Raw genomic sequence first — 144,179 nt, forward strand, 5'->3', positions numbered from 1 at the left:
ACAGCCAGAGAATTTTATTTTGTTTTATTTTTTTGCAAATGGCAGCTCATCACATCAACCTTAGTAGAGTTAATCATCAATCTGGCCTGCTCATTTGGCGGGTCATACGAGTGTGATGTACATAGATCTGTTGAATTAGATCCCTTAATTGTCCATTTCTTTCAAACATTGTGGTCCACCTGATCAAAAGAACACCCTGAATTTCAGGCCAGATAATACTTCCACTGGGGTCCATCTGATGACTGGATCTGATCTCAGATGTGTCTGTGCCACATGGGCAAATGCAAGTTACAAACAGAGCGTGACAAGGAAGCAAGTGCACCTCCACATTTCTTGGACAGCCCGTAAAGGCCGCAAGGACGGGTGAGAACATGAATGCTGGTGGGCTCCATCAAGCACCCTTGGTGATTGATCACGGAATATCCACTGTTTATACGGTTGGGTTTTGTGCATCTTTCCTTTTCTCGTCCCCAAGTGGTCCCCACTTGAAAAATGAAATGCCAACACCCTCATCAGCAACTTTTAGCCGCACCCAATCAGAAACTTTGATTCTTCCAATAAAAAACAAAACTCCAACTTTCAATCAGCGTAACTCCACTCTGCTCCATTCTCTCTCTGTCTCTCTATGTAACATCATGAATTTTTACTGTTTTGAATTTCCAAAATTTCTTTAAATGTTTTAAAAATTTAATTAACTTAAAATATTACTTATTAACCATTAGAACTCAATGTTAGTGTATACATGGGTGGTACCAGTAAAGAACTGTACCAGTCCGATTAATCAGTCGTAGGAAGCCAATGAATCCGCCCGATTACTTAAACATCAGGTGTAGTGTAACGTCCCGCTCAATCAGAACAGTGTCCTGGGACGTCCACGTAGGATTTGCCACAAGACTGTTCGTTTAAGCTACTCGTAGTGAGGTATCACAAATAAATTAGACCAAGATTTGCCCAATTGATTAGGCAAGACGGGTCCTGATAGAACCTGATGTGGGCCTCCAAGCCAGATGACCGTTTACACCTAGCAACAGCCCGTGCAGGCTGTACCGCGACGCGGGAAGGTCAGAAAAATCTAAAAATTTAGGGAACCATAGAACTCACTGGGCTTGTAGACCATCACAGACCACGGACCCAGTGGACACCCAGAAGTGGGATCTGGCACTAACTAAATGCACCCCACTTATGCCAGGACCGGAATCTGGCGCTCGCAAATGAAGCTGAGATACAAGGCTATCCAGCCGTCGGATCTCTTCTACAATTTCAGGAGAGGTCTAATGAATTTTCCTACACCCATCCACAAACTCTGGGACCCGATCGTGGAACGGTGACCGTTGATCACAAATCGGGCACATGCGACCAAACTCCAGATCCGATCGTCCTCAAATTTTGCGTGGCCCTTCATCGGGCCATGGAGCAATTATCCTATGAATTTCATAACCAGAGGGCCACCAGAACCACTCTAATCACCAAAATGGACCCCACAGGGCCATTTGAAGATCGAAACCGTTTACTCAAACCCCATAACCGTTCTTCCGTTTGTTCTCAAATTTTATATGGCCCCTCATTGGGCCATAAGGCACCTACACACCAAATTTGGTGGCCAAGAGGGTATTGGGTCCACCCCAAAGCCAATGAAGAATCCTAGAGGGCCATTGTGAGAATTCATTGAAACTTAAGGCCAGAGGGCCCAAATCTAACCGACCATTCGCTAACTAATCAAGGCAAGTATGACTAAATTAAAGATCTAACCGGGACAGAGTCAGATAAGGCCCGGATCTTGAATAATAGACTAAATCAACCCCATTACTCTTTTAGTCTAAAACCGACGGTTTAGAGTGATCATGACCAAATATCCACTTCTACTAGTTATAAATAGGCCACCCTATAAATATAGTTAATCCAAACCCTGATCATTGCCCACGAGAAATCTCAATACCTAATTCATTCCAAAAACGCCCGATTTTCCGAACAAGCTCTAGACCGCTCGTTGGTGGGCCATTAGTTCCAAAATTATAGAGTAATGTTCGTCTTACTGGGCTCGACATTCATCGCGAGAGTCGGACCTAGGTAGTGTTCAGAACCGCTTAACTTGAGCTGAAGGACGAGTGCATGAGAAACGCAAATACCCTAAAGAAAGGAACTGGAACTTAAATGAATTGAGTCATTCACTCTTATGCAAAGTTGAGGATTTCGGACCGTCGGTTTGTGACCAAACTTCACACGTGGAGTAAGGATATTTCCCTACTCATATCCGTATAGTCTTGGCCCCGATCGACCATCGGTGACCGTTGAACAGACTTCTAATCGTATCTGTCGATCGGCGCATCCAAATGGCAAGCCGATCATGTTCATACATAGATCATTATTAGGGCTAACTATCCTACGGTGTATATCAATATGTACACCCCATAGTGGGCCCTAGAGCTTAGCAAGACTCTCCCATAGGTCTAATATAGTAAAAAACCCAACATTTGGAGTCATTTCCACCAAATCTAGCATTATAAAAGGGCCTCATTTGGGCACCCCCTCTCCCCATACGATTTTGCCCTAGAAAAGAGAGAAGAGAGAAAGGGGAGAAGAGAAGGAGGAGAAAGAGAGAGGAAGAAGAGAGTGAATGAGGGTGTTGTTGATGGTGGGGCCCAAGGAAGCTCAACCTTGCAACTCTCTACCCTTCTCCAAGGAAATCCCTACACCACAACCACAAGAATCATCCGTTGGTCGTCTAGGTAAAACCCCTCACCCCTTTTTCTTGAAATCCATGTATTGAGAAGAGATTGACATAGATTCTAACATACAAATGCTTGCTTTAGGGATTCCGGCCATTCAACCCCAAAAATTTATCTTTCTAGGTCGTCTTCCAAGCCTTCAACAATCCGGAGGTGCGGACTATTGTTCTTAGGTGGCCTAGCACCAATTTTAATACGAGATTAATGATTTTGATTGCTTGGATGTTATATTTGAAAGTCTAGGAAAATCCTAGGAATTGTATGTTGGTTAGAATGATATGGATTTACATGTTTGGCTCTCTCTCATAATATCGTTCACGTTTTTCATATGATTTGATGTATAGATGATCATATGCTCATGCCGTGTTGATTTTTATATGTTGTTGTTTCATATTACGTATGATTTCATTACTCTTGTGTACATGATTTCTCAACATGGAGGAAGTGTTAACTTCCTCACCAACCCACACCACACACATACACTTTATTCATGATATTAAGGGTTTGCTTGTTAGAAAAATTTGAATTGTATGTTGAGCAACATGAGAACAAGGTGTTGAATATGTTTGATGTTGCATTGGTTGTTGGCATGCTATAAGTCACTATTCCTACCCTTGGGTTGGTCAGGAACTTGAGGAGAGACGGTAGTCCCATCGATAGGACTACGCTATGGTTGGACTTGTGAGTTTGGGCGGGTGTGATCGGGTGGCTGTAGTTCGACTACATGGGACCCTCGTGCCCAATGTCACACGCCTCACGCTCGCCTGACTCGTGAGGTCTAGCCTACCGTCTGACCAACCTTGATTGTTAACCCTGTTTGCTCACACATGTTTGGAACCTGGAATACCCTACACCGTGGTAGCCCATCAATAACCCACTTGAAATTGGTCCACGGCCTCGTGAGCGGGGCATGGTGGAATGGGACACTATGTCCGAGCTGTCGGCCTATGCTGGGGTACCACGCCTCCCCGTAGTGACCGCGAGCGATCCCTTTCTCACGGCACTTCTCATGTGCTTGAAGTCGGGGATGAGGAACCCGACGGGATCACGGACCGCGGGGTCTCGACCTCACGCATTGGGGGGTCTTGGCCTCGCAACCTGTTTAGAGCATTGATACGTGGGGTGTACCAGATTTTCAAATCGGCTGGATGAATGGACCTAACTAATAACTCGGCTAACACGATCGCATTGCATCGCACTAGTTAGGGTGGCAACTCGGCAGTCGAGGTCGCACTGAGGGAGTACTGTCATTTGTGATCGTTAGATGGTGTCGCTTGAGGGAGCGTTGTGGTGAGGGCATGCATCATGTCATATTGCATACATGTGCATTAATAAGATTACTTAGACGTATGTGATTGTCTGCTTTTCATTAAGATCATATTATAATTGATGCCTGTGATAACTTAAGGTTAATAGCACCCACTGAGTTGATCACTCACTCCCACTCTGGGACGGTGTTTTAAAACACCAACCAGACCCGTTCATAGATGCAGGTGACTCAAGGCTTGAGGAGCCTGGTGAGGCGAGCTTCGAGGAGGAGGACGAGTTGTCCTATTTCCAGTTGATGGACGGTTCTCCGCCAGCTTGAGAGGCGGAATTGGATCGCTGAGCAGGGGGGCTCAGTTTTATTCCTTTTTGGACTTACTATTCTTTTACGATTTTGTTGGGTAGCATCTTATGCGACCCATGAATTCTTTTGGACATGTGTGTGTGTATATATATATATATATATATATATCTTTGTTCAGTGGACTTGTGTGGATGTACTTCATGTTCCAAGAGATTCTAGGCTGCGCATTTAGACTGGATCGCATATTAATGAAAATTGGCTATAAGTGTCCCCGGGAACTCGGGAGTCGAGTATATGCACGACCCCAATTTTCAGGGCGTTACTCTCTCTCTCTCTCTCTCTCTCTCTCTCTCTCTCTCTCTCTCAGTGCACTACTAAAGGTTATAGTGTTCCTAGTTGAATTGGGACAGTTAGACAATTCAATTGATTGATCTAGAACATCCATTAGGTCTAACATACTTCTCATGTGCCACCATCCAAACATTACACTAATCTGGTAATTGCAATTCTTTGATCATTCAACTTTAATATGGGCGGTTGAGATCATTTACACAAAATTGGTCCAATCAGCAGTTTGATTAATCTTTTTCTTGGGTCCCACCATAGATCGCTTGTGATTCTAAATGGTTACTTTTGTTTGGCCATCCTAACCAATCCATCCATAGCTCGGAAGGATGGTTGCAAGACTGACAAACCAGGGATGAATTGGATCATCCAAGCGGTTTGGATTTTGCATGGTAGCCACTAAAATGTGTTCTGGGCTTGCTAGACGGTTCAGATTGATCAATCAAAATGGGACGGTCAATTGACCAAATGCAACTAGGAGCACCCTAAAACGTAGTGATCTGAGACCACTAGAGCATTTCTCATGGACCCATTGGATAATTTTCGCCACAACTTTCCACCAATCCAACGGTCAAGATGATCAAATAACCGTAATTTATTGTGCATGATACATCTAAACTAGGACCCATAACTCAAACAGTTTGATTTGAATTGCGTGCATGCCACATGCAATCTAAGTGCCTGCGTATCATCCAACACACTGCCGGAGTATCAAAGTTTTCTCGTCACAGAAAAGCTTGTTTACTTTGAACTCGGCGATGGCTTTAACAATTTAAGAGGTAATGGTGGGGCCGCGAATACCACACATTGGCAGATTTTCTCGCACGAAATGTCCAAGGTGGGGTTACGGAGGACGAATGGCTCTGATTGATGAAGGTAGAGTCCTATATCCCGCAAACCACTTCTGGAAGTCATGGCCATTTTCCTTTCTCCAAATATCATTCCCCTTTTTAGCACATACCTCAGCAAACGTGCCAACATGGCACACTTATGGGACATCTTAGAGGTGAATATCATGGTCCACATTGGGAAGATGACCGAATTGACCATATGAAAAAACCAGGATTATCCACACACCAGGTGGGCCACCACTAAATGGAAAGAAGGGACAGTTTTAAATAAGATAATAATATTAATATTAAAGACTTGCAGGTGGTCAACATTCGACATACAGGTGGGGGTCCATCCTGATGCTGGTGCTATATTTGAGTCATCTTCCCAGGGATGGCCACCTTGTGCAACTCTCCAATATCCCTCATACATGCCAGGGTAGCAGTAATGAAGGGCTAGGAAACATCTTATAATCTATGTTCATGTTGTTAAAAGTACTTGGAAAGAGAGGCCAACTCCCATAACATTTCACCAATAATACTCATGATTTAGGAGTAACATATTATTATACATTACTGTAGCTGTTTCATTATTGTGTTGTATTTTTATTTTTATTTTTTCATTCCCACAAGAAACCATCAAACAGCACCATCATCACGGGTCCCCTAAATCGAGGGGCGCAAACAATTCCCTTGGCAATAAATATTTGGTGATCATTCGTACAACATTGCAAGACATATTAGGCAAGCATAGATTACAATCAGCAACATATGACAATTGTCCCCACCTTTCATACAGGAGATGTAACCATATTACCTCCTTTTCCGGGCTGAAAACGGCCACATTCTTCTTCTCTTTTTCGCTCTTCTACAGGGGGTGTGTTCATGTCTTGCAGTCTTGAAATCATATTACCTCCTTTTCAAGTCTCAAAACAGCCATGAAAGCTTCTTGAGGGACTTCAACTTTGCCAATTGCCTTCATCCTTTTCTTCCCTTCAGCCTGATAATAGAACACAGAATGAATTACAATTCCCCCATTTGGGATTTGTTAAAATTTCCGATAATTCAATAGGCAGCAATTGACACTGATTGAACTTTCAGGAACCTGGCAGAATGCAGGTAAAGAATGTAGGTATGACAGCATTTCTTCAGCCTCAATCAGCTCTGTGATGCATTGGTGATAGAACATAATGGGTTTTTGGTGATGGTCCTGAAGAACTTAATTGAAGAAAAAGTTGACTGTATATTGTTTCATAAGTCTTCCTTCACGTTTCTTCATACATCCTTTTCTCATGAATGTTGCACCCTGGGCAAGTGCCCTTTTGAATCATATCCTTGGATCACTTGCTTACTCATATAAGTAGGTCTGAAAAGTAACGTGAGAAGTTTCTCATCAACCAGGGATCAATACTTCTTATTTTTCCCTTCATGCCTCAACCCGTGTGGTTCGTGTGAATTTGAAGTTCAGCTACACAAGTGCTGGTGTATTAATGTAATGTGTTAATATATGTTCTGGAGTGGTATGATGACAGATCACGGATGACGGTGCACTATCCAATTTTCTCACCACTAGTTCCAACTCTTAGAGTTTACACTGTTTATGCAACAACTTCCAGATTCAGGGACCTCAATAACATATCCTACAGCCATTTCTTTGCGTAGAATATGAATGGTTCAAGAATCCTCTGAAAACCTTTCAATACCAGTGACAATAAGTTCCTTATGGTCTTAGATGTATTCAAGTATTTGAATATGCTGTACCTGTTTCTTCAGCAACTTTTTTTTCCGTGTGATATCACCTCCTACAAAAAATATAAAATTAGTTCAAGCTGAACATTTGAAACAGCTAGTAATCAATATTTCTTGGAGGCATTCCATATCAAGAGGTCTACTAATTCCACATGTGGTATACAACCCAATGTCTCTGCATGCCACCAAATGTGCCGAGTTGGCATGTATGGAACACCCTAATCGTCCATCAGGTTGGACTCACCACGTAGATGCAACTGGTCTAAGAATCAGGATGTTCCACACATCAGGCAGGCCACAATTTACAAAACATATGGATGGACAGAAAGACTTGGGTCCTTCACGGGCTATACACACGTCTGGACTTAGCAAAACTCATAAACCAATGAATTTTACTTCCAAGGATCAAAATTTATCAAGCATGGAAAATATCATTCTGGAAGCAAAGTCAAAGTGTGCTGGTGATTTTTAGCATTTCTAAAGTGAATTAGTTTTCTTCTTATTCGTACCATAACATTTGGATAGAACATCCTTCCTAATAGCTGATAGAGTTTCACTAGCGATCACCTTGGCACCTATGCATGCCTGTCATGGATATGATGGCCCATTTTGCAAATGGGGTAAACATGATTAGAATAAGAGATTATCAACAAAAATATAAAAGCAACTGTGTAGGAATGGGCTACAACCAAAATCTCCAGGTATAAAATGGTAAGTTATGCCGATCATCTTGCAGTAAAGAAGCATTTGTTAAATCTCATGAATTCAAGAGTCCATGTAGAAAAGGAAACAGTATAAATTTTCCTTTCTTTTGATGAATAACATAATAAGCCAATTATTAGTTTCTACAATAATTTATTAATAGGAGAAAACAGATCTCTTAAAACGTGTTAATTTTAAGATGACCGATTCATGATGGAAGTTATGGAATAAGTTTGATGCCAGCTGCCAACCTGACGCAATACTCCTTTATCCGGGCTTGGGACCAGCAATGAGATCACAAAACTCCCATAGGCGCAATGTAATAGACGAGAGGGAAGAAATGGAGATCTACCTCCGGAGTTTTATGTGATTGTCATGAACCACTCAAACTGAAAGGGAAATTTTATAGGATAGCCATAAGACCAGCCATGCTTTTTGGGACAGAATTTTTGTGCAGTTAAAGAACAACATGTTCATAGGACAAGTGTAGCTGAAACAATGTTGAGATGAATGAGTGGCAAGACAAGGAAAGAACTAGAAATGAAAGCATTTGAGGGAACCTAAGAGTAGCACCAATAGGTAATAAGGTGAGGGAAAGTTGACTTAGATGGTTTGGTCATGTGCAATGGAGACAGAACTGCGCCAGTTAGGAGTGAGTTGGTACAATTTGAAGGCTCCAAAAGGGCAAGGGGAAGGCCAAGAAGACGTGGATGGAGGTAGTAAGAAAAGACTTGATGACCTAGGATCTAACTAAAGGTCCTGGCCCATGATAGAGTGGAATGGCAGAACAGGATTCATGTAGCCAACCCCAATTAATTGGGATAAGGCCTGGATGATGATGATGATAATGAATTTTGAGATGACTTTCCAAATTGTGAACATCCTTTATTAATATTAAATTCTGTAAACATGCTTATTCCACAAATATATTGCTAACTGTGGGAAGTAATGTGTTATCTTAATGTTATTTTTTCACCCCATATTTGTTATGTTAATGATATTTCTACCTCCAATGTGTTATGTTACTGTGATTCAATTGCATAATCTGGGCATGATATGGAAACATCCGTAATACTATTGGCATGACGTTTCTCAAGACACAGCACAGGTGCATATATCAAGAATATGGCTCAAGTCCAGAGAGATTCTCTATGGCAAGGCACAGTCTCACAGGAAAAGTGACAAGTTGCATTCATAGAAGTTTCCTGTAGAATAAAGAAAAATATGAAAAATACTACCCACTTAAAGCACATGCACATGGATACTATGATGTGGCACAAGTCAAATGTCCCACATGCTAGATGGCTTCACTTTTTAGAATATAACAGAACGTCTGCATGATAGTTATTCTGTATGTCATGCAGCCAATGGAGATTCATCATACCAATTTAAAACTAGCATGCAATGCAAGAATGGCTTCATGCAGTTGAGGCAAGAAGTCATTCTTTCATACGAAAAATCCAATAATACTTGCAGACAGTGGGTTAATAACTTGTTATCAGCTGAAATGGTAATTGAAAGGCCCGGATGAATGGGCTCACAGGGTATGACAGTATCTACACGATCTTAGGAACCTACGCACAAAACCAAAGATGGATGGCCCACGTCCAGTGATCTGCCTAACTATTACGGGAGCAGAAAGGAACTAATCACCCCTTTGATCTTATAGTTAGGATGGCCACCCGATATGACCAGCAGTTTAGATCATTTACATGCAGCCTAATGGACAATAGATATTTTCTCGTTATTCCTCTCAATTTTCCCTTTGGAGAATTACTTGGATTTGTGCATTTTCTGGAAAAAAAAATGCGTCATTTTTTATAAAGGGAGGAACCATGAGGATTAGGAGTTCACATACGATAGGGCTTTTCACTATCATATCTGAACTCTCTCCCTTATCACTATACTTTGTTTGAAATCAAATTCATATTCGAACTTCGAGAGAAAGTGGAAAAAGGGATATCCATCTAGAGATATTACGAAGGAAAACCGTGGTAATTGCTCACAAGTGGGCCCCACAGGCCCATATCCAGCAGAAATTACTACTAATCTTGTGATTTAGTCTAGTCCTTCAGCATCTTTTTAGTGCTGCTACGATTTCTTTCTTTCTTTTAATGGCATGTTGTTATGTATTCCTTTCTTTCTTGGATGGCATGCTGTTATCAATTTCTTAAAGAGAATAATTTTCTAATAACTAGATTAACAAGGTTTTCTCGTCAATAATTGCATTTCTTTCAGGTGCATTCATGTTCCCTACATCCGTTTCATTCATTAAAACTACATTGACATTGCTTTTGAAAGAGAATCCGAATAAAAACTCTTCTAACTTCCAATAGTTTCTTCAAATGGGAAAACAAATACAATGATGGCTTCTTCTGGAAAACTATAAAAGTTTATAACCCTTAGAGACATGAATTGAACATAGAAAAGAACATTTCATCTCACCTAGCAAAGGTAGAAACAAGTACATTTCCTTAATGAGTTGTAATTTTCTTGGGAAACGTATTTTAAACAAGCGCCATTGAATTGTTGGTGTGGTATACACAGTGTTTTAAATATCGACGATATCGGCCGATATAGCCCACGATGTATCTTGTATCCCACCAGTGCGATACGAAATGCAGTAGTGTGATATATCCCACATGTTCGATTTGGTGAGCATTCTCGAATTTCAATCCTTTTATTTTCTGTAAATCATGTTAAATTAGTATCAAATTGTTACAAATCCATGATTTGTCATGTTTTGCATGAAAATCATGGACTGAGAGCTTCGATTTTGAGATTTGGAGGAGATGGGCCGAGTTGCGGAAAATTGAAAAAAAAATCAAAAATTCCCAATTTCTTGCAAATCGTTTGCAATCTTTATGTCCAAACACTAAATCAAACATGTATGTAACATAATCTAGTGATTCTTCTTTTGCTTTTGAATGTATCGCTTGTGTTTCCACACGTCTTTTTACATTTATAAATTATATGAACAGACATTGAATATACTTGCATCAATTCAGTTAGACAATGCATAGATTATGACCCCAATACAAAGAAAACCTATCATGTGTACTTGTTCTTTGTAATGTTTTAATTTATAAATGTGTATTGATGTCTTTTTTAACAATCACCGAAGTTTCATTGAAAAATTCAACCAATTTCCCAGTGTTTCCCCATGTTTCCAACAACAATGATACATTATATGAAACAATCCCATGCGATAACCAATACGTATCTGTATCCCAAGAATGTGATACGTAACGCGATACCGATATTTCGAACATTGGTAGAAGCAATGTTCGCAATATCGATACTATTGGCAGATATATCAACCAAAACTCATTCGTATCATACAATGTATTGTAAGATATAGCAAAATATCAACCGATATCATCGATATTGGAGAAAAAATATAGAAAAAATCTCTTACAGTTGTGATCTTACTGATGAAGTCGCTTTCTTCTGGATTTGGTGGACCACTATCGACATCACCGGATCATGTAAGAAGATCCCTAAAACCTTTCTTTTTTCCTTCGAAGATAATTATTTTCGAAGAAAACCATATTTCCAGCGAGGATATGCGGATTTGGGTTGGGATTTGCAAAAGGAAAGATTTTTGGGAGAGATTTTTGGAAATATTGTGATTCTGGCAATATTTTGGGATGGATTGCACCGTTCTCTCGACTGTCTTTAACGGAGAAGAGAGGAAAGACTCTCTCTCTCTATCTTGTCTTTAACGGCGAAGAGAGTCAAAGGACTCTCTCTCTCTCTCTCTCTCTCTCTCTTTCTCTCTCTCAACTGAGGGAGTAGTTAGCTGTTACGCGGATATAGCCAAGTGGGTGTTAACCTTACTATGTGGGGCCCATCTTGATAAGTGCGTTTTATATCCACACCCCACATCATTTTTTTTTTTCTGATTATTTAAGGATGTTATCCAAAAACGTAAGCAGATCCAGATCTCAGGTGGGCCTTGGGAATTTTTTAATGATGAGCATTCAGTAATCACTGTTTCATGTGGTGTGGTCCACTTGAGATTTGGATGTGCTTAATGTTTGGGACCATGACCTAAAATTAGCTGGAAAAACGAATGGACGGATTAGATATACAACATATCATCAAGGTGGGCCCTACAGTAAGGTTAACATTGACTAAGCTACTATCGGGGAACGCCTAATCCGCACCCCTTAACTTAGGAAGCAGATTGTGTAGTGAGTAACTCACTACGCTTGGCGTACTGAGTAAACTCTATGAGGTCCACCTTGATTTATTTATTTTATCCGCTCCGTCCATCCATTTTCCTAGATAATTTTAGTGCTCAGGCCCAAAAATGAATCATAAAAAATGTTCAAATGGACCACACCACAAGAAACGGTTGATTTGAATGTTTATTGTTGAAAATTTTCTTAGGGGCCATAGAAGTTTTGGATCAAGCTTATATTCGTGTTTACCGTTCATCCATGTCTTTATGATCTCATGAACAGGTTGGATGATAAATAAACATCACTGTGGGGCCTAGCAAGGTTTCAATGGTGGAAGTCATTATACCCACTGTTTCTTGTGGTATGATCCACTTGATCTTTGGATATGCTTAAATTTTGGGATCAACCCTTTAAATTAGATGGAAAAACGGATGGAGAGCTTGGATAGTCTATATACACTCAAGGTGAGCCCAATTAGGTTTACTCGGTACGATAAGAGTGCAATGAGTAACTCAGTACGCAATCCGATTTCCTTAACCTAAGGGAGAGTGGATTCGGTATGACTCGATTGCACAAAAGACAGTGGGGCCCACCTTGATGTATGTATTGTATATCAACTTTGTCCATCCATTTAGAGATATCATTTTAAGGTCATGAGAAAAAGAATGAGGCAAATCCAAAGCTCAAGTGGACCTTGCAAAAAAAAGTATATAGTGGGGATTAAATGCCTACCAATAAAAACTTCTTTGGGGCTTGGGGCCACAGAAGTTTTTGATCAGGCTGATATATGTGCTTTCCCTTCATCCATGTCTGCCTAAACTTCTAAACGGGTTGGATCTCAAATAAACATCATGGCGGGCCCCCCACAAATGGTTTCAAGTTTCAACGTTGGCCATCACTGTCCCCACTATTTTCAGCAGTGGGTCCACTTAAGCTTTGGATCAGCCTCATTCTTTGGCTCATGATCTAAAATGATATCTCCAAATGGATGGATGGTGTGGATACAACACATACATGATGGTGGGGCCGCAGTCGGAGTCCCACCGAAATTCTAGTTTGTTCATACACTATTAGGCCCACGGTGAATGTATTTAGTTTATCCATGCCGTCCATCCGTTTTTCCAGCTCATTTAATGGTTTGAGCCCAAAATTGAAGCATATCCAAAGCTCAAGTGGACCATGTGGACAAAATATATAAATTACGGTGGACCCCACGCCAGTAGCAAGGTGGCTTCTGGACACTGCTCTGGAAGGGCCACCATGATGTGTTTATTTTATCCACGCGCCCATTTATTTTTCTGGATCATTTTAGGCCATGAGCCCAAAAATCAGAAAGATATAAATTCAAGTGGACCACATATTACGCAGGTTGCATTGTATCAGACCATTGTTTGTCCATTGATTTCAAGTAGGCCCATAAGTGAACCGTCTCAATTCATAGGCTGGAAAGGACGTTAAGAGATGCATGTGAAGGTTCATATATGCTGTGTATGTGGTTATTTATCTATTCGAACTATTTGCGCTTTTGAAGTCGATCATGTGGGTCCACCTTTGGATGCCCATCACTCTAAATATTACTTTCTCTTATATCATCTACTTGTGAATGAATTGGATGTGATTTCATACATATCTTCATACATTTATAAATGTTATGCATTATATTTTAATATAGTTGCATTTGTTCAGACAAACAGCGCATAGCTTAGGACCCTATACAAAGGAAATCTATTATGTGCACTTTTTTTTTGAGATGTTATTATTTAAAAGTGTTTATTAATGTCTTTTTTAATAATCCCTGAAGTTTCATTAAAAAATTCAACCATTTTCCTAATGTTTCCCCATGTTTCCCAAAAAGTGCGATAAATTACGTGATACAAACGGTATATCCCATGCGATAACTGATACGTATTTGTATCCCAGGGGTACGATACATTGCGCGACACCGATATTTCGAACACTGGGTATAAGCACTACGGAATTATTCCCAAGAAAAAATGGATCTTACCTGGATGGGTACTTTAAACATTTGGCGTGGTATAAGCTCCTTCAATTTTTGAGTCAAGGCCCTTCCTACAGAATAAGCCTGCAAATGTTCAAAATCAATAATTAATGACTCCATAGTGCCACAAGCATATGTAACATTTTCAACTAAAATGAATAGCTATTAAGTATTGAAATCACAGTCAACTGCTACCAACTACTCAGTAACCTATTGGTGCTAATCAACAACTGAGTGCATGCCTAATTACGCCAGTTCATCTCATTCACAGAACAAATCAATAAGATCCCTCAGCAGTGAATGATGAAACAAAGAGATCCCTTTCTCTTATGTAAGATGGGCAAGGAGCTGACCCCTCAATATGATTATCAAGATACAACATTAAGGGATTTATTTATTTGTTTTATTATTATTAAGATACAACATTGAGAGCAAGGTCACAAATCTCATTGAGTGAGAAGTCAAATCTCCAAGGCTCTGAAAGGTGTGAGTTCGCCCAGGAGATGATGTTTTGCGAATCCGCTTACACGAACTGTAGGCGGTGGTTCATGTTTAGAAGCGTTTCATTTCTCAGATATTTATATCCATTCAGTTTTATTGAGGCATCTTTTCTCATGGTTGTACATTTTTTTATGGAAATCATTTTCTGAAGAGGAATATCATTAAAAGAAAAGGAAAAGAATACATGAGGAAGGAGTCTCCTACAACCAGACTTCGGAGAGAAACCCTTCTTTAGCCAAATCATCAGCAATTACATTAGGGGTCATTCGAGAGCATGTATTTCATAGGCATTGGAATCCATATAAATTGGAATCAATGTGAAATGGAATTACAGGGTCTTGGCATGTTTTCAAAACAAGAGGCTTTTGGTGTATTTGGTGTGAATTGGATTCCAAATTGCACCAAACACACTCTCCCAAACGCACTAACTTTACTGATTCACGCCAATTACCACTGAATACACCCTCCCAAACGACCACTTAATTTTGTTATTTAAATTGCCACCAGTTGTTTGCATTCAAATCAAATAAAATGCATAGCCAATTTTATTTAATAGAGAAGTTGTTTCTACGATATTATGATTTGAGCTGCTTCCAAGACACATTTGACTCTTATGAACAGAACCTCTTGAGGAATTTATACTGATGAAGAGAACATGATTTAGCTACTCTATGTTAACATACTGACGAAGAAATTTCATTCTTCATTGCAGCTGTTTTTCATAGAGCATACAAATGTCAGTTCAACTGCACCAGATCTCAATTCTGCATTTTGTAATAAAGTTAACTTGGATCACAGGCTTATCTCATTTCACATCCTATGAATGATCACCTGACTGCCTAGTTTCAATTGTAACTCTCAGGCTCATCTCCAAGATTTTGACATAAAGAGCCTGTTTTGATTGATGGGAAAAGAAGAAGAAGAAGAAGAAGAAGAAGAAGATGATGAAGAAGATGAAGAAAGGAGAAGGAAAAACTGGTTCCACATAGCAATTATTACACTTTTTTATGGTCAATTTCCCCGGCACAAGATACGAGGTGAGCATTGTCTCACAAAAATGAGATTTCCACTTGCTATCCAAACAAGATCACCAAAAATGGAATCCATCATTGGATAATCATTACATTTTTCCAATTTTATTTTATTTTTTTCTTTTGTGTTCCTTGGTTTTCCACCAATCCAAACACGCCCTAAGGACCTAGGCTAAGAGTTGAAGTTGCAAAATGAAGGATATCTGCATCTTGAAGTTGCAAGACCAAGGGATATAATTCTCATTGAAAATATCATTTGCAACCATCCTGAACGATGCTAAGGAAAACCATGGATCTTTCTCCCAGAGAAGAACCGCAACGACCCATCAATAAGGTAAGATCAAAAGTGCTCCTTTGTGTCAATGACTTGTCACAGCACTCACTTTCCTCACACTCACAAGACTATATTAAAGCATGCACTGTGTGGATGTTAGTTCATGCAAGAGTCCAAGAAGCAACCCATGGAAAGTATGTAGATTCAACATACTATACACGTATATTTACATATGGTGCCCATTAAAGGAAACGATATCAAGTGGTAGACTTTGTCTTGTAAAAGAAAAGGTGGTTATCAGCCTAGTAAGGACGATGTCTTTTTGGTTGTGTTTGTTCTTTATGTTAAAGTTTTGCCTGCCAAGAGTGCATCATCTTTAACTTGTAACCCCAAAGTTGGTACATAATTTCATTGACAACATCACAATCTCCAGACTTATTTGTACATGTACCTACATCTCCTCATCTTCTTTACATACTGTTCTCCAATCAAGGAGAGAACATGTACAACAAATCTCCAATGGTACTAGCTAGGTTTAATTTTTCTTTTGACTTCACAAACTGTAATTTCACTCTGACCCCCAAGATTAGTGATTTTATCATCCCCTCCCAATTGAGTGTTTTTTATATTTTTTGCTCTTGGCAATACATTAAACTGGTTCAGTGTATTTTATTTTCTGTGTCTCATCCGCCATAGTTTCATTTCATTGACAAGGTATTCCATACAATTTTTTCCCAAGGTCTTCCCCTAAACCCTGAGTTTTAAAATGTTTTTCATGTCTAAAATAACAAACTGCACATGAATATACACATATCTATTTTCTTGAGATGAATCAGCAAGACCGCTATTGAACCTACTTGTGGCAAATAGGGTTTTTGTTCTTTAATAAAATGTGGAGGAATAATTTCATGGCCCTGCCGTTTGAACACAACAAAAAAATAATAACAATTATATGATCACCTTATCCCTGTGAACAATAGTTGCTAATGGTTCTACAGGATCACCATTAATTTGAATGTCGAGCTTTATCAATTCACTTTCCCGATACCTGGTAATTGAGAAAAAAAAATGCAAAATTATAACTTTTTTTTATATATATAATAATGATGAAATGGTTTTGACAGTAAAGCATCACGTTAAAATGGAATCTATAGCAAAGTTTTTAATGTCCTACAGAGAGAAGATATGAGACAAAATGGTCTCTAGCAATCACTTTGGATGATAAGTCAATAACAATAGAAAAACCAAAGCAATCAAATTTCTCGCAATAATTGAGGCCTTTTAGTGAACAAACTGGGAGTATGCTGCATGAATATCAAATATGTTTTGTGATGGTAAAGTGACAAAAATGAATCAGGAAGCAGGTTGCATGTATGAAGAAATGTCCTGCACATCTTGCTGATGAAAATAGATAAAAAGTACGAACAGTTTCATCATCATCTAAGCCTTATACCAACTAACTGGGATCGGCTACATGAATCCTTTTCTGCCATTCCAGGCCATCAAGTCTTTTCTTACTACTTCCACCCATGTCCTTTTGGGCCTTTCCCTTGCCCTTTTAGAGTCTTCAACTTGCAAAAACTCACTCCTAACCGGCGCAGTTCTTGGCCTCCATTGCACATGACCAAGCATCTAAGTTTACTTCCCTCATGTTATTACATATTGGTGCACCATCTAAATCCACTTCCCTCTTCTTATTACATATTGGTGCTACTCCTAAGTTGAAAGGTATGGCAAAATGTAGGAACAGTTTCCATATAATAATAATGTGCTTGAATAGAGGATGGTTAACTAATGGCTTTCATTGTCAAGGAAACAGTGCGCTGTATCAAAGACTGTCCTTAGAATTTTTGTTTGGTGGACAATCAGCAATTTATGAAAAATAAAGGAAAACAAAACATCATAGTGCATTGGGCTGCAGCCACACATAGAATCCACAACAGCACAACCCCACCCAGCACAAAATACACCATAAGACACCAGCAAGCTACACCAATGGTCAACAATCCTCAAAGACAAAACTCAAGAGCTACATCACCCTCCTTTGCCAACCGATCCACCTCCCCGTTCGCCTCTCCATGCACATGAGGAAATGAAATCTGTTTTCCAAAACTCACATCAAGACCATCCTTCTAAAGCACAGCGAATACTGTTCCTATTTGTATCAAATCATCATGGTCTATACATGTATTTTTATTTATTTTTACTGACCCTGAACAACACAGGAATGTGAATCAAATTTATGCTCCCAGAACCCTTCCTTGGTATTACAATGGTAATTGATAAATGTAATTAATGACTTCCCCACAAATAACAAAATGAACATATGGAACATGAAATGAAATTTAAAAAGCCTACTAGTTGTCACTAAAAAGGGGAGAGATGATTTTCAACGACCATTATTAAAGCATTTACCCCACAAAAGTGTATTCCATGCTAGCATATCCCTTGCTTTTAGACTTCAGCTGATCAAAGAAATCCCCAACCATCTGTGGAATGAATAAAAGAAACAACATATATTGATATGTAAATCAAACACATACAATGCTCCAAAATAAAAGAGCACAACCCAATATTATGGACCAAAAGAGTCGATTTAGAACACACACGTGGAATGAATAAAAAGAAACAACACACACACACACACACACACACACACACACTGTGTGTGGGTTTTGCTAACATTCATACATACATAAATATGTGTGTGTGTGTGTGTACATGTGTGTGCGTGTAGAACGTCTCTAGTTATGGTCCACCAGTGGACAATTTCCAACCTTTCATGTGCTTGCGACATCCAATCCGTCCAATAGGCTGTGCACACCATGAGGATTGCTATATGCAAAAATAAGGATTGCTCTATATATTGGATGTCACAAACACAAGGCTAGAGGACGTTGCTAATGCCCCATGAAGATGGGGACATTAGCAAAATCCCCAAAGCTTTCAATGTACACTTGGGATGCCCAATCATCAATCCGGACTGTCCATTCTTTCATACAATTAGGGAAAAAGCATGGTGCAAAAATCATGTTAATCGGACGATCCTAAGCATCTGATCAATAGAACGGAAAATGGATAGTCAAAATTGAGGGGAGAAACAAAATAGGTCCAATAATCCCCTTGAACCATATATTCGATAGATCCCACTTGTATTGCTTATGATTCCACATGTAAATTAAAAGCTTTGGGGACATTAGCAGAGCCTTCTGTGTGTGTTTGTGTGCGCACGCATGTAAAGGTGGTTTACCTCAGCAAGTGGTAGCCAATAGATGATTGAAGCTCTATTCTCTGTGATATATTTCATTTCTTTAAACTCGCCTCTTCGATCTTGAGCAAGCTCCATAAGAGAACCGATATACTCTTTTGGTGTAAGCATTTCAATCTAAATCAAGTTAATTGTGTATTACAGTCAAGTTTTACAAGCAACCTTTTCCACACAAAACATCAATTGCAAGGGGAAAGAAAATATCTGGAAAAGGGGATTAACCTTTACATATGGCTCCTCGATGGATCTCCTTTTTCCAGGTTCAGGAAGCATAGATGGATTTGAGCACTCAACCTAAATCCAGCACAAATTCATAACACAATCCATCTTATTTGCTTTGTAATTGAATGAAGCAGTGAGATTAGTGTTATGAGGAGAAGGCCTTGAAGAAGCCACTATTGCATTCAGTGTAAAACAAAATTTCACTCTGTGCCATGTAGGGAAAAAATAACGAAACAAAACGAAACAAAGCCTCCATCTGAATATCAAAGTTATTGATCAAACAACAAACTAAACAGCTAGCATAGGTTCCTTCAAAGGCAATCTATTTCTGATAATACTAACCAAATCATGCAACCTTGGTTTTTTTAAGGATCGCAACAGCCTAGCAATTTGAGTAATGTATCTTTTACTACTGATATGTAGAAAAGGTAATAAATGTATGAAATTGAAAGAAACTCTCCAAAAGAAAATTGAAGTTAAAGATCAAGCAAGAAATGAGTTATATCAGCTTTTCAAATTCAATGGACCTGCTATAATAAATGCAACTTGGTTCAAGGATAATAAGAAGTGCAGAATACATACTTCACTCAAGTATCTTATCAAATCATTTTGATTTATTTTACATGTTTTAATACATCTAAAAATTATGAGGATTTGTCCTCTCATACCAGTACCACAACGGGATATATTTACCATTCAAAGCCAATGAGATTATTATCCCACTGTTTATTAGTGGTGACGTGGAAAAGGAGTGAAGTACACCATAACCACGTAATCAGCTAATCTTAGATTATCAAAGACATGCACATGAAGAGGATAACAAGGAAAGCTCAGTTGCAGGAAACACAATGGTACAATATACGAATAATGAGTGCAGTGCATAACAGTGTTGCATATCCCAGGATTATAACAACATAAAAATAAAAATAAAAATAAAAAAAGAACAGCCGATAAACATCCCATTACATGATGCAGTCAGTCAATTCTGAACTACTGAAATTTCATTCTTTATCATTTGAACAGCAAAGAACTTCTAAAACTCCATTAAGAAAAGTAATGGGTAAAGGATCAAGAAGAAATTACAGTATCACCATTTACACAATTGACTCGGTAAACAACACTTGGAGCAGTTGTGATCAAGGTGAGGTTGTACTCCCTCTCAAGCCTTTCCTGGAAGACAAAAGTTTGATCAGGTGAGTATCTTACAAAATTTCCAGCAATATTAGTTACCATTTGTAAAAAGAATATTCCACCAACAAGGAATGGTTATGGAAGACTTGAAAGGACCATGTGGACCTGAACTATTTCCATATGGAGAAGGCCTAAGAACCCACATCGGAAGCCGAAACCCATGGCGCTTGAAGATTCAGGTTCAAACTGCAATATGAATAATAGTGAACAGACAAAAATATTTTAAGTTAACAGCTAATAACAACTACAGGTATGCACATCAACATGCAGATGCTGTACCATACAAGCAAGTCTGCATTATAATAACATCCTCCGGAAAGCATATACAGTTATCCAAAAAATGGACCATGAATCATTATAAAGAAAGCATCTAGATAATTAGTATGACAAGCATACAAAATACACTTAGGTATCTAAGAAAAACAATACCTTTTTAGGAATCTCTAATCAAGTAGCGACAGCAGTTCATCTACAAAATGATGGCTATCTGTAATATGGCTTCACTTCGTCCAAAGATCAATGGATTGATGAGGCAGTGGAATAGTTCTTAAGTTTCTCCGCAACAAAGTGAATATCTCATGGGAGAAAGGATCCAAAATATTTTAAATCATTTACCTTGTCACAGTACAGGAATAAATGCAAAGCAAAACAAACAGCAAAACTTTTCATGGGAGCATCAATATTTTACTGCACATGGCAGGCATGGATCCAAAGACTGCTTATTGGTTGGTCTCATAAAAAACCTGCTTCCTCATCATTCAGGAACTAAGAGAATTGCTGAGATGCATACAAGTGCCATCCATCTAGCATATTTCAATGTTGAGGAATATTGTCAAGACCGAAGATCATCAGTCCAACAAAAAGTGGCAACTACGGTACAACATAGAACTAACCATAACCTGCTGTTACGGCCCAACAACACCACAGAAAAGACTGTAATAGAATGACCTAAATCAGTTCTCACCTGCAGATCGTACAACCACTATCCCTACTAGGAATGGAAATCCCTCCCGGCCTACTTAATAGCCAGTCAATTTCCACAACAAACTAAAACTAGGTATAACCTACCATTAGGGGCTGGCACCACCACAGACAAGACTGCAACCCACAGGTCAAGCGAGAAGATGATGAAGATGCAGAAGCTAACAGAAGGAATGAATGATATGATGGGTTGGAACGATTCTATGTCAAATGGGATGGGTGTTATTTGGTACGAGAAGAAAATGACAAGAACTCCAACCCACGGGTCAACGAAGTATCTGAAAAACTAAACAATCTGGCAAGTACAAGTGGAAATGGGTAGAGTCTCTCCTGGACAGCTTATGCCCAATATGACGAGAAAAGCAAAAGTAAAACATGGTTATGGAATGGTCCTCAACCTGAACATCAGCCACAGAATATCCATGAGGACCATGTGGCCCAATGCCACATCAGTCCGATTACACATATGGCCCTTTTATCCTTGACATGACTATTTCATGCGCATTGAAGATTCGACAAAACGAGTATGAGTGGAGATTGTGGACTTTCTTTTTTGGAAGTGGAATCCACACAGCTTCCATGACTGGCTACAATTCTTTAGAAAAGTAGTTTAGATGGTTCACTATGGACGATGAATTGAAAATAAGATTGGCTCGATGAGGCTCAAGGGATCACACTGAGAAAGGTGGCAGCATATGGAGGCATGGTTACAACATGGTGTACACCCACCTGTGAGTATTTGGAGAACCGAGTCAGCACAAGTCCAACAAAGTTGGAACGAGCTGGAGTGAGTCATACCAGTTTCAGTCAATTCACACTCTGACACAGCTATTGATAGCCATGCTCTACCTTCAGTAAAACAATATCTGGCTATGCCACCACACTAAGAGACAAAAGAACTGAATCTACAATGCATGCCAACCATGAAGATATCAATATTACTTGAGGAATTCAGAACCAACAAGATGTAACTTCTAAAATATAGGAATACTGAAAGATACCTGAGTTAATTTCTGACAGTGCATGTAGCCAGATTCAAATTCTAAATGGAAGGATATGAAAGCAATATATCATCTTTGTAGCCATTGGTGACATTTTAACTTCTATATTTTTTATGGATAAGTTAATTTTTATTATAGAAATGAAAAGAAAACACAAAAAAAGAAGACAGTAATTTGATGACCCTTTTTTACATCTTCCAGTAAGAATAAAATTCAACAATCTGGACAACAAATAGCCATCAGAAAAGGTAAATATATTCATTCTGCAAAGAACTTCGGATGTAAGAAATCAACCTAGAATGTCAATATTTTACTCACAAAGGCACTTGGTAATATATAACTGACTTTCGTAGTTTACCATAACATACATTTAGTGCTGCATCATTTAGTTGGAGCTTCTCCAATGCCTCACGCAACTCTGGAAACCTACCAACAAGTTGGACATCAAAGCTCAATATTTATAGAACTATTAAAAGCTGTAGAAGTTTCTAGCCAAGTACAAGATTTTCAGATGCAAGCACAAGGCCATACTGGTCAGCATCAACAGGAAACAAGCCACAGAACACCATTGGAGTTGCTTCCTCATATCCAGGAAGGGAGCTTTCTGCCCTTCTCCCAAAATGAGTAATTGTGTCACCAACTCGAGCATCTGCAACTGATCTTATTGAAGCTGAAAGGTAGCCCACCTATAAATGTAGGGGATTGAAAAAGAAAGTGAATAAGTGTAATGTGCAAGCCATATAACAATCAAAAGAAAGGGTCAAGAGTATAGAAATAAGTGAAAAGAAAAGGGGGAAAAATCATGTTGAAGGTAAAGGATGAGCAAAGTCAACTCGAGTGATGACCATATATGGCCTAACGTGGTGGATTAATAGCAACAAAATAACAATGTAAATGAACAAAATCATTATTCTTTTGCCTCGTCTCTACTCTTGTCAACCAACATGTTATCTACAAACAACAAACACCAAGGGATTTCATCCCCTACAAAAGCAATCAATGCATTTCCACCTAATTGTTCTTAAAAAAATCTAGCTAGAAGCAGTAAATTCATTTCCAAAGTCGAAGTGATGAGGGCATCAGAGCATCATTCAGGGTTTACCATAGGAGGAGGAGATCATCACCAATTTCCCTACGTATGGATGACCACTACATGGGCCCGAGTGGACCGTTTTGAAGACCGCACATGCATTTGATGCATGTGGGCTGCATTTTTTAGGAGTTCGGGACGTTAGATTGAGTGCACACATCGATCGGGCCGTTGGGTCGCGCACGATGGACCGTTGGAACAGTCTTGATAGTGGACCACCCCATTGGCCATGAATAGTTTAGGATAATTTAGATTTATTTATTTTGAGTAGTTTTTGTCATTTATTTTGTTATCTTTGGACTATTTTATGTTTTACTTGAGATAGGGTTTTTTTTATGAGAATTCTTTCCTTAGAGAGGTTTTTTGTAAAAGTCTCTTCCTAAGACTATAAAAGAAAAAGGGGGGGCATGTGAACCTATCTATGCTATTGTTTCATGAAATTTCAAAGTTTCTATTATTTCTTCATGCGATTTGAAGGTTTCTCCATGTGATTTGGAGATTAGGTGTGGTGTGATTCCATTCCTATTCATTGGGGGTGTGAGGCTTCCATTTATCATCGTCCTCATCAAAAAAGGTGTATTTTCTCTAAAACTTCATCTTTCTTCTTCTTCCCTTCATATCCAAAACCATCTAGATCATCTTTTTTCTTTAATTTTTCACCATCCAACTTCAACCCCAGGTCCCCAACCGAACCCAACCATTGAGGACCCCAAAAACCCTAGCCAACAACTCACATGTGTGACCATATAGCCACACGTGCGAGCCACTAGGCTGGATGTACAGTCCAGCCCTTTTCCCTTTTGGATTCTCTCTTACTCCACATATAAACCCCTAAATCCCTTTCTAAAACCCTAACCCTAGATTCCTTACTTTCCAATTTTCCCCAAATCTTCAAAACCCTAGAATCTCAATTTCCCTAATTAACCTAAAACCCTAATCCTCTAACCACTCAAATCCCTAATTCCCCTCAAGTAATGCCCAAGCCCCAAAATCCCTTAGCCAATTGAACGGTCTAAACCCTAATTTCACCTTTTCCCCAAATTCCTTTAATCCTAGGTTGGCCTACATTCTAATTCAGCAAACCCTAGGTAGTAATAGTTCCTCCCTTCTGAAGTAGGCTTATTCCTATGCTATTTGGGTGTTCCCATAACCATTAGATCCTAATTTCTAGTATTCAATGATTATGCTTGGCATAGCTTGTTAATTGTGACCTAGACTATTCATTGTTTCATGTTGGATTCTTGAGATATTTGATGATTTTGGTGTGATTTGTGATTTCAATTATTTAATTTAATTTTCTTATTGATCTCACTTCACCATTTAGCCACATGCATGCCTTCTGCATCAGGAAGTCTTTTCAGCGTATCATTACAGCAATTACATGGCATACTAAGAACCACAAACAAAAGATGTTACAAACAATATGGATGGTGCACTCATTTTAACTTTTTAAGGATTAACAAATGCAATTGGTGCTCACAAGTCACAAGTAGCCATCCAATCCGACTATTCCAATATGGGCCATGTGGGACATATCACATATGTGAAAGATCCAAGTCAAGGATGGCTGACCTCATTGTGCATGTGTTATGGCCTGGTGGAACACGTGTATGAGGAAAATTAAAAAATAGAGTTCACAGTGGTCCACATTTAATGCACATGTATAACCCACCTATGACCACACCAGCCTGATTTTTGGGCCGTGGGACATCCACAGTGAGACCCACCTGATGAACAGTCCAATCTCAAACACATACCACATTGGCATGTGCAGGGAGTATGATTCAGATGGCCACTCTCACAAGTTGATGGAATCATGGGAGGGCTGTTCGGAACTTTGGTACAAATGACTCGGAAGAGAACAACATCTAGGATCACACAGGAAGTAGATAATGTAGGTGCTTCTTGAGAATCAGATCCCTTGTTCACATCAATATCCAAATAGCACTAAATTCTTTACTAAATTGCAGCCGTCTCCTAAGAAAATAGCATTCACACTGCAACAGTTCCTATGAACAGGACTAGGAAAAGAGTAGTGAAGAAAAAGAAGATGGTGATGGTGAAATTAGATTGTTAAAAAAATGCAGAAATTTGTTATTTTACCTCACCAGCATACAACTTGTCAACTTGCATTTGATTGGGCGATAAGACACCAATTTCATCGGCATAGTACTCCTGTAAATTTCAGAAATGCACAGGAGAACTGCTGGAGATATCAATGCTAATCAATACAGGTTGCAAAATTGAAGAATGACAGCTTATCATGCCCTGTAAGCAACCCAATTACAAGAGTGTATAAACACAGGATAACTTCAAGATGATGCATCATAAGGCTCAAGCATGAAGTGAATCCAAAATTACTCATGGAATCTACAAGCTAAAGATTAATATTAAATAAACAAGAAAACCATATGCTTGGATTCTAGGATACGATATAATTCCCCTAAATGATGAAAGGGTATATCCATACTGGAGCATCTATCCATAGAATTTGTTTGATTAAGTGTGGGAATCTGATGCGAATGTGCATCTAATGAAGACAATGAATAAATCCATTGAATATCCAATCGATCCTCCATCATAAATCATTCTTTGTTTCCTTATTAAGAAAGAACCTTAGAGTTCTAATCCCTTTCTCAATGTTTCTGCCTTTTCCATGGAAGAATCTGTCACTCAATACTGACCTACCTATTTTATTCCTCTACTCAGTAAGATCAGGTTTCCTCTGGCCTTTGGTATTAAGAAGTTCAAAACAAAACAACATGATGTACTCCATGAATCCACAAGTCTCAAAGACGGTTATTATGTGTGACAAATGCTCGAATAAGACAAGCATTACCAAAAATAATTCATCTGAGCAAGGAATGGCAAAGCCCTCTCAACTACACCACAACAATCCCTCTACTAATCAGCTGTACCAAAGCATGTGAAATTGAGTATCATTCATGTACATAAATTATAATAGCACCTTCTATTGAACTTCAGAAGAGAGTCTAGCAATGATCGATACTCTACAAGGGTAAAGCTTGACTAGTATTACTGATACCAAAGTCTCGGATCATGACAAATAGTATGATAGCCATGTACTCCAACGAACTATTTACAAAGTTCAAGGGTTGGGGTGTTCGATTGATGAGCATCATCCTTGTACTTCACAGTGGCACTTCCTTTACAGAGTAGGGTTACTAACATTCTGTAACACTAAGTCTAAGCCTAGCATTGCTAATTAATTCTTTAACTAGTACACCAGTTAGTGGTATCAATTGTGAGTTAATTTCGTTGAAAAGAATATCTTTTCTGATATTCATAAAGAATGAATTAATGAAGAAATATTCACAAAAAAGCTCTAATGAATATAAAATCATGAACATAATAATGAACTGTGGTGTCTTTATTTGTATGAACATTGTGCAGATGAATGGTTTAACGGACTTGCTGCTAGTTTATGATAAACATGTCATCATGTAAGGCACACGACGGCAAAACATTTAGATCCTAGGAGCGGATCCAGGATTGAAAGTTGTCCTAAGAAGAAATTTAAATAGCTTTCATGCAAGCGTTTAGAAATCTTTTAGCACCTGCAACTAATCATCTCTAAAGCTTTCCACACAACAATCCAATATAGCAGTGGCAGCATGGGCATATCAACATTAAGCCCACACTCCTAAGATCCACTTAATTCCTGATAACCCAACATATAACCATAACTCTATAATCGATACACTTGTCAGTTGTATAACTCTTCTTTTTCATGATTGGTAACTTCTTTGTACAAATATTGATATAGTCTTCATAATATTCCACTTAATATTATGATAACTCGCTAATAGGTTCATATTTCATGGAATTTCAAGCCAAACAGCTCAACAGTTAAAACATGAATGCTTCTCAACAAGTTCGGTGATACAAAGGGCTGACTTGATAAATATCGAACTAAAGAAAACCAAGACATGCGATCTGAAAACAATTGAGTACCAATTCTTTTCTGTCCATACAGATATGATTAAATCAAGGAAGCATATCCAGAATAAATCAGGTCCCACTAAATCATATAGCCAACCGAACATAAATTGCAAAAGTGTACTTTACCTTCTCACTAGCCATAAAATATATTTTGTCACCTTTCTTTATAGTTCCATCAATAACACGGAAGTATACAATTACTCCCCTATATGGATCATAGTAGCTGCACAAAGATTATCAACTCTCAACCTCATAGACCAAAAGAAGAATGGTAATGTGTGCTAGCTGTGTGTCCATACGTAGTCAACAAAAGAAAGGCTGAACAGATGAAGAAAATGAAAAAGCACATGAACATGAATATTCCTTGCCAATTTAAACAGTATGAAGAACTGGAAAGTGCATTTTTTAATTAATGCTGAAGTACATTTTTGGGACAAGCACGAGAGAATTGGAAGACCATGAACAAATTTATACCAATAATTACTCAGGGTTGAACAGTTCAAAAGAAAAGGGATTACTCCAAGATTAAAAATGAAACTTTCTTGTACTTTATTTTGGCATAGAGACCAAATACACCGAATGATGCGATTGCAAATTCAATAGTTGTCAGAATTGCTGCATTTATTTTATCCATTCAGTTTTATGGACACAGCAAACAAGATTTGATTTTCAGTAGTAGCTGAAATGTGAACTAGAAGCTGTTGATCTCCATGTAAATTAGTACTAATCTTTGATGAGCTAATGAATCAAATATGAGAAAAGTTGTGGAAGTGGTAGTTTCAACATCATGATCCATTAAGCTTCAGTAGTACTAGTAACTAACAGAGAAGATGCAAGACAGAATACTCTGGCACTTCACTTTCATTTTGGGGGTGGTTCAATCCTTGTTACCCATGTTAAACAAACCATTTCCTCATGTTGGTTGGGAAGCAAATGAGATGGTCAATTCTCTAACCAGGAAGGTGTCCTCTGGTTATTTCCCTCTTTGTAATTTATTTCTTCAAAAAATACATTGTATATCCACAAAAAAAAAAAAAAAAAAGGATCCACGAAAGACGAAAAAGTATAAAGAAAAATGAAATCTCTGAATAATATGGCATACGAAGTTTATATGTTGGAAAAATGTATAAACATATCAAGGCCTACTTTAAATAGATCCGTAATGTTTATTTGTCATCCAACCCGTTGATATGGTCAATCAGAACTGAATGAAGGGAACATACAGAGATTAGCTTATACAAAAACTTTCGTGGCCTATAAAATGCTTTTAATGGTCATTCACCACTTTTTCTGGTGTGGTCCACCTGAGATCTGGATCTTCTTAAGTTTTGGCATAAAGTCCTTAAATGATATGAAAAAATGTATGGACAGCCTAGATAAAACATATACATCAAGGTGGACCCCACAGAGCCCGTGATAGACCGTCTGTCTATACGTCTCGTCTGTCTCTGCCACATTCATCAAAAAAGTGACGCGGGCATCTCCAGCTAAGAACGGGCAGCAGCTTTGAGTGGCCACCGTGATCTATGGGTCTTATCCACACTGTCCATACATTTTTTCGTATCATTTTAGGGTATAAGCTAAAAAATGAGGAAGATCCAAGGCCCAAGTGGACCACACCGCAGGAAGCAGCGGTGATAATGATTCTCACCGTTGAAACTTTTCTAGGGCCCACCATGATGTTTATTTGCCATCCAACCTATTCATAAAGTTACATAGACCTGGATGAAGAGAAAACACAAATATCAAGTCCATCTAAAACTTTTGTGGCCCCCAAGAAGTTTTCAACAATAAGAGTCTAATCCCCATTATGTAGTCCACTTGAGCCTTGGATCTACCTCATTTTTGGGTTTATACCCTAAAATGATACGAAAAAATGGATGGATGTTGTGGATAAGACCCATATATCACGTGGCCACTCAAAGTTGCTGCCCGTTCCCAACTGGAGACGGGTGGGGTTAGGACGCAAACCGCGTCCTCAAAAAAAGGCTTTCGAAGCCATTTTCGCAACAAAGATAGGGTTTTGGTCATTCCAAAACCCTAAAATACTAAAATATCTCTAAAAAACCCCCAAATCCCCACAATTTTTGGCAAACCGCTAGCTCTCGATCGAGTGACCCACCAAATTTAGCTTCCAATCACGCAATCTTCTTCCACAGGTACCGAAATCCCCTCTTACATTGATTGAAAGATTTTCACTCTTTTCTCTTTTTTTTTCGATTTTTCGGTAAATCTGCAGATACAACGTGATAGTATCGCTAATATCAGCGATTTCGCAAAAAAATCGGGCGATATTGTGCGATATATTGCACAATAAAAAGAATTTTGATTTTTTAAAAATTTTCGATGGTTCTCGGATGGGTTTTGTGTCGCTGGCCAATGATAACGATAATATCGGCCGATAGTATCGATATTAGGAACATTGGTTCCTTCATGGCTCTAGTCCCTAAGATTGAAGCTGTAAATTGTCTAAAGGATTATCACCCTATTAGCTTGATTTGTAGTTGCTATAAAATTTTGGCTAAAAATGTTGAGCTCCAGGATAAGGATGGCCCTTTCTAAGGTAATTTCTCCCTTTCAAAGTGCATTTGTGTTTGGGAGATGGATTCTTGATAGTGCCCTACTTGCCCACGAGTGCATTGTTCCCACTATTGTGATAGCAAGAAGGGCATCCTCTGTAAGTTAGATTTAGAGAAGGCCTACAATCATGTTAACTGGAAATTTCTTAATTACTTGCTCTATAGGTTGGGGTTTGGGGAGACCTGGAGAGGTTGGATTCAAAGTTGTGTCTCATCAGCTAAATACTCAGTCTTAATCAATGGTTCCCCCTTTGGTTTTTTCAAGGCTTCCTATGGCCTTCGCCAAGGAGACCCTTTATCCCATTTCCTCTTCATAGTTCTCTGAGGCCTTAAGCAAGATGTTATCAAGAGGGTAGTCCATTGGGTTGTTCAAAGGGTTTGTTGTGTATGACTTCCCTTCTAGAATCAACCACCTTCAATTTGCAGATGATACCCTCATATTCCGTGAACCCTCTGATCCAATGGTAATGTCTTGTCATGTGCATTTGTTGGTTTGAAGTTGTTTCTGGCCTCAAAGTGAATCATTCCAAGAGTAAATTCTTGGGAGTTCATATGTCCTCTGAGGAGGTCTAGAGGCTGGCTTCTGAGTTCGGATGTAGAGTGGGGTCTTTCCCTTCCACCTATCTGGGGATGCCTTTGTGTGTGGGAAAGCCTACTCTCCACCTCTGGGATAGGGTTCTTAAAAGGATGGAGCGGAAGCTCTCCCCTTGGAAGAGTTACGTTCTCTCCTTGGGTGGTAGGATAAACATGATTAAATCTTCCCTATCCATTATCCCCCTGTATTTCATGTCTTTATTTCATTGTCCTAAGTCTGTTTTGCTGAAGATCAATAAGCTGCAAAGGAACTTCTTGTGGCAAGGAGGTTCCTCGACCAAGAAGTCTTCCCTTCTAAGATGTGATGAGGTCTATAAGCCTTTCTTAAAAGGAGGAGCAGGTATAAAACACTTGGATGTTGTTAATTCGGCTCTTTTAGGTACGTGGGTGTGATGGTTCATCTATGAGGAATATTGTTTGTGGAAAAAATTAGTTTCGGCAAAATACGGTTGGGGTGGGGGACAAAGAAATTTACCTTGTACAAATCCTCCTATCTCTAGAAGGATGTTGATAAGGTGGCTATGGTGATCTTTAGAAATCTCACTTTCTCAATGGATAACGGTGCTAGATTGAGATTCTAGTGCGATCCTTGGTGCCCCCAAAAATATTGACAAATTATCTTTAATTGCTTTTCCTTCTCAAGTTCGCATGGAGTGTGGTCTCCCCCTTTTAAGAGAGATCTTAAAGATGAGGAATTTAATCAGTTACTATGTCTCTTTTCTCGTGTGCAAGAATTTGCATTGAAATTTGATGTGACTAACTTTGTTTCTTGGGTTCCGAGGAGAAAGGGAGCTTCCACGATCAAGGCCTTCTATGACGTCCTTACCTCTCTGGGGGACGCCCCTTCCCTAAGCTGCACTAGTCCTCTATGTTTTCAGCCTTCACCTAGCTTGCTGGCAGAAGCGGTATTCTCACTCTGGACAATCTCCAAAAAAGGGGTCTCATCCTCCCGAATGCTTTTCCTCTGTACGCGTGAAGCAGAATCTGTATCTCGCCTCCTCCAGCATTGCTTGTTTGCTACAGCAGTTTGGAATGGAATCTTTCTCAGAGCAAAAGCCACCAGGGTGATCCCTCATTCGATCGAGGCTCATGTGAGGTCCTAGGACGTAGGCGGTGGAGGGAAAATTGGGAAGAAGAGATGGAAGCTTTGTATGCTTGCGTCCTTGTGGTTCATTTGGTTGGAGAGGAATGATCGTTGCTTCAATGATGCCAAAAGTTCAACTAATGTGGTTCTCTCTAAGATTTTCCAGTCCTCTACGGTGTAGGAGTAGGATTACAGCTGAGGCTTGGGTCCGAGTGTGACCTTTCAACTCTTGTATAGTTCCTTGAGGTTCTCCTTTGTTCGGTTGTTTTCTTTTTTCCTTTCTTTCCTTGTTTTTTTTCTTTTCTTTCTTTTCTTCTTGTGTCCTTGTTCTTTGGGCCTTTCGGCTTCTTTAATAAATTGTTCGTCTTTCAAAAAAAAAATGTTGACTTATATGTATTGTGGAACGATGGTTAGAAATCAAAATATCTTTTTCGTCAGTCCATAGAATCAAATGCCATTTTTCCAATGTGATTCTACATTCAAGAAAAGCAACAAGAACATAAATTATTAAAGGATCCTTGTATGTTTTTTAAGGAAAAATTCTTGAAAGATTTTTTTTAAAAAAAAGGAAAGATAAGAATCCTTTAACACTATCATTACATGGTATTACTTGGTGCATATCGATGACCATAGGATGATCATTGAGTCTTAATTTTTTACTTATATATTTATATTTTTCATATTTTTAAGAAAATCATAAAAAAAAAAAATCTTACGATTTGCAATTCGATACAATTCAACCCCTATAACGATTTGCGATACGATAACGATTTTGACAACATTGTGCATATCATATATCCTAAGAGGCATCAACTTCATATGACCATGTAGCCTTCCAGCATACACAAGCATAACTCATTCTAACATTACCAGGGGTCTCATGCGCCAGAGATGATGAAGAAAATGCATCAAATGTATGTTAGCACCTGTCATCTGGTAACAAGGTCCTCACCGCTTGACGCTTAAGGGCATATGTCTGGAGTAGGGAGTTAGGCTGAAGAGAGAAAACAGTCTCACATTATAGCCCCTATTGTCCTTGAACAATAGCTGAGAAGTGATGCTCTGTGTTTGACACGGATGCAACAATAAGTTTGCGCCTGGGCGCAAAGCCTTGTCCCTTGGAAGCCTAGTGCCCAGCACTTAGCTTCCTCTGGGAGGTTTAGTGCCTGGCATAGAGCCTTCCTAGTGGGAGTGGGAGTATTCAGACTAGTGAGGCTCACCTGAACCAGCATCGATGTCTAGAGTCCCAAGTGGCAAAGTCAAAGTCAAAGAGAGAGCCGCGCAAATGATGTGCTAACAGGCATTTATAGTCCTTAGGAGTCTTGATTTCCTGCCAAAAGTTTGTTACACGGTTATGGACACGTATCAACATCCAATCGAAAAAGAGGAGTTGCATTTCGTAGAATCTTGGGAACCAAGTAAACCGACTCCTGTTGTAAAAGAGGCTAAGCGCCTGGTGCTTAGGCGTTACTGCCTATCCCTTGGCAGACTGGCGCTAGGTGCCCTACACCTGGCATAGAGCGGTGGAGGATTTTATGAGGATCCCTCCATGGGATAGGCGCATAGGGGGATTTTAGGCGCAGAGCACATGGAGGTGAACTAGATGGCGCTAGGGCTCCATGTGATGTGTCTGGGCTCAATTTAGAGAGTGACAACCTTCGTGTCTATAATATATAGTTGAAGAAGGCATTTACGTCGATCTTTGAGGTTAGAGTAGAATCTTATCCTTCTTTCAATATAAATGGCTAGAATCATCGCCATTTTTCTACCTTGAGTTAATATTTACTAATAAAATTCCATCACCAATAATATATATGTGTATTATCCCTACCAATTTTGACATAAATGAGCCTAAGAACTATGATACACAGATATCAGAAAATTAACTTCAATTTTTATTTGCTGCCCTATTCCACACTTAATTGTGGCTATATGCAAACATATCAACTGATTAAATCATCCTTGCTTCCTCATCTACAAGCTCAATCACCCAAAACATAGATGTTACTTTGCAAATTAGTAGTGCTTTTTTACCAAAGAGAGCATCTATAGTCATTTTAATTAGTATAAGATTGGGACAGGAAGATGAAAAATAACACAAACACGATAAAAGGGCCCAGCAGAAAAATATAGAATATTAGAAGCAGGAGAATCAACGTGCAATAAAAGAGATCAGTGTGACCAGAAAGTTAGATACCTATCAAATATGAGAGCCCTTAATGGCCTTTCAGCAGTATTCTTGGGAGGGGGAATCCTTTTGACGATTGCATTTAGAATTTCTGTAATACCAATTCCTTCCTAAAAAGAAGAAAGGAAAAAAGATGTATGTAATTTTAACACCTCACAATCACATTATGTAAACAGACACTAGTCAGTGACCAAAATTTATCTTTCATAAGGTGTGTTTATATAAATATAGAAAACAATAATCGCAAGTATTCACATGAAAACACAAAGCATGTTGAACTAACCTTAGCTGAGCAGTGAATCGCATCGGAACAGTCCAGACCAACGATCTAAAACAAAGATAAGAGATGGATACACTTAAAATTTCTTTCTTTTAGTGCATTTCCCTTTCAGTTATACATGCATCATCATGTGAGGATTTTTAAAACCTATCTGAGAGAAGAAAAGAATCTCGAATGCCATCTTACCTCCCATCTTCATGCACAAAGATTAACATAGATTAAAACCATCTATCAAAGTAAAATAAATGACTTTTCATCCACCAACCTCTTCAATCTCTTGTGCAACACGATTTGGTTCAGCACCCGGAAGATCTATTTTGTTTAAAACCTATTATAAATAGAAAATTTTCAATAAATGGAGCTGACCTCAAATCTGTACGTATCTCAATGAACTTATACCAGAAGTATAGCCCAAGAATTATCAACTCTAAAAAGTAAATGGTATTCATTAGAAGCAAAAAGATGCAAATCATAATAATAATAATAACATGTTATATGGATGCTAGCATGAGAGAAATGCCACAAATATCCACAAAGCCTCTTAAAATGCATGCTTATATTTGGTTTGAAATAACTATAAGTCTATAACAACAACAACAACAACAACAACAATGATGATGATGATTATAAGAAATGAACCAGTGCACTCAGGACACTAAGTTATAGTGCTCCTAGTTTAATCAGGATACTTAGACAATCCAATTGATCGGTTTAGACTGTCCATTTGGTCCACCGCATATTTCATGGGCTACCATGCAAACAAGCACACAGGATGATCCTAACCAGCTAATCAATAGCCTATAAAATGGATGGCCAAGAAAGTTTATATAAAAATAGGTCCTTAACCATTTGGAGCATCTGTTTGTTGGGTCCAAACATAGATCGTGTATGACTCTTTCTATCACTTTATCAAGTAATCTGAACAATCCCGTAGATGGCTTGGGAAACAGATGGCTATAGAACTAAAGCCACCTTGTGGATGGATTGGAGCATTTGATGGGCATGTTACATGGTAGCGAGTGAAAAGTGTTCTGGACCAATGGACAGTTCGGATCAATGGATTGGACTATCCGAGAGTCGGGGTGAAACTAGGAGCACAATAACTAATAGCACCCTAAGAGCACTGGATTATTTCCCAATAATAATAATTCAAAGTGGGCATACACTTTAAAGAAGAAGAAGAAGAAAGAAAGAAAGAGAAAGAAAGAAAGAAAGAAGAAAAATTACATGACAAGTTCCAGAAACATTTTCCAAATAATTCTTAAGAAGTAAAATCAAATTGCCGACTGTAGAAGATAAACTAATGTTTTAAAGAAAATTGGTTTTGAGGCTCTTGATAGAAATATATCCAGGATATTCTTCCTGATTTGTGAAGATATCCATATCCAACTCAGCACAATGCTTCACTAAAGAAACCAGATTATGAAGATATCCAATTCATCACAATGCTTCACTAAAGAAACCAAATTCCATAAGAGATGTGACTTCCTATCCATATCCAAGTCATATCAGACTGCTCAATAATGAATATGAGCATGGATTTGGTTCTCAATTGGCAGCCTAAACTCATTAGAGCCGTTCCGCAACCAAAATTTTCTGTCTTTTCCTTCTTTTTTTTCTTTTTTGGATAGTGACCGAAATTTTATTAACAAAAAGAAGCAAGACAAACTTGGGGGAGGAGCCAAGAATAGCCAATGGTGAGTGAACCTCTCGTCACTCCCCCTATGGCAGGTAAATCAGCTACTTCATTTGCCTTAGTTTTTTTTGTTTTTTTTAATTCCTGAGAGCCAGTAAGGATTTAATTTTGGAAATACAAAAAGTTAAATTCCAAGGACCGTATTCCTTCGATGAGGCCCACTTTAGGACATTTGAAGAGTCGCCATCAATAACTAAGTACAAGCTCAGAGGTGGACACTCCACAAAGACATCCCTTATGATGCAACCAAATGGCCACAGAAGTTGGTTAATCAAATATCTAACCAATCCAAATATTCAAGTTATCTTGATCAAATATCTAACCAATCCAACCATTCAAATTATCTTGATTGATGGTCAGACCACATCAACAGTCTAACAATCAATTGGATGGGATCAATGATTAGCTTACAATGAGGAGCTTGTCGGAGCAACAAAGGGGTCATTAAACTTCTAAGGTTTAATTGTTTTGATTAGTTTAGGGTCAAAATTTGTCATGAATTATTTAATCATTTTCCTTTGTATTTTCGTCACTTTTCTAGTGCCCCGCTTTTAGGGCATCAAGTGATGTCAGAATGACATGGTCACAGTCCCGTTTGATAGCCTATTGAGTTATCTTTCAAATGAACTCAAGATTGTGTGATTCCAATAACGTTAGAGTGACTTGTGGTAAAGTGGGGGCATTTTCACATCGGGCTCGAGTGGGGTGGCCTGTGAGATGCAGGGGCACGCTCGGGGTGGGCGTCCCGCGGAACCCATGGATTTGGGGGCCGTGTGAGGCGGGTGGCTTGTGTGAGGTGAAACCCATGGATTTGGGGCCCAAGATGAGGCGAAACCCATAGATTTGGGGCACACGAGGAGGGTTCGGCCGACGACATAACCCATGGATTTGGGGCCTGGGTTATGAGATAAAGAGATTAATTCACCATGATCTATCAGTTCGAGCTTTTAAAGCAAGTGGTTAAGTGTCCTACATCAAATTGGTATCGAGCGGGAGGTCTCGTGTTCGAGACTCCTCAACAAGCGTGATTAATGCAGGGGCATTTTCACACCAGGCTCGAGTGGGGTAGCTTGTGGGATGCAGGGGCACAATCGGGGTGGGCGGCCCGCGGAACTCATGGATTTGGGGGCCATGTGAGGTGCGTGGCTCGTGTGAGGCGCAACCCATGGATTTGGGGCCCACGAGGAGGGTTTGGTCAAGGACCTAACCCATGGATTTGAGACCTAGGCTATGAGATAAAGGGATTAATTCAATATGCTCTATCAATTCGAGCTTTTAGAGCAAATGGTTAATTGTCCTGCATCATGTGGCCCATTTACATAAGGCTCACAGGGTTTTGATGAATTTCAGGGTTTGTTTGGTCTTTTCTCCTGTGTTTAGGGTTTTATTTTTGTTAAGCCTACATAAGACATCACTTTGGACGTGTGATGCGGTTTTGACATGATGAAGTAAAAAAGTTGAGTTCCTTTTTTTTGTGTGTTCTCTCGTAAGAAGATTTGGAAAGGGGATTTTGTAATCTTTAGTTTTCGGCTAGAGGGTTGTTAGGGTTCTGGCACAGCCAGTTGATGGGAGATTCACCCAAGCATAAGCACCTCCAAGCTAAGCACGAGAATCACACAAAGTAGAAAGAAACAATCTAGAAATTTTCATTCAATTCAAATGTGCTTTGATATTACTCATCCCAGACCCTTATATAAGCTTTAAAATGAACATATAAAGAAAACTCATAATGTTATTGACAACCAATAACTTATTACAAATATAGACAATAAATAAAAGGGATTTGACTAATGGATTATTCATAGCTAGTTGATTGATTTTGTGTAACAACCCGTCCGACCAGTACCGTGTCTTGGGGCGTCCACGTAGGATTTCCCGCAGGACCGATCGTTTAAAACATACGCGGTGGGGTACTATAAGCTAATTAACCTAGGATTAGCCCATTTGAATAAACCAGACAGGCCATAACAAGGTCAAGTGCGGGCCGCCTAGCCGGATGACCATTTACACTTAGCAACAGCCCGTACGGGCTATACCGCGACGCGGGAAGGTCAGAAAAATCTAAAAATTTAGGGAACCATAGAGCTCACTGGGCTTGTAAACCATCGCGGACTGCGGACCCAGCGGACACCCAGAAGTGGGATCTGACATTGACTAAATGCACCCCACCAATGCCAGGACCAGAATCTGGTGCTTGCAAATGAAACCGCGATACCAGGCTATCCAACCGTCGGATCTCTTCCACATTTACGGTGGAGGTCTGTTGAATTTTCCTACACCCGTCCACCACCTCTGGGACCCGATCGTGGAACGGTGACCGTCGATCACAAATCAGACCCGTACGACCAAACCTCAGACCCGATCGTCCCCAAATTTCGCATGGCCCTTCATCGGGCCATGAAGCATCTATCCTAGAAATTTCATAGCTAGAGGGCCACCAGAACCACTCCAATCACCAGAACGGACCCCTCAGGGCCGTTTAAAGATCAGAACCGTTGACTCAAACCCCACAACCGTCCATCCGTTCGCTCCCAAATTTTACACGGGCCCTAATCGGGCCATAGGGCACCTACCCACCAAATTTAGTGGCCAAAGGAGTGTTAGGGCCACACCAACTCCAAAAATGAGTCCTAGAAGGCTATTTTGGAAATTTGGGGAAACTCAAGGCCAAAGGGCCCAAGTCTAGGGAATAAACCCTATCTCTCATAACACTCTCTCAATTGCTACAACCACTAAGAGAGAAAGAGAGTGAAGGAGCTAAGAGGAGAAGATAGTGTGAGAGGAGGAGATTCAAGGTGGACCCTAGATCGAAGTGGGGCCCAAGAGAGTCAACCCTTCCAACTCCCTACCTCTCTTACAAGGAGAAACTCTCCTCCTTGACTTCAACAACCGTCCGTGGGTTGCCTAGGTAAGGTTTTCACCCATTCTTCTTGAAATCCATGTAGTAAGATGGGTTTGGCTTGGAATTCTAACATGCAAGAGCTTGTTTTAGGGATTCCGGCAGATCGACCCGAAAGCCCTCTTTCCTAGGGCGTTTTCCGAATCTCCAACGAACCATAGGTGCGGACTATTGTTCTTAGGTGGCCTAGCACCAATTTTAATACGAGATTAATGATTTTGGTTGCTTAGATGTCATATTTGGAGAATTTAGAGAAACCCTAGGAATTGTAGGTTTGTTGAAATAATATGGAATTGTTGCTTGACTCTTATGATGATTGTTCTTGCCTCTCACATGACTTGATGTATGGATGACAGTATGCCCATGGTTGCTTGATTCTTTTCCTCACATGTGGTGTTTCATCGTGTGTATGATTTATTACCCTTGTGCACATGATTTCTTGAGATGGAGGAAGTGTTTAACTTCCTCACACACCCACACACTCACACGCACCTTAGTTATTAACAATGTATATTTGCTTGTGAGGATATCCGTTTTTGTATGGATCGAACGTATGAGTATAGGATATTATTATGCTTGATGATATTTGGATAGTTGGTATGCTATGGATCCCCTCACTCTCCTTGGGTTGGTCAGGAATTTGAGAAGTGACGGTAGTCCCATCGGTTGGACTATACTATGGCTAGACCTGTGCGTTTGGGCGGGTGTGTTCGGGTGGCTGTAGTTCGACTACATGGGTCCCTTGTGCCCGATGTTACTCGCCTCACGCTTGCCCAACTCGTGTGGTCTAGCCTACTGTCTGACCAACCTTGATTGTTAACCATGTTTGCTCACACTTGTATGGAACCTGGGACACCCTACAACCGTTGTAGCTAATCAATAACCTACTTGAAATTGGTCCCTAGTCTCGTGAGCCGGGCATGGTGGAATGGGACAATGTGTCCGAGCTGTCGGCCTACGCTGGGGTACCGCGCCTCCCCGTAGTGACCGCGAGCGATCCCTTTCTCTCGGCACTCCTCATATGCTTGAAGTCGGGGATGAGGAACCCGACGGGATCACGGACCGCGGGGCCTCGGCCTCACGCATTGGGGGGTCTTGGCCTCGCACCCAGTTTAGGGCATTAATACGTGGGGTGTACCAGATTTCCAAATCTGCTGGATGAATGGACCTAACTAATAACTCGGCTAACACGATTGCATTGCATCGCACTAGTTAGGGTGGCGACTCGGCAGTCGAGGTCGCACTGAGGGAGTGTTGTCATTTGCGATCGTTAGATGGTGTCGCTTGAGGGAGTGTTGTGGTGAGGGCATGCATCATATCATCCTGCATGCATGCGCATTTATAAGATTAGTTAGACGTTTATGCTTGACTGCTTTTCATTGAGGTCATATTATAATTGATGCCTGTGATAACTTAAGACTAATAGCACCCACTGAGTTGATCACTCACTCCCACTCTAGGACGGTGTTTTAAAACACCAACCAGACCCGTTCATAGATGCAGGTGACCTAGGGCTGGAGGAGCTTGGCAAGACGAGCCTCGACGAGGAGGACGAGCTATCTTATCTCCAGTTGATGGACGGCTCTCTATCGGCTTGACGAGCAGGATCGGGATTGCTGGGTTGCGGGCTCAGCCGTATTATTTTTTTTGACATAGTATTCTTTTGTCGTTTTCGTTGGGCAACGCTTTGTGCGACTCATTTATAGCTTGGACATGTATATATGATAGATCTCTTTCATCTCAGTAGACTTGTGTGGTTATGTTCATGTTCCAGGAAATTTCAAGCTGCGCAATTAAACCGGATTAAATGCTCATTAATGAAAATCGGTTATAAGCGACTCTCGGGAACTCGGGAGTTGAGCGCATGCGCGACCCCCAAATTCCAGGGCGTTACATTTTGCTAGCTAACTCCTAAATAGGCTAGCTACCTTATTGATAGCCAACTGTTAGGTTTGGGCTTAATGGGCGTGGACCTAGCCCATGGATCGTGGGCCTAGATCAGCCCACATCAGGTTCTTCCCTACAGTCATGATTTATCTATCTTTGATCCATTTGCATCGCCTTTGGGGTTGCGTATCTTCCTTCAGAGCCATGATCTCTGCTTCATTTGACCCCCTCAATCCACAAGGGCCCAAAAGGATTGTCAAGATTTTGCCAATATGATTTCTTAAGACCCCTCCCATACTAGAAGGCTCCATGATTTTGTGGTTCTGCCACCAGTTTCTATCTTTCCTGATCAAGATTTCTTCTCATCGTTGAATGACAACAAAGATCATCCCATCAAGAAGGCAATTTGGAGGGAGGTTTTTTTTCTCTTTTTTTTCTTCTTTTTTTTTGAATAGTAACTCAAGAATTTATTAGCAAGGGAAATGGGGGAACAAAGAAACAAGGGAGAAGGATGATGAGGAACCATCCCTCATCCAACATAATTCATAGTTACACGGAGAAAACCCAAGACCCCATTAACTCTTTGCCATTAAATTCTTAAAAATGTTAAGCCCCATAGCCCAATAAATGATTCTGCCCTTCTAGAACATGATTTCCAAGCAATCATATCTATTGTTAAATGTTCTATTGTTCTGTTCTTTCCATAAGGACCATACCAAGGAAAGTAATGAGAGGCGCCTTTTTTTTTTCCCTTTTTTGCCTTGCACTCCCCAGTTCCATGTGTGAAACAAGATTTCAATTGATCCAGCCACAATTCATTCCCGAGTCCTTACGCTTGCCCCAGCGGTAGACTCACAAGAGTTTCAACACCAGGTCAAGGGTTCGAGTACCCATAGGTGGTGAAATCCCACTGCGGCGTGTGGGTGTGAAAGAAGAAGAGGAAAAAAAAGAAGCCACAGTCCATACATGTTGAAGAGGCTTAACTAGTGTTGTCATATGCAATCGCACATGCCATAGTGGCATTTTATGACCATTAAGCATTATGCCATAGCATATGCAATTATGCGATTGAATATGTGATTATGCCATCACTTATGCGATGAAAAAATGTAAATTTTTTTAGGGTTGGGTGATGGCATATGCGCACAAGCCCCTTGGGTCGCATATAATTGCTTATGCTATTTGACAACAATGGGATTAATAGACGCAAAATTGCAATGGATTAATCGATGGTTCCCAGTTTCTGCATCCATAAGACAAAATGCAGGCATTTGTGATTACCATATTTTTTCTACAAAGGTGATTGATGGTTACAATTTTTATCTTTAACGACTAATCAAGCAAACACAACCACTAGGAAGGAGAGGTAAAGATCTCCATGATGACCTTTGACTCTGCGGCTAGGTATGGGCTAAAATGACTTAACTTTGAACTACCTGGATGGGGAGAGATGGAAAAGTCACGGATGGTATCTTAAAGGCTGACAAATTCCGCAACCTCCTCATCTAGTTTGGAAGGAGACCAAATTACAGCTTACCCATGAACAGAGAAGGAAAGGAATGGGGCTTTTTGTAGCATGCAAGAATTAAGGGGACAAAATAACAACTCGTCTCTCCAGTGAGGCATCTCTCATTTTATTCCGATACAAAATGATTCTCACAAGCACAATGAATCTCCTCCCGTCCATTAGCTTTCTTTCCATTGAATTTCTTTCACAATAACCAACAAACCTACAAGCCAATCATGAAGTGCCACTCATCAATGAAACAAATCAGAGGACTGTGTAAATAGACCTCTGTTTTATTCAAGACCTATCCTCTTTATATATACAATACTATACGCGTAATCAACTGTATGATAGTGTACAAACTTGGGGCCCAAGATTACATGGGCCAACTGAACCCTCTCTATCGCTACACATCGGTGGCATGTCCGACTAAGGAGAAAAAGGTAGAGGTCAAAAGGATGAGGACAATGAAGAAAATTTTAATGCCTAAGAGTGTCCTTAACTCCATAAACAAGTTAGCTACAGACTGCATCAAACAACATATGCACCATGATTTTCTATATAATGGACAAAAGTCACTCTTACCGGGATGATCTCAAGGTTGTTGTCCAGGGCCAGATAAACATTGGCCAGTGTCTGAGCTTCCACTCCCTACATCAATGTTCATATAGGAATGATCAACTAAAGCTATTTCTCACAGAATGATCAGGAAACTGTTCTCCAGCGGCAATAAAGATGCTGATGCTAGGATAACATATAAACCCAAAAAAGAGCAGATCTTGATAGTGAATGGCATTTCTCACTCTGAAATATAAACAAGGTAAAAAGATTGCACCTGAGAAGCATCTACAACAAGGAGAGCACCTTCACAAGCAGCAAGAGAACGAGAAACCTAGTCACAAAAATAGAACAGTAAGACATGAGGGCCAAAAATCAACTTTTTATGTTATCTCTATCAGTCTTTATTTTTAAAACATTATTTGGCATAAAATTTGTAAGAAGATAAGAATATGAAAAATCAGTAATGATATCCAATACAACACCATTACCAGAAGACCAACACATTCTGCAGTCATAATTCAGCAAGGTCAATAACGGATTGAAAATGATTGGCAATGAGTAGAATTATCGAGGAAATAAGAACAGTATTCAGACAATAAATTTATTATTTGTATAGAATAGTTGAAAGCCCAGACATTTAGGACATGTTTGGTTGCCTCCTAAAAGTCATTACTTTCTATTTCTGCCCGTTTCTTTATCTACACGAGGCTTGTTTGCAAGTTTGGGTGCTCCTTTTGAAAGAAAATTGGTCCTTACGAACAATAAAGAGGATGCTTTTAGCATTGGAAATAAAATAACAAGAGAGAAACTTTTAGTTCCAAAAAATTAACTGTTTTTGGGCCTCTTTTATGACTCTCGAACAATTGTTGTTCCCCTCCATCTCTCCCAGTCCGTCTCTCTCTAGCTGATGATGATGATGATGCCCAGATGATGAAAATGATGAGGATGTTGCCCGGATGATGGTGGTGGTGGTGACACCGGAATGATGATGACAATGATGATGGTGGTGATGGTGCCCAGATGGTGATGATGATGTCTATAATGTCTGGATGGTGGTGGTGGTGGCGGCGACGATGATGATGCGCAGAGGGTGATTATGATGATGATGATGATGCCTGAATGGTGATGATGATGCATGGTACTAGTGACAATACTAATGATAATGATCAGGTGGTGGTGGTGGTGATGATGCGTGGACAGTGATGACGATGTTGATGCCAAGATGGCAATGATGATGACGATGATGCCTGGATGATACAAGGTTCACCACATGTTCAGCATCCTCATCATCCTACAATATATTAATGAAATGATTTTCTCAAGATACTGACATCCAAACAACATTGTAAGAAAAGACAGGAAAAGAGACACCATCATCCAAACAGAATTGTCAGATAAAATCAGCTAATAGGAACTGATCTCCCAAAATATATGTTCCATAGATATGTTCTTCAGAAAATCATTTCAGGATTGTCATCCTAGCAGAAAAGCAAGTGGATTCTTTTGCACTTTATTTATATCAGCATTTAGTCTCTAAGATTCTCCAGCATAAGGATTGCAAGAGGGATAAGAATGAAGAAGTCGAGAATGATCTCACATACAACACTATTGCTAAAAGAGCCCGTCTTCTCCAGTCATAGTTCAGTTACTTTAGTGACAAGGTAAACAAGGTAAAGGCTAAATACTAAGAAGAACCGGTAGAAAACATAAACTTTAGTTAGAAGATGTCCATCAGCATCCCTTCAATATGTATGTGCAGCCAGATCATTCTAATCCACCCTAACTTCCTAAGCGTATCATCTAGTTTTTTCAAACCAACTTAAGAGGACCCACTAGACTATGGTATGACTAGGACAGGGGGAAAACGGAGAACACCACCGCCTTACACAACTTCCTGTTATCAAGACATCTCTTTCTTGCTTCCCTTTCTAACTACCCTTCTTTAGATAAAATAAAGACTAGGACTAGCTGAAAAATGTATGCACGCGCTAGCATGCAACAGCTTTTCAGCCAACTGACAAACATATGTGCGCTAGTGCATTTTACCAAAAATCCTTTAATGCAAAGCAGATCCCCCCTTCACCCAGTGGTATGGTTGAAACCATATAGTAGTGGTACAAGATGCTTCTTTTTAATCACAATGGCTTTGATTTTGAATCACGAATCATAGAATTAGAAAAAATGAAAAAAGGACAGTTGATAGCTCCATGAATTCTCATTTGCATAATTGCCATCTCATGGCAGGGAAAAGAACTAAGCTAATGATTTAAATTTGAGGATTAAACGATATGAATTCACATACCTCATATGAGAAGTCAACATGCCCTGGTGTATCAATCAGATTTAAGCAATATGGCTCGTTATTAAATACATAACGCATTCGAGCTGCCTACAACAAGGATCAAGAAGCAATTAGTTGATAAATTTGTTTCCGAAACATTCTTTTAGTCATTGCCAAGCTTTATAATACAGACCAGGAAATCGATAATAAATTCAATAACGATGTACACTGATTTTTTTTTCTTCTTTTTTTGAAGGAATCCTCAAGCATGATAAAAGAAAATCAACTTAAAAACCAATGTTCAAAAAAGAAAAAAGAAAATCTACTCAAAGGTGAGGCTCTAGTTAAAATTGAGGGTAAGAAGATTCCCAAAGGTTTTTTTCTTTTCCTTGGCACTACAAAATGGAGAGATCAATGAGGATGTTTCCAAAAGAATTATTTACAGCTAGATGGATAGCAATGTGCCTCTTGAGTCTTGTGTGATCATCGCATGCCTTTGAAACTTAGGAAAATTATACAAGAGAGCTATTCAACTGGCAATGCTGTATCGGTGTCGAATACAAATTTTCAGTAAATTTAATTACAAGGAAAAAGAAAATGATCAAAGCAAATGGTCTAACTCAAAAGTACATGGAACTAGATTTAGAGATAAAAGATCTTCCTGCAATACTTTATTGGACACCTAGTTTTGAGAGATCAAGAATTTCTATCGCAGAACCATCTAAGATTGTTTTGAGCAATTTTCCCCCATTCATGTGATTGGAACTTTGGAGAGAGATTCTTCACCTTCAATGCACCAGTCAAACCTCAACGTGGACAAGGGAGGAGGGTGGATGTCACGCAGGTAACCAGCAGTTGAACCTTTGCCAAGTAACCATGAGAATTCTTGTTTCAAGTCTTGATCAAGGTAGGGCATTTTACTAAGGGCGTGCAACCTTAGGACTGATTGGCGAAGAAGGATTTGTAAAGCCAGCCCCAACAGCTAGGGCATTGCTAAGATCATGATGGGTGATGGTGATGTTGTTTCTCTTCTTCCTACCTCTCTTCATCCAAACCGAAATGGCTCAAATAACCCTAAATCTCCAAATTCCCAACCAAACACATTGCTTGCATCCTCTATTAATCAGGAAAACTTTCTAGAACCAAACACTACATCCCCCATTCCTACATCCAATGTTTTCAATATCAGTATCAACGAATATATCGCACCCTCAGAATACGGAAACTTATCGGTGATCGCATGGGAAATATCGGGTGTATCGCGTAATGTTTCGCTGTTTTTGGGAAACATTGGGAAATTGGTCGAATTTTTGAATGAAACTTTAGGGGATGTTAAAAAAGACATCATTACACGTTATGAAATTAAAAGATCACAAAAAACAAGTGTACATAATAAGTTTCATTTGTATAAGGCCCTAAACTGTGTTGTCTGACAAAAGTGATGTAATTATATTCAAAATCAATTTATATCATTTATAAAACTAATAGCAGAGGAAGGTTTGACACAGGGGATGATTTTGTAAGGGTTTTTTTTTCCAGAAAACCCAAGTGTGGTTGTTGGTATCGATGTATTGACAATACTATGTTGATACATCATCAATACAATGCAATACATCGTGATAATATCGTTGATATTCAAAAGTCTTGCAACTTCTTGTTGGTTTCATATCATTGAGGTTAGAGTTGTACACGAGTCGAACCGAGTCGAGCTTGGCACGGCTCGGCTCGGCTCGGCTTGGCCAGCAGCTAACCCCAACACGAACTCAGTTCAGTCCTCGAGCCTGACTGGCCAGCTCGGCTTGATTCGGTCGGCAGCTTGGGCCAGTTCGAGCCTGTTCGACATTTTCTCAAACACATATAACGCATCTTCAATCTCTCACAGAATGCAAAACAATAACAACAGTTTACGGGTATTTCATCAAACACTCAGAGAGCAGCATAAAAAAACAAGATATGGGGTAGTCCTATAGTGTAAAGTTTTTTTTTTTAAAATTTTTAATAGTGATTTGTTTTGCATCCATTCCTTCCTCGCCACCAGTTGATTCTACGGAGAATGTACGCAGCCGAAACAACACTTCGTTGAGTCATTTCATCAAACACTTGGCGAGCGGCATTAAGATAAAAATAACCAAGTCATCGAGTCAATAGCCAATTCGATCCAAGTCAATTCGAGTTGAGGTTCAAGCTCGAGCAAACTCGAACTCGGCTCGAAATTTTTACAACCTCCAAAAACTAGCTCGACTTGGTCCGAATCCAATTTCAAGCCGAGGCGAGTCGAGTTGACCAAGCTAACTTGACTCATGTACAACTCTAGTTGAGGTGAGATATGAGATATCGATTTTTTTTAGATGAAGTGATATTATTAGGGCAGCCAAAAAGAAAGAGAACAAAACAACAAGAAAACAAAAACAACAAAAGAAAATTACAAACAAACTCCCCAGAAACAAAAACCCAAAAAAGGAGCTTAGATCGTCCACTATGAAACATACGAAAAGACTGATTAAGAACCCTGCCAGTTGAAATGGTTTGTTTACAAAAGCAACAATTGTTTCTTTCCAACCAAATAGATCACACCAGGGCAAACAAAGCTAGTCACCATCTAGAGCAACCAAAATCCCCCAAAAAAAAAAAAAAAAAACAAAAAACATAGAGTCTAAAGAAATAATCAATCAACCTAGGCATCACCTAGCAAACGCTCGCCAATCGAAGGATACCAGACCAAACCACTCTAGAGAAGCAGTGGATGAAGAGATGATCAACAGATTCCTCAACACTCATACACAACTGTCACACATTAGGGAGGATCATTGAGCGCTTTCAAAGATTATCCGTGGTGAGAATAATATCCTAATATCACAAACATTGCCCACATCTACAACAGGGGTCAATGACAAAAAACAAACCCTCATACCAGAATCCCTATATTTAGATCTATAAATCCTAGAGCTAGATTTCTCATCGTAAGTGTTTAAAAACCTAAAAAACACAACTAGAGTCAAAAGTCAATTGAATCAAAGCTTTGGTTTAGTCTTGACCATGTCTTGAATATAGATACTCGAATAAGGATTAATATTAGAAAATAGATATACTTTCAATTGTTAAAGTCAAGTCGAATCTTGGCGAGTTCCTTCGGGCTTTGTCAAGTTTTTTTTTTAATCAATCGAGTTGAGTTGACCCAAGTCTTCTTCAAGACTTTAACCAACTCGAGTTTTTGTTAACTCCTGGTGAAATCTAATAGAAAGTTTTTTAGATTTTTTAAACTATGATCAACATAAATACATCCCACATTGAGCTACTAACCTACCGATTCGGCTAAGTCAAAACACCCCCATCCAAGGAAGGAGCAAATGTTCTAAGGTCCACATACATTTCACTGGAAAGATGGCACTCAAAAGCGGGAATGATCGAACTGGTGATGAGAGAACAAACTATGGATCTCATGAAAAAAAAATATTTCTCAGTGCTGAGTTTGTTGAATTTTGTCTCAAGTCTTCAACTTAGCAGAAAACTTTTAAGGGATTTTGAGAGCCATCAACAACTCATAGTATAAATTACCTAATAAGCAATATGGCGCAATACTACCAAACCCATGAATAAAGTAGTGACCAAAAACTGAACTAATCAAGTGAGGTTATTAGGTACCTTGCTTTTGATGAAATCTAAGCTCAAGCATTGAATCATTGAGTAGTTCTAGCATTACCGTGCATATGGGCTCTTTTGTATCACGTTCTATAATTATGAGGTTTTCCATTGTATGAGCATAGGGATCCGTTGCCTTGCATGATGAAAGGTTGAAGCCATTTCCATCCCCTCATCAACTCTTTTCTTTGCTATTTCTTGTGCTCTCTCGTGTGTTTGGTTCATGTTTTCAATGTGGTGGAACCCAACAAATGCTCCATCTGATATGTTAAATTCCAAACTAGAATGAGCTTCCTTGAGTGCCAAGGAAGTCCAATCAATGGGAACCACTTGATGTCATTTATTCTTGTTGCCTACATGGTAGCAAATTAGAGCAATCATGTTCACTTTGACATCTTATTCACATATTAAGGCAGGCCAATGAATATTGCAAATTGAAAAGATTACAATAAGATAAATATTGGCATAATTTCAAGAGAATTTCCTAATCAATAAGTAAAAATTAAATTCAAAATAGTCCGTCTAATGTAGTGGAGCATTTGAAGGAGGACAAAACAATAACAATAACAAAAACAAAGGCATACCTGTAATTTAATTGTGATCCCCCTCTCTCTCTCTAGGTCCATGTTATCTAGAAACTGCTCTTTCATGTCCCTTTTGTGGACAGTTCCAGTCATTTGTAATAACTTATCTGCTAAAGTTGACTTCCCATGGTCTATGTGTGCAATAATGCAAAAATTTCTGATATTTGAAATAGGGACCTGTAGTTACACGCAAATGAAAATGATATTTTTAGATCTGTGCACCAAAAAAAAGTGAGGGATAACTTTTTCTTTTCTTTTTTGAGAATTGAGTAAGAAATAACTTTTTATTTTCTTCTTGGGATTAAGAAAAAAAGGCATTGTTGTCATACAGAATATCTATTTGTATTATCATGTTCAGGAGTGGGTGCATGTCTAGCAACAGTTAGTGAAAGGAACAAAGTATAAACGGCTGCTTGGTGCACAAGGGGATAGGTCCGAATCATCCAACTAGTGGGCCACCTCATGGACGAGGAACAACCCAAAATTGTGCCAATTAGAAGTTCGTGATTATGTGATCCGTCACCCATTTCTGAGCGGTTGAAATAGTTCACAATAATGGTTCAGGAAAACATCTACATAAATGGTTTAAAAACTCCTGGTTACTGCAATTTTTTAGCACTTGCCCATTGATGAAATGGCCTATCAATTGGTCTGTCCAGATTAACCAATATATTTGTAAATAATATCAAGCACAACCCACAGGGGTTGCAGATCTCGTGACCCAGGCTGTGTTTGGCCTACTTGAGTTTTTTTTTCTGTGAACATGTAGTTTTATTGAGCATGTATGCGACTGGTCACAATGCCAACGTATGACTCACTTTTCAGCGGTCAAATGAAACCTTGAATGAGTGATCTTGCTGTCATATGAAAGCTTGTTGAATTATCTTTCCAAGATCACTCAATTTTGATGAATAACGAGGTAGACATGGCTGATTTCATGAAGGTGTGCGAGGCCGGTTGCACAACCTAGCAGAATTGTGTCACCAGAGGGATTGTGGATTGCATGACCCAGTTCAGCCTATTTGAGTTTTTACTTTTCTTTTTAAAATACCATGAACATCCTCCCAGGGCTTTAGGAGTCGTTTGTCACATACATGGGCCGTTGTAAGCTATTGTTCACAGATCTGGACCCACAAATTGACCAGGTTGCTCAATATTGACTTTGACCTTCCAGAACTTGACTATATTTTTTTTAAGAGAGATCCACCGTTGGAATATTCATATAGCACATAACTTGATCAAACCAGGTTGCTCGATATTGACTTTGACCTTCTAGAACTTGACTATCTTTTTTTAAAAGAAATCCACCATTGGAAACTTCATATAGCACATAACTTGATCAAGCATGGTCCTTGTATTGTTGAACCATCAAAATGACCGTGTGAGCAATGCAAACTTCAGGAGGGCCTTCAGAGACTTCAACTTTGGTTGTAACTTGTTGGAGGTTAATCTAGGATGGTCCAGCAATTTTGAAGGGTCCAGATGAAGGAGTAGAGGTCTCTATTGTTAACTTGTGATTTTACCATGTGAGTCACTCCACGGTTTACGCCGTTGCATACAGTGGTTACAATGAAAGAACACCATTATTTGAAAATTAATGATAATAATAACTGCCAATAATGAGTGCAATGATCAAAAGAGGGCTGAATATTGACTGTCTTCACCATTTTCAAAATGACAAATTATTGACGGTCTGAAATTATTTTAGTATACATTTCGCCCACCTATTGAACTGACTGGCCAATCTTTTTGGGCCAGGCCACCAACACAATGGAACTCATCCCTGCCCACAAAAAAAATTTGTGGGATCCATACAATGGCCGCATGTGCCTGGGTTAAAGAAGCAGGTATCTGTGAGATTAGCAAAGGTCTGCAAGGTATTATCATCTTGTGCCATCAAATAGCTGCCAAAAAATGATGTCTGAAGCAATTCAAACAAGAATTGCTAGTCCATTATAATGAAAAATTTAAAGAAAGCATGGATTGACTGACAAGGGAAAAAACTTATGTTTCCGCAACGCAATCAAAACACCATTGTCATCGTCATCTGCGACTTATCCCAGCTAATTGGGGCCATCTACATGAATTCCATTCCGCCATTCCACTCTATCAAGTACCATATCCTCATTCCCTAGCCCTTTTAGAGCCTTCAACTTCAACGAAATTCAACAGAATCATAAGACAATTTTGCAGCGCAAAAATAGCATTTGGAATTGTGTTACCTTCGACAGACGCTGCTGGCCGACTTTGGCGGCGAATTCAGAGTCAGAGCTGTCTTTAGAGATCGCCGCCCCGGCAGTTTGGCAGAGAACGCCATACCTCCTTCGACGCCGCGAGCTTCCATTCTCGAAGCGAGTAGAAGATATCGAGCGCTTGGAGAAGCGGGTGTTGGAAAGAAGAGAGATTCTGAAAACCCTAGAATCTACGTTACGGTGATGGTGGAGAGAGTCTGCGGTTGAAATTGAAGAGAAGCGGCAGATGTTTGTAGCCATTCTCTCTTTCTTTCTTTTTTCCCTTCGGATTACAGAGAGTGAGGAGAGCGGCCAGGCCACTCTCTATCCAATTCCAACTAAAGCCTCCACGTCCGTGCGCGCGTTTTGAGCCACGTAAAAAAGGCGGGTTCGGTAATCCGTTTGGCCCCACGCGCTGAGGTTGATACGATCAGAGCCGTTCAACGGATGGGCCTTGCCGTTGAAATACAGCCGTTGCGCGTTCTTGAAAAGAGATTATTGTCTGATTGATGTGGAGAGATTTGATACTCCGGCTGTTTGTGCCACTTGATCCGCAGGTGCTCGAATTTTGTACGCTCCACATAATTTAACTTAACCGAACAAACTGTGGAATTCACTCTCACCGAGTCAAAGTCCCAATATCAGATTCTTTGAATAATCCTGACCTCTCATTCATGGACGCTTGTTGGCAGAAGTATGACCGTTGGATGTTTTCATGTGTAGACATCTGATAATTGACCACCAATGTGATGGTTAGATTACGAAATGAGTATGATTTTTTGGGTTAGGATACATCTAGGCTGAGATGTAATTTGAATTACTTGTAGAGGTTTGCTTGAATACATTCAGACCTATTTGCAGTAAGATGCATTGGAAATCTTGCGATTTGATTTTTTTGTTTTTTAATAACCCAGAATGATTTTGTGACAGGGCGAAAATATATATTCTGACTGAATAGCTCAACCCTCTGATTATAGAAAAGTTATGATGACTTTTAATGTTCAAAGCAAAAGAGCAAAAAGCCAATTAATCAGAAGGGCTGAATTACGACTTTACACGGCGTAAACAGTTTGTATCATTGAAAAATATAATAGCGGGGACTGCCAATTGCTTGGGAAAGGCTTTTGCATTGTGAGAAATCTACCCCATTCATCCATTTTTCCGGCTCATTTTAGGCAATAAGTCCTTAAAAGAGACATATCTAACATTCAAGTGGGCCACATGAGAAGAAATGAATTGAGCGACCACTGTTGAAACATTCATATAGCTATATAAATTTTGTGCCGAACTAGGTTTTTCGTGTTTTCAATTCATCACCGGAAGAATGACCTTATTTGGATGTCATATAAAAATCGAGGTGGACTCTAGGGAGGTTTCAATAGCATGCATTTCTTTTCCCACTTTTTCCTCTCATGTGGCCCACACTGGGTTCAGGATTCATCTCATTTTTGTCTAGTGTCCTAGGTTGGGCTGGTAGAATGGATGACCCGAGTAAATTTATCACGAACATCATGGACAGCCCCGCCTAGCTTCTTAGAGCAGGAACTTCCTGCGAGAGCCTTTCGCAGGCAATCCATGTCCCAATGCCGAAGTCTCAGCATGTCGTCTTACAGTGGGTCGAAATGTATTCTAGCAAGCTTCTTGGCTGTGTTCCACTTGGACAACAATGGTGAATTGAGTCATGTGTGCTGAGAATGACATAAATCACAAAACCGAAACAATCTATTCTTTAACAGTGTAGTAAAATCACACTGGTCCAAGACTCGCAATCAGTAAGAAAGAAAAAGAACAATTTAATATGAAGATTTGAAATGGAAAATGCCATTTTCCATTCAAATGATTATCGTGAAGTTGTTACAAAGAAGATAAGATAAAAACATCCATATGAGTTTCAACTTACACAACAACGGAGTATGGGAGTTGATGGAATGGCCTCAGCCCTGATATTGAGTTTTTGGGTGCTGGAAAAAAGAGATAACGAAGGATGCAATAGATGGCACTATAGCCTATCTTAAATGTAGAGAGTTTGTATATAATGAGAAGGGTACTCATTAATGCCCGTGTGGAATAGAGTTTGAAAAAGTAACAAATGAGAGAGAGAGAGGCATGTGCCAACCACAGATGTGCAAGTTGGGCCCATAGTGCAAGATGACAAAAAAGCTTCCTAACACAAAAATTACACTATGACCTCGCTAGAGAGAGAGAGAGGCATGTGCCAACCACAGATGTGCAAGTTGGGCCCATAGTGCAAGATGACAAAAAAGCTTCCTAACACAAAAATACACTATAACCTCGCTACATCGCTCTAATAAATATTAAGAAAGCTAATCGTATAAAATACACTTTAACGTTTAACACTCTCCTTTAAAGTGAATTTCTATAAATCATACAAAGCATACTTATAAGAGAATTAAATGGACATCTAGAGAGTGATTTTGTGAAGATGTCACCAATGTTGTGATTACTTTGAACCTCCAAAACTTCAATCAATCAATGGAGTACCTTTTCATGGATGAAGTAATATTAAAATTCAATGTGCTTGGTTTTTGCAGGGCAAATTAGATTTGTTGTAAGCATGAAAGCACTTTAATTGTCACTATAGATGATAATTGGTTTGTGAATTTGTGAAGAAATATCCTTGATCAACTGTCACAGCCACATACATTATTGTGCAGTAAAAGTAGCCTCGCATGCCGCGTATGTTGTAGAAAGGGACATTGAACCTTGTTTCTTGCTATACCGTGAAATACATGTCAAGCTACATGAGAGAACATAACTTGATATAGACTTACAATCATCCGTGTCGCCGCCAAAACCAGCATCCAAAAAACTGATCAAATCAAGTCCAACTCCCTTACTAAACAAATGGGTCATGTCAATAGTAGAGTTCACGTATTTTAAGATCCACTTAGCCACATCCAAATGCGGTTTATGGGGAGCTTGCATGTAGCGACTACCAAGTCTAAATGAAAATGCAATTTCGGGTATCGTAATGTTGATTGTTGAGTGTATGAGACTACACACTACTGTCCTGCTTTGATTCAAGCCAAACCTGCATACAATATTTTCCGCATACCCTTTTTTAGATATAAACATGCCATCTTTCATGGATCCCACTTTTAAGCCAAGTGATTAGGCTTGCCGAAGTATTTCATCTCAAACTGAATGAAAAGCTCTGCTTAAAGCTTTACAATTTCTTTCTCATTATTGTCCGTAACTACCATGTAGTTTGTATACAATGGATCAATCACATGCAATCTTCCCTCCCTAACAAACAAACTAGAGTTGGAATTCGAGGCGAAGTAACCACAAATTTGTAAGTAGAGTACTTGTACATGAGCTGAACCAAGTTGAGCTTGGCACAACTTGGCACAGCTCGGCCAGCAGCCAACCCCACCTTGAACTCAGGTCAACTCGGTCCTCGAGCATGATTGGCCAATTCGGCTCGGTTCAGTCAACAATTTTAATTAAGTTTGAGCATAGAAAAAAAATAAAAAAAAAGCTCGACTCGGCTCAAACCCAACTTTGATCAAAGTCAAGTCAAGTTGATCGAGTCAACCAAGCTAACTTGGTTCGTGAACAACTCTAATGTTGCATAGTTTTCCCGTTTTGGACGGGTTATATGTTTAACAGACATAAAAAGGATTGACGGTTATTTATTTGTTGGACCTTAGTCTATAGTCCAGCTTGTTAGACTCAAGACCTTGTAAAGGAAAATAAAATACCATCATTGTAAAATCCTCTTATAAGGCCAAACATGATGATTGCATGTAATTCACTTCAACCATTAGATGCCATGTTAAAACTCGGGCTCGAGGCCTAAAAGCCAAGCCCATGCTTGAATCAGATACATTAAGGGAGTGCTTGGGTCTTAAGTTAGTTAAGATGAGCTACTTATGCCTCAAGTAGCTTATCTTCGTCTATACTTATTAAGCACATATGTAGGTTGTTTACCAAGCATACTTATAAGCTTCTTTTCTCCTCTCTTCCGGTGCTTGTCTTCAGCAAATTATGAAAAGTAAAAAAGCTAAAAAACATGAACTAAAGTGATTAAGTGATTTTAAGTAAAAAAAATACTTATAATTAATTATAAACTAAACTTATTCATCTAAAATAAGTTACTTATATACTACCATAAGTAGAAAAGGTACATTATTTGGTGGTATCCAAACAAGCCTTAAGTGAAACAATTTAGTGGGATTCGGATTCTTGGATATCTCAGTTTGAGAAATAAGAGGATCAAACTATTTCTTTTGACTCTTTGTTAAATTTAATAAATGCGTCTGTACACTATTCCCAATAGTGTGGTCCACCTGCTAACGGATGGGGTTGAGCCTAACACGGTGACACACTTGATGGGTTGGGCAGACTTCATACAAACACCATAGTAGGCCTACTCAGGCTGCCGCCCATTTTCCAAAGTGATATTAAATAACTCTTCTCACATTTATTTATTAACATTAATTAATCTTTAATTTTTAAACTAGTTTGAAGTCCAACTAGCCGGACTCAGAGTCTTTTGTATAAATATATCAAATAAACGCTGTTGAGCATAGACGCAGCCCTATAATCTTTCCATCTTCTCTGTTGGTCTGATATTTATAGAGAGCCGTCCATCACAACCTAAAAACTCATAGAAACCCAGCACAACCCCTCTGAAAATGGGTCCTGCTTAGATGGCTAATTGACAGAGAGACCCTGTTTCAACATTGAGTTCACATGATTAGCACGTGTCAACGAAAATCAACGAAAATCATATTTCAAGCTTATATTCTCAGTGTGAGTGAGAAATGGACGCGGATTGCGTCCTACCCCCGCCCGACGGGCAGGGCTCTGTGGGGCCCACAGCGATGTAAGTGTTTTATCCATGCCGTTAATCGTTTTTCTCAGATCATTTTAAGATCAGATCCAAAAAATGAGGTAGGTGTAAGGATTAAGTGGACCACAAGGTGGGCATTGAACGTCCACCATTAAAAACTTCTTGGAAGCTGGAGAAGTTTCCGATCAAGCTGATATTTGTGCTTTCACTTCATCTATGTCTAGATGACCTTATTAATAGGTTGGATAGTAAAACAACATCACGGCGGCCCTTTAAAAGGTTTCAACGGTGAGTGTCATTATCAATGCAGCTTCCTATGCTGTGGTCCACTGGAGCTGTGGACCTTCTTCAATTTTCAAATCTCATGTTAAAATGATCTGAGAAAATCAATGAACGGCGTGGATAAAACTCTTACATCACGGTGGCCCCACAGACCCCTGCCCGCCCGCGGGGTAAGACGCAATCCGCGTCCGTGAGAAATGTTCCCTTTTTGTCCTTTTCTTTTGTTATTTAAGCCTGTGGTTATGCTACAGTTTTCCCCCGTCTTGTAATGACCGATTCATGTATTTTAAATTAAAGTGGGGGCCACCTGATATTGCACAAAGATGCCCACGTGCACTTGACCCATGTTTTAAAGACCACGCCATATCGGGGCTTTTGATCGAAAGGTCCTATAATTTAACGGTTGAGATCTCCCAATCTCCCATGCGATCATGTCAGCGCTATCCATGGCCGGCCCATCACACAGAGTGTTTTGGACCACTAAACCATGGAACCCACGTCCACCTAGCTAGATCATCCCCGAATCCTACAGATCTTCTCCTATCACTGTCATAGCTAGTCAAGTCTCCTGCCAATCCATCATTGTCCATCGCCAATTTAAAATGGCCCTAACTGTTAAACCTCGCACATGGCATGGTTAACCCGCAATCCAGACGGTCCAAAACACCAACTCAACTATAGATGGATCTTAAGCAAAAAGTTCATTGGGAATATGATACAAACTATCCCATTATCCCATTGAAATTTAGACCACTCGCTACTTTACATTTAACCATCCATTCAATAACCATCAAATAAATAATCACGATTTTTTGGTCTGTGTGATTTTATAGATGTGTTCCATCCACATCATGCCCCACAATTTGGATGGTCTGGATTGCCGCACATATTGTTCGAGGGAAAAAGGTGGTATGAGTATGATTCAGTGGGATAGGTGTATAGAACCTTTTGATGCACGTACTTTTATTTCGGACTCGTTGGCTCCACATTGCCTATCATATCCAACCCTCAATTAGGTCCAATGCACTCGTCTTAATTAGATCCAATGCACTCTTCATAGCCTGCCCTGAGAGACTCATACAGATCAGATGGACCAAACCATCAAGTTAGTGGCATGCAAAATGGACGTAGAAGATTATTAGCGGAAGATGGGCCCAGTCATGGATGTTTAAAACCAGTGAGTGACTGAACTTGGTGGATACTGTACTCTAGGACCCAGGACCCGCCATGATGTATGCGTTTTATATCTAAGTTGTCCATTCTTTTTTGCCACCTTACTTCATAGTATGGGTGGGAAAAAATTGAAGCATATCCAAATCTATGTGAACCACGCTAAAGGAAGCAATGGTGATTGATTGCTTATCATTAAAAGCTTCATAGGCAACAAAAATTTTGGATCAAAGTGATATTTATGTTTTCCTTTCATCTAAGTCCGTTTCGTCTTAATTATCAACGGGTTATTCAGAAAATATACATGGCCATTAGGAACGATCATGCCCTATCTATCTCATATAGGTCATGGCAGGTTTGTTTAACCAGTTGGGAAGAGCATACTACTTCTCTTGCAAGGTATGGAGCGTTTAAGTTTTTGGTAATGCCCTTCAGTTTAAGATCAAGCTGAGTTTTCCCTTCATTAAGGTTTTAGTGACTTAATCAATGAATTACACGGAGAGTAAAGATCAAGTGTGGCCCTCGAAGCTTTTGATGATAAGCATTGGATTACTACTACTTCCTTTGGCATTGTCTACCTGAGATTTGGTTCTTTCTTTTTTGTATTTTTTAAATCATTTTTTACCTTATCCTATAATGAGTTGAAAAAATGGATGAACAACTTGGATATAAAACACATAACTTTAAAGTGGTGCCAATCCATTGAACTGGGTTGTTACTTATCTTACTAACTCACATTAAATTGGATGTAGATTGCTTGGTGACTATGCTGCTATGACCTCACAGTAGACCCGCATGGCGGGATTTGATTGGGTTACTTTATGTGGTGCTGATTGAGTACTGCCTCCACTAGGACCTAGCTAGCTATTTTGAATGATAATTTTATGATATGAGCTTAAAAATGAGACAGATGGAGCCCCCTTAAGAAGCAATGGAGTTAAACTTATATGGCTGAAAACTTTGCGGGCTTTACCGTCATTTTTATTTGCCATCTAACTTATTTATAAGGTTACGTAGTTACAAATACACATGAAGAGAACATAAATATAGATTAATATAAAACTATTGTTGCCGTAATCTGTTTTTGACAATAATCTTTCAATTGTCATTGCTCACATTAATGTGGTCTACCACAGACTTCAATCTACTTCCTTTTTAACCTCATGCCCTAAGGTGTTGGGTCAAAATGGATGGACAGCAGTGTAGATAAAATATACAGATCATCGGCCTCCCAGAGCCTGGGTTAGCACCCAATCCGCTCCCACCTGCTGATGTTAGAAGTGGGCCCACGTGTCCACTAAACGGGCTACAGTGCGGAAGTCACTGTCTGTAAAATTAGATTGGTTGAACGATCCTAACTTCTGGTTTCTGGATGGTGGTTTGCTGAAACAGGAGCATTGGGCACCTGTCATTTGTTAACCGTCCAAATACGTGTCCACTAATCACTTCGATAATCAAAGAAGTATTCATCTAGATGGACCACAACATGGAAAATCCACCATGTATTGCAATCTTTACGAAATTTCCAGTTCATCCATCGCACCATGTTGCCTTCCAATTCGTGGGTGCGTCACATCCTACTGCTGGATCTGTTTTCATCGCGACCATCATTCTGAAACTGCAACGAATCCAATATCCATCTCACATTACTGAACAAAAAGAAAATTTGCTGATCTATACAATGGACGGTCTTGATCCACCCCCCTTCAAACCACATGGAAGGTAGGGGTCGACGAACGTCCATCACGATCCAGCGCAGTGGAAAAGAAAACCCTCCCAAATCATCCCTGTCCCACCTCAGCCCAAACACATAACGGAAGACACTGCCCCTTCTCCCCCGCCCTCTCCGTTTAGAAAAAAAAAAAGAGGAATGAAAACAAAAGCAAAAAATCGAAAGCCCAAACACATACATATATAATAATATTACGAAGAAAACAGAAAACGATGCTTCCCCACTCTCATTCTTTATCGTATCCCTAAAGGCCTCTACAAAACAAACGGCCATGGGCAGCAGCGCTACGGAAGAACTGCAGGAGGAGCAGCTCGCGATTCTGGGAAAAACCCTAAAAGAAGGTGAGCGCATTTTAGCGCCGACCCGGAGACCAGACGGCACTCTCCGCAAGCCTATAAGAATCCGGGCGGGCTACGTCCCCCAAGATGAGGTTGCAATCTACCAATCAAAAGGCGCTCTGGTAATACCTCATCTCTCTCTCTCCCTCTCTCTCTGTGTGTCTATCTCTGGGGTTTTGCAGCTGACGGTATCTTGATTTGGCTGTGCAGCTAAGAAAAGGCAGCTCTCCGGAAGTGCCGCCCGGATACGATCCCGTCTTGGATGCGAAGCCAAAGACTAAGTCGGCGAAGAGGAATGAGAGGAAGAAGGAGAAGAAGCAACAGGTGTTTTCTTGATTCTTTCTTTTGCTTTTTTTTTTTTTTTTTCATTTGCTTCGTCCTTTTTCTTTTAGTGTGTTTTGCAAGAACTGGAACTGGTCGTTATGATCACCTTTCTTCTTTGCTGCCAAACCCTAGAAGTGTTGGACTATCAGGGTTACTCCCTACAGAGGGTTTATGTTCAGTTGCTCATGTTGATGGTTTATTCAGAATTGGGTTTGTAGATAAAGTTTAGGATTCTTGGTGTTATACAGGGTGGAGTTTCACAAGTTCGAATTGGGAGTGTTTAACTAATTTTTTATTTTGTGCTTGGTCATCTAATCAAACAGACCTGTGCTTTTGCCAATCTTTTTCCATGAAATTCAACTGATGCAGTGATCTCTACTTGGGTTTGATCCTACTGTGATGTTGTAACAGGCGGATTAGTTCCACCACCCCCCCCCCCCCCCCCTCATGGTTTGTGTATACATGCTTAAGCATGTAGAGTATTAGGTGTTTGTAACAGACTCATGGATAGACTAGGCTGAAATATGGTCCTAGTTTAGTGGGAGAAGCCCAACCTTGATAGAGTAGACTAAAATACAGTCCTAGTTTAGTGGGAAAGCCCAAACTTTTGCGCAATTGGATTTTCGAGGCATATAACATGTCTGGAGAGACGGGGTTGCATGTGAAAGTTCACATACATCATTTGCATGCAGCCATTTCTTGCACATGTTCAAGAGACATGCCATTTTAGCAGGAAAGGGAGGGTTACCCATGAAAGTTCACATTCTATCCTATGTGTGCGATCATTTCTTAGACACGCTATTCAACACTACTTCATGCTTGGATCCTCAAAACTCTGAATTTTATTGTTGCAAGCAGAGATGATTTTACAAGGAAGGCGAACCCTTTTTTTTTTTATAATGGTGGGTTCTTGATTGCTTGAATGTGACCAAAACTCACCTCAAACGATCCTTGGGTAGATGGTGGGTTTGTATCTTGGACTTTCCTAACCTATAAACCCAATTACAACACAAAGAAACAGGACTTGCATTTCTGGTGCTACCTTGGGCTACATGGAAAAAGTTCATATACACAATATGCATGCTGTAATTACTTGCACATGTTCAAGACATATGGTATGTTGGCAGGAAAGGCAGGGCTACAAGTGAAAGTTCACATATGTCCTATGTATATGATCATTTTTGACACATAATATTCAACACAAATTCAGGCTTGAATACTCAAAATTCTAAATTTTACTGCTATATGTAGAGCTGATTTTACAAAGAAAGCAAACCCCTTTTTATGGTGGTTTCTTGAGTACTCAAATACGAACAGAACTCACCTTAGTTGATCCCTAGGTTGATGGTCAGTTTGTATCTTGGACTCTCCTATCCTGTAAAGCCGAATATGACACAGGAACAAGGACTTGGATTTCCAGTGTTATTGTTGGCTGTTACAAGCTGTATAACAGGTGATGCATGTCAAAAATTTCAACTTTGGAGGGTTATTGCCACCTCTCTGATCGTTCGCCCCCTTTCCCTCTCTCTACAGGCTTAATGACGCAGGACAATTAACCACTTGCTCTAAAAGCTCAAACTGATAGAGTATGAAGAATTAATCCCTTTATCTCATAGCCTAGGCCTCACATTTCATGGGTTAGGACCTCAGCCGAACCCCCCTCGTGAGTGCCAAATCACATGGGTACCGCCTCACACGAGCCACCCACCTCACACGGGCAGCCCACCCCGAGTGTATCCCTGCATTCCACAGGCAACCCCACTCGAGCCTGTTGTGAAAATGTTCCTGCATTAATCACCTCCGGTGAGGAGTCTCGAACACGAGACCTCCCGCTCTGATTCTAATTTGACGCAGGACAATCAACCACTTGCTCTAAAAGCTCGAATTGATAGACCATGAATAATTAATCCCTTTATCTCATAACCCAAGCCTTACATCTCATGGGTTAGGACCTCAGCCGAACTCCCCTCGTGGGCCCCAAATCACATGGGTACCGCCTCATACGAGCCACCCGCCTCACACGGGCCGCCCACCCCGAGTGTGCCCCTGCATCCCACAGGCAATCCCACTCGAGCCTGGTGTGAAAATGTCCCTGCATTACTTTAGATGCCGTTGGAAGTGATATGGATTGCATTTGCGTGTTTCCCCAAATTTAGGCGATGCTTAGACTGCCTATTTTAGAATTCATGTTGTGGAGGATGTGTTGGGTCTTGGTGCCGGTGACACATCCTGTCTCGACAAGTCCTGTCACAGGCCCTGGCATGCTGTGATATGTGCTAGGATGCTTTTTTATGCTCTTTTTCCTCCTTTCATTCGTGCACTTAATACGTGGACATCCTTGGTGTGCTTTTGAACCACTGGTTTGACTATAGGCATCGTGGAAGATGGAATGGAGGGCTGGCTTTGCACCTCAGAGGCTATTTTTGTGTCAGACTGAAGATTTGGCCATCAAGGAAGCTTTTGATTGTCGAACTCGTTTCTCATGTTTGTATTGTTCTCGGAGGTGATGTTGTCCTTGTACTGCTGAACCATTAGATTGATGATTTGAGCAATGCTAGGTAAGGTGCTATCTATTTGCTGCTATGGAGTTATTGGGGGGTAGCTTGATGTGTTCTGGTCATTTTGGAGGCCCCAGAGCATTGTTTGTTATTTTGCACTGTTAACACATGCAAAGTGAAAAGTATCTCTGATATTTTGAAAATTAGAGAGAGTCCTTTTTTTTTTTTCCAGGAAATGATCTCGACTCAATAGTATCCCAATCTTCTCAAAATATATCCAAAATGCCAGTATATCATGATGATATCCTGATATTTCCTGATAATATCATGATAAATCCTGATATCGAGCTCAAGAATCATCTTGATTATTGCGCACTCCCACTAGAGGGAAGACCTAGGATTAAGTCCAACTGATGTTATGATGAAAAATGACAAAAAATCCGACATCCAAAATTTCTTCCCTGACTTTGTTTCTTGCTATTTACTTGTGTATTTTCTTATATCTTATTTTTTGAGGGGTTAAAGTGATTTTTCTAATAAAGAGGAATTTTCAAACAAGAAGAGACTTACAATAGAGGGAAAGACTCCCCGTAATAGCTTGGGACTGGATCCATTGCTCAAACAGAACATGAAATTTACATTGCCCAATGGTAGTGGACAAAATAAGAGAAACAAACTGCTTGCATGTTCTTACTTCCTCCATCCAATTTACCAAAGTAGAAGGATATTCGTTTGAGGAGGCTGCACATCTAATCATGCTGTGTCAACCACCCACAATAACTGTAGAAGGTGCTTGCATTTAAAGGTGTCAATGGGTTACGGCAGCTTGTCAGGTCTTTAGACCTTGCTTCGTCATGGGTCAGGCTCAGGTGTAGATTCCTAGGTCTGTTGGGTTGGGTTAACAAGTTTGGACCCAATTAGTAACTAGGATGGGCACATGTCAAGATCATTGGTCTCTGTCAGTTTGGTTGAGCCTGCCCGGGTCTGACCTGACCATGCTAATTATAGTATATTAGTGGTATAGAATATATCATACATATGTATGTATTGTGTACCACTAATATACATGTAGAAAATGCTAGATGCACTGGGCTCAGACTTGGGCACAACGAACTTTTAATTAGGCTGGGCTTGGGCCTAAAAAAATTGGCCAATTTTGGGCTAGGACTTGGGATTAGGCTCAGGCTCGGGCATTTATTTTCCAGTTGGCTTGGGCTGACCTTGACGTAGCCCAAGTCCTACCTATCGACATTATTCTGTGCATCTGATGTAGCTCCTGCAATCCGATCTACAAAGATCTAATCTTTGCCTTGTTGGAATCCTCATTCCCAATGGTCTCGCTTAGATCCTGACTATTCCTCCCCTCTTGTCTTGAATTAGCAATCCCAACAGGGTCCAAGGTACCCCACCATTTCTGATAATTGAGCTCTCATTTTCTCAGAGGTGATGGTCTGACGGAACCCAGGAGATAGTACCTTGATTGTGCCCTTACAGTTTTTAATGACCTCCATTCAACCTCTTCTACGATTAACTTGCTCCATGCTGGCAAACACTTTGAAGCCAACGCCCAAGAAATGATTGTTCCCAGACTCTTCCAAGAACAATCGTGGTACATCCGATCTTTTCCTGAGAAGCACAATTGTTTCCAAATCGGCCCTGGCACTGCAGTAAGAGTTGGCTTCCAAAGAATTCTTGTGTTTGGAAATTTATATCCAACATCTAATGCCTCTTAACAAGTTTTCAATGGAAGAGGGCATTGACCAACCTATCTCAAACATGTTAAGTACCACCCAATCTCATCAGTGAAAGGGCATAGAAAGGTGTCATTGATAGATTTGCTGTTCTTAGGCATAAATGGTAGCTGGTATTAATAATTTTTTCTGCCATTAAAAAATATAAAGCAAGCCTGTTGTGTATTTTCCCGCAGTTCAATATGGCTTGGACTCTGCCAGATTCTATATGACAATTATGTGAAGCTTGGAGAGTCCAATTCCCATGTAAAAAGCTAAGAGTGATTTGGAATATCTGTTTTCTGGCTATCCTTTGGGGTCCTCTTGAAGGAAAGGAACAACCATACTTTTTAAAAGTTTTTGTTCTCCGTGCCCTTCTATTGCTAGAGTTAAACACCTTGTTTGCTCTTGGGTGGAGGCATGCAGTTCTTTTCATCTTCATCCAGGCCTCTTTAGTTGGTTGGTTATTTTGTGTGTTTTGGCTGCTTTGTAGTGGCCTTTTGCTTTCAATTAAATCCTCCTCTACCAATAAAAAAACGTCTATTATGGAGGTGATAATTCTTTAAAGGTTTTGTTTAAACTTGGCACCCAACACAAAAGCCGTGGTCCTTTGGACTTCCATAATCTAGCATTGGGAGCTACTGTTCCATTACCACCCATGAGATGCCCAAAGAAAGACGTGACAAAGAATTCGCCACTCGGTTGAAAGTGATAATGCTGTTGGTGGCGAACAGTTTGATTCCGGGTGTTGTTGAAGGTGACTCCAGAAATGCAATCTGTTAGGCTGTCTCAGGTGGGAGTTCGTGGAGGGTGGTGGAAGCCATAGATCTTTGTAGAGGCATCCGGTCTTATTCTGGCAAGTAGGGAGAGAAGCTAACAACATTGGAGTCTTTCAGGCAAAGCTGGTGCATCTAGACATGCATTGAGGTCTTCGATTATAGAAATGCGTAAAGGGGTTTGAGCTTTTTCTTCTGCATGGGGTGGGATGTGATCCCCACTGTGCTTGTAACAGTTGCTGGTGCTGCTTTTGATGCGTTTTTATACTGATTATTTTTATTTTTATTTATTTTTTAATAAAATTGAGATAACTCTTCAAAAGAAAAATCCACCAATTGGTTCCGATAACCAAATCCTACTGTTAGAGCCCATCCATAAACAAACACCCTCCAAGCTATTTAGAAGTTGCACAAAGAAGCAAATCTCATCATGTCTGAGGTTCTGAGAAAGGAGACAATGGACTGTCATCATGGCAAATGTCTTTCCTGAACTTGATACATCCATTCCCATTTGTCTCTGATTCCTATCTTGAATTGATTTCCAACTTTTTGAAATGCTTATAAAAAAGAAAAGATATGAAAAGAAAGGAATCTAACCTTTTGAGTTGCCCTCTACAACCTGGTCGTTTAGTAAGCTAGCCAAATCAAGGCTCCTGACCTCCTTGACCCTGTAATTAGCATTGATCACCTTCTACCATATCATTTTCTTGAGTGAAGCACTAGAGCCACTTTCCCAACAAAGTTGTATTCATCTTGAATGTTTTTATTCTCCTATTTCCTTTGTCATGCTTACGCACCTCCATCCAATCCACGAGGCGATATTTCCCCTTTTCCTTCATTCCCCTGCCACATAAATCCTCACCAAAGCTCTCTGACCTATCCACTGTACTCCTTGGGCAATGAAAACAAGCCCATAAAATGAATGGGTAGGTTGGATAGGCTGCTGTGATCAGAGGAGTTCCACAATTGAAAGACAGAAACCTTCCTTTTCTCATTTACTAGCTTTTTCACATGTTTGGCCACTAGGTCCGAAAGGACTTTTGAGAGATTCTTAATGCATAGAGCCAGACCCAAATAGATTGAAGGGGACATTCTGCCCTGGATCTTGGATTTGAAGCTGCATGTGTGACTTCTCTCTCGTCCAGTCTGATACATCGCAACTCAAATTTAGACCAGTTAACTTTTTGGCTTAAAGCCACCTTGAAGCACCTCGGAGATCAGAATCTTTCATACAGGACACCTTGACACCACTCATGAAGTCTTCTTCTGTACCTTTATCTGCCATTCTCCTGCGCACTTTACTCACCATTGTGAAGAGGAATGAGAAAGGGGGTCCCCTTGCCTCAGGCCCCTTCATCTTAAAAAAATTATTTTGGTGCCCCATGAACGAGAAGTGAAAATGTAGCCAAAGAAATGCACTCCTTTATCCATGGCACCCATCTGATTCCAAATCCTGGCTAACTAATCACGCATTTGAGTAAATCTCAATCAACATGATTGTAGGCTTTTTCCGAGTCCAACTTGCAACTTGTGTTCGATCTTCGTTTTCTGTGTATTGAATCCATATACTCATGAATCACAAGTGCCCTGTTAAAAATATGCTTATTTGTAACAAATGCCTTTTGGGAAGATGAGATGAATGCCAAAGAACATGAGTAACTCTATGAGAAAGAGTCGTCAAAATTGTACAGAGACCACCATAGTGCAAGGCTGATAGCTTGGAAGTCTTTCAGTTCAAGAACCCCTTTCTCTTTGGGATATATATGATACCTGAAGTGCCCAACTCCCGCCCTAGTCCATACCTTTCGTGGAATTCATAAAGGAATGCCATATGATCAACCTTGATTCCTTTTAAAAAAAAAAAACTAGAGGAAAATGCCATTGGAAAACCATCAAGATTGGGGCTGGATCCCTGCTGAGCTCAAAGATTGCTTTCTAATCTCTTGTGATAAAGGCTTTTCCTAGAGATGCCCATCTTCCTCAGAAATTTAATTGGAATCAGACGATCTTATTTCAGACAATTCCATCTTTTCTGTTGAATACAAATCTTAAAAAAAAGTCAAGTCTGCCACCACATTAATAATGATTGTAGGATTTTTCAGCTAGATCTCATCCACCTCCACATTGAATGGGATTTGTTTCTCTTTCACACTTAAGCCAATCTGTAAGGAACCTTGTATTTTTTTTATTGCACCCCTTAAGCTAATCCCTGACATGCATCTCCACTTTATTTCCTCCTATCTTTATTTTATTGAACTCTTCTTTCTCTTAAAGAGCACAGGTTTCCTCATTTATGTTAGTTTGTTGAATCTCATTGAGAATCTTTGCCTTGGCTTCATTAATTACCCTTTAATGATCTCTGTGTCATTCTTGATCTTTCATTTCAGAGTTTTCAGCTTGATTGCTACTTTGTGGCATGGCCATCCTTTGGTTCTTTTATAGTTTCACCATTCTCTATCTTTTTCAAGGAACTCCTCGATTATGGAACCTTGAACAATTGGACAATGATCCAATGCCAATATGGGGATGGCCTACTATAGAGCCCCTAGAAAATGTGCTGGACCAGTTATTTGTCCATGTGAATTTAGCTCCATCCATTGGTAGGTTCACCAACCCAATAGCAAAAGCCTCTTCTACTCCGGTCAAGTTGCGACCCACTTTTTCCTCTCTCTCTCTCTCTCTCTCTCTCTCTCTCTCTCTCTCTTTTCTTTTAGACTAAAATTGTCTCTGACATGCCAAGCAAACCTTCAATGTGCCCTACCAACTCAAGATCCTCCATAGGTCATCATCTGTTGATGGTCATTCTTCCCATAAACTAATGTGAAGACCCATATGAACCCATTTGAGAGAGCTGAAATTGCAGAAATTGTTTAGGGTCCAACCCAATATTTCCTTTGTAGGCTGGCATTACCCGATACATGTGGTAGGGGTGATTGCGTGTATCCGCAAGGATTAGTCTCACTTCAAAAGAGGTGGGGACATCCCGTGTCTTCAAAAAAAATAAAAAATCCTTTGTAGGCTGATCTTTTTAGCCCTTCGGCACCAACTAGGATATCCCTTGGCTCCTATTGCATTACATGCCTGATGAAGGTTTGTTTCTGGTTAAAAAAATGTCATTGGAATGTTCTTGCATCACCTTTTCTTTGAAGTATATCCCTTTCATTCAAAGATCGATGATCCTCGGATGTCTATGACATATTGTGGTGACTTGGATCTTGCAAACTCACCTCCAGATTGATGTATTTGGGTCAACTTCCTCATTGTAAAACAGTCTCCAAGCGCTTCCACAGTTACTAGAAACCAATTATGGAGCTATAACATGGAGGTGCATTCATCATGTCTTGCCCCCCTAGACCTTAAGTTTCTAACCAATAGGTGATTCTTCATACATGTCACTCTGTGGAAGAACATCTCTTGTTGCATTATCTTCCAATGATTGCAGTATCGATAATATCGGCCGATATTATTGATATCACGCAGTACTGATATGATATTGGGTTTTCGTTGATAAACTTCCTAGTAGCAGATGATATATCGCAATGTATTGCAATTTATTGACGATACATCAAGTGTGTCAATCCTCTTTGCAAAAATATTAAAAGATTGTCAAAAATCTCTGAAATTTTTTGTATTCATTACATTCGTAAGGAAACTTCGACCATCCTTTTCGATTATTTGGAGAGGAAAAGGGATTTGGTGGCAGAAATCGCAATCGGAGAGTGCAGTACCGGAACCTAAATAGGTGAGTTTTTGTGTATTTGAACAGCTTTTCCTTGTTTAAATTCCTTGGAGTCAATGGAATGAGGTTTATAATTCATGATTTTGCATGTTTTGTGTGCTCAATCAAGGGTGGAATTTGGGAAAATTGGGGAAATCTGAAATTTTGTCCATTTCACCCATTTAACTTGCAGTTAGTGGTTGACAAAAATTACATTTTAGTGCTTGGAGGCTGATCTACAAATTGACGGAACTTTGAGTATTCTTAATTAAAATATGTTGAAAATTAAGTAAAAATCATTTTATTTGAAAATAATTAGATTGACTAGATGTTATGTACACTTAATATTTTATTTTTATGAGTTTATATTGATCTTAACATCAACCAAACTAGTTTATTTATTTTAAAAAATAAAATTAATTTTTAAAAAATTTTAAAAATATATTTTAAAATAAATGCACCATATATTGTAGAACATATCGAGTGTCATTATTTAGTACATTGAATGTGCTAATAAGTGATATGAATTGTAAAAATATTAGTGATTTCTTTATTTATTAATTTATATGAACTGATGTTTAATACAGTTGCATCACTTCTATTTGATAGGGTGCTATTTAGAACCTTATACAAAGTAGACTTATTGTGTACTTGAATTTTGTAATCTTTTGAATTTTGAGTGTGTAATGAAGTCTTTTTTAACACCCCCTAAAGTTTCATTGAAAATTTGACCAATTTCCCAACTTTTCCCAAAAACAATGATACATTATGTGATACATCTGATACTTCCCATGTGATACTTGATATGTTTCCGTATCCCAAGGGTGCGGCGCATTTGTCCATATCGATACTGAAACATTGTTATCTTCTTTACCTCATTCTCGACATTTGAGGCAGATCCACACCTTGGAATCATTCTTCTTTTAGCTCCCACTTCAATGCCCAAATCCCCAAAACATCTCAAACAATTCTTGCACTATGACGGTTGATATTTCCTACCATCTAGTCACCCATATGGTCCTTGATCTAGCCAGACATTCAAGCTAGCTCCATAACCCATATACAGGCATAAATGACCACGGGGCCTCGGGTGGAAGTGCCCCCCCCCCGTTGGAAAATGAAGGGTGCCCTCTTTCTTTTATTCCTTTCAGGGAACTTGTGACCAGAAGTCGCAAAGGAAGTGTATCCATAGAGAGTGCAAAAAAGAGGCAAGATGAGATGAAGGCAGTGGATGAAAGTGGGGTCGCGGTGGGGTACCGTCAAGGATAAAGAGTGGTGCGCCTCGGCCAGGAGGCGATCACAAAATCTTAGGAATCTCTTTGTGACACAGTGTGGTGATCACCATGGAAGGAGTGACTATGGCGGAGATCAGAGAGTGGCTTGATGAATGTTGCAGGTTGGGGATGGAAGCTTACTTGTTGAATCCTATTGGGTTCAACGAAGTTTGGATAAACCTCCAGCCATATGTGAGGGTGGACCTCCTCTTGATGGCAGGAGCCCTACACACCGATGGTCCGATTGTGAAATTCAACGATGGGAGTATTCCGCGTTTGGGGACAATGATGCGTGGTACTATTTTTGGGGAATTCCTCTAAAGCTGTGCTTCAGGGAGTTCTACATCGCAATCGCCTCCTGTGTGGGTGAGGTTCTTCTCCTCGACCTGTTGACCGAGAATGGATAAGAGGTTGGAGTGGCTAGGGTACGTATCAGAAGGAAGAAAGGGCAACCTATTCCGACGTCGGTGACTGTTGTTATTGGAGACAGGAAGATGGTCATGTAGGTGCAGTGAGAGCTGAAGAAGGAAGGCATTCAACTCATATGGGGGGCCTTCTGGAGTGTGCGGGAGGCAGGCGGGCATCAGGGATCAATGCTCTTTAGTGGAACGATGCCACAAGAGCACAAGCTCAGTGCTACATTGGTATTCCGGCTTATTCGAATGACGCTTGTCAACTTACGAATGGTGGCCAGTTGGCTAGTGGAGTTCGTTAGCCCCGGGAGCTGAGATGTGGTGAGGGGCGTGCTTCGGGAGATCAACTCATTCGCTACCCTAAAGAACGCTCCCACTTCTTGTTCGGATCTCGAGCCCCACCTTGAATTGAGGCTTGGTGTCGAAGCAACTCATCCTATACTCATCCAATTGACGCGTGTTGAAATTGCAACTCAGAAGTAGATACGTGGCACATGCGGAGCTGCAGGACGAATTCCAACCACATGGATCTTGATTTAGGCTCCCCTTCATTACTTGAGATGCCTGTGTCTTAACTTGAATCGACTTTTTCACCCTTTCTTCCATCGCCCAAACTTCCTTTTTAGGTTCTGGGATTGCATTGGGAAACTCATGAAAGGATCTATTGTCAATAAGCATCATGTGGCTCTGGAAGGCCGGTGGTTGGTTCTCCCCATTCTTTCTTCAAGTTCGTTTTTGTTGCATCCCCTTTTCTTTTTGTTAAGACCTCAGGCCCACACTTCCTTGAACTGTAACGAATGTTCCCCAACTTAAACCCATTCACCTCTTTGATGGCTTTTGTTGCCTACTCTTGTGAGTTAAAGTGAATGAAGGGACAACCCCTTATTTTCCTTGACATTTTGTCCTAGGGTTGGAACTGGTGGTATCCCCTATTAATGCAGCCAAATGGCCACACAAGCTGGTTGATCTAATATTTGACCCATCCAATTGTGCACATTGTCTTGATTGATGATCTAGAGACTAGATCAATGGTATGATGATCAATTGGATGGGATCAATGGTCAACTTACACCATGATTCTAATGGGATCAATCGAATGTTCATCAATTTCATAGGGTTTATTTATTTAATTAATCTTTATGGTGAGATTGAGTCATGGTTTAGTTAATAAATTTTTTAATTGTATTTACATCACTTTATTGGTGGGCCACTTTTGAGGCATCGAACGATATCCAAATGACTCAAAATTGGTCTCATTTGATAGCCTCTTGAATTATCTTTCAAACGAGCTCAAGATCATGTAATTCTAAGGCTGTTTGGGTGAGCTATGGCCCATATGGTGGTGAAGGGATTCAAGGGCATTTTAGTTGTTTGCATAATTATGGCTTCTTTCTTTTTTTAAAGCCTATGTAAGGCTATGTTTGGAGTTGCAAAGCAATATGATATCTTGGAAATAAAAAAGTTATTGAGTTATTTCTTATTATTTTTTTCTACTTCTTTTTTTAATGTCTTGGAAGAAGATTTGGAGAGGGGTTTTTGCCATCTCTACCCTACAATCTTGTTTATTTTTCTTTTAGCCATTTGCATCCCCTTTGGGGTTTGCTTCAACGACCCTTTTGGACTTGTTGAAAAGATGCTCCATTGGCAACTTTGAGATTTTGTTCTGGAGATTGAAACAAACATTGTGATATATATACCTTTCAAAAATAAAGAAGTAATCTATCTTTGTCACCAAGGTTCTTGGTTATTTGATATCTTGGATTTCACCCCCGGGCTTTTGAGTTGGTTAAGACATTTTGGCTAGATTGGTGGCTGTAGGTGATACTTGAAGTTCAATATGGAAATAGTATTACTTGAGTTTCTCTTGGTACTCATAGATTGGGGTCATACCTCCATTTCATTGGTGGTTATATACATACATATGGATGTATGTACTTTGTATGCATTTATATTACCTTTGTATATTTGGAAGATGCCTTACCTGCCTCTTCTTAAAAGGTGTTCTTGATGGCCATATAGTATCAAGTTTATTGCTCCGGTATAAGATGATTTATGGAAACCACCTGCCTGATAGAGTAATGTGGCTATATGACAATCTTGGCACTTACGTAGAGATTTTGCTTTGGATTGGTGGACTGTCCTATCATTGACTTTCCTGCTCTCCTAGCGTGTATTCTTTGTTGAATTAATTATGGCATTGGAAATCAAAAGGAGGACCTGTAAGCACAGAAGTATTATTATGGCCTTTGTGAAGTGTAAAAACCCCACTCTTAGGGTTGTCAATAGGTCGGGTTCAGGTCATATTTTATCCATATTTGGGCTAACTGGATTCTGGTCTTGTTGGGCCTAAGTCTCATTCATGAAAGACCCAAACCTGGATCTGATTGGGTTTGGGCACTCTTTGGGTACCCATTGGGTATTTTGATCCAGGCTTTGAGTTGGTTTGGGGCAAATAAGAGCATTTATATGGTTGGGCTCATCAATGGATGAATTAGATGACACACATATCTGCTGCTTTGATACATGCGTGGTGTATAAACAGGCTCTCTTACATGTCTCATGGCTTAGAAAACCTTATTTTGTTGTTAGAATAATGAATGTATATTTAACATATTAGTAGTACTATTAAAAATAATTGGACCTGAATGGACCTGACCCGAATTGGTTGGACCTGATTTCTATCTACGTAAAAAATAAGAGACCCGAACTCGACCCAGTTTCTCACCGGGTCCAAAAAGAGGGACCTGTTTATCTCTAAAATTGTGTCAGGTCCATTGGGTACCTGTTGGTCTGCATACTCATTGACAACGTTACCCTCCTAGCCTCCCTTAGAAGTGAGTGTTGAAAGTATCGATATCGTTACAAGTTTTGCTGCCTAGGGATATGGAAACAATATCGATATCGCGCGGGGAAACATGAGAAAATGGTGGAATTTTTCAGTGAAACTTCAGGAGAAGCTAAAATACTCATATTTACATATTTAGGAATAAAAAAATTGCAAAAAGAATGCATACATAATAAATTCCCATTTAATGGGGGCCTAAAAGCATGTGTTGTCATAAGAAACGAGTCCAACCATCTCATCAAGCCCATCTATCCATCCAACCATCCCATCTATCTATCCAACCATCCAACCTTCCATCCAAACATCCATAAATATTTTAGAATATCGACAACACATGATATTTCACTAAAAAATTGTCGGCAACTGGAAAGGAAATGAAAGACTGGTCTTGATATCGCCCATGTTGCGATAACGATAATATTGCGATATGATCAATATTATTGTCGACAATTTGAACATTGCATACAACCATGCGCCCATAAAAAAATTTGAAATGGAAATTTTTTAATAAACATATTTTTGGCGATATTATCGAAATATCGTCGATATACTGGCAATACAAGCGACACTTGGAATTTACACAGTCGAAAATATTGGCTTAATCGAAACATTGGTGATACAAGCAACACCTGGAATTCACACAGTTAAAAATATTGGCGATGCATTAGCGATATTGATACATTGGTGTTACTTAGCGATACATCATCGATACTTGGAATTTCTAAGACTACTAGTGTTATTAGCATCGCTACCAATGTTATTGATATTGTTGAGCTGGAGATAACAAATAATATCGGGGACATTTCGAGAATATCGGGGATACTTTGAACAATGCAGAACTATGCTAGGAACAAGGTATTTAAAATCGGTTACGTAACGGCCATAACGACTATTATGTAACGGTAACGATCATAACCGTTACGTGTTATGGGGTCGAAACGGCCGTTACAGAAAAATGGGCCATAATGGCCCCATAACGGTCCAATAACAGTTTTTTCAAAAAATAAAAAATGGCTGTTGCGGTCCGTATCATAACGTTAATGGGGGTGGCCGTTACGGCCAGCTTTACCGTTTTGGAATACCTTCGCTAGGAATGATTTAAACAACATGGTAGGTTGTGATGCAATGAGAGAACACTTCATGGAGATGGATACTTTGCATGCCTTGACTCCTCGAGGATGAGAATTTTTTTACTTATTTCCATCCAAATGCAACATCCTGGGAGAAGGAAAATGGCAAAACTGGTGGTTGATGATCAAGAGTTTTAGCTTTTGGAATAGCATGGAGGATGCTATTGTGCACTTTTGCTCCAAGGAGCTTTTCTCATTCATGTGGGGGGTTAGGCTTGCTTCAACACTAACAAAAAAGTTAGACCTTGCTCAAACACTAAGTATAAAGTCAGGCTTGCTTAACCACGAAGGACTATGCTTGCTTAAAGGATTAATGGGAATCGTTGAGGGTCTTTTCTCCAACAAGATGTTTATTACTCTACACATTTTCGTTTGTAGTGCGATAAGCCGATTACTCAATTATTTTATCCTCTCCCTTCATAGGAATTTTTGGTCTTTCTGAAATTGGTTTTGATACTTTTCATGGATAGATTGTATTATTTCCATTAACATGGCGATTTTTTAAAAATTCTTCTTTATTTTCCTTTTCTGAGTTGGAAAATTCTGTTAGTTCAAAGGATTTCACCTATTAGCCTATTGGGTGGAGTGTTTTTTTGGATGCTTGTACCAGCCTACCAGGTCTTGTTGTCCCTTCCAAGGGTAGGAAATTCTTGATGGGATTGTGGCATTTAATGAAGTGATCAATTCTGGCAATGAAGTAGTTTATGTTGGATGGCTTCTAAGATCGACCTAGACTTCTAGAATGATGCAAGCAGATCCTCAATTTGGCAATGTAGTAGTGTATGTTGGATGCTTGTACCAGCCCACGATGTTTGTTTGGCCCTTCCAAGGGGAGTAGATTCTTGACGGGATTGTGGTATTTAAGGAAGTGATCAATTCTGACAATGAAGTAGTGTATATTGGATGGTTGTTAAGATTGACCTAGAGTGATGCAAGCAGATCCTTTGTCTCACGTGCTGCGCTGCAGGCCCACATGACCATTCCGGCCCCATGTATGGGTCCGAAGTGGCCACACATGTGGGAATTAAATGAAGCATCGACTAGCTGCTGCCAGGGGACACTTTGTGCCCCTTCTCAATAAAGAAATTGAGTATAATGTCCATGCGTATGGGCGGACTGTAAATCAGCCCGTACATGGGGTTAGTTTGGGGAATTCACCTTTGCTTTAGAATTTGCTTTATTTAGTTAATGAGCAGTGAGTTGTCTAGACCTTTTTGCCTTAGGGTGTGTTTGGTTGCACCAAATTTTGATGAAATTGCATGAAAATTTGCACCAAATTAGAGTTCACTTTTGCTCTAGAATTTTCTTTATTTAGTTAAAAATCAGTGAGCTGTCTAGACCTTTTTGCCTTATTTAAGAGCCTGCTTTACTCAGTTATTTATCAGTGAGCTGCCTAGACCATTGCTTTTGAGTTTTCTTTATTTAGTTGGCGATCAATGAGTTATCTAGTAGCTAAAATTAGAGAAACCAGATCTTTGAGGAGTCCTTTTGTTGTAAGGTTCATATAAGACTCTTCTTGTTTGTGATGAGTTTTCATGATGGAATTAAAGAAGAAAATTTCAGGAGTTTGAAGCTTGCGAGTGGTTTTGTACAAGGTGAGAAACTCTTTTGGTGGCACGATCCCAATATTGGGTCCAGGATTTGTGAGATTCAAGTTCTAGCCTAGTTATCCTGCAGTTTTCTTGTTGTTTTCTAAGCAGTCGACACTTTCTGAGAGGTCAATGGTTACTTGATGAGGACGTGGGTCCAGATCTGAATGTCTACACTTCTGTTATTGAATATCTCAATGGTGTAAGTGTGCATGTACTACTTACTCAAGAGGTAACTGCAGGAAAAAATGCTCCTGGAGCCTGTATATCCTCTTGGTAGCGACCAAATTTAAAATGTTTCCTTTGAACCTTACATCACTTGTCAGCAAGTTTATTGAGCATGTCACAGATAGAAGACTTTGTTGTAATAGGGGTATCTTTGAACCAAGTCATGTGGCCTGCAAATTTGCAATCTTTGACTTCATTGTGGTGGAGCCAGGCATCTAGGTTCCATCTTCAAATTCATTTTATTTACTCTTATTTTGGGTCCATGCATTCACTTAACTGAAAAATAAACTTAAGAAGCTTTGCAAGAATCATCATAGAAGCTTCATACATTTACGATCTGCATGCATATGAGATCTTTTTTTTTTTTCCCGAAAACTCGAATTTTATTTAGGGCCTGTTTGTTTAGAGAGAGAACCGTGAACGGCCTTGGAATTAAAAAAACCTTCCCTTGATGTGACAGTTCCCTTTGTTCGAGAGGGGAAATCTATTTCCTTTTCTTTGCTTTTCCTCCTAAAATGAGTAAACCATTTTTGCGAAAAAAACCTGTTGAATTAAATTGATTTCCTTGGTGGGAAGATGCTATGACCTTAGATGTGACATGTGAAGTTGTCATTATTGCACTTTTCCTTGGTTTAGGCATTTACCCATTTCAAAGGCAAAACAAACAATGGGAATGGAAAGGGAAATACATTTTTATGGAAATTTGTGTTGCTAAACAAACATTGGAAATGGAAAAGGATTTCCTTTTCCTTTACATTTCATTCATTTGAGGATTCTAAGGGGTTGTCCCTTTCCATGTTTTTGTTTCATGCTATCCAAACAGGCCCTATAGCAAAAGGAAAGAAATATACAAAATAGATGATGAGAGATCATCCAATTATTACAATGAAGAAAGATCCACCCAGCTACCTTGAAAAATTTCCACTGCAGTCCTTTGACTTCACAAACAACCACTTTGCCTTGCGAAAGACCTGAATAGTAGAAGCAGCTTGTCATCAAAATTCCCATTGTTGCATTCTAGCCAAGTCGCCCATAAGATGGCTATGAGAACAAGGCACTAAATAGTCCTTTTTCTTCCTTCTCACCCAGCTAAAATGCCACATGGATAAAAGCTTCCCGACCTTTTGGGGCATAACCCACTGAATTTCCCACAATGCGAAGAATTTCTCCCAAATTATCTGAGTAAACATGCAAATGCAATGAATGAACAAGTGGTCTGCCGTTTCCTTGTTGCACAGGCATAATCTCAACCATTGGAGAGGATCACTTGTCCTTTCCTCAAATGATCTAATGTGAGTATTTTGTTCTTGCACACCAACCAACCAAAAGCCACCACTTGGGAAGGTCCCGGATGCCTCCAAATATGACGGATGAGTCCTTAACTTGAGGCAAAGATGAATTGTGAAGGATCAAATAGAAGGACTTAGCTGTAAAGTCCCAGATTTGCTAGGATTCCAAACCCATCTATACCCTTCCATCTCAGTGCTACCATGATTATGTAACATCTCCGTTGGGGCAACCAGTTCATTAATCTCCATGTAAAGGAGATTTCTTCTGAAGATAGGATTCCATACCGATTGTTCTTCCTCCCTCGAGATGCAATAAGAGATGGGAACATCTTCTCTCTCTAACCACCATCATCATACCCTATGCAAGTGGGTGAGGACATTGTAGAAAGCTCTACCCCCGCCAAGGTGTTCCGTAACGGTAACGGTGGCCGTAACGGCCACCATCATTACCTTTACGATATGGGCCATAACGACTGTTATGGCCCTGTAATGGCCGTTACGGTCTCTCTCTTTTATTTTGTTATTTGTTGAAAAAAGCCCCGAAAAACCTGTATCTTGCCCTTAATGTTGATTAAAAAGTATGAAAAACATATATGTCTCGTAATAGACCATTACGGGGCTATTATGACCTTTATAAGGGATGTAACGTGTCGTTAATGGCAATTACGGGTCATTTTTTTCCATAACGGTTGTTATGGCCGTTACGACCCCGTAACGTGTAACGGTTGCCACCGTTACCTTTACGTAACGGCCTTTACGGCACACCATGACCCGCGCACCACTCGTCCCTCCCAAAATTGCATCTGTGACCCATCACTAGGAATGAAGCAGATGCTCTTAGAAAGGATTGACAACTTAGAGAACTGCCTTCCGAACTGCTTATGCTCTGTATCTTGATGATGAAGCAGTAAATCATCACCCTTTGTCCTCACCCTATTTGCATGAGATCACTCTATTCCAAGGACCTTCCTTCACCAAATCTTCATATCCACTAAGCCAAAGCACCAGGTTCAAAAGCTTCAATGACCTTATACCAAGGCCCCTCATTTCCTTTGGCTTGCCGATCCCCCAAATTTATGCGGTGGAATATCTTCTCATCTTTTGCGCTCCTCCATAGAAAGCCTCTTTAAATCTTTTCAGTCCTCTTTGCGTGATAAGTGCTTGCCTTTTCATCTCATCGTGATAAGCTTCAATGGCCTTATACCAAGGCCCCCGGAAAGATCAGTTATTGCCTTTTCATCCCAATAATTTTCCATTGGATTCTTTACAAAATTGCATCCGAAAGATGCTTTGCCGGTTTCTTAATGCACAGTGGTATTCTAAGATATTCATGGAAAAAAGGTAGACAGATATGAGGCGGGAAGCTTACCCGTCTTGCAATTGAAGGTACTAGTAAACTAAAAAACTTCTTCTCTTGAACGAACACCTAAAAGTTTGCTTTTTTAGGATGTTTTATCTTTTGAGTGGATGCTATCTCGCAACAACGAATAATCTTACATTCTACAGAGATAATCTGCTTGGGATCGGTGCACCCCACATAAAAGAAGGGCATCATCGGCAAACTGAAGATGTGATACCTGGAAGTTAGTATTCTCATCTGATAATCCTTATATAAGGGCAACCTCTCTAGCATTCTCAAGCATTTTGCTTTGCGACTACAATAAATAGAAATGGTGATAAAGGATAGCCTTATCTTAAACATCGTGAACCCTTTCAGTGAGCTGTTTATGAGGATTGAGAAGTGAGCTGATCCCATGTATTCCAACATCCACCTCGGCCCATTCACATCGAAGCCCAGTCTATCTAGCATCTAAATGCAATTCCAGGCCACTTGGTCATACTCTTCCATGTCCAGCTTAAAAATTCCAGGAATGATTGCTGCTCTTTCTCAAGTCAATCGTTCGTGGGCGACCAAGGCTCCATCTTGAATTTCTGCGGTACAAGAAGGCCCCTTGAGTCTTCGAGTAACTAAACCCAAAACTTACACAATCTTGATGCAAGATATATATTTTTTTTTCCTCCAAAACTTTGTACCTATTGCCAATCAATCTAATATGTCAGAAGTCTACGAAACTCTCGGAGCTTTCTTCTTAGGAATGGAAGTAATGATGAATGCCCCTAATTCCTTGGAGAGATGAGTGGTTGAAGAATTTCAATAGCCCCTAATTCCTTGGAGAGACGAGTGGTTGAAGAATTTCAATACCAAAGCCACCAAGTCCACATTTTATCACTTCCCCAAATACTTGAAAGAAAGCAAGAGGGTAGCCATCTGGCGCCATGGCTTTGTCCCTTGAGAGAGATTTGATTGCTTCTAACACATCCTTGTTTACCTGCCTTTCCACCCAAGTGTCTTCAGTTTCTCTTATTTTATCAAAATCCAAATTGTCCAGGGACCACCGCATCCATCCCTTCCCTTGTAAGAAGACTTCTATAAAACTCGACAATTGACTCACATGCATGGTGTGTCGTAAAGGTCGTTACGGGGCCGTAAAGGCCGTTACGTAAAGGTAACGGTGGCAACCGTTACACGTTACGGGGTCATAACGGCTGTAACAGCCGTTATGGAAAAAAAATAACCTATAATTGCCGTTAACAACACGTTACATCCCCTATAAAGGCCTAATAGCCCTGTAATGGTCTACTACGGGACATATACAGGTTTTTCATACTTTTTAATCAACATTACGGGGAAGATACATGTTTTTAGGGGGTTTTTTCAATAAATAAAAAAATAAAAAAGAGAGACCATAATAGCCGTTACTGGGCTGTAACAACCATTATGCCCCGTATCGTAAAGGTAACAGTGGTGGCCGTTACGGCCACCGTTACTGTTACGGAACACCTTGCTCACAAGTCTCTTTTTCTTTCTATTCTCTCCCTGTCAATTGCCAAACTATGAATATGCGATTGTAACGACTCCTCGCTGTGGCGATACTGTGGTCACCTTTGACCGTACTGTTCAAGATCTCTGCCTCCATTTGATTTCTTCCTCTTTCAACTTTTGCTCCAAATCTTGCTCCAAGAGATGATGATGAAACAAGTCCTTGTCATTCAAAGGACCTTCATCTTTCCTATCCAACTCTTGAATGGAAGAAATCAATCTTGATTTCTCCTCCTCCATTGAGCCATACTTGCCTTTATGCTACTCGTTTTGTCTTTCAAAAGCTTGAGTTTCAACATTAGCCTATCCTATTACTGGCCCATCTGGTTGCACTTAAAGAAGGCCACCACTCCATAGAAGACTGTTGGGAAGATTGACATAGTTGAACATAGCAAGACTCAATTTTGCATATTTTTATGAAATAGTTAATTCGATCATAGTACTGCAAGACATCGTCACATGAATTTGACTGTTCTTAAAAGGACATTCTATGATATGAAAGTGAAATCCTCTTGAATCATGTGCGTATTCAACTGTAGATGTGGCTGGAATCTATATACCTGATTTCACCCATTGCTTTGGTAGCAGATTACATATCTAGGAAAGAAAGGTACACAAAATAACTAATGCCAAATAGCTTGGAGAAAGCTGTGGCAATGATGATAAAAGAAAATAGCATTATCTTGTGCATGTAAGTGGAGTACAAGGCAGAGTTTATCATGAAAAAAATACATGTGGATTCTCATTGGTGGAATAATTTTGAATTTAGTAACAGAAGTCTGCTGCAAAAGCTGGTTGTGCTCTTGCTTTTGCGCCTGCCAAGCCACCAACTTGGCTACTGTGACTCCAGTCCAAATCTAGTTGCTCGTAAGTTCATTGAATAAGCTTAGTGCCTATATTTTATTAGAATATGCATTCATATTTTAAACTCTTTAATACCACTAAAAGAACTCTTTATTAGTGTTCTATACTGACACTTATTAATCCCATATTTTATTAAAATATACATTCGCATCTTTAACTATTTATTACTATTTTATACTGACACTACCCAGGCACTCCATCTTAATCTTTTGACACTCACTCCGGTTTCATACAACTGAATCTCATTATACACAAGTTCAAAGCATCGGTATTGTTGAGGATATTAGTTAGGGTGTACATTGAGTCGAACCGAGTCGAGCTGGCCTCAGCTCGAACAGTGGCTGACCTCAGCTCGAACTTGGCTAGGCTCGGTCCTCGAGCCTGACTGGCCAGCTCGGCTTGGTTCGGTCAGCAGCTCGGGCCGAGTTCAAGCCAAGATCAAGAAGAGTTCGCCATTGAGGCATTTCCACAAACACCTTAACTGCAACTTCAAAATCCCACTGTTTTACAAACAGAGGCAATGGTTGTACAGGTATTTTCTCAAACACCTTCTAAATAACATAAAAACCAAAAAAAAACAAAGAGAAAAAAGGTATTTGTTTCATGTACATACCTTCCTTGCCACTAGCCAAACCTTCCTTGCCACCAGCCAGCCAAACCTTCCTTGCCACCGGCCACATTTCGTTGAGTCATTTTATCAAACAGTTGGTGAGCAACATCAATGGCAAAGTAACCGAGTCACCGAACTAGTTCGATTCGAGCTGGATTCGATCCGAGTCGAGTTGAGCTGGGGCCTGCTCGAACTCGGCTCGAACTCATTTTCGTGCTCAAAAAATCAGCTCGACTCGGCTCGAACTCAGCTTCGAACCGAGTCCAATCGAGCTTTTTCGAGTCGAGTCGAGCGAGCTAACCGAGCTAGCTTGGTTCGTGTACACCCCTAATATTAGTCATCAAATACCAATGTGTTGGATGGTTACTGTTCATCTTGATGCCCATTTTTTAAAAAGTGGTGTATATTGGCTGATCTTTTGAACTGCGTCTGTATGTTAATTAGTGACATGAGTGCTATTCATACACCATTAATCATTTAACTTCATTGTTATCTCCGATATGTTAACTAGATGGCATCAACTAGCATACCTGAAGAGCATTCATTAACTTGTTGGTAATCCAATCATGACTCTGGAGGTGATAGGTTCTTGATAAACATACTGGGCTTCTTTTAGCATAGATGGCAAAATCATACCTTTTTTCCCTAAAGAAATGTATTTATTTTTGCCTAGGAATTTCTTCATGACTATCAATGTTGGGAATTCCTGTTCTTTTCTTTTCTTTCTTTCATTCTTTTTCCCCCCCTGGTGTCTGGTAAAGAGAAGAAGTTTTTTAAAGCAAAGTGCTAGTAAATTATCTTAATAACTTATAGTGTACCTCCATTTTCTTTTATGCCATTTATTTGGAAATAAATTTAAACTTGTTCCTTTCGCTTCTTGTGGAACAGTCTGCACATCATCTTTTGCAACTATAACAAGGTCTGTTGCAACCCTCTCTCTCTCTCACACACACACAAACACATGCATCTTTTTTCAGTTTTCAGCTTAATTGGATGCCAGTTTAGCCTGGGGATCTAGGGATCATGTTACACGGACACTTATTTTATTTTTTGAATGCTGCATTGTAATGTTGAACAATTGAAGTTTTATCTTGGATTTGTAGAATGTTGGCATCTCCTGTACACGTTACATTTTCACATACTGATTTACCAATAGCTTGTGATAAGGAACTTTAAAAGAAGCTTTTGATAAGTATCATCATCACCATCAATATCATCATCTCATTGTCTTCAAAGCCTTGTACTAGCTATTGGCGTTGCCATTTCTGCCCACTGGGTACCTTCGGGTTACTATCTGACACACCATTTCTATGTCTAGAACTAATTCATGTGTCTAACTTGGATCTCTTAGGGATATTCAATTAAGACTACAAAATCAACATGAGCAAGATATGGGGCAGAAGCACAGCCAGATGTTGTTGTCATTCTATTTAGTTAAGGGCCAGGGCTCTTGAGAGCTAATTATTAGGAAGGTTTGCTTTCAGGAAAAAAGAAAGCAGTCTGTTTTAGATATTACCAATGATAGAGATTATCGACTTAATGCTTTGAAGCAGGTGAAACAAATTTTGATGGACAAAATTATCTAACTATTCATCTTGCTCTATTTTATTATATAATTGAAGACAGTAAACCTGGGTTTTGCCAGGGTTGGGGATGCATTCTAGATCACAGTGATAGTTTTATATTGGAATTCTGTTGACCTATTGGGATCCATGAATCCAACTTTGCAAGGTAGTGGCTATGCTTCATGCAACAATGATGCTGGTTTCTAACAACCTGCTTCAGGCAGTGATAGAAGGCGATCCTAGCAAAGTTATAAGCTGGGTTAGTGCAGGTTGGGGCCACTGGAAAGTCATGGAGATGATTGCAGAGGTGATGGATATATGTAGAGATAGACTGATCCACTTCAGAGAAATTGGGAGAGAAGCAAATAAGGATGCTCATGCAAAATTGGAGCCTCTAGACAAGGTCTCAATGTGTTTGATCATAGGCACATGTAACAGTCCTTGTAAAGTTCAGGTTGGCTTTTTTGGTTCAGGGTCCTTGATGTGTTTTTGTGTGTAGCTGCTTGCTGCTTTTTTCCTTTTTTTTTTTGCATTGTATGCTGTTTTTATCTTTTGCAATAAAATTGACGTGAACTTCAAAAAAAAAAAAAAGGAAAAAAAGAAAAAAGAAAAAAGCAAAAAAAGGAGAGAAAATAGTATTAACCACTTATTCGCAGGCTGCTCTTGCTTCATCAGCATCAGCTAAGGGAAAGAGCTTAGGCCCTCAGGCAGCTGGAGAAACGGCAACTGCAGAGGTGCTTTCTTCTGAGGATGTGGGACACAGGTCAGAAGCTGTGGAGTCAATAGCTCTTCAAATGAATAAGCTAGCTGTATCTCCGACTCCTACAGTACATGGTCCTACTCCACACTCAACAGAGAGTTCAAATCCAGGGGGCCCTCCAGATCTTGACAAAAGAATTAGAGCACTAAAAAAGAAGGTAACCTTTCAAGCTTATGATTCAATGTGTACACAAGATTTGTGTTTTATGAACTATGTTAGCTTCACCAAAATGATGACAGTTTTTTTTCAATGGTATGGAACATTCTTTTATCTCAATTGTCAGTCTCTGATGGTTCATCATTCTATTCATCAGTTGATTGAAAACAAATGAAATCATTCAATCTCTGAAGGTACCCTCTAGTTATTCTCATTCTTATTGATAGATGCACCCTCTAGATATTCTCATTCTTATTGATAGATGCACCCTCTATATATTCTCATTCTTATTGATAGATGCACCCTTGTTTTTTTTTTTTTTGAGAGGTAACATGGGCTCGAACCCATGACTTCAATGTTGAAATGCACTGTCTACCACTGAGCCATGGGTTGGAGCCATTGATAGATTCACCCTTTCTTCTAGTGACATAGTAGTACAGAGTTGTCGTATTGTAATATCAGCAGTAGAAAACAAAAGGTGTGTATCAATGGGGTTAGATATCATTTCTCATCGCTAAAATAGCTAGGGCCTGCTATTATTATTAGTTTCCCATGCAAATAAAAGCTTGGGAAGTATCCAGAGATTCAAATGTCAAGATGAAACTTCAGGATGGTAGAACCTTAATATGCCTTCTGACTGAATGACTGGACAGTAGGTTGTATAACACTCGAATGGTCTTTTTGCGTATCTGGAAACCATCTGTGGGAAGCCATGGGACATAAAAAAAAAAACACACATGGTGCAGACCACGGAATGCAGAAAAAAGAAACAAAGAAAAAAAAGAAAAGGCTTGCAAGCAGCTGCTTGAATGTTTTGGTGTTCTGAGGGTGTTTAGTCTGAGAAAACTTAGAATGTTTTCACTTTCTTATGCTTAAAATACAAGTGATTTGTTTCTTTACAGGCCGCTAATGTGTACAAGATCCAGACAGATCATGTAGGCCCACCTTGGATGGGGCACATCCCGATATCTACACTGGTGGGATGATTTTGTCGGAATTTTTTGGGGGAAGACATGGATGGTCAAAGCAACTTTGGATGATGTCCCTGTAACTATCAATCATCTTTCCCAAAGGTCCTCCAATAGAATGGTTTGGATTGTCAGTCAGTTTGATGTTCGGGCATGGCTAATCCAAGGTAGAACATACTTGATGATTGGTTTGGATCTCATACATGGATCTCCTGTTTATGAAAAGCGACTGATAAGTGAAAGAAAGTGAGAAACACCATAGTCTTGCACATTTTAATGTGCTCCTGCTGGGGCTTGGTGCTATAGTGTGGCACCTATGTGTGTCCCCTAATGGAAGGTCTTTTGGTGTTAGTGAATTGTATGGCAATTTCAACCACAAATTTCAATCTTTGCACGTCTTTAGGCTTTTGTTTTGGCTAAACAATATGCCTTCGCAGTTTATCGTGATATCCATGAAAATTACCAAGACCTAGTTTCCATAACTCCATATGGAGTCAGCTGGCACCTCTATATCTATCATTGGCTGTTGGTTCTTTGTTAATTGGTAACTTGGGACTTTGTTAGTTCTGACTTCATTCATTGAAAACAAGAGGTGCTTATCTTGGTCTACGGTTCTATCTAATGACAGCACTCCATTCTCTGAAAGAAATTGCCATGTTGAATACACTCGTTTGAGACATGCTGGCATGACTATAGGAAACATCATATTCATCTTTTTTCTTACTAGTTCTCAGTATTAAATATGTCCACCACCTTTAGCGCTTGCTTCTATTTTTTTGCTTTTATGAACTGACATTTATATAATCTGTATGCCTATTTCATAATTTTTATCATGATTCATGAGACTTGCATATGGTTTTACTTTGGGGAATTGATATCCCCACTCAGCGTGATTGACCAATACCCCCATTTCTACTTTTGGTAATACGATAGTTTGACTCTGTACCATTGTAATGCCACAAGCGGACGTGCCAGTGGGCGTAAATAGGTCTCTCTTTATTTGGAGCTTCTGATTTCTGGTTTCTCCTGTATCTGAAATACTTACATCTCATGTATCCTCTTAAGTTTTGGATCTTTGTATGTTGAATGGTGGTACACCATTTTACAGATTCGGAACACAGAAGCTCTAGAGAAAGGCAATAGAGATGACATGAAGCCAGAGCAGTTGGATAAGTTGGCGAAATTGGAAGGGTGGCGCATGGAGCTAAAGCTTCTGGAGGATAAAAAGTCGGTGGCACCAGTTCCATGAGGGTTTGTGTCAAATGGTGTGAAGTTGTAATATTTGTGGGTTGGGTTCTGATCCTAGTTTGGTGGGCATGTGAATGCTGTTGTCAAATACAGTCGCGTGCGGGCGAAATGATTCTAGGAACTGGAACCTTCATTGGTTGTGCATCTCCCATCATTTTCCTTTTCTGATTGCCAACTATTAAAGAGTTTCTCCCTTTAATTCCTGATGATTCTCTGCCCTCGCTCCATTACATTCCAGAATGGGTGCAGTATTCGGCACTTTGACATTGATGATTTCCATGCAACAAGCAAATGTCGAGCTTTTAACTTTTAACCCCTTCTCTATAGGCATTCTAGCTTTTGGGCTGTTATTTCCTATTACTTCATTCACCTGTTTTGGAGTTGAAAGAGGACCATCATTGATTTATGTTTAGTTTCAGGTGCAACTTCATTAGAGTATGATAACAAGGCAAGGTGGGTTTTTGAGGAGTATGGGAACAAGGATGTGCAGAAAGTGTAATTGCAATGTTTGACGGAGTTTTTTTTCTTCTCTTTTTGGTTTTGGAACATTTTTGTGTGTGTGTGAAACTGAGCAGAATATTGAAAACTAACCGGTGTGGAGAACATTTTGCATTACATTATTGTCCAGAAAGGTGAAATTTAATTTCTATGCTCCTCGGATATCCTGCAGGGCTGAACACTCATGATCTAGCCTGCAAAAGCTTTCGCCTTTAATAATGAAATACATTTAATCTGCAAATTAGTTAAGCAATTTCCTTAATGAAACCAATCAGTCTCCTAAAATTCAGTGATACTCCTTAGTAGGGCATTAATCACTACAAAAACATTATCAGTCCTTGAAAGCACCACCTACAACCAGGCTTTGGCTCTGTTCTGGAGCTGTTTTGTTGTGTCCATAATTCAAAGTCCTTGGCAATTCCCTTTCATTCACTGCTGCACTTCCAACAGCAAGATAGCTCTTCCAGTACACGCTTCAATCGCCCCTGCATCCATACACACACGAATGTTCAAGTTAGTGGTTTGCTATGAGGCCCACCATCATACGATCACTTCTAAATTAACTCTGCATGGATTGTGCGGATTTCCTTAATGTGTAGGCCATATGCGGCATTACCTAGATCACTATTTGGTGGGGGCATAGAGGTACAGCTAGAAAGAGATTGAAAAAACCTGAATTTTGAGATCGCGAGGGAAATGGCATCGTACATGACATGAATAGGAACATCTTTCTGATTCCGCCTTGTTGGAACTTCTCTCCCCTCGCGGGAGTCTGCCTTCTTCCATCTTCTCTTCTGATGTGATTTGTTCATATCTCCAAGGTCTTCTCAGAGGACGGAAGAGTCTGCGAATCCGCACTCTGAGATTCGAGCAAGATTTCTGACTCTGCTACATTTCAGACATTCATCAATTCATCAACCCAAAATACAATTACCCCCCCCCCCCCCCTTGATCTTAAGATTACCTTGCCTTTGAGGTTCCGTTTATCTCTGGGCCTTTGGTTTTGTTGCGAATTTGCCACCGAGCGTAGGTGTTGAGAATAAGCTAGAAGCTGTGCCTTGCGATCATAACCTGGCGTCGATGTCGGAGGTTTCCATTGGAGGCTGTTCTTGGTCCCACGGCGACGGTTGGGTTTCTGCCGTTGGATTGTGGTCGATTCAACATAGACGGTGATGATGACGTTGTTGTAGGGCTTCTGTTTGCTTCTGTTCTTTTTCTTCTTCTGGTTATGCATTGGCGTTTTGTTTTTGTTGTTAAGACAATATTCAACTTTGTAAAACGGACTGAATGCAATAATAGGAATCTGTTTTAGTTGAATTGGTTCCGGTTGTAACTAACTCAGTCTGTTGCGGTTGCTCCATGTAACTCTCTCTCTCTCTCTCTCTCTCTCTCTCTTCTTTTCCTGAAAAAGATGCCATTTGGCTTCGGAAAAGTCTCAGGAGTATTGGACGAGCACAAAATGATCGGCTTAATTTTTGGGCTCACACCCTTAAAATGATATGGAGAAATGGATGAACAGCGTGGATAAAACCCATACAGTACGGTGGGCCCCACAGAGCCCCTCCTGACACGGGCAGTACGCAATCCTCCGATTGTGCAAAAAGTTTCCAGCTAGGTGGGTCCCACTGTGATGTTTGTGAGAAATCCACTGGGTCCATCCGTTTTTCCAGCTCACGCCAGGACATGCACTAAAAAAAATAGGCAGATCGAAAAGACGAAGTCGGCCAGACGACAAGAAACAGTGGGAAACGTCAACTGTTGAAACATTTGTGGGGGCAGCAGAAGTCATAAATATTTTTGTGTTTTCAGTTTATCCCCGTAGGAATGAGCTACTGAACGATTTGGTTGGCATTTTAACAGCAGCAGTGTGGAGTGTGGACCCCGGGAAGGTTTCAACAGTAGGCATTTCTCGGAACCGGATTTGCTGGTGTGGGTACGTGTCGTGTGAAGACGAGCGCTGACGCTTCTCGAGCTCTGAGTTGTACCAACGGTTCAAAGGAGATCAAAGTTACATGGCCCCCACAATGATGTATTTATCAAATCTACACCGTTCATCCATTTGGCGAGATCATTATAGATCTTGATCCCAAAAATGATTAATTTATAAGGATCAAGTGGACCACACCACAAATAGCAGCGGGGAGAATGATTTTCACTATTAAAACATTCGTAGGGCCCACCATAGTGTTTATTTTTCATCCAATCTGTTCATAAGGTCACAAAGACCAGGATGAAGAAGAGGAAAAACAAATATCATATTAATCTAAAGCTTCTATAACCCTCAAAAGGGTTTCAATGGTAGACGTTCAATCCCCCACTGCTTTTCCCAGTGTGGTCCACTTGATCTTTATATACATCTTATTTTTCGGTGAAGCCTTGCGACGAGCTCGTCTAATGGATGAACGGTTTGGATACAAAACATACCTTATGATGGGACCCACAGAACTTGCTGACGTCAATACATCAGCTAAATAGCTGATGTGTGGTACACCAGCCAATCGGCTTCCGCATTTCTCTCTCTTCTCTCTTACCTTTTCCTATCCTGTCGCCCACTTGAGTTTTGGATCCGCTTCATTTTTGGGTTCATATCCTAAGATGAGCTGACAAAATGGATGAACCGGGTGGATTTCTCTCACAAACATCATGGTGGCCCCGCCTGGCTTCCTGCAGTTGAGGTTGCCAATTCCATACGTGTGCTGGAGCCATACACATCCACAGAGCGCATGTGTCACAATTTGACACGTACTTGAGATTTGAGCTTTCCATCAGGTTGGATACAGTATTTAGATCTTCTGTCATAAAAAAGAGGCAAATGAACAACTCACGTGGGCCACAACATATGAAAACATGAATGGCTGGACAAATTTTAATCATCAAATTATTTCGTAAGTTGTGGCCCACCTGAAGATTGAAATTGTCTGATTTCTTAGGCAAAACATCTAAGCAGTATTTCCAACCTCATCAAAGCTCATTTCTCACACGTGACACGCATGATTCATATTTGCTCATGTGCCTGCATGTGGATGTACATGGTACACGCATGTGAAATTAGCAAACCTCCGTACATCCAAAGTAAAGTGCATGATGGTGGGCCACTCATACCATCACATCCCGTTGTGATGATGATGATGTTGGTGGTGGTAATGCGTCTTACGTGTGTTGTTATTTGTAGATGTGGGGCCATGGCTCAGTGATCCAAATCGATAATATGGTGGGCCCCAGTTGGATGGCTCATGCAACGAAGATATCCCACATAGGCTTGCAATTGGTAGCTAGCGGAAATGGCTGAGAAAGAGAATACAACAACGGTCCATATTCAACTAAAAGGGTCAAAGTTTGAGTGTCTAGGATCTTCTAGCCTGGGATACTTTTTTGGTTCCTGAGCCATCTGTTGCCAGGCCATCATATGAACGGTTCGGATCACTGAAAAATGGGCTAACTTGTCCAAACTTAAAACCGTGAATGAGAAAAACTAGAGTCACAAAGTATGTAAAAGGACGTTGATACGCTGGAAGAGTGTGATGGATGATACGCAGGCACATAGACATTGCACACGTGGCATATTTGTAACTGAAAATAAACTGTCCAGATAACGTCCCGCCTTTAGATGGTCTAGAAAACAACAATTTTATCGAGGTGAGGCCTTAACTAGCAGATAGATTAGCTGATATCTAATGAACATACGTGGTAAAAAAAACAACGACCATAACAGAAAAAAATGTTTTCATAATCTTATATTATATATAAGAGTCAGTGCTTTTATATTAATAACTGAATCCGTATCATTGAAGTAAGATAATGATTTTTACTAGTATTAGCTATATAGTATCAACAAGTAACAATTTTTCATCGGTCCACATTGGACCCAGAAAATGAATGTAAACAGCATTCCAGCCTGAATTTTAGGCCACAGGACATACACACCTGGGATCAAACTTGTGAACGGTCTGGATCTCACAAACAAGAGAAACATTAGCTGCTATTATGACAAGAGTATTGGGGTAACTAACTCGCTAGTAGCAAAATAATGCTACTACTACTACTAATAGACAGACATGTGGTAAGAGTAAAACTTGATCGGGTAAAATGTCGAGATGCGATTCGGCTGTAGTGTAACCCTGAATCCAGTAACCGTGGATTCCACAGTAGTGGGAACGGAAACGCCCACATTTGAAACCATCCTGGGCCCACCTCGATGTTCATATGCCATCCAACTGGTTCGTAAGGTGGTGTTCCCACATGGATGAAGGGAGAACACAGTTATCAGTCTTGATTTTGTTTCCTCGAGAAGATTTCAAAGGTGTGGTGTGGCCCACTTAAGTCTCAGATTTCCTTCAAGACACATGTCCTAAAGCTGACGAAACAAATGGACGGACTGGATGAAATATAAAAATTTAGTTCACCCCATCCTAAAATAGCATGATGGAGCGAATATGGAGGAAGTGGATATAATACAAAATAAAGGTGGGCCCGGATAGCTTGTGGGAACAGGAGACGAGGGAATATTACAGCGGGCTGTCACATCGGGTCCGCCCGAACGGCCGAGCCCCACCGATGCGGATTGCGTACCGAGTAACTCTGTAGGCTAGAATACTGACAAACTCTTTGGGGCCCACCTTAATGTATGTGTCTTATCCACGCTGTACATCCGTTTTTACAGCTCATTTTAATAGGTGAGTAAAAAATTGAAGCATATCCACAACTCAAGTTTACCACACCACAGGAAATGGTGGAAATTGAACGGCTACCATTGAAAACTTCCTAGGGGCCACATAAGCTTTGGATTAAGATGGTATTTGTGTTTTCCCTTAATGGTAGGTGTACCAGAGCCGTATTTGACTCAAGATCGATTGAATGCTTGTAACCCTAGAGGTAGAATTAGCCATAGAAACAGACTTATGAAGATTGACCTAACTGTTCAACCACCAATGTTGTAACAATTAGGCGATTTAGAAGGAGAGGATTAACCCTTCAATGAGATCTTTTTACCTTGAGGTAAGAACTTTTCTTTCAACATTAATCGTGGTTTTCAGGTTTCTCAATAATGCAATAATGGATAATTTTTTTTTTATAAAAAGGCTGCATTGCCGATTTTATTGATTTAAAATTAAAATTAGTACAACCAATGATAATAAATTAAAATAACCAGAAAAATAAAAGATAAATACATATGATTGTCTATGTAAATAAACAATCAAGGTGAATGGCTAGCAGGATGTGACTGATGTGATCTTCCAGGTATGGACTCGGTTAATCGGGGATACGACGATAGAGGTTGTGGATATTTATACTATTCTTAGGTGGAGTGTAGTGATGGCGTTGGATAATAGTAGATTTAAGATATGTTAAACTTCAAACTTGTTGCGGAAAAGTGGAGAACCTTAGGTTAGCTGTAACGCCCTGAAAATCGGGGGTCTTGCATACGCTCGACTTCCGAGTTCCCGGGGTCACTTATAATCGGTTTTCATTAATATGCGATTATTCCAGGTTTAAAGGCGCAGCATGGAATCACTTGAAACATGAAGCATGATCACAACTAGTCTGCTGAAATGAAAATAGATCATTATATACATGTCCAAAAGGATATAAAAAGGGTCGCATTAGGCGTTGCCCAACAAAATCACAAAAGGAATATCATGTCCAAAAAAATAAGGCTGAGTCCACAACTCAGCGATCCAAATCCTGTCTACTAGGCCGACGGGGAACCGTCCATCAGCTAAAAGTAAGAGAACTCGTCCTTCTCCTTGAGGCTCGCATCGCCAGGGTCTACGAAATCTGTATCACCTGCATCTATGAACGGGTCTGGTTGGTGTTTTAAAACACCGTCCCAGAGTGGGAGTGAGTGATCAACTCAGTGGGTGCTATTAGCCATAAGTTGTAACAAGCATCAATTGCAATAAGAATTTAATGAAAAACAATCAATCATAAACATCTATCTAGTCTTGTTAATGCGCATGCATGCAGGATGATATGATGTATGCCCTCGCCACAACACTCCCTCGTGCGACACCATCTAACGATCGCCAATGCCAACACTCCCTCAGTGCGACCTCGACTGCCGAGTCGCCAACCTAGCTAATGCCATGCAATGATGATGTTAACCGGGTTCTTAGTTAAGTCCATTCATCCAGCAGATTTGGGAATCTGATACACCCCACGTATCAAATGCCTTGAACTAGTTGCGATGCCAAGACCCCCCAATGTGTGAGGCCGAGACCCCGCGATCTTTGACCCCGTCGGGTTTCCCCCATCCCCAACTTCAAGCACATGGGGGGTGCTGAATGTGGGGTCGCTCGCGGTCATTACGGGGAGGTTCGTCACCCCAACGTAGGCCGGCAACTCGGACATAGTGTCCCATTCCACCATGCCCGGCTCACGAGACTGTGGATCAATATTCCATCCGGTATCGATGGGCTACAACGGTGGTGGGGTGTTCCAGTTTCCATACATATGTGAGTAAACGAGGTTAACAAACTAGGTGGGTCAGCCAGTGGACTAAACCGCACGAGCCCAGGCAAGTATGTGGCAGAACGACATCGGGTACAAGCGACTCATGTAGCCTAACTACTGCCGCCCACACGTACTCGTCCAAACCCATGGGTTTAGCCTCAAGGTGGTCCTACCAGCGGAACCACCTTCGCTCTCTTCATGTTCCTGATCAACCCAAGGGTAGGAATAGTGACTAATAGCATGTCAACTACCAATGTAACATCAAGTATAATCATCACCATGTTCTCATGTTGCTCAACATACAATTCAAATTTCTCTAGCAAGCAAACTATTAATATCATGAATAAGGTGTATGTGTGTGGTGTGGGTTGGTGAGGAAGTTAAGCACTTCTTACACCTCAATGGATCAATTACACAAGAACAATTAATCAACACACTAAGAAGCAACACATATGAGAGAAAAGGAAATCAAACAAACATGAGCATGTAATCATCCATACACTAGATCATAAGAGGCGAGATTTAACATCAAGGAGAACTAGACATGTCATTCCATACAATCCAACAACATACCATTCCTAGGTTCCTCTAGATTCTTCCATACAACATACCAAGCAAACAAAATCATTAAACTCCAACTATAATTGGTGCTAGGCCACCTAAGGATAATAGTCCGCACCTATGGATCGTTGGAGACTTGGAAAACAACCTAGGAATGAGGGCTTTTAGGGTTGGACGGCCGGAATCCCTAAAGCAACCATTTGCATGTTAGAGTTTCAAGCAAATCCTTCTTCTACTCAAGGTTTTCAAGAAAAGGGATGAGGGCTTTTACTTAGATGATCAACGGAGCGAATGTGGGGTTGTAGTGGAGGGGTCTTCCTTGAAGAAGAGGTAGGGAGGTGCAAGATTGAACTCCCTTGGATCCCACCTTGCCTACGGTCCACCTTCACTCTCTTCTTCCTCTCTTCCTTCTCCTTTTTCTCTCCTCTCTCCCTTTGTTCCCTAGGGCAAATTTGTATGGGGGAGGGGGTGCCCCAAATAAGACTTTTATATAGTGCCAGATTTGATGACAATGGCCCCAAGTGTTGGGTTTTTACTATACTAGACCTATGAGAGGGTCTTTCTAGCCTCTAGGGCCCACTATGGGGTGTACAAGTCGATATACACCACAAAATAGTTAGCCTTAATGATGATCTACGTATGGATACGATCGGCCCGCCATTTGGATGCGTCGATCGACAGATATGATTAGAAATCTGTTCAACGGTCACCAATGGTCGATCGGGACCGCGGCTATACGGATATGAGCAGGGAAATATCCTTACTCCACGGGTAAAGTTTGGTCACAAACCGACAGTCCGAAATCCTCAACTTTGCATAAGAGTGGACAACTCAATTCACTTAAGTTCCAACTCTTTTCTTTAGGGTATTTGCGCTTCTCATGCACTCATCCTTCGGCTCAAGTTGAGCGGTTCTGGACAGTACCCCGGTCTGATTCCCGCGATGGACGTCAAGCCCAATGAGACGGACATTATTGTATAGTTTTGGAACTAGTGGTCTACCAACAAGCGGTGTAGAGCTTGTTTGGAGAATCGGGGCAGTTCTGGTGGCCCTCTGACCATGAAACTTATAGGATAGGTGCTCCATGGCCCGATGAAGGGCCATGCAAAATTTGAGACTGATCAGATATGGGGTTTGGTCACACGGGTCTGATTCGCGATCAACGGTCACCGTGCCACGATCGGGACCCAGATTTTGTGGGCAGGCGTAGAAAAATACATTAGACCTTCATCGTAAATTATGAAGAAATTTGACGGCTGAAGTGTCTTACATTTCAGTTTTATTTACATGTGCTAGATTTTAATTTTGGCATTGGTGGGGCGCATCTGGCAAGTGCCAGATTTTACTTCTGGGTGTCCACTGGGTCCGTGGCCCGCGATGGTCCCCAAGCCCAATGAGATCTATGCTCCCCTAAATTTTTATAATTTTCTGACCTTCCCGTGTCGCGGTATAGCCTGCACGGGCTGTCGCTAGGTGTTAACGGCCATCTGACTTAGAGGCCCGCACCAGGTTCTATCAAAGCTCGTCTGGTCTATTCAATTGGGTTAATCTTGGTCTAATTTATTTGTGATACCTCACTATGAGTGGCTTAAATGAACGGTCCTATGGTAAATTCTACGTGGACGCCCCAGGACACTGTTCTGGTTGGGTGGGATGTTACACTACACCTGATGTTCAAGTGATTGGGCGAATTCATTGACTTTCTACGGCTGATTAATCGGACTAGTGCGGTTCCTTACTAGTACACTCTTGTATAAACTAACATTGAGTGTTAATGGTCATTAAGTGATATTATAAATTAATTAATAGAAAAATTTTCAAGGATTTTTTGAAAATCTAAAACAGTGAAAATTCAGGATATTACATTAGCAGCGTGTCGAAAGAAGTGAAAAACTTAATGTTAAAATTAAGATAAAACAATGTTGTGCTGTGAGAGAGATTGTGTATGTTGGCTCGATTGGTGCCTTGAGCTCTTCATCAAGTTTGACTTTTATAAGCTTGAAGAAACAATGGCCTTGCATAGTCTTTGGCATCATGAAAGACTTAGACGGTCAGTCGTGTAAGCGTAGCCTATTACATTACGCGCATGTACATGAGAGATTCCGTAAGCCTCTAGCTATTTTGTTCAAGCAAGACTTTGTTAGAGTTTTCATGTAACTGGATTGTTTCATTTTGCAGAGTTTCTCTATAGTAAGACTCTTGTTTTGCGGAGAGATTGGTGTTGTTTGGATGTTTTCATTTTGTATACGAGAAAGGGGTCTCAATCGATTGACCGAACTGATCGATCAATAAAGTGAGCCTTAGATTATATAGATTGGTCTCTGAATAGTTTTGGACATATTTAATCGACACAATTCGAAAAATACTAAAAATACTGGTAAACTTTTTGACACTTTTGAGCATGTTTGAGCAATCGAACATGTGGCTGTCGATCAATCGAGGGTTGCTCGATTGATGTCGATTAATCGATTCTTGGATTGACGACACGTGCAGTTTTGCGTAATTGCACGATTTATTTTCTATTCTGAGTATAACATTATAAATATCGTTATAATACAGAATTATGGTATGATTAAGAGAGATAAAATATTTTAAAGAGGATTTTAAAAGGAGGCTAGGGTTTTCTGAAGAGTTTCGCATCAGTAAGTGATTATATCTATCATAATTCGTTATTTATAGTTAATTTTGATGTTGCTTTGTACTGTAATTTTTTTTCGCAGAAGGAGTTTTTCACGTATAATTTGTGTGTTCCTGTGTATGTTCTATTACATTTATCTTTCACGTATTTGATTCGAATTCAGGATTTGCTTATGCAGTCCCCCAATAATTGGATTCGTTCTTTTTATAAAGTTGTTTGTTTTGTAGAGAGTTGTTTTTTCTGAACTCTAGTCCTAATCTTCCCAACATAAACATGCATGGCCTCTTGGGTTTTCCTTTCATTGAGTTGTTTTACGTACTATTGCTTTGTATAGAGTTACTTTAAAAAAATTTAATTTTTAATACTCTAGTTATAATGTTCTCAACCTCTTCATTACATGTGGCATGACTGCATGTGGCTCTTTCTAAACCATCCGATCTGCCTATGATTAGCTAGTTGTAAACATATATACTAATAATAATAATAAAGGACTCTGATTAATACTTAAATACCTGCTACACTTGACACAAGAGACATCTAATAATAATTGAATGTTCAAAGATAAACAACAAGAGGTAGAAAATCACACAAGGAAAGTTACGAAGAGAAGATCCTGGGCATCTATGGAATAGGAGAAGATAAAGAACATCCAACTTACTGAGTTCGATTCTCCTCCTCATGCTTTAATGGGTGAGAAAAAACAAGTTCTCAATATCTTTAAGAATGACAAATGACTCTATGCGATCCAAATATACATTTTCATTTTAAAGCTCCTTGATTACTTTAAAACTCATCCTCATGCTTTACTAATGCACTTGGTTTGCTAGGCACTCCATCATCGTGAGAAAAAAAAAATAAAAACTAAATGCATAGTAATTTTGAAAAATTGAAAATCTGAATAACCTAAATCGCTAACCAGGTGTATATGGTGGATTTCCACTGGACATAAGGGATCTTTGGATAGTAAGTTTTATTGCAAAAAATATTGATTTTAAAATAAATTTTAATAAAATATAATATATATATATATATATAAAGTTTGAAAAACACATTTTTTGTGGGTTTTAGGAATAGTCCCACATTGGAAAAAGAAGAGAAGAAAAAGTGGTTTATATGAGAGTAGTACAGTATTATAATACTTACCCATATGGTCCAAAGGAGAATGTAACTTGCGTGTTCTAGTGTGTAGCATTGGAACACTCGCGCACGCGCGCTGCACTTGGTATCGGTCTTGGTCTCGGGCTCGATGCGAGGGCATGGGCATGTGAGGCAGTATAGCGCACTTTGTACTTCGCACATCCGCATCGTGTTTCTCTTCGCGACTCAAGCAATACCAATACAAATCAAAACATCTCCTCTCCTACAGACCAAAACATTAGCAATATAGTAAAGATTGATCAGAAGCATTACTTGAAGAATAGACTAACGGTGTGGTCTAGAACGGTTCAACTGAACCAGTGGCTGAAGAACTGACCAGTGTAGTGGTTTAAATCACAAATTCTATTATCTTCTCTTTTCTTTTTTGAGATTTTTCTTTTATTGTACTTTTGCCAGATAGTGTGTAAAAGAGTTTCATTAGTGGGCCTTCGTGTTTGCTGAATGCAGACCCATACTAGACTCGTTGTATCCTAGAAGTGGTTTGCCTGTAACCTATCAGCATACTTAATTCACTTGAGTATGGGCAAATAACGCTTTAAGGATAGTGTTTTCAGGCGTGCTTCAGCCTGTCCTTATTTCAGATTAATTTGCATTTTTCGGATTCCATATTTTACAGAAAAAATATTATTCTGTAAATTTTTTTCAACAATCTTAAAGCGTTATTTGTGATGGAAGCCACAGTGTTTCATCCATCAAGTTGATGAATCACGACTTGATACGTCTTGATCAGTTTGATGGAACCGATTTTACAAGATGGCAAGACAAGCTGAAATTTCTTCTGACGGCGCTGAAGATCTACTACATATTAGATCTAAATCTGCAAGCACTATCTGAAGCATCCGACAAAGACACACCTGAACAGGTGGCTACCAGCACCAAACGAGCTGAAGACGAACTCTTGTATCGAAAACACATACTGAACGCTCTCTGACTAACTGTACCATCTGTACCAACAGACGTCATCAACAAAGGAGATCTGGGCCACTCTGGAGTTCAAATACAAGTGCAGTAGAAGAAGGCGATATTGTAGTTATGATCACTGAGGTGAATACCGTCCAAGGCAAAGTTCCAGGTTGGTGATATGATACTGCCATCACAGTGTGACAAATTAGCCTTTAAAACCTATGAGGAATTGACCAATGGTCAAGAAGTCCAAATGGGTAATGAAGTCCGATCGAAGGTTATCGACAAAGAAATTATTAAACTGATATTCACCTCTGGGAAGAAAGTGATTCTGATTAATGTAGTGCACGTCCCAGACATGATGCGAAACTTAGTTTCTAGAGATCTTCTGGGTAAACCAGGCATAAGAGTGGTGTACGAGTCAGGTAAATTGATTCTGTCAGAGAATGAAAATTTTATCGGAAAGAGATATGCTTGTAACGGGATGGTTAAGTTTTTTCTTAATGAAAATAACACTTCTGCGTATATGGTTGAATCCGCTAGACTGTGGATGATAGACTCGCCTATATAGGGTATAGTACCTTGAAGTTTATGGCTAAGAATGGTTTAATCTCATACACAGATAATGAAACCGATAAATGTAAAGTGTGCATACGATCCAAAATGATAAAGAAAACTTTTCCAAGTGTTGAAAAATCGTCTCAAGTATTGGATCTTGTGCACAGTGATATCTGTGAGTTAAACGGTATTCTTACTCGTGGAGGTAAACGATATTTCATAACCTTGATACATGATTGCTCTAGATATGTGTATGTTTTTCTATTAAAGAACAAAGATGAAGCATTGAACATGTTTAAAATATATAAAACAGAAGTAGAGAATCAACTAAATAAGAAGATAAAAATTCTCTGTAACGATAGAGAAGGAGAATACTTCTCCAATCAATTCGATATTTTACAGAAAAAATATTATTCTACAAATTTTTCCAACAAGTTGTTGAAAGTTCCTATACATATCCTTACTCGAGGATCAAGCAAATTCCATTGCATTAAAAGGGACGGATGAGGAAGCACCAAGGACAAAAGCAGGTGGGAGTTAGTAAAATTTTCAAAAAAAACAAACTGATGACCACACAATCACCACCATCCATGACAAAAGCCAAGAGGTGACGGTTTCTTTGAATCCGACTGCTATCAACGGCGGTAACAAATTAAAAAGGTAAAGGTAGTCATGACGCATACACAGCAAAAAAATCAAAATGCAATGAAAGATACAATGGCACACGTGCATGGGATGGGACACCATATCAGTGAATAACTGAGATGTCTCATTTGGGTGGTTCACTGGGTTTGTCCCATTAGGTGGTCCCCTCATAGCCCACTGTATTGAACTGTCAAAAATGCGCAATACGCGTGTGGGTCCCACCTTTTCACCATCTGTAGGGGAAGCGGATTGGCTGGTGTACCACACGAGCTATATAGCTGATCTAGATACGTGTCGTGCCAAGACGGGATGCCGATTTTCTGCGCTGGAAACTAAGGTGGGGCCCACTGTGATGTTTGTGAAAAATCTTTTCCGTCTAATTGTTTTGTGATTTTATTTTAAGACATGTTACAAGAAATGAACTGTATCCAAAGCTCAGGTGAGCCAAAAACGTGATAATTAAACATCGTCCATGGTTGAAATAAAGTGGGCCCACGGGAGTTTCCTTCATGCTAATATTTTTGTTTCCAGTTCATCTCAATAGTAACGACGTTTTGTTTACAGGTCATCTCAATAGTAACGACGTTTTTAACGGTATGTATGGCATCTAAACATCACTGATGAACCTGGGAAGGTTTCAACGGTAGGAATTTCCCTAACCACATTTTCCTTTAGTACGGCTCCCTTGAACTTCGGATACGGTTCATTTTTTGCAACATGTCCTGAAATGAAATCAGGAAACGGATGAACGGGAGGATTTCTAACAAACATAACAGTGGCTTCCCAGCGCAGGAACTTACTGCTAAAGGCTTTCGCAGGAAATCCGCGTCACGCGCCTCGAGCTCCGTGTTTACGAACGGTTCAAATGAGATCAAAGTTACATGGCCCAAAATAATTTATTTATTATATCTATACCGTTCATCCATTTTTCGAGATTAATTTAGAGCATTAGAAAAAAATTGAATCATATCCAACGCTCAAATTGACCACACCAAAAATAGCGGTGAGGATAATGATTTTCACCGTTAGGGCCCACCATAACGTTTATTTTCCATCCAATCTGTTAATAAGTTTAAAAATACATAGATAAAGAGTAAAAACAAATTTCATATTGATCTGAAACTTCTGTGACCCATAAGGGTTTCAGTGGTAGACATTCAATCCCTCACTTTTTTTTGCAGTGTGGTCCAAATAATCTTTATATCTGTCTTATTTTTTGGCTCAAGCCTTAAGAAGATCTTACCAAATGGATGGAAGGTTTGGATATAAACCATAATTCATGATTTGACCCACAGAACTTGCCGACGTCAACACTTCAGCTATATAGCTGGTGTGTGGTACACCGTACACCAGCCAATCCGCTTCCATCGGTCGGATGGTGAATTTAAGCAGGAACAGAACCAACGTATCGTGGCAAGAGGATGGTCCTACGTACATTTGGTAGGATAGGGGGTCACCTCCAATAATGTATTGGGCATACCTAAGCGTCCGATCATCAATGTGGAGCGTGCGTCTACTGTCTGATCACTGCGATTTTTGCAAGGTAGATGATTACCGCTTTATCCCACCAGATGAACGGTCTGGATCAATGATCGAACCGTCTATCTCTCCGGAAAGGATCTTCAGAGCATCTTTTGTGGTATCTTCAGTTGTAAAAAAACCCTGGAAGCTGTAACTATCTTTCCTTCCTGACCATCGGTGTTCTATTTATTATTTTATTGTACAAGGAATCCTTTCTCTTAGATGGATTCTCATTAATTACAGCCGTTGAAGTTGGGCAATATTCTCTCTGGCGTTGGCATTATTATTCTAACCACGACACTTTCTTTGACTCTCAGAGGATAACGTATGGATCTACTCTCCCCAAACGTCTCAACGTGCCACGTGTCTATGTAAGTGACCATGCGATTCATCCGGTGGGCCCCACTTCCCAACCCAGCAGTGGGCCTCACGAAAATGGATGGTCATAAAAGCCTGACCACATTTGATGCTCAACGCACGCATGTGGTGCATCCAGTGACCGGACCGGCCCTTTGGGGGCATTTAGCATACGCGGTGCAACCCACGTGATGGATGGTCCTGATCTCTCACACACATGCGGGGGTGTAGAATAGGCATGACTAGAAACCATAGAATCCACGTGCGGCAAAGACAGTTGTAGTAAAATGACGGTAGAGCCCTTCCCAGAAAAGGCAAAATAGAGAGACGGAAGGTGAAAATGGGTGGCGAAGGTAAGTCTTTTGGTATGGGCCACATCTGAGGGCGGCTGTGCCTGCTAGCTGGGTGTGGCTGGCCGTGTATGGAAAGAGGACGTTGGCTCTTTGGAGTAGCTGGGAGTCACCTTGGGAGTTGGAGTTGTGACCCTCCCAAAACTATACTTGGCTATTGGAATCCCCCATCCGCCACTTCTCACCCCTCTCCTCACCTCTCTCTCTCAACCATTCATTCTCTTCCACATACTTAAGCCCCCGTTAATTGCCTTAATCACCTCGTGTTTATTTATAATAATATATTTTTGATAGGTTAGCAGTTATGATGGCCCATCTGTACGTGTCACACATGCAAATTGGTTTAAACCGTCTGAATCAGTGGGCCACTTAGCCTGGTTAAAAATCCACTGAATGGATGATCCTATATGTCCGATTTACGGCCACGGCAAACGAATAGACCAACTAAAAAGATTTCAGCGGTGGAGATTGGGAACGTCTTCTGCCCCATGTACACATTGGGGTCCACAATTAGGACGGTTTTGATGGATGGAAATGCTTGCCACGTGTATGTGGCCTGCGTGCATGTGTAAGATGGCTATACTCCGCCAGACCAGTTGATGCTTTTCTCTAATGAAAGATTTAAGCACTGATTAATTAGCTTAAACAATATAAAAGAGAGATAAAAATGGAATTAAAAACCCTTCCCTGGCATAATACTCAAAAGTTCGGCATTTGATGTCACGGGTTTAACTCGTTTGGACTACTTCTACTTCCAGTACACACAGTAACATGGTCGGTTATTGTTTGCGTTATTTAAAAGAGAAATGATGCTGTATCAGAGGTTATGATACAGCCTTTTTTTTTTTTTTTTGGGCCAATATGTAATATCCAATCTGTGCAAAAGGTGCATAATGCCGTGATGATAGATGATATGAAAATCAAGAGGACCCATTTGTCGAATGGGACAACTAATGGTATGATTCATTTTACCTCAATGGATCACCCAATGAGTGGATCAAGCTGATTTATATATCAGGTGATCATCATGGTGTGGCCCACCTTTTGCATGGATAGGATCTTCTACACATGAGACATGTTGGCAGGAAAAACGGCTGTTCCATGACATCTGATACAGCCACATTTCTCGTATTGAAAGTACAATACATCAAAGTGAAGAGGGGCGCGGTTTCGGTGGATCTCTGACTGCTGGGGCCAACTGTGATGTATGTACCTTACATCCATGCCGTCCATCCATTTTTACACCTCATTTCAGGCATGCCTTTAAAAATGAAGCAGATCTAAATCTCAGGTGGAACACACCATAGGAAACAGTAATGATTGACCATCAAAAACTTCTTGTGGGCCAGAAAAGTATCGGATCAAGCTTATAATAGATGTGGGATATCTTCATCCAGTTCTTTATGACCTTATCAACAGGTTGGATGTAAAATAAAATTTATGGTGGCCCTAAAGAAGTTTTTAATGATGTATATTCAATCAACACTTTATTATTTTTTTTGAACACACGCACACACACCACCACACACTCACGCCTTAGTGGAATTTCACCACTTATAGGTACTCGAACCCATGACCAGGTGTTGAAACTCCTGAGAGTCTACCATCTGAGCAAGAGCAAGGACCCGATCAACACTATTTGTTTCCAGTAGTGTGTTCCACCTTCGATATGTATTAGCTTAATTTTTGGGATCATTACCTAAAATGATCTATTAAAACGGATGGACAGCTTGAATGTAGGGCGCACACATCAAGTTGGGCCCCACAGTCTGGGATCCACCGAAGCCGCTCCCGAGTGAATGATACTCTAGTACTACGGTAGGCTGGTATTGGTAGACTAGAACTAGTGTCTCCCAATGCAACTCCTGTAACATACATGCGCCGAACCGTCTAAATATTGGCCGCATGATGGCCGGAGTCTGGCACCAATTGGATGGTTAGGATCATCTGAATGGTGTAAGTGCTAGCGATGTCCCATCTGCAACGGTGACCATTTGGACGATCTTGATCAATGTGCCACGTGTGATGTATACGAGTTTCCACGACGGCTGAGTTTTTTTTTTTGTTAGCTTTGTTATTACACCTCACAAAACTCATCCCTCGTGGACACCTTTTTTATTTTTATTTTTATTTTTTTATTTACACGCACTCACGCTAGTGGAATTCCTCCACCTATGGAGGCTCGAACCCTCACCGAGTGTTGAAACTCTCGAGATTCCTCCGTGGACACCTTGAACCATAGCTCAAGTGTTAGACTGTGTGAAAGATACCTCGTTTCAACGCATGAGGTCTTGGTATCGATCCGTAGTGGGAGTGGCTAACAGTGAAGTGTCAACTGACAGTGGGGTTACCATTTGAGCCATGGATTAGGGTGTCCACGACGGATGAGCTAATCGGAGCCATCCAACTTTATTAGGCAAAATCAGATGTCAACATCGTGACATCGCACTCCATCCACGGTTGTCATATGAGGATAGATGTTTCCAAGGACAGAACGGTTAAGATCGTCTGATCTGATGGTGATCGCATGTTGTAATCGGGGAAAAATATATCTGGAAAATATGTTTAATTAATCGGTCTGATTCGGTAGTCTATCAGACACCAAATAAGTTGGTTCCCAGCTCTCATTGTGAGATAAGATGGGTCTCACCCATAGGCTCACTCGTTTTCAATTGGGTTCCTCAGTACATAGGTTGGTCCAGCCATTTTGCATGTCAGTCTTGTTCGACCTGTGGGATCAAGGGTGTAAACTATTTTCATGGTCCTGCAGACTACCGCAGTTTCCCCATTAGGAGGTCCAGCTTGGTAGTCAGCCGAATCACCGTCTATCGATGGATAGGTTCATTTGATCAGTGTGATTTTCGTAGTGTAGCTAAGAAAAAACGTCTTAGAACTAATGGACGGATCAGATCGATCGATTGGACTGTCCAAGGGCCCAATGCATGTATGACCACTGTCTCTTACAGTGAGCTTGAGCACGGGAGAATTTCTCTTCTAATTCTGTTCGTTTTGCGTCCGTCGTGACATAAACCAGCGTGAATCGCCACCCACTGGGGCCCACGTATTGAGATGTTCTGATGATTTGAACCATCTATATTATTGGTTACTACAATAAATAAGATACTCCCTCATAATCTAGCTTCAGTAAGGAAATCTAGCTTTGATTCGTAGAGTTGAATGAGAGCCATTTGCTTATAAATTCATCAACAGATAAAGATGATCACAATCATCCGTTCAGCTTAAATTTCCCAATACTTTCTGTATATTTAAGAACATGGACGGTTCGTATATAGAGCCGCTAGCATGTGGTCCCAGTGGGTGGCGACACACAATGCCTCGTGAGTCGCGACAGAGGGAAAGTGAACGCAATGGATGATGCAGATGCCTAGGTCAAACTCCAAAGCCGAAGATATTTTCGAGGCTGGGCCGTCCGCTATCCAGGATCAACGGGCCACGGGTCAGTAAGAGGCAACATGGTTTTTGCTTTCCCCACCTGCTCTCGAAGGGAAAGGGAAGCGGATTGGCTGGTGAACCTCACACCAGCCATAGAGCTGGTGTACCTCACACCAGCCATATGTTAGCAAGTTTTGTGGTTTTGATCACAAGGTATGTATTATATCCAAACCGTAAAATAAGACAGGTCTAACAATCAAGTCAACTACACTGCAAAATACAATAAGGATTGAACGTTTATCTTTGAAACTTTTTTTGAGCTTACAAAAGCTTTGGAACAATATGAAATTTGTTTTTCCTCTTAATTCAGGTCCTGATAAGGTTTCAAGAATTTTTTAACGGTAAAAATTATTATCCCACTACTATTTGTGGTGTGGTCTAAATAATCTTTATATATAATTTATTTTTTGAATAATGCTTTAAAATAATCTTTAAGAATAGATAAACGAGGTAAATATAATAAGTATATCAGCTATATAGCTGGTGTATATACCTATAATGTGAAGACTAGAGCTGAAGCTCCTCGAGCTCCGAGTTGTATGAACGGTTCAAATGAGATCAATGTTACTTGGACTCTAAAGTGATGTATTTATCATATCCACACCGTTCATCCATTTTTAGAGCATTATCTAAAAAATTAATTATATCCAAAGATCAACTAGACCACGTCACAAATAGTAGTGTGGATAATAATTTTCATGGCTAAAAAATTTGTAGGGCCCACCATAACATTTATTTTCCATCTAATCTGTTCATAAAGGTCACAAAGACCTAGATGAAGAGGGAAAAAATAAATAAATTCATATTGATCCAAAACTTCTTTGACCCCTAAAATGGTTTCAATGGTAGGTGTTTAATCCTCCACTGCTTTTTTAGTGTGGTCCACTTGATAGTAACATCTGTCTTATTTTTAGTTTCAAGCCTTACGACTAGCTCACCAAATGGGTGGATGGTTTGGATATAACACATATCTCGTAATTAAACCCACGAAACTTGCTCACGTCAATACATAAGCCATATAGCTGAAGTGTAATACACCAGCCAATCAGCTTCATAAGGGGAGTTATTTGCTACTCTGGCTGTTTTGACGGTTGATACGCTGGCACTTAAAAATCATACATGTGGTATATGTTAATTCAAATTAAACCTACTAAATACTGTAACCCGCTGGTGTTAAATTACACCCGAGAATCATATTCGCTTGAACAATCCAAGCCTCTGATTCGTGGACACTGGAAAAGACCATTGGATGCTTTTCATTTTTAACCGTCCAATAAATGTCCACCAATCCAGCAGTAAGCTAACCACGTAATCTCGTCGTTTTTGTCTAATAATAAATATAAAATGCTACACATAATGTGTACTGTTTAATTTGATTTACTTGTGTGCCACGTATACAGCTTTTAAGTAGTTTCCAAGAGCTTGTGTATCATCCATCCCACTCTGCCAGAGTAGAGATTTTCCCTGAAAATCTTACGTCAGCATCTCCGTTCGGCCGCGCGTCCTCACTCCGAGCACGTTTCTCGCCCACGAGCCTATATAAGTACCAGAGCGCCCTCGGAACCTTTTGTCAAAATAGAAGCGCTGGAAAGGCGACAGGGGCAAAAGAGAGAAAAGCAAGAAGAAAGAACCGAAGAGCTTCTCCTTTTACTCTCTACAGATGGCAGCGTCCGTAGGAAAACGGCAGTTCGCCCACCTCGAACCCGGCCTGAACCGGTTCAAAGCCTCCCAGCCACATCCAAGCCGCCGGCCCGACTCCCCGGTTCGAGGTTGTAGCTTCCCCACGGCGGCTCCGAAAACCAAGACCCTCGTCGAGGACGCCTCGAGCGACGACGACGAGGAAACTGACTGGAAGAAGTCCTACAAGAAGGCGGAGAACGAGGTTGAGCCGCCGATCTCGGACCCGAGAGATGAGGGGACGGCCGACAGCTGGATCGAGCGAAATCCGTCCCTGATCCGTCTTACCGGCAAGCACCCCTTCAACTGCGAGCCGCCGCTGACCCGGCTCATGCACCACGGCTTCATAACGCCGTCGTCTCTCCACTACGTCCGCAACCACGGCCCGGTTCCGAAGGGCACGTGGGATGAGTGGACCGTCGAGGTCTGCGGGCTGGTGAAGCGGCCCACACGCTTCACCATGGCCCAACTCGTGGACGAGTTCCCAGCCCGCGAGCTCCCCGTCACGCTCGTCTGCGCCGGAAATCGGCGCAAGGAGCAGAACATGGTGAAACAGACGATCGGATTCAACTGGGGGGCTGCAGGCGTATCGACGTCTGTCTGGCGCGGCGTACGGCTCAGGGACGTGCTTAAACGGTGCGGGATTCACAGCCGATCTAAGGGCGCACTAAACGTGTGCTTCGAAGGAGCCGAGGATCTGCCCCAGGGAGGCGGGACCAAGTACGGGACGAGCTTGACGAAGGAGATGGCGATGGACCCGGCCCGAGACATCATCCTCGCTTACATGCAGAACGGAGAGATCCTGGCCCCAGATCACGGGTATCCTGTCCGTATGATCATACCAGGATTCATCGGAGGGCGGATGGTGAAGTGGCTGAAGAGGATCATCGTAACCACCGAAGAGTCGCAGAACTATTACCATTTCAGAGATAACAGAGTTCTTCCTTCTCATGTCGATGATGAGCTGGCAAATGCCGAAGGTATGAATACCACCACATTTTTTTGATAGATTGGCCCTTCCATTCTGTTTTTTGGTGTTTCAGTGGTACATTTTGGTACTGTTCTGATTTTTATGTTTTTTGTTCGTGGTTTGTGTTGTTTTAGCATGGTGGTATAAGCCCGAGTACATAATAAACGAGCTGAACATAAACTCCGTTATAACGACTCCGTGTCATGAAGAGATTCTTCCCATCAATTCAACGACTACACAACGGCCGTATACTTTGAAGGGCTATGCATATTCCGGTAATAGGAATCTCTCTCTCAATTATCATATTTATTTATAGATTGTAATTTTTATATTTTATGTGGTTTGTGTTTTTGTGGGCTCCCTGGTTGTTTTCGGGTGGAGTTTGGTTCATTTGGTGATGAATTGTTTTGGTTCGTTGAAGTATTTTCTGTGAATTCTGTGAATCTTGACTGTTTATCTGAAGGAGCCCACTTTGGATGGCCCACTTACAGTACACGGTCTGTCCTAGTTGGTTGGCTTTTAAACTGACGGTTGAAATGAAAGTTGGTCAATGGATCAATTGTTTAGGATTTTGGTTTTTTATTCAGAGCGTCCATAGTGGGGGCTACTCGGTGGACAGTCCAGATTGCGCCAACAATGCGGGTTCTGATTAAGTGAGTGGCGATGAACCGGAACTTGGTTTGTCGAGATGAAGTGGCCTTTAGGTATTAAGTGGGCCTGGAATCTAAAGCCACTGACAGCTGTGGTTGGTAACTGAATATGGAGAGGCCCCAGTCGCTAGGGGCGCCGATTAGATACTGACAAGTGACGTCACCAAGCTATGTGGACCCCACCATGATGCATGTGTTGTATCCATACCGTCCATCCATTTGGAGAGATCATTCTATGGCATGAGAAAAATAATGAGATAGATCTACCGTTTAGGGTCTAGGGCTAAAGTTCAAGTGGACCCCACCATAAAAAACAGTGGGGACAGTGACATCCACCGTTCAAAACTTCTAAGGGGCCACAGAAGTTTCCGATCAAGCTTATATTTTTGTTTTCACTTCATCCATCCCTATGTTAACTTATGAATAGGTTGTATCTAAAAAATACATCATGGGGGGCCCTATAAATGTTTCAACGGTGGGTGTGACTGATCCCACGGTTTTCTGTGGTAGGTCCACTTGAACTTTAGATCTATCTCATTCTTTTTCCCGTGCCATGAAACGATCTCTACAAATGGTTGAACGGTATGGATACAACACACGCATCATGGTGGGGTCTACGGAGCTTGGTACCTTGTCAGTATCTAATCCGCGCCCGCTAGGATATTCTTTCTCTTTATGCTTTGGCGTTTCGCGCAACGAGAGATCAAGTACATGAATCGCGGGATATTGGAAAAATCATCAAACGCATACTAGATCGGGTCCATTGTTTAGGTGGATCCAATCATAAAATATATAAAAAAGTCATATAATCAATATAGAACCTGTAAGAAGCGCGGTCAAAAGATGATTACTGATGAATATTGTTAAACATTAAGTGTGACCTAAAAGATGATTATAGAATTCCGAATCATTGGATAACGATATAAACAAAGATTCCAACTTTTTAAAGGGTTAAGATCTTGTACGTTTGGGCTAAAGTTGCACGTGTCTAGAGATTCTCCTCTTTGATATTTCCTTGTGCGAATCGCTGTAGAATTTCACGTACGATATATCCCCTAGGAGAGAGGATGAGCGCTTAAAGAAAGCTGCTTCTCTTCCTTTTGCCGTTATCGCATCACGCATTCAGACACCGAAACAAGTTGTATATCATTTCGTCATGCTTTTACATAAGCGGATTTTTCGTCCTGCTGAAGGGTACACGGATTGGGTACTACCATACCTATACTGTAAACACGACTGGAGTGTCTCATAGTACAGGAAACAGTGGGATTAACCGTTGAAAACTTCTTATGGGTCGCAAAAGCTTGGATCAAGATGATATTTGTGTGGATCAACAGGTTGGATGGCAAATAAACATTACGGTGGAATCGATCAAATTTTTAATGGTGGAGATTCAATCACCACTGTTTCATGTGGTGTGGTCTATCTAATATTCGCATCATCTTCATTTTTTGGGTCATGCTCTAGAATAAGCTTTCAAAATGGTTGGACGGTGTTGATTTAAAAGATATACATCACTCGGTGGATCGGAGGTCTCATCTAATCTATGCAGAATCTTTACGCCGATCATGACCGTCGGTTGTTGTCTGCTTGTGTGGGAAATCCCAGGTGGAGGCAAGAAGGTGACGAGGGTGGAGGTTACGATGGACGGTGGAGAAACGTGGTACGTGTGCGAGATCGACCGCCCAGAGAAGCCCAACAAGTACGGCAAGTACTGGTGCTGGTGCTTCTGGTCGCTGGAGGTGGAGGTGCTAGACTTGCTGGGGGCCAAGGAGATTGCGGTCCGAGCCTGGGACGAGACCCTCAACACCCAGCCGGAGAAGCTCATCTGGAATCTCATGGTGAGTTTTTTTTATTTATTATTCTCATCCAGTCATTGGGTTTGTACGGGTAGGAACCTATTGTTTGAATATCCAGGCGGTTGATATGATGGTGGCCTCACAACGGATGAGCCATCCATGCTTCCCTAGTCTCGAAGATAGGGAGATTCAAGAGAACTGATCTCTAGACTTTTATTTTTTTATTTGTTTTAAATTTCTCTCTCTCCGATGAATGGCTAGGACTTTCTAGGTCCACCTGTGGTGGGGCCCCTCAGACAGGTCTTGATCGCCTAAACCGTGGGCGCCACTTTTACGAAGTCAAAGAACCGGAATAGCGTGCATGACGACAGTATCGGTTCGTATTAAAAATCTCAATGTCCCCCTTCCTATGGACCAGAAACGTACGCCACCTGTTTTCTCAGTGTGTAAAATACATGTGGCCCACCTGAGCTGTCGATTTGGATGGTTTTTTTTTTTTTGGCCCAAGGCCTTCCATCGGGTAGCGCGCCTTGCTTAAGTTTTCGACACACTTCAAGTGAAATGGAAAAACAGATGGACCGCGTGGATATACAACAACATGAATGTGGGCCCCACGCTCGCGACCTGACTGAATCCGCGCACCTACCGATGCGAAAATACGGTTATCCATGCTGTCAGCTTCCAAGCACGTCGGGCAACCACCTACTCAGGCGCGCATTTTAAGGGGTCACCTAACTAACGTGCGACGCTCTCGCATGGTGCGCAGGGCATGATGAATAACTGCTGGTTCCGGGTGAAGACGAATGTGTGCAAGCCGCACAGGGGCGAGATCGGGCTGGTGTTCGAGCATCCAACGTTGCCCGGAAACCAGTCGGGAGGATGGATGGCCCACCAGAAGCACATGGAGACGGCCGCGGAGGCGAGGAGCCTGAAGAAGAGCTTGTCGACGCCATTCATGAACACGTCAGTGAAGCAGTTCTCCATGTCGGAGGTGAAAAAGCACAGCTCTGATAGCTCGGCGTGGATCGTCGTCCACGGCCACGTCTACGATTGCACCAGCTTCCTCAAGGACCACCCCGGCGGCACCGACAGCATCCTCATCAACGCCGGCACGGATTGCACCGAAGAGTTCGACGCAATCCACTCCGACAAGGCCAAAACCATGCTCGAAGACTATCGGATCGGCGAGCTCATCACGACCGGCTACACTTCCGACTCCTCTTCTCCCAACAGCACCATCCATGACGCTTCTAACTTCTCTCACTTAGACACCATCAATGAAGTCTCCGTGACTAGAAGCTCTCCCGCTCTGATACCAGGTCAAAAAATCCCATGCAAGCTCGTCTCCAAGATCTCCCTCTCTCACGACGTCCGCCTCTTCCGCTTCGCATTGCCATCTTCCGACCAGGTACTTGGCTTGCCTGTTGGGAAGCACATCTTCCTCTGCCCCACCATCGAAGGCAAGCTATGCATGCGTGCTTACACCCCAACGAGCTCCATCGATGAGGTCGGCTACTTTGATCTTGTCGTCAAGATCTACTTCAAAGGCGTCCACCCCAAGTTCCCCAATGGCGGGGTGATGTCGCAGTACCTCGACTCATTGCCGATCGGCTCCACGCTGGATATAAAGGGTCCGCTGGGGCACATCGAGTACACGGGCAGCGGGAACTTCCTAGTCCACGGCAAGCAGAAGTACGCGAGGCGGCTTGCAATGCTTGCGGGGGGAACTGGGATCACGCCCATCTATCAGGTGATGCAGGCCATCTTGAAAGACCCAAGCGACGAAACGGAGATGTATTTGGTCTACGCGAACAGGTCAGAGGACGACATTCTCTTCAGAGACGAGCTCGATGAGTGGGCCGAGAAGTACCCGAACGTGAAGGTTTGGTATGTTCTCAGCCAACCGAAGAGGGAAGGATGGAAATACAGTATCGGTTACATCACAGAGAGCATTCTACGGGAGCACATTCCTGAAGGCGGCAGTGATTCGTTGGCGCTCATCTGCGGGCCGCCGCCAATGATTCAGTTCGCGGTCTTGCCGAACTTGGAGAAGATGAATTACGACGTCAAGAACTCTTGCCTGACGTTTTGAACTGGAGATGTCGGATTCGTTTTAATGTATGTACATGTATATGTTAGTTATCGATGCATTGATTCCTCTATTCAGGTTTTTTTTTTTTTTCACTTTCTATCTCAATTTTCTTTGTAAAATTCTAGTGGTTTTTTTTTTTTTCTTGACTTTTTGGGGGTCGTGTTAGCTGGAGTCTGTGAAATAAATGTCTCTATTGAATTATCGTTCAAGGAAAGAAATTTAGGCAAAGGTATGGATTTTATTCTTCTCCGTTCCTTTGGAAATTCATGAATCTATCTACTTGCTTGTGTAGATTCCAACGGTAATTTTGGACCACCCAAAAAATGGTGGTAACTCATCCTCCTCACATTTAGCAACGATGTTAAGCTATCTAGACCATCTAAATTGTGGGTCCCATTGTTGATGGATCATATATTTAAAATCACACCTATTGAGCAATCCTAATCATTAGATTAATTGATATCTAACGGATTCCCAAAAGTAAAATAATGAGTGGTCCAAATCCGAAGGGAAAAACAAGATAGTTAATATTGCAAAATTTTAATTTTGAGTTATCTTGTATTTTGCTTTAAAATTAACATTAAAATTAGATTTTCAATTTTTTCGATTTCCCTCAACATTTGAAATTTTGGTGCTTTTGAGTTGTGGGTGTTGTCACCCATCAAATTTACCAAAGGAAATCATCTTGTATATAAGATAGGCTTTTTTCCTTGGGGCTTAAACCCCATTTAAGGGGCATGTGAATTTAGTTTCACGAGAGGCTATGCCAATAGTTCTAATCTATGTCATTGATCACACGCGCGTGCTCCGAGCCGAGCTGTGTGCGTGTGCGACGCGACAGACTGGGCAAGGCGTGGGTGCGGGTGCGAGTGTACTCGTGTGGGTGTGTGTGTATGGGTACTCACAGGACTTTATTTGCTTGAGTGTACTCGCACTTGCGCCTTTTTGTTTTAAACCAGAGATGTGTCCATTCCGGTTGGTCGCACCTGTTGGGTTTAAACCCAACGGATCTAACCCTTTCAAAAGGGTGTTTAATGCACCACTTCAGAGTCTATACAAGGACTTCCGTTTCTGTTTCTAAAGTACGAAAATCTTTTCTCCTCTCCTCTTATAAAACTCTCTCTGTATTCTGATTTAAGAATTTTTACTGAGTTCGTCGCTGAGTTAACTCAACACTTTCGGGTTAAACTGCAAGTGGTTCAATCCTGCGTAGAGTGAGTGCACCGCTGGACCAGGTCATAGTCGTTGTATCTTGGAAGTTGATTGCTCTGGAAACCTGTTGCACTTGGGATCTGTTCAAGGGGAGCAAATTCGATTTCAAGCCGAGTGACTTACGTCACACCTCGACTCAATTCAATAAGTCTTTTTTCTCATTTTTTTTATTCTCAATTTTTTAATTCAACTAAATATTCCAATAATCTTGAAATCGAATTTGTGAATTAAATACACTATGGCTACCATAATAGTAAATGCTTCTGCCGAGTTAACCAAAAATCGAACCGTTCACCTACCAATGCTTTAAATAGTAGAAACAGAAACTTATATTCACACTAATCACCCTCAAAGTTTCTTATATTCTGTCTGAATCATTTACTATAAATCCAACAAATCAAACCGAAAGAGCGGATGAAAATAATTGTAAAAATTATATTATGAACTCTGTCCAACGGACTATATAATGTGTATGCTTCTTACGAGTCTGCTAAAGACATATAGACTGCTTTAGAAACGAAGTACATTTTGGAAGATGCAGGCGCTAAGAAATATGCAATCGCTAATTTTCTTCATTATGAAATGACAGATGATAAATCTGTCACTAATCAGATTCATGATTTTCAAAATCTAGTTCATGAACTATCGTCAAAAGAAATTAAGTTGGATGAATCGTTTTTGTCAGGAGCACTAATAGAAAAGTTACTGCCCTCCAGAAAATAATATAAGAATAAAATGAAACATAAAAAGAATGGTGCTTTATTGGAAACTACTATCGTACACATACGAATAAAGGAGGGCAATAGAATCAGCGACCAAAAAGAAAATGAAAATGAGATAGATTTAAATGCGAATCTTGTGGAATCAAGTCGGAAAAATAATAATAAGAAAAAGAGCAAATGTCTTAACTGTGGCAAATCTGAACATTATGCAAATGAATGTAGGCTCAAAAATAAAAATACAAACAATCAATTCAAGAAAAAAGGAAACTGTTACAACTGTGGAAAGCCTGGGCATCATATTAAAACTTGCAAGCTTAAGAAAAATAACGATAAGCCACAGGCTAATCTTACAGAAACATACAATGAGTTTGACATGGTAGTAGCTGTGGTGTCAGAAGTATTCCTTATAAACAACTTGGAGTGGGTACTAGACATTGGTGCAATTAGGCACGTGTGCAAGGATTGTAACATATTTACCTCCTACCAAGTATCATGAGATGATGAATAGGTGTTCATGGGTAATGCTAGAACATCTACAGTTGTAGGGAAAGAGAAAATACTTCTGAAACTCACTTCTGGAAAGACTCTGATGTTGAATAATGTCCTATATGTGCTTGATATTAGAAGAAACTTGGTCTCTATTTCGCTCCTCAATAAGGCTGGTGTTAAGTTAATATTTGATTCAGATAAGCTTATAATGACTAAGAATGAAACTTTTGTTGATAAAGGATACTGTAGTGATAATTTATTCATTATAAATGTATCCAATGATAATAATAAGAAGACATTTAGTTCTATTTATATCGTTGAACCCTTTTATTTATGGCACAGTATATTAGGTCATGTGAAAGTAGTATCTTTGAAGAAAATGAAAAGATTAGGTTTATTACTTAATATTTCTAATGAAGAATTCGATAAATGTAAAACATATGCAGAATCAAAATTCATTAGAAAACCTTTTAAACGAATAGAATGATCCTCTGTTCTATTAGAGTTGATACATAGTGACTTAGGTGATTTTAGAAATCAAATATCTATAGGTGAAAAAAGATATTACATAACTTTTGTAGATGACTACTTTAGGTTTACTAGAGTCTATCTATTAAGGAACAAATATGAAGTTTTAGATATTTTTTCTAAATATAAAACTAAGGTTGAAATTCACTTACATAGAAAAATTAAAAGACCTAGAACGGACAGAAGGGGTGAGTACGAATCTTCTCAATTTAGAAAATTATATGAAAAAAGTGGAAGAGTTCATGAAACTACAACTCCTTATACACCAGAACAAAACATAATAGCAGAACGTAAGAATATAACTTTTAAGGAGATAATGAATATTATGTTAAATAGTTCATGCTTACCCTCAAATATGTGGGGAGAAGCAATTCTATTTACTTGTTATATCCTAAATAGGATTCATTTTAAGTCTTCTAAACAAACACCTTATGAACTTTGGAAGAATCATATTTTTAGTTATAAATATATTAAAGTGTGGGGTGTCTTGCTAAAGTAGGATTACTTGAAACTAAGAGAAGAAAGTTAGGCCCTAAAACTACCGACTGCTTATTTATAGGTTATGCACAAAATAGTGCAGCTTACAGGTTTTTAGTTTTAAAGACTAAGGATAATATTTTAGATCCTAATACAATTATAGAAGTTACGGATGCAGAGTTCTTTGAGAATATATTCCCTATGAAATCTAAATTTATAGGAATGAAGAAAGTTAATGAATCAGATATCGCGTTGTCAAGTAAAAGTACTTACGAGAAAGTAGTACAAGAGATACAACAAAGAAAAAATACTAGGGTCAGAAAAGAAACTAAGCTAAGAGATGATTTTTTCACCTTTTTAGTATAAGATAATCCTACAACTTATACAAAAGCAATTAACTTTCAAGATGCAACCTTTTGAAATGATGAAATAAATGACGAGTTAGAATCTATTATATCTAATAATACTTGCATGAGAACTTATAAACCTATCACCTAGAAACAAACCAATAGGCTATAAATGAGTGTTTAGAAAGAAACTAAAACCAGATGGAACTATTGATAAGTTTAAGGCTAGTTTGGTAACAAAAGGCTTTAAATAAAAGGAATGAATATATTATTTTGATACATATTCTCCATATATAAATTGTGTGGTACACCAGATAGATGTTAAGACAACTGTTCTAAATGGAGATTTATAATAAGAAATATATATATAGAGCAACCTAAAGATTATAAGTTATCAAGTAAAGAAAATAAAGTATGTAAACTAATTAAATCACTATATGGTCTAAAACAAGCTCCTAAATAATGACATTAAAAATTTAATGGTGTTTTAAAATCAAATGGCTATCATATAAATGATGTAGATAAATGTGTATATGGTAAAATTTCTAGAAATGATTATGTTATTATATATATTTATGTTAATGACATACTTATTTTTGGAACTAATATTAAATTAGTTATTGAGACTAAGAAATTCTTGTCATCTAAATTTGACATGAAAGACTTATAAGAGGCTAGTGTAATCTTGGGTATTGAAGTAACCAGAAAGATGGTGTTATTGTATTATCACAATCTCATTCGTTGAGAAGTTACTAAGAAAGTTTAACCATTTTGACTGTTTACCTGTTAGTACACCTTATGATTACAGTATGACTCTCATGAAGAATACATGTAGTAGTATGTTTCAACTGGAATATTTCAGAATAATTGGTTGCCTCATGTATCTAACAAATCGCACTAGACCAGGCATAATTTTTGAAGTAGGAAGGCTGAGTAGATATACACATAACCCTGAAAAAGAGCGTTGGAATGTCTTGTCTATGATTTTGAGATACCTAAAAGCAGCATGGCGTATGGTTTACATTATAATGGTCATCTCGTTATATTGGAAGGATACAGTGATACTAAGTGGATCAGTGATTCAAATGAGATAAAATTCACTGGTGGATATGTCTTCACTTTGGGTGGAGGAGCAGTCTCTTGGAAGTCTACCAAGCAGACATTTATCGCTCGGTCAATTATGAAATCTGAGTTTATTACCTTAAAAAAGGCTGGATCATAAGTCGAGTGACTTAGAAATCTCTTACCTGATATACCATTGTGGCCAAAGCCTATATCGGCCATATTTATTCATTGTGATTGTCAAACAAATATAACAAAAGCAAAGAATAAAATATATAATGGGAAGAGCAGATATATTAGACTCAGACACAACATAGTGAAACACATGTTGCGTGATGAAGTCATATCTATTAACTTTGTGAGGTCAGAAAAGAATTTGACAAATCCTCTGACAAAGGATTATCTAAAAGAGTAGTTGATGATACATCGAAGGGAATGTGGCTGAGCCTAATATATGAGCTTCTAGTGTCGACAATCCAATCTATAAAAGTGGAGATCCCATGAGATAGGTTCAATGAGTAAACATCAAGATATGAGATAGACGATTGCACTGAGATATATGAGCCCCTTCTATGGTATACAATGCGAGCAGCAACGCAGAAGGATGATTTTTTTAGAACTCTTAATGGATCTATAGCCATATATTTGGTGGTGTATACAGTTGCTGCATACACTTGATGAAATTCACCTATATAGGTGTGAAGGTAGAGGCCACTTCTTATGAGAATATAGGCGAATTCTCTAGAGCACTCTTGAAATCCAAATAATGGTGTATGGCCAAAAAACATTGAACCACAGAATCACTTGCAAAGAAAGAGTTGTGTGAGTGGCATGTACTTGCGATTTACACTAAAAGGATTCTAGTTCAAGACTATGGTGTCACCTGATTCCTGTAGACTTGTCTTGCTTACTCTAATGTCGGTTCAAGTTTATGGTAAAACCGGCACCATTGCATAACTATTATGCTTTAACCCGAAAGACTTTTTTTATTTTGAAACATGTGGGGGATTGTTGTATTTTGTTTCAAAATTAACATTAAAATTTTATTAACTTTTGGTTTCCCTCCACATTTGAAATTTTAGTGCTTTTGAGTTGTGAGTTTTGTCCCACATCGGATTTACTAAAGAAAATCATTTTATATATAAGATAGGTTTTTTTATCCTAAGGTTTGAGCCCCATTCAGGGAGCATGTGAATTTGGTCTTATGGGGGGGGGGGGGGGCATGCCAATAACTCTAATCTCTGCCATTGACCACACGCGCTAGCGTGCCGAGTTAAGCTGTGCCGTGCTGGTTCGAGTTCGAGTTGGTGTGCGTGTGCACGACGGGATGGGCTGGGTTGGGTGCAGGTGCGGGTGCGGGTGCGGGTGTACTCATGTGGATGTGTGTGTATGGGTACTCGAAGGACTTTATTTGTAAGAGTGTACTCGCACTTGCGCCTTTTTATTTTAAACTAAAGAGATGTGTCCATTCTGATTAGTCGCACCTGTTGGGTTTAAACCTAATGGACCTAACCCTTTCAAAAGGGTGCTTAATGCACCACTTTGGAGTCTATATAAGGACTTCCATTCCTATTTATAAAGTACAAAAAATCATTTTTCCTCTCCTCTTATAAAACTCTCTCTGTATTCTGATCTAAGAATTTTTACTGAGTTCGTCGCGGAGTTAACTCAGCACTTTCGGGTTAATTTACAATTGGTTCGAGCCGGCGTACAGTGAGTGCACCGTTGGGACCGGGTCATAGTTCTTGTATCCTAAAGGTCGATTGCTCTGGAAACCTGTTGCACTTAGGACGCCGTCTAAGGGGAGCAAATTTGATTTCAAGCTGAGTGACTCATGTCACACCTCGACTCAATTCACTAATTCCTCTTTCTCTCTCTTTTTTTTTAATTTTTTTTATTGTTCTCGATTTTTTAATAGTCTATTTAATTCAACTAAATGTTCCAACAAGTTGTACTCCTCCCACGGTTAGGCTCTGAATGATCTATATCTAGGTACAACTATACAACTTATATTTATTTAAATGGTGGATAACTAGCGTTGAAGTGTTGTTTATTTTTATCATTTCTTAGTCCTCTCTATCATTCCATTGTTGCTCTTATTTCTCTTTTGATAGCGCTAGTATCAAGGCTTGATCCTGGGCTTGATACACTGTGTCAGGACAACATTGGCTACCAGCTAGGTGTGGGTGTAATGAAATTTCAAGTATTGATTTAGGTAGGCCAAGAATTCCAGTAAGGTCTGACGTGGCCTAAAAATAAGGAAGATCCAAGGAGTAAGTAGACCACACGGTAGGGATTAAATTCCTACGGTTGAAAATTTGTTGGGGACCACATATGTTTTGGAACAAGATGATATTTATTTTTTCATTTCATCTAGGTGTATATGACCACATCAACATGTTGGATGCCAAATAAACAACAAGTGAGCCCTACGATGGTTTCAATAATGGGTGTCCTTAGTTCCACTGCTTCCTGTAATGTGGTCCACTTGAGTGTTGGATCAGCTTTATGTTTGGGCTAATAATTTAAAATAATATAGAAAAATAGATTGACAGTATGGATAAAAGCCTTACATAATAGTGGCGCCTCAGAGCCTCTGCTTGTCCTAAGCTCGGAACAGGTGGAGATAGTACCTAATCGGCACCCTGAAATGAAAAGGGCATATGAGTGTGTTAGAGATGGCTCCTTAGAGCCTCTGCTTGTCCCTAGCTTGTAATAGGCGGGGTAGTACTTAATCTACGCCCTGTAATGAAAAGGACAGATGAGTGTGTTAGAGATGGACATGCAGTGACAGAACTCTTATTTCATTAAGAATTATATTTACTCGTTACTGTAGGCCTTTCTTCTGACATTTGCATGTGGCGCATTATCCTAAGGTTACATCAGGGTTAAAAGAAATTTCTATAGCCCTTGGTTGCTAGCATTTCATATCCAGGCCATGCCTTTTGGTATGAATTATCACAAAATTACATGGTTGTACAACTCATTAATTAAAGCAGTTTTGTGGATGTTTAGAAATGAGTATCTCATTTTAGCTAATTGTAATGTATTAGAGATCATATTTCTTTTTGGTTGTGATTAAAATAACTTGAATGCAAATAATTATAGTCTCTAATATATAATTACGATTGATTAAAATAAGATGAACTCATTTTGAAGGTTCAACGAAACAAGCTCTTAGTAAATGATGATAATTATTTTACTAAAGGTATATGAGCAGTATTTAAGCATGCCCTTATTGCTACCCTTCACATGGCATTCATGACACGAATTTTTGAATTTTTTGGAGTGATTTATTAGACAATTGATCATCTCATTTAAACAATTTCTTGACTTTAACTTACCTTTGCCATTGCCCTTGTATTTGGATTTAGAGCTTGAAGATCTTATACCTTATTCAGAATTCTTGCCCTTCGTAAATAGTGCATCAGAAGATGTCCCTATGTTGCCATTAAGTTTTCTCATGGCCTTCCCTTGAAGGGATGAGATAACGGTGTCGACACCTAGGGTTTTATTTGTGGTGCACATTGTGTCCTTGAATGACTCATATGATACTGGAAGAGAATTTAGCAACATACATGCTTGTTCTTTATCTTTCATCACTTCCTGCATATCCAACAATTTACAAACCAATTTATTAAAGTTGCTGATGTAAGCCTCCAGATCTCCACCCTCAGTCATCTTGAAGTTATATCACTGACGCTTCAAGTGTAGGTGATTTTCAGAGAATTTTTTCGCATAGACATCCTCTAACTTCACCCACAACTTAGCCGGAGTTTTCTCCCTCATGACATTGTAGAGAACCTCATCCGTGAGACATAAATGGATCGAGGATAAGACATTCTTATCAAGAGTATTCCAATAATCATCAATTATAGTAGATTTTCACTCCTCAAAAGCACCATCTTCACCTTGCTTGATTAAGGAACTGATCATCTTGATCTTCTATAACTCAAAGTTATTTTTCCCTGAGTATTTCTCAATATCATACCTAGTACTTACCATTATTGTTTATCCCTCATATTCAGATCTGTGCCTCAACGATTGCTTTGATACCACTTGTTGGGATTTAGCCTGTGGAATCATACGATATGGATCTAGGATAACAATCCAAGAGCACCAAGGAAACACAAGAGAATACAAAGATTTAACGTGAAAAACCCTTTTGGAAAAAAATCACGACACCAAGTAATAGATCTTCACTACAAAAAACAGAAATTACAAAGAGAAAAAGACTTACCCAATTCAAACAAGCTTGAATCTCACCCTTGCTACACCTTTTGATAAACCTAGAACTCTTTTAGAAATCCTTGGAATACCTTTAGGAAGCTTTAAAATGTCTTAGAATGGCCCTAGGGGCTCTTGTTTATAGATGAGAAACTCCCACTTACGCACATCCCTAGAAACTGCCTCAAATTAACGTAGTCCGTGCAGAAACCGTGCACTGTTTGCGTGACCCTCGACTAGTCGAAGGATGACTTTGACCAGTCAAAGGGACCTTCGACTAGTTGAGCCAGTCCCTCGACTGGTCGAGCATCCCAGACTTACAAAATTTAAGACATCTATTTAACAACACACAGGTCCCATAAATTTTAGTGTTGATTGATTTATTCCTCAGTTTAAAAATCATAGAATCTTCCATGTGTCAATCCTAGATATTTATCTCTATAAACGCTTACTTAATATATATATATATATATATATATATATATATATGTATATATATATATATATATGTATGTATATATATATATATGTATATATATATATATATATATATATATATGGGAAAAGGTACTATGCGCTCGACCTCACAATAACCTCCCGTGAGGTCGAGCTGTGTGGGCCCCACCGTGATGCGTGTCGACCATCAACATCGTGCATTTGATGGGTGCCCTCTAAATTATGGGATATCTCAAAAATCAGCCGTATACGGAACTCAGGTGGGCCATACCATCTAAAATCATGTGAAGACACCGTTAAAACATATAAAGGCACTTGGTGGGGCCCACCTGAGTTTTGAATGCTATTGAAACTTGGTCTGAACCCTCATCCAAGTGGGACACACATAATGGATGGGCTGGATTTGCAAAACACATCTCGGTGGGCCTAAAAAATGATTATGAATGTTTTAATGGTGCACGGCCCCTCCCCACTTCTGTATGTGGTGTGGCCCATACAAGTCACAGATTGACTTGATTTTTGAGACCTAGGCCCACGATGGAATGATGCATCTGACTGATGGGGTAGATGTTCAAAACGCATCACGGTGGGGCCCACACAGCTTGACCTCATCGGATGGACTCGTGAGATCGAGCGCATAGTACCTTTTCCCTATATATATATAGTGAAAATTCTTCTTCTACGCGATTGCAACATCTTTTATTCCCGGAAGACTTATTTCAGTCTGTTGGGCTGGTTTCAATATAGAGGAGTTTCCTATTTGTGTTGAAATTGAGAATTTTCCAATTGTACATGAGTTTGCATACGTGGGATCGTAGTTGGTTTATCATAAATATTAATCCAAATAACCCCATCATGGATGGACCATGGTAAAAAAATTTCTCAAATTAGAAGACTCTAATCATCGAATATTTTTTCTTTTCTTCATTGAATGTGGATCGTTGGTGCAATTTTTCTAAACCATGCATTTACATGGCAACAATAGAAAGGTTAGAGTTGACTAATTGACAAGAGTTTGAGATGTGTACAGTTAATTCATGATGGGGCCATTCAAGATCAATGACTTGGATAAACCATGCCTCACATGTACTACTTTGGTGTGATCATAAAACTTAACCCATTCAATAAAAATTTAGGCTGTATACTTTATTATTTAGGTTGTTCTACCGTATACTTCTTTCTTGAAAAAAATTTAGTGAAGCATCGCTTCTAATGAACGTAGCTTTCACCAAACAAAGAAGTTGCTTGGAAAAATTCTTATAAGAATATTAATTTTTTTTTTTTAGAGATGAGCTTGGAAACAAACAGTAAAAAGCATTCATAGACCTAAACAATTAATATTCAATGTGCTACTCAATTAACCTCAGTTGACATGTGGGTCACATGCAAGCACTCGTGCCACACATTTCAAGCTCGACCAAAGTGGAATCCATGATACACAAGCGGCCGGAAAAAGTAGCGCATGCTTTACTAAGCCTACATGTGTCAAATCATCTGTTTGAACCATGAGGTGTAGAGCTCACATACACTGTGTGCACCCCACAGCTCGTGTTACTTTAATATTTATGTTAGTATCGTCCAAAGCTCACATGATGCCATGTTTATAAACACACAATATTGGACTGATTTCAAGCAATGTCTACGTTTAATCTAATATACACCACGGTGGCACTGAGCTACCTTTCAAAATAAATAAAATAAATAAAAAATTTTACTTTTGTTGATGCTGAAATCTGGTTGTCCTGGCCGTCCCCTTGAGTGCCTGCACAATTAGAACACCAATGGAGACCCTGGCTAAAATAAAGGACCCTCTGATGCCAAAGTTAAACAGAGTATTTGGGTATAAGTTTATTAGGATTTCAGTACGTACCTTTCTCTGTAAAATGGACCTCTATTTATAGCCTTGGAATACTCTCCTTAGATGGAAAGCGTCCTTACTTGGCAAGTAGCTGTCTTCCGAGATCCTTGACACGGATCTTGGAACAACCTTAGTGATAAGATCAACAAGTCGAAATCAGTAGGGAGAGGTTGTAGTTGATGGCCGACCTCAACTAGATAAGGCCAACCTCGAAGTCGAAGATCCGAGGCCATCCTGAAATAGATGTCGGGTCACAATTGAGGTTGGCCTTGATGCGTACTGACCATTGTAGTAGTTCATTGGTTGGTCCGAGCTCATTAGGAGGTCGGATCTCTTTAATAATAGTTGGAGTGTCAGGTCATGGATAGGGCTCGGGTCTGATTGTCAAAATTGAACTGTCCCTCTTAAGGTATTGTAGTATTTATCACGTAGATCATCCTTGGTTGGTCCCTTTTTACCCATAACAACTTAATTTATTTATTTTTTTAAATTTTTATATATATAAAAAAAAGACAATCGCTATAATGTAGCAAGATTTAAGAAAGTTGAAAAAGGACTTGCAATTAGTTATAAGAATAAGATTAAACCAAGCCATGGCATATTGAAGGATATGGGATGGGCTCTAAAAGCAAGTGAGAGTTGCTGATAGCGTAGCCTAGCTCATTTGATGTGCTCCCAATACAGTAATCAAGCAAATACAAAAATTAAGTACGTCAAAACCACGGAAAATTATTTACAACAACCCCCAATGACCCAAAATTCAAGTAGTGGGGCCCACATTATGGGTGCATGGAATCCAACTTGTTCACGTGCGACCACCGTGATGAAGGGACGCTCCAAAGATTAGGCTAGTATAGTATTCATCAGGTGGTCCCCAACCCTTGAATTTGGAGGAACGCTGCGTGAGCGCATTGATTTCTATGGTGCGGCACAGCTGATAGTTCGGTCAGCCTGATATTTGAGGATGTCCAGGCCATGCGATGCACCTGTTGGATGTGTTTCACGTGACCCACTACACCACACGGGCCTTACAATAGATTGGTACGTGCCAGATTTACTGGAATAGGCGAGTAACCGTCAAATCCGTACGTTGGCTGATGACCCATAAATCAGTAATTGCAACGGTTGATCCAAGTAATAGATGGGACATGTCCCAAAAATCTCTCAAATTGAGAGATCCTAATCTCCTTCATCATTTGGCCTCTTTACTCTTTTGTACGTGGACCACTATTGTATTTTCTCTCTCCTAATCATTAAATTGTAGGCCGCCACATCGAACGGTTGGGATCTTCTCATTTGGAAGATTCCTACATGAAGGAGGTCCTGATTTGATTGGGTAATCTGCTGCCATTACAAGTGGAGCCATGGAACCGAATTTGATGAGGCTGGGAAACGCTGTGGTGAGGTCCGATGGTGGTGGCTACTGACTGTGAGGGTGTGTATTAACAAGCAAAAAAAAAATAAAAATAAAAATAAAAATTCCTAAGGTGGTGAGACTTGATTGGTCCAGCCCACGTGAGGTTGGTCCGGCACAGGACCACTTTCAAACATGCTTTCCACCCATCTTTAAGAGAGGCATGTGGCTAATGAAATCTTGCCACGTCAGGCCCTAAAAGTGTTTACTGGGATCCACTGGCTTTGGACGATTCTGATAAACGATCAATCAAATCCTACTAAGTCATGTTTGAAAGTGTTTAGTGGGACCCACTGGTTTTGGACGATTCTAACGTAGGATCAATCAAATCCCACCGCGTCACACTTCTCCGAATGGATATGAGTGTTGCCCCCTCTACGAATCCAGTGCCCTGGATTTACTCTTTATATTCATAATAAAAGAAGCCCACAACGTTGTGAAAAAATCTTTTAGATGATCTCAATCGTTGGTTATCTGAGGGGTTGCTGTCACTTTTTACTGTTGTATCCACACCGAGATCATTTTAGAGCATGAGCCAAAGAATTAATCAGATCCAAATCTCGGGTGGACCCTGCCTCAGAAAAACAGTGGAGATTGAATGCCTACCATTCAAATCTTTCAGAGGCCACGGAAGTTTTCGATCAAGCTGATATTTATGTTTTCACTTCTTTTATGTCTTTACTAAATTGCGAACAGGTTGGATCTCAAATAAATATTACGGTGGACTTTTGGAAGATTTCAACTGTGACCGTCACCCTCCCCACCCGTTTTATGTGGCTGGGTCCACTCGAGCTTTATATCTGACTCATTCTTTGGCTTATGCCCTAAAATGATCTATCCAAGTTGATAGACTACATAGATACAACGTATACATCATGATGTGGCCCACAGAATATGGTGGCGCCACTTCAGTAGCGAGTCTCGCTGCTCAACCCGTGAGTAGCTAATCCGCGTCCCTTGAAAACCGCATTACGAAGAAACCAACGAGCGCCCACCCTGCGTGCGGTCACAATTGCGCACTTTCCAGGATGTGTAGTTTTATGGGCCACACGTGGCCTGATTCAATGAAATGAACTTTATCGCTCTAGACATGCGGACCTTTCACTATTGTTACCATTGTGTGGGACCCACCATTGCTCGGATCGAAGATTTCCATCCACATGTAAGTTGACTTCAACGTCATTGCACGTGCCATACGTCCTCTAGGAGAGAGCATGAACACAATCAATATATATATATATATATATATATATATATATATATAGGGACGCATGGGAATCCTGAAACGACAACATAGGGGTACGTTCACTCCTCCGGCTGTGTTTTTGCATTTATACGGCAGTTGGGGAGAGAGAAACAAAGACGAAGTGGGGAACGTCGTTTTGGAGGGTCCGAATCCAAATGCTGGTGGTCTCATGATCTGGTGAGGATTAGGCCCACGTTGCAGGCTCGTGAAGAATCCGGGAATCAGTGATGTGGGTAGGACCCTGACTGTAGGGCCACCTTGATGTATTCATTGTATATCCACGCCGTCAATCGGTTTTGCAAGATTATTTTAAGGTGTGGTCCCAAAAAATGAAGCAGATATAAATTTCAGGTGGACCACACCACAAGAAACAGTGTTTATTGACTATTAAAAACCTTTTGTGGGCCAAAAAAGTTAATTTTGGATCTGGCTGATATGATTTTTCCTTTCATTCAGGTCTTTGTGACCTTATCAGCAGGTTGGATGGGCAATAAACACTACGGTAGACACATTACGGTGGACCCTAGTAAGTTTTTAATGGTGGGCGTTCAGTGAGAACTGTTTCATGTGTGTCGTCCACCTAAAATATTTTTGGACCATACTCTTAAATAAGCTGGCAAAGCAGATTGACGGCGTGGATATACAATAAGTAGATCAAGGTGGGCCCTACGGTCAGGGTCACACACAGCTGGTTCGGCGTCGCAGCCAAGTGGCGCTCATCTCGATTCGCCGCGTGTGTTGAGCTGTACGCGGCCGTGGCAGCTATGGTGAGCCACCCTACCCCGCGAAATACCGGAAGGCCACGAAAAGCGGAAAACCGTCCGGTTCGGCTAAAATACGCCGTGATGTTACAGCCCTCATTCGTGTGGTAGGAGCTTTAGGCTGTTGGGGTACAAGCGGTCCGCGAGAGTCAGGTACATGGTTTTAAGACTCAGCGACTCGGATCTACTCGTTCAGCTTGAGTTGAGTCGAGACTCGCCCGAGTTGGATCAGCCTCGTCTGAGTCCCACAACCAGGTTGGATGGAAACATAAATAACCATAATTACATTAATTATCTTTCATTAAGGGCTTGGATACCACCAAATAAATAATTTTTTTTTTCACTTACGGCAGTAAATAACTTATTTGAGATACATACATATGATTTATGATCAATTATAAGTAATTTTTTTTGAAAAAATTAAAATTATTTAATCACTTCAATTTAATAACTAGAAATTAAGATAAGCTATTTAAGATGTAAGTAACTTAACTTAAAGATCCAAATGATCCCTAAGTGTAACAACCCTAAATTTTGGTATATTATAAAAAAACTAAATTAAATATTTAAAGATTTTATTTTTAAATAAAAAATAAAAACAAGTCAATAGTTGAGTTGGTAGCGAAATTCTTAATTGAGAGAAAGGTTTAGGGATCAATTCTTGAAGTAATAAGGATAAAAGAGAATGTGCTTATCCTATCTTATGAGAATTTTCGGAAGTTTTCTGCATTAAAGAAAAAAAAGAGATAGGAAGCTCTAAAATAAAAGGAAGAGGAAATTCTAAGAAGGCTCGATCAGGTAAGTTCTACTCGTTAGATCTTTTTAACTTTTTATCATATTTTTAATTTCTTTTTGATCTATACAATGGATAGTGTGGATGATCCACACCATCATTGTATAGGTGTATAGAGTCAATTTTAATAAAGTGATATTTTTATGATTTCGATGTAATTAATAATATTTTAAGAATAAATTAAATGAATGAAATCTGATTGTGTTAAGATAGATCTGTACAGATCATATGATCCTTAAGGCCAAAATATACAAGGGCCATAATTTTTAAATCAATCTAACAATCAGATAGGTTACATTAGTAAGATCTAAAAGTGTTTAATAAAAGAATCTTAGATTTTTGCAGAAAGTCGAGATGGGTCATCGGTGTATGTGTGGTTAGATCCACACCATTCATCTAATGTGTAGAGGCAAAACATGATAATACCTCAAGAATCTAAATGATCCAATCATCCGGTGGGCCATCCTGATTAATTATTTAACATTCAATTTTAGGATCTTAAAAAGAAAATCTAAATCTTGATAATTAAATTTACATAAACATATAATTTTAATTATTTGATTATTTTAGATTTGGCCACTTAAAATGTTAATCAAAGGTGGACCCCACCATGTAATACAAATAAATGAATAATAATATCGCCGATATAATTGATAGGATCCCAGAATTCAAATCAACTTAATTACATTTCAGAGTCAATACTACCAAACTCAGGTGAGTAACCCAACTTGTCTCATAATTCATTAAAATTAAAATAAATCATTGTGATTATTTGATTGATTTACTGGTTTGAATATTTTGATATGATAATTGTACGATAAATTTATATGTGAATATTTTAATCGAGACAACTATGCCAAATATGAAAAATATGCATTTACATATCATCTCTCATTTATTACATTGCATAATGCATGGTCGATCCTAGCGGCCCTCCCTAGAAGAAATGTCGATCCTGGTAGAGCGTTACCAGATGCGGGCTATACGCAAGCCTATCGAAAGGTGGAAGCCTACCCAACGGGTGGATGCGGGTTAACAACCTCTAACCCAAACAGATGGACGATCATCCCATCTGATGCATTCATACGTCATTTTACATTTATATCATTGTATATAAATAATTTTAATTGCTATGATTATAAACCATGCTGGGTCATATCACTAAGCCTGACCAGCTTACATTTTTATTGATGAAAAAACCGTACAGATGAGTAATTAGCAGATGTTGTAACGCAAGAACCAGAAGGATCGATCTACTGTACCTGAACACGACCCACTTGAAACATGGGTATACTTATCTGAAGATGAAGTGGCGGCATTAGACAATTTTTGATTATATGTTTTATTTTGTTAGCATAGTTTGATAATGCATACTAGTATTTATTTTGAGACTTTAAACTATTATTTAGATTTATTTCTTTGAAATAATGTTAGCATGAAATAAATATCATTATAGTATAATGGTATAATAAGTGAATGATTTTAAGGTTCATTTTATTTTAAGGGTTGTCAAGATTTATATATGTTTAGTTGATTGGTGTTAAGTATTATGTATGTATAATTGAGATTATGGTGGACCTTATATTGAATATAATTATCATCTCTGATTAAACCGATTAAGGAATTAAATTAGTAAACTTTGTATACAAGTTACGAATTGAAACTCGGGTCTGAGGGTTCACACTCTGTACCTGAATTTTGGGGCATGACACTAAGTGTTATAAAATAAGAATAAAAACAACTAATTATTGCATAGCTGGTTAAGCCTCTTGCCTTTGTGAAAGAGGTCTTGGGCGGAAGGGATTTGTAGACCTGACCTTTCTATCAATTGGATCTGGATTTCTCCCCAGACTCAACGCATCGGTTGACTGATATCTGCGTGGACCCGACACATTAGTATAGTAGTGTTCTTGGGTGGGGTCAAGTCCAAATAAGAATGGATTGGGTCGGGTCTAGCCCATTTGCATGTAGAGTGAAAATTGGAGTTCAGGGATAAAATCCTCATCCAACTGGTTAGCAAGAAGCCAAGATTGTGAGTATCCTCTGTGGAATTGCCGCGGATTGGGTGCTATCCTAACGGGACCTAACTACAGATGGACAGTCAAGTCAGGGGCTCCAAGGGGCTACACTGGCATATAGATGTTTTTTATTTATGCTGTTCATCTACTTTGACATATCACTTTAGAGCATGAGCCCAAAAAGAAACAGATTAACTTGCCACAAGAAGCTGTGGGTGTTGAAAGATGTATCATTTCAAACGGATTTATTGACCTTACGGACATGTTATATGGAAAATAAACATCACTACATGCATGTATACGTGACCTTGTGAACAAGTTGGACAGTAAATAAATATAACAGTGGGCCCTAGAAAATTTTTAATGAAAGGAATTAATTCCCACTCTATGGTGTGGTCCACTTGAGCTTTCAATCTCTCTTTTTGAGCTAATGAGGTAAAATAATATGTCAAAATGGATAGACAGCTTAGACAAACACATATGTCAAAGTGGGTCCCACAGATCCCCTACCAGGACCGTCCATCTCTAGCTAGGTCCTGGTGAAGGTAGTTTGAATCTACGCCCAAGAACATGATACACACGATAGCCAGACCACACACGCACACGGGTGGCACCTCGAGATACTTTTTAATAATAATAATAATAATAATTTATTTATTTTTCTTGTGAAAGCACATAGATACACATAATACAGTACCGATATTCCTAGGACATGATGTATATTGTACACACGTGCACCTTCTCCAAGTGCACCTTCAAACGTAGTGCACGTGCCATCCTGAGAGTTGTGTGAGATGTCGGAAACATGGGTCATACCACGGAGAATACTTGGCACGAAAATCAGGCTGTTTCCTCCATCAGATCGGCCGCATTGGTAGTTAATTGCGGAATGTCGGCATGTCTTTATTGGACGCGGATTCCCTGCTAAAGCAAGTAGGAAGTTCTTGCGCAAGATGCTGGGTGGGGTCTACCAAGATGTTGGTAAAAAATCCACTCCGTTCATCCGTGTTTTGAGATCATTTTAAGATGCTATGCAAAAAAAAATGAGGTGGAACTGACACTCAAGTGGACCACACCAGAGGAAAAATTGGGGAAAGAAATACCTTCCATTGAAACCTTCTTAAGATCCACGTTGATGTTTATATACCATCTAAACCGTTTATAAGGTCATTCTCACTAGGATGGAGTGAGAAAACATAAAAATAAAAAAAAGCCTGATACAAAACTTTTATAGCCTTATGAATGTTTCGATGGTCTCTTATGTGGTCCACTTGAGTTTTGGTTCCATCTCAATTTTTTTTGCCTAATGTATTAAAATGATCCCGAAAAATAGATAGATGAAGTGGATTTTTGGCAAACATCTAGGTGGACCCACTTAGCATCCTTGCGCAAAAACTTCCTATGAAAGCTTTCACAGGAAATCCGTATTTCTTTAAAACGGTCCATTGTTTGGGGACGCGTATTGCCTGTAAGAAGTTCCTGTGGTCTGAAGATATATACGGCGAGGAAGGAAATGTCAACTATTGAAAACTTATTCAAGCCGACCATGATGCTTATACGCCATCCAAACCGTTCTTAATGTTATTGTCATTGACATAAACTGTAGGCACAAACATATTCCTGATTCAAACTTCTGTGGCCGCCACGAATTTTCCAATGGTAGGCGTTCAAACCACTCTCTTTCCAGTCATGTGGTCCACATGAGCTTTGGATCTGCTTGATTTCTGGAATCCTGTCTATCGTGTGGTTGAGAAAATAATGGACGGAGTGGATTTCTCAAGGGCATCTCTATGGGCCGCACATAGCTTCCGACTACCGGAACTTCATGCGGCCACGCACAAGCAATCCGCGCCCACTGTTTTGGTATAGGAATGGCCTGTTTCATTTAGCAGACCATACTGATTTTTGTGGCAGGTCATGTTCCTGAGAAAATCGATCTATGCACAGCCCAGATGACCACCACATGTGCCGGTTTGGTACGTGTGCTACATTGGAAGGTGCATGTGTCCAGGGTGCACGTATGCGTACAAACCTCTCAATCTCCTGTACTTAAAAGGCATGACATGCCATGTGCAGTGCAGGCAGCTGTTTGGCCGGGCGGATTGGAAGGGATTGGATGGGATTGGAAGGTAAATCCCGGGATTGGCCGGGCGTGCCAAACAGACACGGGATTCTGATCCCGATCCCGGGACATAGTAATCCCATGGGATTGGCAGCAATCCACTGACATTCCCATCATTACCTTAAAAACCATCCAATCCACCCTGATCCCTGCCTTGGACGTGTTTGGTTCAATCGTATTGGAAGGGATTGGAAGGTGTAATCCCGGGATTGGACGGGCGGGACTCGGTGATCTAATCCTGGGATATAGCAATCCCATGGATCTTGCACCAATCCACTGACGCAGCGATCGTTACCTTGAAAGTGATGCCACCCTAATACCATTCAATCCCTTCCAATCCGCCCGGCCAAACACGTACGCGGGGAATGATCAAACGTGGGAAGGGAAGGTACCATAACGATCGAGTTTTCTGGGGGCCACCGAGATGTTTGAGCGCCATCCAAACCGTCCATTAGATGCGCCCAACTGTCATGGACTTAGCTACTAGAATACATCATGATCCAGAAACTCAGGTCTGCTACAACAAAGTGAGCTATGGTGAACGTTGAGGAGGGTGACGCCGAACATAGAAGCTTTCAGATGGAATGCGAGGTCTACCATTTTATGTATATGCCATCCAAACCATTCATCAGGTGACCCCACCATGATGAACGGACGCATCAAAACTAGGCCATTCCTTTACTAAGGAATGCTAGAAGAGTTGAATGTTCACGTTTTGGGTTCGATTCTACATTTCTCCTTGTGCTGTGTCCCACATGAGTTTTGCATGGGGATGATTCTTCGAATGTAATGTGAAAAGAACGACGGTCAAGATGTCTTAGTAAGGGGACTCACCTCACACATGGAAATGAGGCATGCGCGTTAGATCAGAGCTGTTGATCGAGCAGATGCAATGACTAAAAAATCAATCTCAAACGATAATCAGGTGGACCACACGACTACAAAGCGTATGAACTGTCAAATGAAATTGACCGTTTATCCAAATTTTATGCAGATGTGTGCTATCTGACGATCAAGGCGCATGATTTTCAATACAAGGTATCCATAGAGAGGAGACAAATTAACGAACGGCTCTGATCTCTATCGTATGGTCTTCATTTACACGTATTATGCGAGTGCTGTCATAAGTACATGCGAGTGAGAGTATTGAGAGGATTAGGGAATTGGCTTTGATAAGATTTATTTAATTACTAAAAGGAACTATTATTATATTTTTGCTCATCCGCAGTTGGAAATCCACACACGTCTCCATAGAATGGGGAGCATTGCTGGAAGAATCGGGTTCGCTATGTCGCGATTTCGGATCCAGTGTATGTCGCCACCCACTGGGGCCCACATGCTCAGATGGTCCCATGATTTCAATCATCAATACGCCCTTTTCTACCATAATATACGCTTCATTTATAATCCTAACCATTAATTTTTAAAGTTGAATATCAACCGCTGAAAATTTCCTTTTAATTGTTGGTCACAGACTCACAGTCTGCTCGACGTAAGTTCGTATGGTGCGCTTTCTAGCACAGATTAAAAAACATGGACGGTTCCGATCATTGGATAACTCAACATCTGGTCCCACTGGGCCACGACATATAACGGAAGTTGAGCAGCTACGGAGGCAAAACAAATTCGGGAGAATCTCTTAATAATAATAACCATCAATATGTTAATACATTAGCACGGCTTGAATTTTTGTCAGATGCAGTGAACTTGCCTCACACGTGGAACGAGTTACACGTTTTTAATATCATATCCGCTAACCAGGAAATTCCCATTTTAGATGTCCTTTGTAAAAGATACAGTAGATATGATAATAAGGTGGGTACATAGATACCTTATTTTGTGCACGTGTGCCCAGCTGATGATGATATGGTTTTATTTTTGAGATGTATCATCTAGCCCAAGATGAGAGGTTCTGATCTCTCACATCACGTTCCCACGTGAGACGAGAGTGCAGCCAATGACCAATCCACTCATTTTTATTTTTTTAATTCTGTGGAACCGCCGCAGCCTCCACACGTGGGCAGATGTGTGCGCATGTGGAACATCCAACGGTTCATGAGGTTGACCTCACAAAGCAGCTGACCTGGCCCAAAATTCAGGTCGCTCCACTTGTGGGTCACACGTGTACATCCTATATGGACCCACCCTAGCTATGCATGGCTCAATGTCGAACTAATTAGCCAGGTGATGTAGGGTGGGCCGTGGGCAATTTCATGGCCAAGATGGACCAGAAAAGGACCGATCAAAAGTGAAAGTGATTCAGTCCGACACAATCTTAAAATAGGCATATCGCAAACCGATTTAGTCGATGAACCTCGTATGATTTTGGGTAGGAGAAGCTACTTTAGCCAACCAACACTCTACAATGAGTTGCACAGGCCGAATTTGTGAAATTCTATTATATCAACGGTTGAAAATTCATTTTATTTCCATTTTTACAATATACAATAAGTTATAGTACAGCCATAACTTTTAATCTATTGAGTTTTAAGAGTTGTGTCAACATAAAAGGTGCTTAGAAAAATTAAGATATCAAAATAGTTAGGCCAAATAGAAAACTTATTATTTTTGACAGAAAACCATGAAGTATAGTGGAAATCATGACCATATATAAATAATAAGTTTATTATTTATAGTAAGTCACAATTTTAGGGAGTTTGAATTATATTTTGATTCCGAAACTTCTTTCTATGATTTATATCACTGTTTATGAGGTTATAAACTTGTTTTTATTATCAATTAATATATTTCAAATTTTATTAAAATTTATTTCTGTTTTCTATATCTTCTTGTTGATTCGAAGAATCTATGTGAGGAGTACAGAGAAACTCCATATATACAGAGTAATTATCCCCTAAGGAAGATGGTGTTTGACCACATCATGCTTATCCCTGCGTCACCGGGTTGGCACGTGTGGACTCAGCAAAGCTCCTTTAGCTTAGTACTACGTGTTTTCGCTTGAATATAAGTTGTTATTAGTGATTGTAGGCTTTGAATAAAAAGTTGTGGTTGACCATAGAATTGTCTTGGTACTCATAAATGAGGTGGTCCACTTGCTTTTGTGTGCAAAAATTCATATTATATGCAAGAAAGGAACAAGGCAGAGTGGTTTGAATATTCTAAACCTCGTTTAATTATTAGATTTGAAAGGTCTTGAACTCTGCCCCAGAAATGTCATAGAAACGTAATGGTTATGTGGGTTGCTTTCATAGAGAGTGTGAGGCTTTTTCTTTATTATTATTATTTGGGTTACTTGCATCTACCTCCCTAATGCTATATGATAGTTAAATATACTTATCTTTATTTGTTTTCGATTATTATATAGATACCTCTTTTGTTTTGCAGATTTAACAGATTCTCCCAGACAAGAAACCACCACTATCTATCAGCACCATTGGTCTTTGAACAAATGATTGCTCACCTTGTGCAGACAGCCGGTCGTAGATGCATGTGGGCCTTATTGTGGCGTGTGTATGTCATTCAATATAGTCAATTGGATCACCCACTATGAAAATGGAATACAATAATTTCAATTATCGCATGGGCCACCACGTGGATTTGAATTTTTTTATGTCGTTTGTTGTTTTTTGTGGTATTGCCCACCTAGTGGATGGATCATTCTATTGTTTGGGTATAAAAAAAAAAAAATCACAATGGAGTGATTTTGTTGGATAGGTTGGATGTTGGATCTGATTTAGAGATCATAGTGGGCCCGAATTATCTAATGTCTTTTGTACCGAGGATAATTTTGCTCTTGGTATAGAATCAAGGAAGGTGATGCAGGGGAGGTATCTCTTAAAAAATATAAAAAAATAGAAAGGTGTGGACAAGTGTCATGTAAGTTGTAACTGATAGGAGGATAATTTGTCAAAGGAGTTGTTGATGTTGGTGATGTTATATTCTAATGAGGGTGGTTTATTTTACTTTTTAGACTTTTTGTGGTTTGTTGATTTTTATTTTTTTATTTTTATGGTGTACTTGCTTGGAAGAGCCTTGTGCGTTGTATTTGGTTTTTCAGTTCTAAGAGGTGGGGTCCTTGGTCCAATAATCCAGACCGTTCATCTGTTGAGTGGCACTGTAGATGGACATTCAAAGATGCTATATATTAATTCTGCATAACTCCTCTTGTAGATGGACATTCAAAGATGCTATATATTAATTCTGCATAACTCCTCTTGTAGATAAGTAAATAGAGTGCTATTCAAACCTTTTTTGGGTTAGCTTGTTAGTACACACCCTATTGTCTAGCTAGTCACCCCAACTAGGGAATTGATACCAAGACATCAGTGTTGAAACGAGAGTATCTCAACTCAGTCTACCACTTAAGCTATGGATCGTGTTAGGTAGTCGGGTATTAAACTTACACATGTATGAAGCTTTCTTCTTATCCCATTTTTACATAAGCGCTCCAATAACTATCCTTCGGAGATGACCTCTCAATTAAGTATGCGCTGACTAATATATCCTTTTAATTTTGCAATTATAGTTTACGGAAGTATCTAATATCATTACACCTATATGTGATATTTTAACATTTTGTATAAAATCTAACAGAGTTAATGCAAGGGAGACATCTCCAAATAAAATAAGGCTGTATAAATATCATGAACATGAAGGGAAGATTATTGTTCTTGTTGTTTTGTTGTGGCTGTTGTTGTCATCATTACCATCACCATCAAATTACAATGCTCTTGTTAGGATTTGTTTATTTAGACAGCTCAATCAATGAATGTGAACCATCTATAAAGTCCATAACACATTTCATAGACTATTATACAAAAATCTCACTAAACAAATGGTCTCATCCATCCTATATTTGGCCCTATTTCTCAATCATCTTTTCTCTAAGCTATGGATGGAATGATTATAATCATCTAAACAAATGATTATTTAAAATCATAAGCAATCTATAATGAGGCTTTAACTACGTTTGTATAAACAATCTTGACCATACATATTAAAATCCATTGATTAATAGTTAATATTTGTTGGATTGGTGCAATGTTTACAGGGTAGCCCATGAAACATTACAGCTTCTGAAAGTAATTAATTACCCCAATGGGGACTTTTGGATATATATATATATATATATATATATATATATATATATATATATATATATATATATATATACGTGGCTAATATTTAAAATGAGGGACAGGAGTACTTTAGAAATTAAAAATGTGGTTGTTGTTGTGGTCAAAATCTGCGGAAAGCTAGAAACCGGTGTAGATATTTCCACCATCCAGAGAGTTTGGTTGGTGGCACCTTACCCCAGTGTGATAGAGTGAATGGTACAGCTCGGATTGCATTCTGAAATTGATCTTAACCGTTCATGTTTTCCATGCCACCATATAGAAGTTGTAGTACTATAATCATGCTTCATTGATTATAATGACCTTTGAATGGTGGATTCATTCAAAAAAAAAAAATATATATTTTATTTTATTTCTTACCATGGTCCAGGTAGCATAGAATCGAGAGTATAAACGGTTCAGATCATCATTTTGAATGCAATATAGGGTGGAAACCAGCCACCAGACCCTCGCAAAACCCCTCTGCTGGATCTCTCAAAATTTCTCTCTCCACGTGCGTTGCACATGTCACGCTCTTAGGATTTTTTTGTTTTTGTTTTTTTTTATAGTTGGTTGATTTTTTTAGTATACTCGACTGGAGCAGCTTTGTTCAGTGTACTCGATTTTTCAGTTTTGAGAGGTGGGGTCATTGATCCATTAATCCAGACCGTTGGCTTGTTGTGTGGCCCGGTAGATGGACTACGTCCCATGACTCTTACGTATTGAAAGATAGTAGATACTAATCTCAGGATATTTCAATTGAAGATGAAATGTTATACACCAACGCGACGGATATGTTGTATCAAAGGGCACGTACGGTATAGGTCAACGAGAGATGGCCCACGTCTAGGAAATCTCACGTGCGAAAGACCATGTGAGCATGCAGTTTCACTTGGGCTTTTCCGATGAGAGTAGCTGGAGAACTAGTTGAAAAATCTTTGAGCAGGATCATATAGGGAGGCATAATAGTGATGGACGATCTATACTTGGGGCCCATGGTTTGGTGATCCAGACCGTTGATGTAATCTCTATCATCATTCACCGCGTATGCGACTAAAAACCTTCCAGATGGGTAGGTCCTAACCCTACAATCTTTTTCTTTCTTTCAGACGGCTATATCTAAAAGCCTTGTAGATGGGTAGATCCTAACCCTACAGTCTCTGTCTTTCTTTCAGATGGGTAGATCCTAACCCTACAATCTTTGTCTTTCTTTCAGATTTCTTAACTGTCCATATGTAAGTTAGTTATCAAAGCTGTTAGTATCTTATGTAAGTGATTTTTGCAGAATCCCCATCCCAGAAAGAACTTAGTAGAGACGGCAACGGGCTGACTGGGCCGGGCAGGTTTAGTCCGTAGACTCACCCGATTATTAACCGGACCTAAAATTCAGGCCCATGGCCAGGCCTAGGCCCAGTTCTTTTAGCAATCGAACAAAACTCTTCCAATATTATTACAGGTACCTCCCCTCTGTGAATATCTTGACCTTCCAAATCACTGACCCAACTGTATGGATGGATCATAATGCAAAAGTTGCATTCAGAAGATCATATTGACCATCTGATTTATCCTTCTGCTCATTATTTTACTTTTAACCATCCATTTGATAGCTATTAATTAGATGGTTAGGATTGCCTGATTAATGTGATTTTATATATTCGCTCCATCCACAATGAGACCCACAATTTGAATGGTTGGGATTTCATTAAATCAATGCCACGTGTGACGAGGATGAGACTCCAGCATTTTTTTCAATGGTGCGAAACTAACATTAGACTCTGGTCCTTAGTAATCAGGCCCATCCCATCCACTAACATCACAAACGAGCTTTTTCCTGTGCTGGGATTGGGGTTCCATAGGAAACTTTGTAAAAACCAAACCCAGCCCAATACATTTTCCAATCAGGCTTCAAAATCGAGCCTATGCTCAACCCACAGGCCTTCATTAGAGATCCAAGCCTGATGGGCCAGCATGGCCTTTTGCTGCCCCTAACCTAACCATGGGCTCCCATGATACAGACCGGACATTATTCAACTCGAATTACAACCCAAACGCTAAGCATGTCAGCTAATCAAGACTAGGGGCGTAACTGGGCTGGGTTACAAGCGTAACCCATCCAAAGCCCATGAGCCGAATACCTGTAAATAGGTACAAATGGATGTGTGTATAGTCCTTGAGGCCCATTGGTTAGGCCATCCACGATGGTCCACATGTCCGTGCAGATGAACAATCAGGACCATCGAATTATGGCCAATGAAAAAATTCACTCACCAATAGCGTGACTTCATTTGCTCCCTCCGTCTTTAGGAAATCGCGTGGGCCGGATACTGACTGGGGACCCACATGTATACCTAGGAAGGCTCGGACTGAAGTTATTGGGCATGGTTAGTGAGCCGCTGTCGGAGATGGCATTCACCAAGATAGTCTGGGGTCCTGGGTTATCGATGACAGCATTCCTCCCTTGCAGCAGTTTTTCTCCTGTTGGTTATACGGCATGTCCGGCTCCTCCTCACAGCTATGCGGAATGTCGCTCTGCGGCCTCTGCGCCCCACATCTTCCATATCACCTCCTCATTTTCTGAGCCTCAGGTAAGATAAAAGAGCTCTGGTTCTTAGCTTTCTTGAATTGGGTGATAAATCGCTCGACTAGTTCTCCATGCAACTCACAGAGCCAAGACAAAAGATTTTTTTTTTTCCTTTTCTTTTTTAAGGAAAAAAAGGTTTATTAAAATAGCAAAAGCCATACAACAAAGATTACATTTGGGCAGGCCCACAGCTCCAAAAAAATTCACCCAGGCTGCCTATCATATGCCCCAAGGCTGCCTCACTAGAAAAACTAAGACCCCTACCTTCTCTAATGCAACCCAGGACCACCTGGTCCAAAAGGAGTGCTCCCCTAGTTGAAAGAGGCAGTCTGCCAAAACCTGATAGACATTCTTTACTTGAGAATTGCTACCCAATCTGGCTAAACCATCTGCCACACCATTCACTTCCCTCATAACATGAGTTAGTGATTTGAATACCCTACTTAAGGGCCTCAACCTGGGCCTTCCATACCACATATTCTACATGGAAGGATTCTCCTTGTTAAGCATATCCACAACTATTCTAGAATCACTTTCCACAGCTATATTGGCCAAACCTTGGCCCACACATAACAAAAGCCCTTCCACCAACGCATGGGCTTTCAGTCTGGTTGTTAGTTCCCCAGCCATACCCACTAGAAAAAGCAAAAATTAACTCTCCTTTACAATTTCTACAAACACCTCCATCTCCATATTGCCCCGGGTTCTCACACGTCAAATAGCCTTCAATAGGCCTGACCCATTTCATGATCGAAATGCTTTGCACCTAGGATGCCCCATTCTAATCTCCAAGGACTGCAGTGCTTGCTGCCTATAACGATAGTTCCTCTTTGGAGGGGGAGGAGAGGGTTGATGAACTTTTGCCAATTCTTAATACGGGAAATGGTCCTTTCTATGCTAATCTGCAGACCTTTGAATCTCTTACCATTTCTCTCCTTCCAAACCTCTCAACAAATAAAATAGGGAGCAACACCTCTAAGCGCAGAGAAACAATTCGTGGTTGAGGCTTCCATCCACAAGAAGGAGGTGCGCCCAGCAACAGATTGATCCCATAGCTGGGATAAATCCAGCAGATTAGAGAAGTCAAGCCATAGGTTAGCCGCAAGCTCTTCCAAAATGAATAGAAGATCCAAGGACTCCAATTTCGGCCTATGATCGTTCCAACAGCATACTCCTGTCAAGGAGTTACCAAACAGCTTGAGTTTTAAAAAGTCATAGGTCAAAAGTTCTCCACACTACACGGTGAAATGAGTCAAATGATCAATATACTTGATGGTGGTCGACTCACCCTCCCCATAAAAGAGAGTGAACTAAATCCCCAGGCAATTCAAAATATTGATAAACCCAGTCAGAGATAGGGTTTCTGATAAATCGGCCAAGCAACTCATCGTTGGGCCGGACACTATATTCCTGCGAGTCCCATGACATCATCACAACTGAGAGGGCGTTGTGGTTGCGCAGGATATTGCCTTTGCGCTACTTGAGTTTCTGCTACTGGTAGTTGAGGAATAGGAGGTTGCCCCTTGTTAGCCTTGTTGCATCGTTGGTATTATAGGAGGTTGCCCCTTGATAGCCTTGTTGCATCGTTGGTACCCACTGGGTATTCAGATCTAAGGTAGTAATTATGTGACACGGGCAGTTGTCCCCTAAACTGCTTAGTGCCTGCATGGAATTGGCCCCAAAGCTATCGATGTTCTCGGGGGGTCTGCAAATTCTTGTTGCCCATTTTGACAATCATTTCTCCTTACCACTGGTATATGACGGCCATGGGGTTCAACTCAACTAATCCTTATGGGGGGTTCGACCATTCTGCTTCTAGTTCCACTGGGGAATTGTTAATAGGTTGAAGGTTCGCGGATGTCGAAATTGTTTAAGAGAGACATTCGATCAATTTGGTGAGGCTATCTACATGGGCCTTGTTATTCTCTATAATCTGCCACAAATTTCCTCGCATGTTAATGATATTTGCGACTTCTCCTAAAATAACATTCAGTTGAGAAAAGAATCCTGCGTCCATGATGACAACTCCACTTGTTGCTCCTCATCTTGTGCTCTCTCCCACAACCTCATGAAAACCTCATCTTGTGCCCTTATTTTCTCTCTACTAATCATATTCCTGTATTGAGAAACTCTACAATAGCACATTGTCCCATCGGGCTTGCTAAAAATAGTGTTGTTGTTCAATCGAAACGCGTGGCCACACATGTAATAAGCAACTCGAATTCAATCAAATGTGTACAATTAGAAATAATGTCAGGCATGCTAAAGTCATATTCAACTTGAATCAATTAAATGCTTATGACCCCAGGCACCAAACTAGCCAGATTAGGATTAAACTTGTGAATGTTGATCTAACTATTCAATTACCAATATTATAATGATCAGGTGATTTAGAAGGGGAAGATTAGTCTTTCGAAATTATTTTTTCTTTGAGCCAAGGACTTTTCTTTCAATGGTGATAGAGTATCAGGTCTCCCAATAATGTGATGATTGATGAAAAATATTTAAAATTAAGATTAAATTGTTGATTTCATTAATTAAAAAAGATGAACAATACAATCAATGAAGAAAAAATAAATTAAGCAGAGAAACAAAAAATAATTTCCTATAATTCCCTGTGTGAACAAAACATCCGAGGTTTATATTCTGCAAGACAACTAATGTGATTGACCAAATAAGAATTTGGTGATCGGTGAGATTTGACGATGGTGGTCATGGATATTTAACCTACTTCTAAAGCGTGTTACAACGATGGTCCCAAACAGTAATGGATTTAAGTTAAACTATGAATTTCAGACTTGTTATAGCGTGGCTAAACAAAAGTGAAATATTTAAGCTAAGAAGCTAAAAGTAAGATAAACAACGTTGTGCTGTAGGAATTGATTGGTTATGTGTGACAAGGGCCCAGAGCTCTTTGTTAAGTTTTGCTTATATAAGTTTGGAGAGGCTGTAATGACCTGAGATTTTGGTATGCATGCATACATGTGCATGCGTATACACTTACACTCATCTAAGTATTCCTGCATAATTTATCCGTTTATTCACGTATCCATGCACATATGCAACTATCAATTTATACCCGATGCGACCATTAATATGTATCGATTTAGTGTGAACTATTAAATTATAATTATATAATTTTAGTGTATATATATGTTTCGGTATATGTACATATACACTTGCACTCTCCTACTTATATCAAATTATGATTCATGACCCATAAACAAAATCATTCCATTATCTACCATTATTATCTAATCACTAATGCAAATCAATCATTCGACAAGCTATTGAATTAATCTATTTCAAAACCTACCTTGTACTTGTGTGTTCTTAAAACTGGTTCTGCATTACCTTATATATGTATGATTAGGTCCTTACCATTCAATTATTTCAATCGTATCTCATCATATTACTGCACATCTTAATCATATTCGTTAACTAGGCAACCTCCCAAATATAAAAGGAAATGGTCCATATCATATCCAGGTCTGTATGACCTAATCAACAGGTTAGATGTCAAATAAACATTACAGTGGGCCTGAGAGGTTTTTAACAGTGGACATTTAATCACTACTGTTTCCCTGTGGTGTGGTCCACCTGAGATTTAGATTCCCCCTCATTGTTAGGATCAAGCCCTAAAATGATATGGAAAAATGAATGA

At 40.0% G+C, this 144,179-nt stretch overlaps 4 protein-coding genes and 2 long non-coding RNA genes across 9 annotated transcripts; 3 read left to right on the forward strand and 3 right to left on the reverse strand.

The window, feature by feature from the left end:
* Positions 1-6,126: 6,126 nt before the first annotated feature.
* On the reverse strand, positions 6,127-51,996 carry LOC131236473 (translation factor GUF1 homolog, chloroplastic). Of its 4 annotated transcripts, none has more exons than XM_058233680.1 (22): positions 51,632-51,994; positions 49,410-49,586; positions 45,208-45,294; positions 43,180-43,236; positions 42,930-42,995; positions 34,621-34,683; positions 34,359-34,403; positions 34,085-34,185; positions 27,757-27,853; positions 25,771-25,842; positions 23,109-23,263; positions 22,946-23,003; positions 20,701-20,781; positions 20,488-20,574; positions 19,405-19,476; positions 19,165-19,299; positions 18,330-18,403; positions 16,875-16,962; positions 14,115-14,192; positions 7,730-7,805; positions 7,233-7,273; positions 6,127-6,471 (listed from the first exon to the last, which is right to left on the reverse strand). In XM_058233680.1, exons 1-22 carry the CDS (start codon positions 51,899-51,901, stop codon positions 6,376-6,378), a joined length of 2,076 nt encoding a protein of 691 aa, XP_058089663.1. In that variant the 5' UTR covers positions 51,902-51,994; the 3' UTR covers positions 6,127-6,375. The 4 variants fall into 4 exon arrangements, with proteins under 4 accessions (XP_058089663.1, XP_058089666.1, XP_058089665.1 ...); XM_058233683.1 differs by lacking the exon at positions 51,632-51,994 and adding an exon at positions 51,134-51,522; XM_058233682.1 differs by lacking the exon at positions 7,730-7,805 and having other exon boundaries at positions 51,632-51,996.
* Positions 50,273-51,001, forward strand: LOC131236475 (uncharacterized). The gene is made up of 2 exons (XR_009166757.1): positions 50,273-50,554; positions 50,657-51,001. It is a non-coding gene; the product is annotated as an uncharacterized LOC131236475 (long non-coding RNA).
* Positions 51,997-59,719: 7,723 nt separating the features above from the next.
* LOC131236476 (partner of Y14 and mago) lies at positions 59,720-87,158 on the forward strand. Its single transcript, XM_058233684.1, has 4 exons — positions 59,720-60,103; positions 60,192-60,305; positions 84,372-84,632; positions 86,708-87,158. Exons 1-4 carry the CDS (start codon positions 59,915-59,917, stop codon positions 86,846-86,848), a joined length of 705 nt encoding a protein of 234 aa, XP_058089667.1. The 5' UTR covers positions 59,720-59,914; the 3' UTR covers positions 86,849-87,158.
* Positions 87,159-87,695: 537 nt separating this feature from the next.
* Positions 87,696-88,725, reverse strand: LOC131236477 (uncharacterized). The gene is made up of 3 exons (XM_058233686.1): positions 88,310-88,725; positions 88,054-88,230; positions 87,696-87,830 (listed from the first exon to the last, which is right to left on the reverse strand). The coding sequence occupies exons 1-3, from the start codon at positions 88,577-88,579 to the stop codon at positions 87,771-87,773; spliced, it is 507 nt and encodes a 168-aa protein (XP_058089669.1). The 5' UTR covers positions 88,580-88,725; the 3' UTR covers positions 87,696-87,770.
* Positions 88,726-107,498: 18,773 nt separating this feature from the next.
* LOC131236478 (nitrate reductase [NADH] 2-like) lies at positions 107,499-113,201 on the forward strand. The gene is made up of 4 exons (XM_058233687.1): positions 107,499-108,596; positions 108,721-108,861; positions 110,845-111,077; positions 111,802-113,201. Exons 1-4 carry the CDS (start codon positions 107,600-107,602, stop codon positions 113,125-113,127), a joined length of 2,697 nt encoding a protein of 898 aa, XP_058089670.1. The 5' UTR covers positions 107,499-107,599; the 3' UTR covers positions 113,128-113,201.
* Positions 113,147-113,624, reverse strand: LOC131236480 (uncharacterized). The gene is made up of 2 exons (XR_009166758.1): positions 113,275-113,624; positions 113,147-113,227 (listed from the first exon to the last, which is right to left on the reverse strand). It is a non-coding gene; the product is annotated as an uncharacterized LOC131236480 (long non-coding RNA).
* Between the last annotated feature and the right edge of the window lie 30,555 nt (positions 113,625-144,179).

The sequence above is a fragment of the Magnolia sinica genome, chromosome 2 (assembly GCF_029962835.1).
Source record: "Magnolia sinica isolate HGM2019 chromosome 2, MsV1, whole genome shotgun sequence".
Lineage (NCBI taxonomy): Eukaryota > Viridiplantae > Streptophyta > Magnoliopsida > Magnoliales > Magnoliaceae > Magnolia > Magnolia sinica.

Bases quoted from the DNA above. Each gene is read 5' to 3' on its own strand.
- LOC131236473 (XM_058233680.1), bottom strand. From the start codon at position 51,901: ATGGCTACAAACATCTGCCGCTTCTCTTCAATTTCAACCGCAGACTCT. The intron at 19,300-19,404 runs GTTAATCCCCTT...AACTTGATTTAG, and splicing joins TCGAGGAGCCATATGTAAAG to ATTGAAATGCTTACACCAAA. The intron at 7,274-7,729 runs GTACGAATAAGA...TATTTTTTGTAG, and splicing joins TGTTCTATCCAAATGTTATG to GAGGTGATATCACACGGAAA.
- LOC131236476 (XM_058233684.1), top strand. From the start codon at position 59,915: ATGGGCAGCAGCGCTACGGAAGAACTGCAGGAGGAGCAGCTCGCGATT. The intron at 60,306-84,371 runs GTGTTTTCTTGA...ACTTATTCGCAG, and splicing joins AGAAGGAGAAGAAGCAACAG to GCTGCTCTTGCTTCATCAGC. The intron at 84,633-86,707 runs GTAACCTTTCAA...ACCATTTTACAG, and splicing joins TTAGAGCACTAAAAAAGAAG to ATTCGGAACACAGAAGCTCT.
- LOC131236477 (XM_058233686.1), bottom strand. From the start codon at position 88,579: ATGCATAACCAGAAGAAGAAAAAGAACAGAAGCAAACAGAAGCCCTAC. The intron at 88,231-88,309 runs GTAATCTTAAGA...GAAATGTAGCAG, and splicing joins AACGGAACCTCAAAGGCAAG to AGTCAGAAATCTTGCTCGAA. The intron at 87,831-88,053 runs GTACGATGCCAT...GTATGGATGCAG, and splicing joins GATGTTCCTATTCATGTCAT to GGGCGATTGAAGCGTGTACT.
- LOC131236478 (XM_058233687.1), top strand. From the start codon at position 107,600: ATGGCAGCGTCCGTAGGAAAACGGCAGTTCGCCCACCTCGAACCCGGC. The intron at 108,597-108,720 runs GTATGAATACCA...GTGTTGTTTTAG, and splicing joins TGAGCTGGCAAATGCCGAAG to CATGGTGGTATAAGCCCGAG. The intron at 108,862-110,844 runs GTAATAGGAATC...GGGAAATCCCAG, and splicing joins GAAGGGCTATGCATATTCCG to GTGGAGGCAAGAAGGTGACG.